The sequence below is a fragment of the Triturus cristatus genome, chromosome 10, assembly GCF_964204655.1.
Source record: "Triturus cristatus chromosome 10, aTriCri1.1, whole genome shotgun sequence".
Taxonomy (NCBI): Eukaryota; Metazoa; Chordata; class Amphibia; order Caudata; family Salamandridae; genus Triturus; species Triturus cristatus.
This window is the reverse complement of record NC_140593.1, coordinates 395,258,696-395,402,874: the sequence shown is the minus strand read 5'-3', so window position 1 is coordinate 395,402,874 and position 144,179 is coordinate 395,258,696.

Below are 144,179 nucleotides of genomic sequence, written 5' to 3'. Positions count from 1 at the left end.
CAGCATGGTATCTAACAGACAGTAGCTTCGCAGACCAACTAGTAGAGCGTACTGAATGATATTGCCGGCAAAACGAGGGGTCAGTGGACTCACTCTGTACCCTGTGGGAGGCAAATAAAGTGGTGATACGCGGACAATATCTGGCCCTAATTGAAGTAAAGAGTAAGGAAGATAGGCAGCGTTATCAGACACTAGAGCAAAGGATTAAAATCCTGGAGGCAGAAATATCACAGGGCGGAGGGCAGGGACAGGACCTGATATATCAACTACACCTCCGGCACCAGGAACTGGGGATGTTGCAGAAAACGCAGCCAGGGCCCTGCTCTGGCGGTGCAAAGAAGGCTTTTTGAAGTGGGATACAGGCAACAAAACGTATTGCCTGTTTAGACAAGCGGGACAATAGCAGAGGCTGGGTGACGGAGATCCATGACCCCGAAGATGTAATACACACGGGGAAGAGATATCGCAGAAGCATTCGCAACCTACTACGAGAACATATACACTTCCAAGTCCAATAGGTCCAGCACAGACTGATCAGAACTCCTAGAAACTATGATGTTAAATATCTTATCTAGAGAGGATCGAGAAACCTTGGAGAGCGACTTCACAGTGGAGGAAATAGTGGGTGTACTCAGGGGGCTACAATCAGGGAAAGCACCAGGACCCAACGGTCTACCCCTTGAAAAGTCCAAAAAGGTGTCCTAGAATCTAACACCCCACCTTCTCAATATATTCCTAGTGGCCAGAGACTCCGGAACGCTTCTGGAAGACCAGAGGACAGCGACTATTATAGTAATCCCGAAAAAGGGCAAACCAGCGACGGATTGTGCCTCATATTGCCCTATCTCCCTGCTTAAGGCTGAATCCAGAATATTAGCTAAGGTTCTTGTGAGCCGCCTATCCGGGGTCATAACTTCAATGATCCAACCAGATCAATCTGGCTTCACCTGCCTGAACTTGAGACGCCTATATGGGGTAATTTACCTGACGGCAGAACGGGAAATAGAGGACGCAGCTGTCCTCTCTTTAGATACACAGATGGCATTCAACACCGTTGAATGAGATTAGATCTTCACCGTACTTCCACGGCTGGGTTTTGGTCCCATCTTTTTCTCCTGGGTCCAACTATTATACACACCACCATTGGCCAGAGAACCCATGAAGGGCTCTACTTCCTGCATCTTCAAATTGGGTCGGGGCACACTACAGGGATGCCCCTTATCCCCCATGATTTTTGCCCTAGCCCTAGAGCCTCTGGCGGCTTGGGTCTGAGGAGACCCCCTAATCTGTGGTATCATGGTTGAACAGGAATGGGAGGAAAGGATATCCCTATACACGGACGACATCCTATTATACATGACAAAGCCCCATCTCTCGATACCAAGAATCCTCCACATCTTTGATCTCTTTAGGAGCTATGCTGGCGATCAAATTAACTGGGATAAATATGTGATCTTCCCGCTCTCGAAGGGCGAGATAACCCTGCCGGCCGCTGCCCAGCCCCAGTGGTGTCAGACTGGTTAAGATACCTGGGGCTCAACATGACCGGAGGGGAGGGGGGAATGACTTCCTGGACCACAACCTACTCCCCCAGATAGAACGCTTCCAAGCAGACACGACACACTGGTGCACACTACCCCTTACATTGATGGAAAGAGCAGTGCTTTTCAAAATGATGACGTTCCCACGCATGCTCTAATTACAAAACACACCATATGAAATGTCCAACATACATTTTCATAAAATCAATAGCACATAGAGATCATTGCTATGGGACGGAGGCGCGGCACTAATCTCCCTAACTAAACTACAACGCAGAGTCTTTGATGGTGGACTTGCAGTCCCAAATCTAGATGCCTACTAATGGGCGTCCCAGCTGGTAGCAGGGAATGAATGGGTTTTTAGAGAGACGAAACAGCATACAGGGTCGACCGTGGGGGCATGGGGACCAGAAGATACCCCTCCCTCCTTTATGGGAGAGCAAAGAAAGGATCACTTCCGTCCCACACACAGGCAGTACAGCAACCAATAGCAACCAACCGAAGACTGGCTCAACAAACTCAAAGCAAAAACCCCACTATGAGAAAGTGATAGCCTGAGAGAAGTGAAGAAGTTGCTTACACATGCGAGATGGCATATAATAGGGATAGGAAAACTAGGAGATGTCTGGAGAGGGGGCAAAATGATATTGTTCAGTGAACTGCAGTCTGAATACGACTTAACGCAGGGTGAGATCTTTTGGTACTGGCAGTTGAAACACGCCTTGAAATGCCACCTGCCAGAGGGGGAACAGATCTTAGAGTTCTCCCCCATGGAGGACTGATTGCTCTAAGACTCTATGCCTACTAAGGCAGTCTCCCTAATATATAGAAAAATAATAAATAATACACCAGATAATCTAGTCCCGCTTACAGAGTCCTGGACAGAAAATGTGGGCACCTTGGAGGATGACGAGTGGAGTGAGGCATTGCAGAGCCCCAGAGAAATAGCCATACGAGCACGATTCCGCCTTGTGCAGCTTAGGATATCACATAGGTCATACTTCTCCAGGTCTACAGTTCACAAGATGGGCCATAGCGACTCCGCTGATTGCACAAGGGGCTGCGATAAAATTATGGGCAGGCTCTACCACATACTTTGGACCTGCCCACTGATTCAAACTTTATGGATGGGAATAATACAAGTGATGGGAAAGGTGACAGGCCTATTGATCCCACTCGAAGCCAAATGGCTGTTTATGGGCATAACAGGGGAGGAGAAGTGCCCAAACATTTACACACCTGGTTAAACTTGGCCACCGGGGTAGCGAAGCGCAACCTAGCTAGACTCTGGGGAGCGAACAGGCCTCCACAGTCCGAGACTGGAAGGAGAACCTTGACTGGTGTCACCTGGCAGAGCACGCAGCGTATCAGTCCCGGGGCTGGCCACGCAAATTTGACAAAATCTGGGGATCGTGGATGCAGTACAGGGGCACAGATATACTGGAATAGGAAGAGAGATGGGGGGGTATCTGGGACACAACAGCAATCTGACGATGAATCAACGACCTGCCACGCATTGAGTCTCCCCAGGGGATAGGAGCTGGGCACACGCAGACATTTATTAAACGAAACAAGATGTGACAGCCGGGTAGTAGCAGACACTACTCAAATTCCTGGTTGGAGTCAAAGATGTGAAACGTTTCTAGGAATCACTAATGTAATATCAAAATGACTGATGAGAGATCCTGATCACAAAGGTAGGTGCCGGTATGCACCAGCAATCCCTGGCGCTCACTTAGAGCCAATGTGGATTGTCCAAATTCCATGATGTCCAGGTCAGCAATAAGATAATCAGCGACAATCATCAAGATGGGAGAGTCCGGTAGGGAATCAAAGTGCACCTCAAAAAGGAACCGATCAGAGTAATTTAATAAGGGGAAAGGGGGAAGACGTGTGATTCAATCTTCTGGGAAAACCATGTCCTGAAATCCTTTATGTGCATCTGTGTCCCATGATGCAGTGGATGCAAACCAAAGCCATTGCTGATTTTACATTTGTGATGCCTAGAAAAATTTTGCATCTTTCACTCCATCTAGGATTGGAGGAGTGTCTGCTACTACCCGGCTGTCACATCTTGTTTCCTTTTTTCCTGAAGAAAACCCTACGTGATGCTCTTATAATACAGACACCAGGATTGAAACATGGACGTATTGCTGACTCATGTCCTTAGTCACAGTAACCAAAAATAGTTGAGACTGTGGGGTACTGCTTGAACTTTATAAGTGGACAGAGATTGTTCACCATGTTTTGTTATTTATTTATTTATGAACTGTTGTCAGTTCATCACTTTGAACACCACGTCACATCAGTCACTGATAAACTGGTTATTTGCTTTATGTTATGTTTGACAGCCCGTTCTCAACAAATGAAATATATATATAATTCTGAGTACTTTTGTGGTGTCTTTTATACTACGGTTTGGGTACGGAAAAATAAATGTCTCCTTTGTGCAAATTGCTTCTATTCTAAAGTAATTAATTTCCCTGACAATTTTTTTGTAGACTGTATCAACAATACCCAGGTTCCGAGGGACACCAGGTTACCCCATTGACTTTAAAGGAGTGGTGTTTCTTCAGAGAGCAGAACACAAATCGATATCTCGCTAGATTGTCAGGAATGTTCCTGCTGCTGTGCGCGACATAATTGCCCCATTAAATTCTTCTTTTTAGAAAGCGCGTTAGCCTTTGATGGAAGATTACAGGTCTTTCTCCACCGAGCCCTGTACTTTGGTAGATGTCCAACCTATGTCTTGTGTTTCTTACGAGAAGAAAAACTCTAAAGCGAGGAATTCGAGGTACGACAAAAGTGCCTTTTACTTTCATGCTACTAGAATAGCCACTGTTGCCTCTTCTACTCACGACTGTGCTTCTATCTCCAGTCTGGAAGGGGGTGGGCAGGCTGGCAAAAAATTCAACATCTGCTTTTTTGTTGTTGTTAATTTATATTGAAAATACGAGTCGCGCATATTCACACAAAACCCGGGAACTGGGTAAGCATATAATACAGTAATAGAAAACAAGTGAGACATAAGGTTAATGGGTACAGTGGGGCCAGAAAAGATTACTTGTCTACCAAAATATTTTGGAATGGAGGTGTGGGATATGGTCCCAATCAATCAATCAATCAATCAGGACATTTGTAAAGCGCACTACTTACCCATGAGGGTCTCAAGGCGCTGGGGAGGGAGGGGATGCTGCTACCGCTCGAAAAGCCAGGACTTGAGGAGTCTTCTGAAGGTTAGTAGGTCCTGGGTCTCTCGTAGGAGGATGGGGAAGGTGTTCCAGGTTTTGGCGGTGAGGTGGGAGAATGATCTACCGCCGGAGGTCGCTCTTCGGATGCGGGGGACTGTGGCGAGGGCGAGGTCTGTTGAGGTATGCTGGTCCGGTGTCGTGTAGTGCCTTGTGTGCGTGGGTGAGGAGCTTGAAGGTGATCCTCTTGTTGACTAGGAGCCAGTGCAGGTCTCTCAGGTGGGGTGTGCTGTGGCTGCGGCGAGGGATGTCGAGGATCAGGCGAGCAATGCGCTGGAGTCATTTCAGTAGTTTGGCCGAGGCTCCTGCGTAGAGGGTGTTTCCGTAGTCGAACCTGCTGCTGACGAGGGCCTGGGTGACCGTTCTTGTTTCGGTGGAGATCCACCTGTAGATCTTGTGGAGCATGTGGAGGGTGTTGAAGCAGGAGGACGAGACGGCGTTGACCTGCTTTGTCATTGAGAGAGTAGAGTTGAGGATGAACCCTAGGTTGCGCGCGTGGTCGGTGGGTCTTGGAGCTGTTCCCAGTGCGGTCGGACCACCAGGAGTCGTCCCAGGCCGAGGGGGTGAAGCCAAGGATGAGGATTTCCGTCTTGTCCGAGTTTAGCTTCAGTCGGCTGTTCTTCAACCACTCAGCGACGGCTTTCATCCCTTCGTGGAGGTTGGTTTGGCGGTGAGGGGGTCCTTGGTGAGGGAGAGGATCAGCTGTGTGTCATCGGCGTAGGAGATGATGTTGAGGTCATGCAGTCGGGCGACGTGGGCGAGCGTTGCCATGTAGATGTTGAACAGAATTGGGCTGAGGGATGAGCCCTGGGGTACGCCGCAGATGATCTTGGTTGCTTCGGAGCGGAAAGGGGGGAGGCGGACGCTCTCGGTTTTGCCGGAGAGGAAGGAAGTGGTCCAGTCCAGAGCCTTGTCTTGGAACCCAGTGTCGTGGAGGCATGTGCATAGGGTGCGGTGGCAGACGGTGTTGAAGGCGGCTGACAGGTCCAGGAGGATGAGGGCCGTGGTTTCTCCGTTGTCTAGCAGGGCCCTAATGTCATCGGTGGCGGCGATGAGGGCAGTTTCGGTGCTGTGATTGCTGCGGAACCCAGACTGGGATGGGTCCAGGATGCTGTTCTCCTCGAGGTAGCGGGTCAGTTGTCTGTTGACGGTCTTCTCGATGACTTTCGCTGGAAACGGGAGCCGGGAGATGGGCCGGATATTCTTGAGGTCCTTGGGGTCTGCCTTGGGTTGAGTAAGGCGTTCATCTCGGCGTGCTTCCAGCTCTCTGGGAAGGTCGCTGTCTCGAAGGAGATGTTGATGGCTTTCAGGAGATGGGGTGCGATGGTGGCGCTGGCTTTGTTGAAGATGTGGTGTGGGCATGGGTCTGACGGAGAGCCAGAGTGGATGGTGTTCATGACTTTGATGGTGTCGTCGTCGTTAATGTTGGTCCAGGCGAGCAGGGGGTCACTGCGGATGGTGGCCATAGGGATGAGGGTCTCGGTGGTTGTCGGGGTGGTCGTGACATTGAAGCTGTTGGGGATGTCAGCGATCTTGCAATGGAAGAAGGTGGCGAGGGAGTCGCACAGGTCTTGCAACGATGGGATGTCGTTGGTGTTGGAGCTGGGGTTGGAGTGTTCCTTCACGATGTTGAAGAGTTCTTTGCTGTTGTGTGCTTTGTTGTCTTGGCGGTCTTTGAAGGAGGCCCTCTTGGCGGATTTGATGAGGTGGTGGTGCCTGCAGGTGGCATTCTGTGGGCTGCATAGCTGTCTGGTGTCTGATCACGGTGCCATTTCTTCTCTAGCTTGCGGCAGGATTGCTTGGAGGCCTGGAGGTCTTCAGTGAACCAACTGGTTTTCTTGCTGGTGTGTCTGATGGAGGGTTTCTTGAGCGGGGCGATGGTGTTGGCACAGTTGTCGATCCATTGTCTGAGGTTGTGGGTGGCGGTGGCGGGGTCAGTTGGGTGGGCTCCGGGCGAGGGTGGTGGTTAGCTGGTCTTCGGTGACTTTGCTCCAGCAGCGGCAGGGGATCTGTTGAGTGCGGTGGTGCGTGGTAGGTTTCTGGAAGGTGAAGTGAATGCAGTGATGGTCGGTCCCGTAGAGTTCGGTGGTGTGGTTGAAGGAGATGTGAAAGCTTGCAGAGAAGATGGGGTCAAGCGTGTGACCGGCGGAGTGGGTGGGCGTTGTGACAAGCTGTCGGAGTCTGAGGTTGGTGAGGTTGTCGATCAGGGTGGTGGAGTTGTGGTCGTTATTGTTCTCGAGGTGGAAGTTCAGGTCCCCGAGGAGGATGTAGTCTGTGGAGGCGAGGGCGTGTGTACTGACGAAGTCGGCGATGGAGTCGCTGAACTATGGTTGGGGTTCAGGGGGTCTGTAGACGAGGGTTCCTCTGAGGGTGGTGTTGGGGTCGGTGTAGATCTGGAAGTGCAGGTGTTCGGCGGCGCTGAGAGTGTCGTCGGTGTTGGTCGAGACTCTGAGAGTGTTCCTGTGAACGATGGCGATTCCTCCTCCTACTCCGTTGCTGCGGTCCCTGCAGGTGATCTAGTAGCCGTCCGGGATGGCTATGGCGATGTCGGGTGCCGAGGAGGCATTCAGCCAGGTCTCCAACTACTGCTTTTTAACCACATTTCCTGTGGGTCATCATTATTTGAGCCATATAGTCAACTTTAACGAAGGTCTTAATGTGTTCAAATGGCACAGAGACATAGTGGACATATCAAAAATATATTTCTAATTAAGCAGATTTAATTTAGAAGCATTGAACAGGTAGAGATCAATGATTAGGGTGAAAGAAGATTAGCAAGCAAAGAACTATATATTTTTGGAGTCTGAAGACATGTCAGTGTATAAAGGACAGCTTCAGGGAAGACCACCCAAGGTTTTTATGCTCCAGTTAAGCAGTGTTCTTATAATTTCATATTTTTAGGTCTCGGCCTGACGTCAGCAGCGCATGCGCTGCTCTCGTCAGACTTCGATACGATTCCAGAAGCCTCGTCCCAGCTCTGCCTTCAGCTTTCATTCATGCGCGTCGTTTGGCGTCACAAATTATGCCAAAGGCAGTGCAATGATTGCACTGAAGGCATGCCAATCATTCCTTGTTGCCACCCTGTCTCCTTTTAGGCACGCCTATCGGGGTTGGATCGTTTACGGGCGGATTTACACTCTTTCCTTTGGAGGACTCGAAGCACTATTTTTTTCTCATTTGCAGCGCCGTCCACACGCTTGTAATGGCCGCTGACAGCCTCTCCTGCTTTAGCCCCCCACCCTCGCAAAATCTGGTATTCTGCTGCATCATCAACGCACCTAAGAACCAGGTCAGCACAGCTGCTCTAGAGCCAGAGAACAGGTAAGCAGAGCTGCTTTAGAGCCAGAGAACCAGGTCAGCACAGCTGCTTTAGAGCCAGAGAAACCAGGTCAGCAGAGCTGCTTTAGAGGGAGAGAACCAGGTCAGCAGAGCTGCTCTAGAGACTAAGAACCAGGTCAGCAGAGCTGCTCTAGAGCCTAAGAACCAGGTCAGCAGAGCTGCTCTAGAGCCAGAGAACCAGGTCAGCAGAGCTACTTTAGAGCCAGAGCACCAGGTCAGCAGAACTGCTCTAGAGCCTGAGAACCAGGTCAGCAGAGCTGCTTTAGAGGGAGAGAACCAGGTCAGCAGAGCTGCTCTAGAGACTAAGAACCAGGTCAGCAGAGCTGCTCTAGAGCCTAAGAACCAGGTCAGCAGAGCTGCTCTAGAGCCAGAGAACCAGCTCTAGCCCCCCACCCTCGCAAAATGTGGAATTCTGCTGCATACTCAACGCACCTAAGAACCAGGTCAGCACAGCTGCTCTAGAGCCAGAGAACAGGTAAGCAGAGCTGCTTTAGAGCCAGAGAACCAGGTCAGCACAGCTGCTCTAGAGCCAGAGAACCAGGTCAGCAGAGCTGCTTTAGAGCTAGAGAACCAGGTCAGCAGAGCTGCTTTAGAGCCAGAGAAACCAGGTCAGCAGAGCTGCTTTAGAGGGAGAGAACCAGGTCAGCAGAGCTGCTCTAGAGACTAAGAACCAGGTCAGCAGAGCTGCTGTAGAGCCTAAGAACCAGGTCAGCAGAGCTGCTCTAGAGCCAGAGAACCAGGTCAGCAGAGCTACTTTAGAGCCAGAGCACCAGGTCAGCAGAACTGCTCTAGAGCCTAAGAACCAGGTCAGCAGAGCTGCTCTAGAGCCTAAGAACCAGGTCAGCAGAGCTGCTCTAGAGCCTGAGAACCAGGTCAGCAGAGCTGCTCTAGAGGCAGAGAACCTGGTCAGCAGAGCTGCTTTAGAGACAGAGAACCAGGGCAGCAGAGCTGCTCTAGAACCAGAGAACCAGGTCAGCAGAGCTGATTTAGAGCCATAGAACGGGGTCAGCAGAGCTGCTCTAGAGCCAGACAACCAGGTCAGCAGAGCTGCTTTAGAGCCATAGAACCAGGTAAGCAGAGCTGCTCTAGAGCCTAAGAACCAGGTCAGCAGAGCTACTCTAGAGCCAGAGAACCAGGTCAGCAGAGCTGCTGTAGAGCCAGAGAAACCTGGTCAGCAGAGCTGCTTTAGAGGGAGAGAACCAGGTCAGCAGAGCTGCTTTAGAGCCAGAGAACCAGGTAAGCAGAGCTGCTCTAGAGCCTAAGAACCAGGTCAGCATAGCTGCTCTAGAGCCTGAGAACCAGGTCAGCAGACCTGCTCTAGAGGCAGAGAACCGGGTCAGCAGAGCTGTTTTAGAGACAGAGAACCAGGGCAGCAGAGCTGCTCTAGAACCAGAGAACCAGGTCAGCAGAGCTACTTTAGAGTCAGAGAACCAGGTCAGCAGAGCTGCTGTAGAGCCAGAGAAACCAGGTCAGCATAGATGCTTTAGAGGGAGAGAACCAGGTAAGCAGAGCTGCTCTAGAGCCTAAGAACCAGGTCAGCAGAGCTACTCTAGAGCCAGAGAACCAGGTCAGCAGAGCTGCTTTAGAGGGAGAGAACCAGGTCAGCAGAGCTGCTTTAGAGCCAGAGAACCAGGTAAGCAGAGCTGCTCTAGAGCCTAAGAACCAGGTCAGCATAGCTACTTTAGAGCCAGAGAACCAGGTCAGCAGAGCTGCTTTAGAGGGAGAGAACCAGGTCAGCAGAGCTGCTTTAGAGCCAGAGCACCAGGTCAGCAGAACTGCTCTAGAGCCTAAGAACCAGGTCAGCAGAGCTGCTCTAGAGCCTAAGAACCAGGTCAGCAGAGCTACTCTAGAGCCTGAGAACCAGGTCAGCAGAGCTGCTCTAGAGGCAGAGAACCAGGTCAGCAGAGCTGTTTTAGAGACAGAGAACCAGGGCAGCAGAGCTGCTCTAGAACCAGAGAACCAGGTCAGCAGAGCTGATTTAGAGCCATAGAACGAGGTCAGCAGAGCTGCTCTAGAGCCAGAGAACCAGGTCAGCAGAGCTGCTTTAGAGCCAGATAACCAGGTAAGCAGAGCTGCTCTAGAGCCTAAGAACCAGGTCAGCAGAGCTACTCTAGAGCCAGAGAACCAGGTCAGCAGAGCTGCTTTAGAGGGAGAGAACCAGGTCAGCAGAGCTGCTTTAGAGCCAGAGAACCAGGTAAGCAGAGCTGCTCTAGAGCCTAAGAACCAGGTCAGCATAGCTACTTTAGAGCCAGAGAACCAGGTCAGCATAGATGCTTTAGAGGGAGAGAACCAGGTCAGCAGAGCTGCTTTAGAGGTAGAGAACCAGGTCACCAGAGCTGCTTTAGATCCAGAGAACCATCTCTATAGCCAGAGAACCTGGTCAGCAGAGCTGCTCTAGAGCCTAAGAACCAGATTAGCACAGCTAATCATCCCTATAGCCAGAGAACCAGGTCAGCAGAGCTGCTCTAGAGCCAGAGAACCAGGTCAGCAGAGCTGCTTTAGAGCCAGAGGACCAGGTCAGCAGAACTGCTGTAGAGCCAGAGAAACCAGGTCAGCAGAGCTGCTTTAGAGGGAGAGAACCAGGTCAGCAGAGCTGCTTTAGAGCCAGAGAACCAGGTAAGCAGAGCTGCTCTAGAGCCTAAGAACCAGGTCAGCAGAGCTACTCTAGAGCCAGAGAACCAGGTCAGCAGAGCTGCTGTAGAGCCAGAGAAACCTGGTCAGCAGAGCTGCTTTAGAGGGAGAGAACCAGGTCAGCAGAGCTGCTTTAGAGCCAGAGAACCAGGTAAGCAGAGCTGCTCTAGAGCCTAAGAACCAGGTCAGCATAGCTGCTCTAGAGCCTGAGAACCAGGTCAGCAGAGCTGCTCTAGAGGCAGAGAACCAGGTCAGCAGAGCTGTTTTAGAGACAGAGAACCAGGGCAGCAGAGCTGCTCTAGAACCAGAGAACCAGGTCAGCAGAGCTACTTTAGAGTCAGAGAACCAGGTCAGCAGAGCTGCTGTAGAGCCAGAGAAACCAGGTCAGCATAGATGCTTTAGAGGGAGAGAACCAGGTCAGCAGAGCTGCTTTAGAGGGAGCGAACCAGGTCAGCAGAGCTGCTTTAGAGGGAGAGAACCAGGTAAGCAGAGTTTCTGTAGAGCCAGAGAAACCAGGTCAGCAGAGCTGCTCTAGAGCCTAAGAACCAGGTCAGCACAGCTGCTCTAGAGCCAGAGAACCAGGTCAGCAGAGCTGCTTTAGAGCCAGAGAACCAGGTCAGCAGAGCTGCTTTATAGCCAGAGAAACCAGGTTAGCAGAGCTGCTTTAGAGGGAGAGAACCAGGTCAGCAGAGCTGCTCTAGAGCATAAGAAACAGGTCAGCAGAGCTGCTCTAGAGCCAGAGAACCAGGTCAGCAGAGCTACTTTAGAGCCAGAGCACCAGGTCAGCAGAACTGCTCTAGAGCCTAAGAACCAGGTCAGCAGAGCTGCTCTAGAGCCTAAGAACCAGGTCAGCAGAGCTGCTCTAGAGCCTGAGAACCAGGTCAGCAGAGCTGCTCTAGAGGGAGAGAACCAGGTCAGCAGAGCTGTTTTAGAGACAGAGAACCAGGACAGCAGAGCTGCTCTAGAACCAGAGAACCAGGTCAGCAGAGCTGATTTAGAGCCATAGAACGAGGTCAGCAGAGCTGCTCTAGAGCCAGAGAACCAGGTCAGCAGAGCTGCTTTAGAGCCAGATAACCAGGTAAGCAGAGCTGATTTAGAGCCATAGAACGAGGTCAGCAGAGCTGCTCTAGAGCCAGAGAACCAGGTCAGCAGAGCTGCTTTAGAGCCAGAGAACCAGGTCAGCAGAGCTGCTTTAGAGGGAGAGAACCAGGTCAGCAGAGCTGCTTTAGAGCCAGAGAACCAGGTAAGCAGAGCTGCTCTAGAGCCTAAGAACCAGGTCAGCATAGCTACTTTAGAGCCAGAGAACCAGGTCAGCATAGATGCTTTAGAGGGAGAGAACCAGGTCAGCAGAGCTGCTTTAGAGGGAGAGAACCAGGTCACCAGAGCTGCTTTAGAGCCAGAGAACCATCTCTATAGCCAGAGAACCAGGTCAGCAGAGCTGCTGTAGAGCCAGAGAAACCAGTTCAGCAGAGCTGCTTTAGAGGGAGAGAACCTGGTCAGCAGAGCTGCTCTAGAGCCTAAGAACCAGATTAGCACAGCTAATCATCCCTATAGCCAGAGAACCAGGTCAGCAGAGCTGCTCTAGAGCCAGAGAACCAGGTCAGCAGAGCTGCTTTAGAGCCAGAGGACCAGGTCAGCAGAACTGCTGTAGAGCCAGAGAAACCAGGTCAGCAGAGCTGCTTTAGAGGGAGTGAACCAGGTCAGCAGAGCTGCTTTAGAGCCAGAGAACCAGGTAAGCAGAGCTGCTCTAGAGCCTAAGAACCAGGTCAGCATAGCTACTCTAGAGCCAGAGAACCAGGTCAGCAGAGCTGCTGTAGAGCCAGAGAAACCAGGTCAGCAGAGATGCTTTAGAGGGAGAGAACCAGGTCAGCAGAGCTGCTTTAGAGGGAGAGAACCAGGTCACCAGAGCTGCTTTAGAGCCAGAGAACCATCTCTATAGCCAGAGAACCAGGTCAGCAGAGCTGCTGTAGAGCCAGAGAAACCAGTTCAGCAGAGCTGCTTTAGAGGGAGAGAACCTGGTCAGCAGAGCTGCTCTAGAGTCTAAGAACCAGATTAGCACAGCTGCTCTAGAGCCAGAGAACCAGGTCAGCAGAACTGCTGTAGAGCCAGAGAAACCAGGTCAGCAGAGCTGCTTCAGAGGGAGAGAACCAGTTCAGCAGAGCTGCTTCAGAGGGAGAGAACCTGGTCAGCAGAGCTGCTCTAGAGCCTAAGAACCAGATTAGCACAGCTGCTCTAGAGCCAGAGAACCAGGTCAGCAGAGCTGCTTTAGAGCCAGAGAACCAGGTCAGCAGAGCTGCTCTAGAGCCAGAGAACCAGGTCAGCAGAGCTGCTTTAGAGCCAGATAACCAGGTAAGCAGAGCTGCTCTAGAGCCTAAGAACCAAGTCAGCACAGCTTCTCTAGAGCCAGAGAACCAGGTCAGCAGAGCTGCTCTAGAGCCAGAAAACCAGGTCAGCAGATCTGCTTTAGAGCCATAGAACTGGGTCAGCAGATCTGTTTTAGAGCCAGAGAACCAGGTGAGCAGAGCCTTGTAGAGCCATAGAACCAGGTCAGCAGAGCTACTCTAGAGCCTAAGAACTAGGTCAGCAGAGCTGCTCTAGAGCCAGAGAACCAGGTCAGCAGAGCAGCTCTAGAGCCAGAGAAACCAGGTCAGCAGAGCTGCTTTAGAGGGAGAGAACCAGGTCAGCAGAGCTGCGTTAGAGCCAGAGAACCAGGTCAGCAGAGCTGCTCTAGAGCAAGAGAACCAGGTCAGCAGAGCTGCTCTAGCTGACACGGACTGACTGACATTGCCTGACTGACTGACTGACACTGACTGACTGACACTGACCGACTGACACTGCCTGACTGACTGACTCTGACCGACTGACACTCACTCACTGACTGACTGACACTGACTAACTGACTGACAGACACTCACTGACTGACTGACACTCACTGACTGACACTGACTGACTGACACTGACTGACTTGACACTGACTGACTGACAGACACTAACTGACACTGATTGACTGACACTGACTGAAACTGACTGACTGACACTAACATTAGGTCTCGCCTTTCATTAAGTTAAAGCCATTTGCTTTGCTAGAGAATACCATTAGCAAAGCAAATGGCTTTAACTTACTCAAAGGCGAGACCTATTGCATTTGCAATGCTTGTTTAAGTCTGCTAATGTATATCTTCCAACTTCTGCGTGGTGGAGGGTTGTGACTGAGAAGTGGATGTGTATCCAATGAACTGCTTCTTCCTACCTAGAGACCTATCAGAAACAATCTTACACCCTTAGCTACAACCACTTCTTGTATCACTTAAACTATCATGGAAAGAGACCAGTTTTATGTTCCAGTAATCTTTATTTGGAGTAAACAAAAAATACTACATTACAGTTCAACAACAAAGCCTCTCCCCACTTTCAATATGAGAAAGTCAACACAAGCTAAAATACTACCTCAGATTCCAGCCACAAGGTCAACCAAGGATCCTTCCCTGAGTCAGCAAGTGACACAAAGAGGTAGGGAGGAAGAACCCCACAGAAAAAAGGGAAAACAGAACACTATATTCAAAGATAGAAAGAAAACTCCTTAAATCAGGTCCCGTCATCCTTTACCAAAAACAGAGTAGTGTGTCATCACATGTAACCAAGGCATCATCTAAAGTATTCAGCTCCATGGTACACAGTTAACCCTGATCGCCAAGTGTCTTTGTTGACCTCATTTCATCTTCAACCAAGCCTAGGACCACAGGGACTCTCCTACCACGTCTTTATGCACTGCAATATATGCCTTCTCACTCGGGTGGGTCTACTGTAGTCAGGATACAGTATATTCTATTTCCCTCTATGCTTGCATCCTTCTTCTTGTTTGCGGTTCTCTGCCCGGGCCAAACAGACCTTTTCTTCCACCAGTCATTTCCCTCTGTGGGCTAGAGCCCCTGGAAGCCGCTTTTTAGGGCTGGGGCGCTCTTGCTGTCTATACCACTTTGCCAAACAAACAACCCAAGGTTAAATGCAGCAGTTACAGAGGAGGAAGGGCCTCCAAGAGTGACAGAAGGAGAGGGAAGAAGGTAGATAGAAAGCGACCAGATAGGAAGAAGAGAGGAGAGAAAAGTGAATGGCTGGATGGAAAGAGAGAAATAGAGGTGCAGAGTTGAAAGGCGCAAGACCTATTTGAGCATTTTTACCAGAGCTGCTTATGGTTCCCCAGTCCGTCTCTGTTCTCTTTCTTTCTTACTAGAGCGACTGTGCATTTCGAGTATTCATCCAGTTTTGAACTTTGGATATGCAACCTGTAGACTTGCACACTCACACGCAAACAAGTACATCACTAGGTAAAATCTCCTTGTCTAAAACTTCCTGAACTGCTGCCAGCAAAGAGGATCCCATTTTCAACAGTAGCACTCCTAATACTTGCAGATTAGCTGCATCCTCCAGGATCCCAACCTGGGCCTCCACGTGCGCCATTTGATGTATTTACACAATATTACAATTCTTGTTTTTGAATCTGTCTCAGGTGACATGTCGCCAACGCAGTTTTCAAACTTCAATTTTGCTGAGGTGCCCTGTAGGGCTGAACCAGTTACAGAAAGGCACATATCCATAGGCAGGAGAATTTCACCTTTGAATATAACTTTAATCTCAATGACCATTGTTGGCATGGCACGGCTGTGGCCTCCACTCTCTGCATCACCCTCGTTATCCACTTCACCCTTCTCTCTCCACCTTACCCTTCTAGCTCCGCTTCACACTTCTCGCTTGGCCTCAGCATCCCTCCCTCATCTCACTCTCGATGCCACCCTTCTCTTTATTTCCAACCCATTCATACTCTTCTCTTCACGGTCTACACGATCCTCCCTCTTTTTGTCTCACTATCCTCCATCTTCCCCCAACTCTCCTACCCATCACCCTTTCCTTTGTCTGTTTTACCTTCTCCTCTCACCAGCTCACCATCCTCTCTCTCCTTCATGCTGTCTTCTGTAAGCATCACCTTCATTGCTGCTGCATATGGAGTAAAGATTTTGTATATGTAAAGATTGAACTGCTACTGTTCAAGTGTGTGTGGGTGTAATTGTGTGGGTGCGTAGGTGTGCGTAACTGGACCTTGCACTCCTGTTGCCCTAGGCGTGTTCTTCACAGGTAACTCTCAACATTTTACCGAGGTCTGGATTACATAGAACATGCTCATGAGTATGCACAGGATCTATGAAGACGTGTATTTTAAAGAGATAGTAAGGAGGTGTACAATTTTTAAAGTTGTGGATAGTGCCTAATGCTTTACATCTATACAAATAAGTGTGATAACAATTAAGAGTGCAATCTAAATAGGCAAACTGAGAACCAACCAAACATCAAATGTGGGCCTTTTTCTACTGGCAACGGACGACTGTGCCAAGGGTATAACTCCTGAGTTTGACAATTGAACTTCTCGTTTAGTGGCTATTTTCACAAAGAATATTTGGTTGTCAGTTTCTTGAGCGGAATGTATGTTAAAATGTACATAAAAGGAAATGTTCACCTAATGTGAGTACCTCAAATCTTAACTGTCTCTCCTAAATTGTGACTGGAATTTTCCTGTTTTTATCACATTCTCTTCCACTTTGCCACTACTCTCTCCTAGTCCCATCCCCTTCTCTTTCTTTCACCATCACACTCCCCGCCTGTCCCATTTGTTCTGCCATTATCCTCCATTCTCTTCATCCTCCTTCTCTGGCCTCTCCCCTCCACTGATTATTTCCTCATTACCCTTGTCTCTGAACACATCCCTTCCTCATCATACACATCCTTTGTGTTTACCCTTTGCTACTCTTTTCCCTCTACTCACCTCTCATTGCATCCCCAGTACAAGCCTACTCCCATACACTTTGCTCACTATTCTCCTTCACCATCATCCGTATTCATCAGACCCCTCTTTGATCCTCCTTAATCCACCTCTCACACTTTTATCACCTTCTCTACTTTACAACACTCATGACCCTCCTACTCGTCTCTAACAATCCTCTTTCATAATGATTCTACTTTTCCCTTCTACTCAGTCCTTTACTTTTATTCCATCCACCTCTTTCCTTACCATTCTTTTGTCTTATTCTTCTATTTGCTTTCCTTAAGCCTCATCTTTTCTATCCTCTCTCTCATTTAATCACTCTCCAGCTCTCATATCTGTGCCACTTCACCTTTTCTGCAGGGTCTTGAATTTTGGATCATGTTAGCACCACAATTGTGAAAACTGTAGCTTTGTGGTTTTGAGGACTTCTAATGAAAGGACACAACCATGTCCACAACTGCCTGTTATTCAATACCTAATAACAATTAGTGGTCTGAGTGAGTTATGTTCTCTACCTTTCAAAGTGGTCCAAAGCATCCCAGTTATTTGAAGCTCAAATACATCTGTTTCTCAAGATCAGGGACACTTAGCAGCTCAGAACTGTTACACTGAAGGCAGGACATAACAGTTATATACAGTGCTTGCTGTCACACTTGTGTCGTATGTGAAAGGCTGAGTAGCAAGACTTGAACTTGTGAAACCTCCGATTGTAGGAAAATCACAGTAGTAAGTGCAGTAACCCACAATATGATCTTATCAGTTAAGGATTTGTTAAACAGTGCTTTAATCAATTTCTAGCTACTCCTATAACCAAAAGAAAGATTGTGTTGGGGAGAGAATAAACAATTAGTCACTGGTGCCCCAAAAGGTGGTGCCGGTGCCTTAGCTTCCTCCAAATTATATTAGCAGACTGGGATATTAAGAGCAGGCAGGACAGCTGCAGCACATGTTGCACAGTGGCAATATGTATTGCCAGTCTTGCCACAAGACAGCCACCAGTGTTGTTCAGTAAAACTTGGATAAAGTCTTTCCATTTCGGCAAAAGCAAAATGTGTGACACTGAGTGTTTTTTTATTTTCGTTTCCTATTTTGCCAAACTGCTGCTTCTCAATCGTAACGGGTGCACCCACACGCGCAGGCGAATACACGAAGCATTCAACGAAACATCCAAAAGGAAAACGTGGTGCATTTGGGAGGTATTTTTGTGATGCTATATTGCAAAACCACCATTCCTGACTGTAGGAGAGTAGGGTCTGCAATCCTATGATCACCCAGATTTTTTGCTTTTGCTTCATTGGTTTACGACTTTCCCCGGCTGTGGGCCTGCCAATCAGACCCACAGCCTAGCTGTTCTCTCTCGAAATTAACACACATGTACATTAGGTGCATCCACTAATTGGAACTGGGCCGCCTTATCAGTCCCTGTATCAGCATATCACAGGTATCCAGGGCATCGGTGTACCCAGGGCCTACCAGGGGCTGCAGCATGTATTATGCCACCCATGGATGGCCGCCCAAATCTGACACAACTGGCTGCACGACAGCTGGGGCAAGGTGGTGTAATCACCCGTTGCTGTAGGTGTAGTATTCCTATACCTAACCCTAAAATGGACGCATGGATTCCTGTCAGTCACTCCTATGGCAGGCCTCATCAATCCTGAAGGCAGAGTGCTGGGAATCATGTGAGATGGTGCTCTGGCGCGAGCTGAGCCCGTCGACGGCTTGCGGAACCAAATCCTAATAGCCGTTCCATGGTGACGCGGGCCAACTACCTTAAAGTGCATTATAATCCACGCGGTTATTTGCTAACTTTGGCATCGCATCACCCAAACATGTCGAGTAAGGTGTCATACGAATTGGAATACGAACCCCTCGCCAGTTCTGGCGACGGGGTTAGCATTCCACCCTTCTAGAGGGGCACGACATGGAAGTAACCTTGAACCCCGGTTAAAGTTGACTCAAGCCTCAGCATCACAAAATGGATGCTGCCACCAGACACAAGTCTGACCTCCTGCTGCTGGGAGACCTTCCAGCGAGGGGAGCTTGGACAAAGGGTTTCCTGTCGAGGGCGGTGTTAGCACCATCCCAGACAGGGTTTGTGTATCCCAGGTAGGCAGGGCTGAAAGGAAGGTGATTGCAAGTGGCACCCCGGTGCTCACTGTGCGTAGCCCGGCTCAAACCAGTTTCGGGGGCACACCAGCCCCTGAGCTGGGGCGAAGCCGGACAAAGGATAGGGGTGTAACCACCCCCCTCCTGGTCCCACCCATAGGTAGGACCTAGTCACGGGCCAGCCCCTTTTTCCTAGAATAAAGGTGGGAGCGGGTCCCCTTCCCAAATTGGATAATTCTGAATCTTGAACTACTTTCCACGAAAGGAACTCTTGACTATTTCTGAAGACTCTCCCTTGTGGCTAAGGAGTAGCCACCCTGCACCAGCAGGCACCACCTAAGCGCTTGCGGTTTGCTGTACATCTCTCCCACGGATCAAGACTGCCCAGCTCGACGAGACCCGGGTTCCCTGCCATCTCTGACCTCTACCTACATCGTCAGCCCAGCTGAGATTCGTAGGTGTGACAAGACCTGCGGGACCGGCCATCTTCAGAACCTGCACGACGCTTATCTAGCACGCCCACCGAGGGACCCTCGAGTGAGTGCACCTAGGGTTTGAGAAGCCCTAACCCTGAGCGGCTCCAGCACCGAAGTCTGCCTCCCCAGCATCCACGAGATCTACGTGGGGGCCCTTCTGCTCCTTGTTGCTCACCGCATTGTCCGACCACTCGCCGACCGGCTTGTGGCCCTCTTCACGACGCACCACGACAGACTTTCATCACTGGTCTGGTTGCCCCAGACTGGCTCTTGCTCCCCTTCAACAGAGGAGTACCTCGGACCCTCCTGGTCCACTCCCGACGCCATCTTGACTCCACTGCGTGGGTTTGCCACTGCCAAGACCTGCTGCCCCATTCCTGGGCCCAGCATCATCGACAGCAGACACCTTCGTGGGACAGCTCGCCCTCCATCCTAGTCGCCGCCGCGCCTCCTGGTCCGAGGAACAGCCGAGTCCGACGTCATCCACTCACCTGGTCGAGGTGACTTCAGCCGGTACCTTCCTGGTACCCACACGATCGCTGGTTAGCGGTTGAGAACTGAGTCCCCTCTGCTTTCAGGTTTTCTTCATCACCGATCCAGGCTTGGATCTCGCTGAACATTAACACTGGTCGCCTGCCAGCAACTTCTTCTTTCAGGCTCCTGAGACTACAACGAGGACTCCCGACATCTTGCTGAACCCCACGCAGCCGCAGCCTCTGGGCTAGGTAACTCGAGCATCTCGGTGTTCCATCGTAGGTTCACTCTACCAGTGTCCAGTTCCTTTTTCGTTTAGTCCCACTGATCGGATTCCTCCGGAATCAGTAACTTTAAACTTTCTAACCTCTCCCATTCCACTTGCAGTGTAAATGGTTTCGTGCCCTTCGGGCATTTGTGTAAATTGTGCAACTAGAAGTATTTTCCTAAGAGTTTTGTATTGTGCTTAGCTCCCTGACTCATAAAGAGCCAGGGTAGTCTTGTTATAAATAAATATCCTTTATTTTCATAACAACTTGTGTGGTGTCCTTTCACTTGGTGTTCAAGGGGTATATGTGATGGTAAACAGCTGGCTTAACACGTCCTCTAGAGTTTAGCCTGAAGACTGCTCTTGTCCACGCTACTAGGATAGCTGGTCTATAAGGTTGACTTACAACCAATCATCAATAAGGGTCGTTTGGAATGATACACAGTGATCACTAGAATAGTGAGCACTACATATCAGGCCAACTTCTCACATTGGTGGCAGCGGTGGGATACGAACCCACGCCTCCAATTGGTCTGACTGGGTGTCAGAGAGAACATATGCCGGAAGGATTGAAGAACCTGTTTACAATCCTGTTGTTGATGTCCAGAGAGGCTGCCACAAAAGACAACACCATCTACTGACCCATCGTCAGGGTTCTGAGAGAGCAGGTCCGGGAGAGGGTCACTCTCCTCCTCCTGTCCCTCATCTGTGGCCATGAGCAAGCCCATGCCCTCCCTGTCGACATATGCCTTGAGCCTGTTTACATGGAGCACCCAGTGGGGGCTCCAGGGAGTTACCAGCTCTCCCTTTTGCTCAATGATCGTGTGGGGCCCAGACCATTTGTCTTTGAGTGCTGCTGGGGCCACTGGCTCCAGCACCCACACCTTCTGTCCAGGCTGATACACAGTCAGGACAGCCTTTTGGTCGTGCCAAGCTTTTTGTAATTCTTGGCTCGCCTCAAGGTTTTTAGATGCCTTTTCCATGTACACGGAGACCGAGCACATAGTCCACAATGTTTGATGCCGGCTTTTTGAGAGGTCTCTCCCATCCTTCCTTTACTAAGCAAAGGGGTCCCCTTACAGGATGTCCGAACAGAAGTTCAAAAGGGCTGTAGCCAACCCCCTTCTGCGGGACCTCTCTGTAGGCGAATAAGAGGCAGGGTATCAGGACATCCCATCTCCGCCGAAGCTTTTCAGGTAGTCCATGAATCATCCCTTTTAGGGTCCTGTTGAATCTCTCAACAAGCCCATTGCATTGTGGGTGATAGGGTGTGGTGAATTTGTAGTTGACACCACCCTCCTTCCACATAGCAGTCAGATATCCCGACATGAAGTTTGCACCTCTGTCGGAGACGACCTCCTTAGGGAAGCCCACCCTGGAGAACACTCCAACTAGGGCTCGTGCCACAACAGGTGCTGTAGTGGTCCTAAGGGGAATAGCTTCAGGATACCTGGTGGCGTGGTCCACCACCACCAGTATAAACTTGTGCCCTGATGCTGTCTGGGGTTCCATTGGTCCGACAATGTCGATCCCCACTCGTTCAAAGGGTACCCCCACCACCAGCAGTGGTATGAGGGGGGCCTTTGTCGTGCCCCCTGACTTACCACTGGCTTGGCAAGTGACACAGGAGCGGCAAAACTCCTTCGTATCTTCGGACATGTGGGGCCAGTGAAAGTGTGGAACAATTCTGTCCCAAGTCTTATTCTGGCCTAAGTGACCTGCAAGGGGAATCTCGTGGGCCAAGGTAAGGAGGAAACCTCTCAGAGACAAGGGGACGACCAGCCTCCTGGTCGCGCCAGGCTTGGGGTCTCTTGCCTCGGAGTACAGTAGTCCATCGTCCCAGTACACTTTGTGGGTACCTGTGGCGTTCCCTGCAGCCTCAGCAGCAGCTTGCTGTCTGAGGGGTTCAAGTGAGGGGCAGTCTAACTGTGCCTTCCCCAGATCTTCCCTAGAGGGTCCCCCTGAGCCCAGAAACTCAACCTGACCAGGTTCAAGCTCTTGTGGCTCAGTTTCCCTCAGTTCCTTAAGGTCAGCCTCCTCAGAGACTTGATCCACGACCTGGGGCAAGGGGGAAGGCGAGGCCTTACCCTTACTGCTCCTTTTCTTGGATGGTGTCTGGTCCGTTCTTCCAGGATCCAGCACCTGTTCAGTGGGGCATCTTTTGGCCTGTGACCTGGTCACAGCAAGGACATGTGCTGGCAAGCCTAACATTTCCATGTGAGTCCTCTGCTCCACTTCTGACCATTGTGACGTTTCCAAATCATTGCCCAACAGACATTCTACGGGGAGGTCTGAACTAACCACAACTTTCTTTGGGCCACTTACCCCTCCCCAGGAGTATTCAACAACTGCCATACTGTGATTGGTAGTGACGTTGCTGGCATTGGTCACTAGGTAATCGGTACCTAGCATGATCTGTCCAGGGTCCACAAAGTTAGGCGTCACCATGGTGACACTGGCACAAGTGTCCCTGTAGGCCTGAGCCACTTTTCCATTGATCAAAGGCGTCTGCCTGCATTTGCCCAAAGTATTGGGACTGGCACCAGGGGACATATCCATATCCCCTGTACAGACAAGGACGGCCTGAGTGAGCGTGCCAACTAAGTCGTCACACCCCTCAGTTCCCAAGGTTAACCCAACTAATGCCTTGGGAGGTGCACTACCACTGCTGACTGTACTAGGGGGTGCAGGTGCCTTAGGGGCTGCAGTGGCAGGAGTTTGCCCTCCTTTCTTGGTGCACTCACTAAACCAGTGAGTCTTACTTTTACAGTACTGGCACCACCTTTTTGACTGGCCTTCTGGAGTCTTCTTTTTCTGCTGTGAAGCCTGACCCCCACCCTCTTTGGTTTGTTGGGGGCCTGTCGAAGACTTCTGGTCATTTTGTTCACTCTTGTTACTACCCTTTTGGTCTGCTTTCTTCTGACCACCCTGGTTCTGAGTCTGGTTCTGCTTGACCCTTGTTCTGACCCATCTGTCTGCCTTCTTTCCCAATTCTTGGGGAGAGGTCAGCTCCGAGTCGACAAGGTGCTGATGCAACAATTGGTTCTGACAGTTGTTTAAAATCTGTTCTCTCATGATAAGATTGTACAATCCTGTGTAATCAGTAACCTTGCTACCCAGCAACCAGCCTTCTAAAGCCTTAGTGGCACAATCGACAAAGTCAGTCCAATCCTGAGACTGAATTTCCTGGGTGTCTCGGAACAGCACCCGGTACTGTTCCGTGGTTAAGCCGAACCCATCAATCAGTGTATTCTTCAGGACTTGGTAGTTGTTAGCATCCTCAGCTCTCGTAGTGAGGAGCTTGTCCCGTCCTTTACCTTCAAAGGAGAGCCACAGTATAGCTGCCCACTGACTTGGGGGGACGCACTGGACAGTGCAGGCCCTCTCCAAAGCAGTTATCCACTTGTGGATGTCGTCCCCTTGTTTAAAGGGGGGCACTATTTTACTCAGGTGTCTAGTGTCTATACCCCTGTCTTTCTCTCTAATGAGAATGCTGCCACCAGTGGGATCTAACCCACTTAATTTCTGTTCTCGGGCCAAGGCAAGTCTTTCTTTGGCGAGGGCAAGTTCTTCCCGCTCGATCCTCAGATTGACTTCCCTCATCTTCGCTTCGTGCTCCCTTCTCTGAGGGGACGTCATTCCTCTCTGAGAAGATGCCTGAGAAACATGTGTTCGAACAGATCTGTTAGAGCCTCTCGAGAGAGACCTAACTCGTCCGTTCCCAAGGTTAAGCCTGCTTAAGCGTGGGCCCGGGGCTCCCCCAGTTCCATTCTCATGCCTGCTTAAGTTGGTCCTTGTGAGCCTACTGACTACTACTGGACCTCCGTCTGCCTCGTCCCCTTCTAACTCTTCTTCCTCTTCCTCCTCACCATGGAGGTCAAGGTCAGGGTCACCAAGGGTTCCCTCTAAGGGAGGCATGTCCCCATCAGGATGAGGGGGGCCTGTGTTAGAAGCCCTCCTAGCATCATAAGTCTCTAAGAGACCTATCAAAAACGTGATGGTAGGGTTAGAACCCTGGTTTAGCTTCCTGGAGGCACACAATTGTCTCATCTCCGTGAAGCTAAGAGCTGCATATCGTGACACGACCTGTGGAGGGTCGATGACCACTAAGGGAGCCTCTGCAGACTCTCCGTGGCCCGACATGCTTTCTAGTGAGGTGTAAGTGATGCACCTACCTACACTATGTGTTTCTCTACTGACCCCTTGCTAAGAGTTATAGTCAGGGTGTGCTAGTCCCTGTTTCACTATAACAGCTGGTTCAGTAGAACTCAGAGTATTCTAAGTTAAGTTATATGTACCTGGGTACTTATGTGATCTTTCAACTTGATATTCTTAGGATATGTGTGTGGTAAAACAACAGCAAGCTCAAATCCCAACCGCTGCTCACCAATGTGAGAAGTTGGCCTGATATGTAGTGCTCACTATTCTAGTGATCACTGTGTATCATTCCAAACGACCCTTCTTGATGATTGGTTGTAAGTCAACCTTATAGACCAGCTATCCTAGTAGCGTGGACAAGAGCAGTCTTCAGGCTAAACTCTAGAGGGCGTGTTAAGCCAGCTGTTTACCATCACATATACCCCTTGAACACCAAGTGAAAGGACACCACACAAGTTGTTATGAAAATAAAGGATATTTATTTATAACAAGACTACCCTGGCTCTTTATGAGTCAGGGAGCTAAGCACAATACAAAACTCTTAGGAAAATACTTCTAGTTGCACAATTTACACAAATGCCCGAAGGGCACGAAACCATTTACACTGCAAGTGGAATGGGAGAGGTTAGAAAGTTTAAAGTTACTGATTCCGGAGGAATCCGATCAGTGGGACTAAACGAAAAAGGAACTGGACACTGGTAGAGTGAACCTACGATGGAGCACCGAGATGCTCGAGTTACCTAGCCCAGAGGCTGCGGCTGCGTGGGGTTCAGCAAGATGTCGGGAGTCCTCGTTGTAGTCTCAGGAGCCTGAAAGAAGAAGTTGCTGGCAGGCGACCAGTGTTGATGTTCAGCGAGATCCAAGCCTGGATCGGTGATGAAGAAAACCTGAAAGCAGAGGGGACTCAGTTCTCAACCGCTAACCAGCGATCGTGTGGGTACCAGGAAGGTACCGGCTGAAGTCACCTCGACCAGGTGAGTGGATGACGTCGGACTCGGCTGTTCCTCGGACCAGGAGGCGCGGCGGCGACCAGGATGGAGGGCGAGCTGTCCCACGAAGGTGTCTGCTGTCGATGATGCTGGGCCCAGGAATGGGGCAGCAGGTCTTGGCAGTGGCAAACCCACGCGGTGGAGTCAAGATGGCGTCGGGAGTGGACCAGGAGGGTCCGAGGTACTCCTCTGTTGAAGGGGAGCAAGAGCCAGTCTGGGGCAACCAGACCAGTGATGAAAGTCTGTCGTGGTGCGTCGTGAAGAGGGCCACAAGCCGGTCGGCGAGTGGTCGGACAACGCGGTGAGCAACAAGGAGCAGAAGGGCCCCCACGCAGATCTCGTGGATGCTGGGGAGGCAGACTTCGGTGCTGGAGCCGCTCAGGGTTAGGGCTTCTCAAATCCTAGGTGCACTCACTCGACGGTCCCTCGGTGGGCGTGCTAGATAAGCGTCGTGCAGGTTCTGAAGATGGCCGGTCCCGCAGGTCTCGTCACACCTACGAATCTCAGCTGGGCTGACGATGTAGGTAGAGGTCAGAGATGGCAGGGAACCCGGGTCTCGTCGAGCTGGGCAGTCTTGATCCGTGGGAGAGACGTACAGCAAACCGCAAGCGCTTAGGTGGTGCCTGCTGGTGCAGGGTGGCTACTCCTTAGCCACAAGGGAGAGTCTTCAGAAATAGTCAAGAGTTCCTTTCGTGGAAAGTAGTTCAAGATTCAGAATTATCCAATTTGGGAAGGGGACCCGCTCCCACCTTTATTCTAGGAAAAAGGGGCTGGCCCGTGACTAGGTCCTACCTATGGGTGGGACCAGGAGGGGGGTGGTTACACCCCTATCCTTTGTCCGGCTTCGCCCCAGCTCAGGGGCTGGTGTGCCCCCGAAACTGGTTTGAGCCGGGCTACGCACAGTGAGCACCGGGGTGCCACTTGCAATCACCTTCCTTTCAGCCCTGCCTACCTGGGATACACAAACCCTGTCTGGGATGGTGCTAACACCGCCCTCGACAGGAAACCCTTTGTCCAAGCTCCCCTCGCTGGAAGGTCTCCCAGCAGCAGGAGGTCAGACTTGTGTCTGGTGGCAGCATCCATTTTGTGATGCTGAGGCTTGAGTCAACTTTAACCGGGGTTCAAGGTTACTTCCATGTCGTGCCCCTCTAGAAGGGTGGAATGCTAACCCCGTCGCCAGAACTGGCGAGGGGTTCGTATTCCAATTCGTATGACACCTTACTCGACATGTTTGGGTGATGCGATGCCAAAGTTAGCAAATAACCGCGAGGATTATAATGCACTTTAAGGTAGTTGGCCCGCGTCACCATGGAACGGCTATTAGGATTTGGTTCCGCAAGCCGTCGACGGGCTCAGCTCGCGCCAGAGCACCATCTCACATGATTCCCAGCACTCTGCCTTCAGGATTGATGAGGCCTGCCATAGGAGTGACTGACAGGAATCCATGCGTCCATTTTAGGGTTAGGTATAGGAATACTACACCTACAGCAACGGGTGATTACACCACCTTGCCCCAGCTGTCGTGCAGCCAGTTGTGTCAGATTTGGGCGGCCATCCAGGGGTGGCATAATACATGCTGCAGCCCCTGGTAGGCCCTGGGTACACCGATGCCCTGGATACCTGTGGTATGCTGATACAGGGACTGATAAGGCGGCCCAGTTCCAATTAGTGGATGCACCTAATGTACATGTGTGTTAATTCCGAGAGAGAACAGCTAGGCTGTGGGTCTGATTGGCAGGCCCACAGCCGGGGAAAGTCGTAAACCAATGAAGCAAAAGCAAAAAATCTGGGTGATCATAGGATTGCAGACCCTACTCTCGACAGCACGACAGCTGGGGCAAGGTGGTGTAATCACCCGTTGCTGTAGGTGTAGTATTCCTATACCTAACCCTAAAATGGACGCATGGATTCCTGTCAGTCACTCCTATGGCAGGCCTCATCAATCCTGAAGGCAGAGTGCTGGGAATCATGTGAGATGGTGCTCTGGCGCGAGCTGAGCCCGTCGACGGCTTGCGGAACCAAATCCTAATAGCCGTTCCATGGTGACGCGGGCCAACTACCTTAAAGTGCATTATAATCCTCGCGGTTATTTGCTAACTTTGGCATCGCATCACCCAAAGGAGTAAGGTGTCATACGAATTGGAATATGAACCCCTCGCCAGTTCTGGCGACGGGGTTAGCATTCCACCCTTCTAGAGGGGCACGACATGGAAGTAACCTTGAACCCTGGTTAAAGTTGACTCAAGCCTCAGCATCACAAAATGGATGCTGCCACCAGACACAAGTCTGACCTCCTGCTGCTGGGAGACCTTCCAGCGAGGGGAGCTTGGACAAAGGGTTTCCTGTCGAGGGCGGTGTTAGCACCATCCCAGACAGGGTTTGTGTATCCCAGGTAGGCAGGGCTGAAAGGAAGGTGATTGCAAGTGGCACCCCGGTGCTCACTGTGCGTAGCCCGGCTCAAACCAGTTTCAGGGGCACACCAGCCCCTGAGCTGGGGCGAAGCCGGACAAAGGATAGGGGTGTAACCACCCCCCTCCTGGTCCCACCCATAGGTAGGACCTAGTCACGGGCCAGCCCCTTTTTCCTAGAATAAAGGTGGGAGCGGGTCCCCTTCCCAAATTGGATAATTCTGAATCTTGAACTACTTTCCACGAAAGGAACTCTTGACTATTTCTGAAGACTCTCCCTTGTGGCTAAGGAGTAGCCACCCTGCACCAGCAGGCACCACCTAAGCGCTTGCGGTTTGCTGTACATCTCTCCCACGGATCAAGACTGCCCAGCTCGACGAGACCCGGGTTCCCTGCCATCTCTGACCTCTACCTACATCGTCAGCCCAGCTGAGATTCGTAGGTGTGACGAGACCTGCGGGACCGGCCATCTTCAGAACCTGCATGACGCTTATCTAGCACGCCCACCGAGGGACCCTCGAGTGAGTGCACCTAGGGTTTGAGAAGCCCTAACCCTGAGCGGCTCCAGCACCGAAGTCTGCCTCCCCAGCATCCACGAGATCTGCGTGGGGGCCCTTCTGCTCCTTGTTGCTCACCGCGTTGTCCGACCACTCGCCGACCGGCTTGTGGCCCTCTTCACAACGCACCACGACAGACTTTCATCACTGGTCTGGTTGCCCCAGACTGGCTCTTGCTCCCCTTCAACAGAGGAGTACCTCGGACCCTCCTGGTCCACTCCCGACGCCATCTTGACTCCACCGCGTGGGTTTGCCACTGCCAAGACCTGCTGCCCCATTCCTGGGCCCAGCATCATCGACAGCAGACACCTTCGTGGGACAGCTCGCCCTCCATCCTGGTCGCCGCCGCGCCTCCTGGTCCGAGGAACAGCCGAGTCCGACGTCATCCACTCACCTGGTCGAGGTGACTTCAGCCGGTACCTTCCTGGTACCCACACGATCGCTGGTTAGCGGTTGAGAACTGAGTCCCCTCTGCTTTCAGGTTTTCTTCATCACCGATCCAGGCTTGGATCTCGCTGAACATCAACACTGGTCGCCTGCCAGCAACTTCTTCTTTCAGGCTCCTGAGACTACAACGAGGACTCCCGACATCTTGCTGAACCCCACGCAGCCGCAGCCTCTGGGCTAGGTAACTCGAGCATCTCGGTGCTCCATCGTAGGTTCACTCTACCAGTGTCCAGTTCCTTTTTCGCTTAGTCCCACTGATCGGATTCCTCCGGAATCAGTAACTTTAAACTTTCTAACCTCTCCCATTCCACTTGCAGTGTAAATGGTTTCGTGCCCTTCGGGCATTTGTGTAAATTGTGCAACTAGAAGTATTTTCCTAAGAGTTTTGTATTGTGCTTAGCTCCCTGACTCATAAAGAGCCAGGGTAGTCTTGTTATAAATAAATATCCTTTATTTTCATAACAACTTGTGTGGTGTCCTTTCACTTGGTGTTCAAGGGGTATATGTGATGGTAAACAGCTGGCTTAACACGCCCTCTAGAGTTTAGCCTGAAGACTGCTCTTGTCCACGCTACTAGGATAGCTGGTCTATAAGGTTGACTTACAACCAATCATCAATAAGGGTCGTTTGGAATGATACACAGTGATCACTAGAATAGTGAGCACTACATATCAGGCCAACTTCTCACACTGACAAACATGTTTCGGCCTGCACGGCCTTTGTCAATGTCAGTCTATTTAGCATTCACCACCTATTTAACATTCCCCACTCATCATTTCCGGCATAGAGTATCCAATAGGAGTTTAAAGCGGACTTCTCCTGCATAGCATGTAATAGTGGCGGCCATTTTGAAGCGATACTGTTGCATCAAAACTGAACGTTTCTCATTGTATATTCTTATAAATAGACTGCAATCAATTTTATATTTACATTTACTCTCATTGTCCAACGCAGGAATGAATTACACTGAACACAATATAATTGTATAATTGTCTAATATAGTCTTTCATTACACCTTCCAATGGATTCAAATAAAGTGTCTATGTGCTATAGTACCATTCTATCAGTGCATTTTGCTAAAGTGACAGTCTGCACATAAACCTTTCATTTGCATTTTGGTCATAGTTAACATATAGTATTACGTAAATATTTGATGCAATAATTTTTACAAATATTTCTTACTAATGAATCAAAAATAATGGCGATTTTAAAGGCAATGTTTTATCATACATGCTATAAAATATTCAAATATTATGTGCAATCTTATAAATAATCTTTCGTAAAGTGACTCTGCATATTGGATTTCATGTTATATGTTCGATATATTCTATAACGAGATCTCTAACTTTGATAGCAGTTTCAACTTTACCTTCCACCTTTATCAATGCTATTGAGCCCAGTATGGGCCAGGATGAGGTGAAAAGAGAATTTCTTATTCTTGTTTATTTAATATTACATATGAGCGTAGTTACAGAGGAATAGTTGCCCTCTATTTCCCAAACTAGGTATCGGTTTGAAATACATCTTCTTCTTTTGTCTATGCTGTTAAGCCCTGTAGGGGCCGTGATATGATGTCTAAAAACCATAATACACTTATATTTTGCACAAAGAAACTCCTTAATCTGATTTTTATATAATTGCAATAAACATAATACTTATATTCTTGTCCATTCACTCCACTTAATAAATTATACAACTAACACCACAACCCTAAAAAATACAAAGTGCTATGTGCAAGAAAAAAGAAGAACAATTAAATATCTGCTATGAATTCCTCAAACATTTGTGAATAGATATTCTATAATGGTGCTATCATTCCCTAATAATATATTTCACCTATAAAACTTCCATGATCTGATCCTACTACGCTTACTTGGGTTTACCTCTTTTAACAATCTGTGTGTAAGTCTAACGTGACCATAGTTCCTCGTCACTGTTGAGGCCTAAGGGTGCCCTCGTTCTCATTTCAATAATGTATTTGGACTCTAACATCCTAAGAGTTCTCACCCTATCATGACCTATTTCACTTGCTGGGACATGGTCTTTGCAGAAAAAAGATAACTGACTGTAGCACTCTGATGTTTCGAAGCAAAACATTGTGCAACTGGATATGATTCATCTCCGTTTGTTATTGCTCGGGTATGCTCTAGTATTCTCTTTTTAGCCAGATGTACCGTGCTTCCCACATGGCGAAGGCCACAGGGGCATACTAAGCAATACGCTAAAAAGTTGTGTTACAATTCAATAATTTAGTGATGGGTTTTAAAATACTCCTACCCAGAACAGAATAAGCATTGACTTTCTTGCTATTTCTGAATACCTTGCATTTTGTGAAAGGAAAGAAGCCAGTTACCTTACATTTCTCTACAGTTTTTTCAATACAATGGCTATGGATCAAAAGGTCCTTCAAAGAGGTACTCTTTTTAAACGTAACATTCGGTTTGGATGGGAGGCAGACCTAATACTGAATGTCACTGCAAAATACCCAAATTCTTTTGTATTATATCAAATTTGCTTTAAATTGGCTGAATAATTTAAAATCAATCTTGTTACAGCCAATCCATTTTGATTCCTTGACTTCTGGGTTAACAGATCTTGTCTCTGTTGTGTCTTTACTTTTTCAGAGGCTTCCCATATCACTCTTTTTGAGTACCCTCTTTTTTCAAATCTCAGTTCTGCCTCTACACTTGCCTGCTGGTAACTTTCTGATGTGGTACAGTTACGTCTTAACCGGAGAAATTCTCCATAGGGAATACTATTTACAAGACTTTGTGGGTGTTAGCTTGTTGCATGCAGTACAGAATTTCCTGTTGTTGGTTTCCGATATAATCTTGTTAATAATTGATGATTTTCAATATACACTAGAAGGTCTGAAAAGGCTACTTCTGTGTTGCTGATACAACTTGGGAATTTTAAATTCAAATTGTTCTGATTCAACTCTGTTATATAGTCTTCTGCTTCTTTTTGCGAACCTCGCCAAACAATGAAAATATCGTCAATATATCTTGCTCATAGGGCAAGTTTGCCCACCCAATTGTCATTATGTTCCGCCCAGGTCACGTGCTTGTCCCACCAGCCCAAGAAAAGATTTGCGTAACTGGGGGTGAAACACATGCCCATTGCGGTTCCTTGCTTTTGTAGGAACAGTTGACCTGAAAATAGAAAAATATTGTTTAGCCAGAATCGTATAAGTTGGAAAATCATGATGTTATGCTCTTGGAATTTAAAGGTCTTTCCTTCAAGAATGATTCCACTGCCTGTAATCCCTGCTCATGCGATATTGACGTATATAGACTGGCTATATCCAATATTACCAGTAAGAAGTTGTCTTTCCACATGATATTCTGTATAGTTCTTATAACATCTGTGGTGTCTTTCACATAGGAACTCAAACTTCTGACAAATAGAGATAAAACAGAGTCAACAGAGATTGATGTATTTTAACAAACTTCCTTTGGAGGATACTATTGGGCGCCCTGGTGATTTTTGGCTATCTTTGTGTATGTGATAAAACATTGGGATGACTGGATACTCCACTTTTAGAAATTGGTTTTCCTCATAATCCAAAGTTCCTTTGTCTCTCCATTTCATGATCAGATCATGGAATGCTTGGACACTCTCATTGTATTCCCTTCTCGTAATCCTTTGATAGCATCTCATCATGTAGCTGTATTAATGCTTCTTCTTGGTGCATTGTCTTGTTTTGTAGAACAATGTTCCCTCCCTTGTCTGAGGGTTTGATTACGAGTGACTGATCTTCCTTCAGTGATTGTACTGCTCGCCACTGTTCCTTAGACAGGTGGTATTGCTTTTGTTTCTACTGTGTCCTCTGTTATGTCTGAGCTTATATAAATCTTTATTAACAACTTCATGGAGAATGTCCATCATATCAAATTGTGTTTTTCGGGATATACCTTTGATTTCACTTTGAATTTACTTTTGTCACTTTGCTATTTTATATCCACCTGCTCTAGTAACAATAATGTTCTCTCCGAATCATCCCTCGTTATTAACCCTTGCAGTTTGTGTAAAGTATCCAAAACTTCAAGATCTTTTCCGTTAGAATGGCCTTAGGTTGATGTGTATCTTTAAAATCCATCAATTTCCCCTCGTGATTGCTCTCATGGATTTTCTTTAACTTCAATTTTCTAGTAAAGTCATACAAATGAATTCTAGTTGGTGTATAATCCCATCCAACTGTAGGACAAAAAGTCAATCCCTTCCGCAAAACCTCTTTTTCCTTAGGAGTTAACACTCGATCCGATAAGCTGATAATGGTGAGATCTTAAGATTTTAACAAAGACAGTTTACTTTGCTTATTTGCACCTTGCACTCGCCACTTTAAACGCGCTCTATAGCAAGGGCAGCGTTCTAGCTTCGCTGCCTCCAACGTGCAGGTCACGTCCTCTCGGCTATATCACTGCCGATGACGCGACCGCGCAGCAGCACTCTCTAGAGCCGGTATCCTGACAAAAGCAAGCAATTGTATTTCACTGTATTTCTTTGTGGGGCGCAGGAGCTGTGTTCAATGCTCCTTGGGGGGTTTTAACCATTTTAACAAAGACAGTTTACTTTGCTTATTTGCACCTTGCACTCGCCACTTTAAACGCGCTCTATAGCAAGGGCAGCGTTCTAGCTTCGCTGCCTCCAACGCGCAGGTCACGTCCTCTCGGCTATATCAGTGCCGATGACGCGACCGCGCAGCAGCACTCTCTAGAGCCGGTATCCTGACAAAAGCAAGCAATTGTATTTCACTGTATTTCTTTGTGGGGCGCAGGAGCTGTGTTCAATGCTCCTTGGGGGGGTTTAATAATTTTTAACAAAGACAGTTTACTTTGCTTATTTGCACTTTGCACTCGCCACTTTAAACGCGTTCTATAACAAGGGCAGCGTTCTAGCTTCGCTGCCTCCAACTAGCAGGTCACGTCCTCTCGGCTATATCAGTGCTGATGATGCGACCGCGCAGCGGACGCGCGCAGCGGGCGCGCCGGTGGCGCGCCAGAGGCGCGCCTAAGGCATGCCCGTCCGCGCCTGGCCGGGCCCAGGATCCCTGGGGTACCAGCCAGAAACCCTCTTAAATATACCAACGAGGAGCTTAAGACTTATAGACCCAAAACGCTTAATCAGTGTGTGAGGTAGTCCCCGGCCACCCAAAACCCGTGCTTCCCCCCCCTGGATTGTTCCCCCTCCAATGTTCTCCCTTCCAGGGTACACCATACGGAAAACGATCTACAGCGTCCGTGACAACGGAGACCCCGCCCCTCTCTTTATTACAGGAGCCAATCCGGAACGACAGCGGACCGGAAGGACTGCCCCGTGACCCCGGAAGTCCCTCCTCCATACTGCCGGCCAGAGAGAGAAAAGACGGAAGGAGGGAGTCAGCGAGCGTCGGAGTGTCGTGGCAAGAGGTTTCGACTGGAGGTGCGGAGAACAGTGAAGGCGGTGGCGGAGAAACCGAAGAGTGGTCCGAAGAGTGGTGGACTCCTACGGAGGTGGCTGAAGAGCGGCCGTAACTCGGAGGAGAGTTACGGCGGAGCGCGTGAGTACCAGTTACCATCTTAATAGCACGCTAGGTGCTCAGTGTAAATAGTGTAACTCCAATGTAAATGCCCCTCTCCCCTAGGCACGTACTTTTTCACCGGATAGATCCTGTCTAAATCATATACAGCACCGTGCACGTTGTAAATATTGTCCCACACGCCCCATTCCGAGCACCCCTTTTTCCCTTTGTCAGCCCCGCTCCGTTCCCCTTCTCTCCCCTTTGCCCTCACGGTCAGTTCTTCACCTTTCTCACCCCTGGTTATGGTTACGGTTTCAAACAACGAGCCTCAGTAGGACTAACGGCTCCTTTCCTTTCTCTTACTGCCCTCCGAGGAACCGTCCACACCGGGTGCCGGGTGCCGAAGTCGACGTCACCGATACAAAGTTCCTGGGCCACCACAAAGACGGAGAAAGAGGAAGAATCCTACTCGGAGTGTCGTCCTTCTCACGGCTTGAGACCTTTCTGGGACCCCTTGTTTACTATACAACCTGACTTGTGTACAATAAAAACGTCAATATTGCCCACTATATCCGGCCTCCTTGCCTGCTTTTCCAGTCCGCCTACAGCCCACGATCACACAGTGTGCCCATACTATGGAACCTGATAAATATATTAACGAGTGCGCTGCATGCAATTATAAACTACGTGTGACTCCCAATTGGCACTAACAATATTGGCAATAACAATTGGCACTAACAATATTAAAATGTTGCTTTTGAATTGTCGCTCTCTGGCCAAACATGCAGAGGAAATCTGTCTACTGTTGGACGAAGAAAGGCCTGACCTGCTTTTCTTGACAGAAATTTGGCTGAATGAAGAGGGGGGTCCGGAGATTATTCAAGCATTGCCCTCAGGCTATACTATATCCAGGCTTAACAGGACCACAGGCAGAGGTGGGGGCTTAGCCATCATTTATAAAGACCGCTTTAAATGTCGCACCACATCTAGTCCATTACTTAACTGTGAAAGCATCTTTTTTACGATTAGCTTATCATAGACTAATACGTTTTCTGGGATTTTAGTCGACCGCCCCCCGGTCCCGGCAGGCAATTTTTGTAAACATCTTTTTGACAATGTTGCAAGCCTGGCCAGTTCGCTTCCTACTTTCACACTTCTTGGAGATTTTAATCTTCACTTTGATGAGGTCTCTCTCCCACTAGTAGTAGAGATTACTGAAGGTCTTGGAATATTTGATCTAAAACAACTGAGTAACAATCCTACTCATATTAAAGGACATACTCTTGACTCCATCTTTTCTAACGTTCCTAACCTAACGATGGCCGACCCGATTCCCCTCCCTTGGTCGGACCACTTCCTGATCTCCTTCTCATGGACAATTCAAGAGTCTGATCCATGGGTAAAGAAAAGTACCAGGTCAGTACGACCTTGGGCAAAATTGTCATACGACTCTTGGATGAAGCATCTAGAAGAATCAGTCCCCACAGTAGATTCTAATCCAGCAACTGCTAACGATCAGCTTAATAAATGGTTTGAATCATCATTGGATATGGCTTTACCCAAAAAACTTATCTATAAAAAAAGAGGGGGTCACCATAATTTATGGTATACACCCAAGCTACGCACTCTTAGACAAACCTCCAAGCAGCTAGAACGCCGCTGGAGGAAAGCTCCGACAGCTGACAGGAAAGCGGACTATAGAACCGCAATCAGAAGCTATAAGGATGAAATAAAATTAGCTAAATCCGCTTTTTACAAAAGAGAAATTCTTTTAGCTGAAAATCGCCCCCGTGAAATTTTTAAGATTGCCAAATCTATTTTTATCCCCCCCCCCCTAGCATTGATAAGGACATTCTCCAACGCTCTAATCTAATTGCTAATTTTTTTAACACAAAAATCCTAGCTATTTATCAAGCGTTCCCTGTGGTCTCAGAATCACAGGTAAAACCCCCATACGCTCTGCTACTAATCAACTAGAGACAATTCCCCCTATAAATTTGACTATTCTCCAGAATATTTTTAACCAAGTTAAATCTGGGGCTTCTTCAGATGTTGCCTCCCCTACTATCCTAAACTGAGTTTTTTAAACTATTGCCCGACTGTTCTTTTTTTTTTTTTTTTTTTTTAAAAACCTTTATTTACGTCAACATGGTACACAGCTATTCAGCCGACATCCCGGAGGTTCGGCAGCACGATAGGAACAATACATAGGAAGGTCCATGTCCGTACAACCCGACTGTTCTTAAAGTAATTAATACCGCATTAGAATCAGGCTCTGTTCCCTTTTGTGGAAACAAGCTATGGTCAGAGCCTTATTAAAGAAACCCAACCTGGATCCTGAGACATTGTCGAATTATCGTCCTATTTCACTATTGCCGGGCATTGGCAAACTGGCAGAGAAATATGTCCACACTACGATTTCATCCTTCTTGGAAATTAACAACTGCCTCCACCAGACTCAGATGGGCTTCAGAGCTCAACAAAGTACGGAAACAGCTTTGTTAGTTGTGACGGAAAGTTTAAGAAGAATCACGGATAATGAAGGCTGTGCGGCATTGATTCTGCTCGATCCCAGCGCAGCCTTCGATACCGTGAACCATCAGCTTCTAATTCAAAGGCTCAAGGGCCTTGGAATTACTGGTATGGCACTAAAGTGGCTACAGTCCTATCATGAGGACCGCTCATTTGTGGTCTTTGATGGAAATGTTTCTTCGGAGCCACTGCCTCTTGGCTGTGGGGTACATCAGGGTTCGTCCCGGAGCCCCACTCTTTTTAATGTGTACATGAGTCCCCTAGCTGAATTGGTAATCCCTCATGGCATTCAGATCATTACTTACGCAGACGATACCCAGCTAGTAGTATCATTTAGCCAAGAAAATAAGTCTGCTCCTAGTCTTGCTCTGTGTCTGCAAGAAGTGTCAAGATGGATGGATGCCTCTTACCTAAAACTTAACGGGGACAAGACAGAGCTTTTGTTTCTGGGAAATTGTTCCCCATCCACCATAGCTCCCTTCTGGCCTAACTGTCTTGGCCCCCCTCCGATCCCAAAAACAGAAATTAAGAGTTTGGGAGTTTGGATAGACCATGATTTGAACTTCAAGAAGCAAGCGAGTAAGGTGGCCGCTGGCTGCTTTGGACTGCTCAGAATGTTAAGGAAGATTCTTCATTTACTCCCACTTACTATCAGAAGAACAGTAGTCCAGGCACGTATTCTGTCGCGCCTGGACTATGCAAACGTTCTGTATCTGGGATTCCCTCTGGTGGCCATTAATAGACTCCAGGTCATTCAGAACTGTGCAGCATGACTTCTCACCAATTCTGCTAGGTGGATGTCTGCCAAACCCTCTCTTGCATTACTTCACTGGCTGCCGGTTCCCCAAAGGATTCATTTTAAAGCCTTGTGTATTGCCCACAAGGCTCTTTCTAACAAGGGCCCCCCAGTTGTCAGATCTCTTATTCAGTCCTATCGTCCGGCTAGATCCTTGAGATCAGAAAATAAACACCTTGCCCTAGTCCCCCCTATAAAACAAATGCATAGTGGATGACGATGCTTTGGTTACAATGCTGCGAAGCTTTGGAATAGCCTACCATTGACCATTCGATCTGAATCCAACTATGTTCTGTTTCGTAAATGTTTAAAGACTTTTCTGTTCCGGTAATTCTTGTACTTGCTCTGGGAGTTGCTATAGCGCTGGGATGCTCTAGGGTAGCCATGCGCTTTATAAATGCCCTTTCAATTCAATTCAATTCAATCTTCTTGTTCTTTTTCCCATAACTCCCTCTCTTGCTCCTGGTGACTTATTGTTGGACCGACTGCTTGGGTCCTTTATGAGCCTGGTCTGATCTTTCTTCAACCGATTCTGGAGGTTTTGGCCTTGGAGGGAACTTTTGCCATGATTCTTGGATAATCTGGTATTCACAGGGAAAATGTACCCCTCTTCCCATCTCTTTCCTTGAGGATCCACTTGCACCTTTACGAAAGATTATTTATAAGATTGCAACTAATATTTGAATATTCTATAGCATGTATGATAAAACAGTTCCTTTAAAATTGCCATTATTTTTGATTCGTTAATAAGAAATATTTGTAAAATTCATTGCATCAAATATTTACGTAATACTATATGTTAAATATGAAAAAAATGCAAACGAAAGGTTTATGTGCAGACTGTCACTTTAGCAAAATGCACTGATAGAATAGTACTATAGCACAAAGACACTTTGTTTGAATCCATTGGAAAGTTTAATGAAGGACTATATCAGGCGATTATAAAATTATATTTTGTTCAGTGTAATTAATTCCTACGTTGGACAATGAGAGTAAACGGAAATGTAAAATTGATTGTGGTTTATTTATAAGACTGTACAATGAGAGAGATCCAGTTTTGGTGCAACAGTATCACTTCAAAATGGCCGCCACTATTACATGCTATGCAGGAGAAGTCCGCTTTTGACTCCTATTGGATAATCTATGTCGGATTAGTGGGGTAATGTTAAATTGGTGGTGAATGCTAACGAGACGGCCAAAGGCCGTGCAGGTCGAAAGTGTGATATATATATATATATATCCCTCCAGAATTTACCAAAGAGAAGACAGGCACTCAATGGTGGCTCAAATTGGGTTATTTGTTCATCTTTAAAAGTGTCATGGCGGCACCAATGCGTTTCGGTTCAACAGAGCCTTTCTCAAGGTCTTGAACCAACCTGGAATGCCCGTCTTCTCTTTGGAGAATTCTGGATTGCCTGGCAATTTACACGGGGAACCGCGCCTGTGATGGAAGCACCATCACAACTGATATACATATATATATATTTTACTTACTGGCAGTCACCAGTAGGTAGTATAAGTAGGACCTAGTTTCCATAGGAAAACATTTTTTTTGACGTGGTTATAACTTTGGTGCCGTTTGACAAGTCTTCACGAAATGTTCCAGAAAAGTGCCACAGTATGTCTAGTTCTGTTTGGAAAGTTGTTTTTTTTAATAATCAATTTGATTGATTTAGCAAAGAGATAATGATAAAAACAGAAGTACAAACAGTACAGCATAATCAGCAGCACCACAACATGCGACATTAGGCGAGTGGAACAGTCTTGTGACGATATACATTGTTGTCTCTCGAACTTCAGAGGGGGATATGCAGTTGGACCTAGGAAGACAAGGAAGTTAATCAATCTAGCATTCCCAACCATTTACCCCAAACCTTCCGGTATTTGGCCGGACAACCCCTGGCTTCGTACAGTGGTAGTTCTTGTGCAGTGCACCAGTCCACTCCCCTGCGCCACCTAGTTATAGTGGGCGAGGTGGGATTCTTCAATGCCAATGTGATGTCACTATAAGGGTGGTCCCTAGCAAACACTTTATCTGCTCTTGAACCATCTAGTCCATCAGTGACACCCAGCAATATGTTCAGGGGGTTGTGCGGGACCTCCCATCCCAACACCCCTGTGTGTTCTGCCTCCAGTGCAGTCCAGTAGGAAGTTATATGTGGGCAGGCCCATACCATGTGGAAAAAATCTGCAGGTTCAACATCACATCTTGCGCACGCTGGGTGCGGGATTAAGCCTTTCCTGTGTAGGCAGGCAGGAGTGAGATAAGAGGCATGTAAGTAGTAAAGCTGAACCAGGCGAAGTCTAGCGCAGACAGTGATAGTCTTGTCGGCCATAAGAGCGTCCTTCCAATCCTCTTCTTCCAGAGGGCCCAACCATGTCTCCCACTTAGCTCTCAATGGGTCAAGGGAAGTAGGACCATCAATAGTTAAGGAATTATATATTCATGAAACTCCCCCCCTCCCCAGGTTACCCATCATGGGGGCTGTGTTCTGGAAGTGATGTGCCGGACTTTAAATGCACGTCTAGGGCATGGTGGAGTTGCAAATATTTGTAAAACTGGGACGGGTGACACATATGACTGATCTGTAAGTCCGTAAAGGAGCGAATATGGTCACTAACCCACACTTCTCCAAGCTGTGAAATGCCAATAAGGTCCCAGTTCTTAAAACCTTCCAGACCCCCCACCTCTCGCAACCATGTACCCTGCCAAGAGGTGTTTGTTGAGTCAGTTTGTCCTTCTATTGGGTGTGTCATAGGGAGGCGCGCCAGGACATGACTGCTCGGGTCATTGTCCGGTTGGCTAAGGGGTAGGATATTAGTCTAGGTAATATTTTCCTGTTTTTATCACCACAACCATATATTTTTGCAATAGAGGACCTCCATAGGATTTTTGCAGAGTCTAGTGAAATCTGTCTCATTTCATCACGCACTAATGCCAGTTGGTGCAACTGGGTTTCATCTGGTGCTCCAGATGTATCTCTCTCGAGCTCAGTCGCTCGGGATTCAAGGAGTGTGAGTCTACTGTCTCGGTTTGGAAAGTTTTAGAGTGATCCATCAAGCGAGAGGTTTCCCATGTAATTTCCCATAGGGATTTTGAACATGACTACAGCTCGAACTACTAGACGGAATTACACCAAATTTGGAAGAGAGGAAGCTGTTGGTCCAGAAAGACCCCTTTTTATAATTTGGTGAAAATCTGCTCAGTAGTTGCGGAGTTTTTAAAGAAAAAAGGAATATCTAAGCTAGGGACGGGAAACCTCTGTGGATTCCCCGCAGTGGATAAGCAGTCATGTGCCACCAGCAACACCGTGACCACAACCTGAACGGGAGGTTGCGCCCACCATTGTAAATATTGGTAAACGGTCCCGGGGACTTAAAATGTATCTGCAAAATGAATAACAGGGTCAGTATTGAGGTCCCCTGACCCCATTCGTGTGTTAGAGGAGTGTGAGAGGGACCTATTTTGGGTCCAAAATTGAGTTATTTTGAGTTCTTTTCCCCACTTTGGGCAAACAAGGATCCCCCGCAAGATGCAGCGCGGCCTCCCATGTAAATTTGCGATGAATCTTGATGCACTTTGAGGGGGAAAAAAAATTTTCAGGCCCACTCAGACACCCACACAGTTACTCTCACATCCATTTACAGACCCGCCCAGGCAGTGATGCACCTACTCACAGACCTGTACAGCATTCACACACCCACTCACAGAGTTATGCAGGCACTCACACACCCACTCAGAGACCCACACAGGCACTCGCATACCCACTCACAGACCCACGCAGACACTCGCACACCCAGTGACAGAACCACAAAGAACTCACACACACTCACACACCCAATTAGGGATCCACACAGGCACTCACACAGCCACTCACATTCACACATACTCATACAGGCACTCGCACACCCACTCACATACTCCCACAGACCCACTCACAGACATGGCCGAATATAGGCCTTTTTTAGGTCTCGCCTGATTCAGCGCTTGCGCTGCTCTGGCCGAGACATTTTGTAAACAGGCTTTTTTTTAAAGTGCTGCCTGGCCTAAAGCTACAGTGCACGTGAACGTGCACGCGCGCCCTCCGTTGCACGCGATCGTAATCGCGATCGCGATCACTTTCACTTTCACGGCCGCTCTCTCCCCCGACGTGAACTTTGAACACTGTTTTTTTTTTGCTGGGACTCCGACTCCGTATAGCACTAACAGGGGTGACAGGTTTTAGGATTTATGTATTTTTATTGGAAATTTATTTAGGTATGTGTTGCTTTAACCTCACAAACGGGTCAGCCGACTGTGCCAGCGCTTAGACGCAATAGGGATAATTTAGGAAGGTAAACAAAAGTATGGGCAGAATTATTTTTGAATGTTAATAATATCGGCGAGTACAAAGCAACCGCAATTTTTATCACACTACAATTATTTGTCTGCTGTGAGGAATATATTCAATACACAATACAAAGGAGAGATTGCTATTTTTATGTATATCTGTAAACAATCAATGACCCTGTTACCTTGCATACAGGATGTCTCTGAGACAGCTGCTCTATGCCATCTGCTTTCTCCGCGTCAGCTGTGAGTATCACCCGACGCGGAGCTTGTAGCATTGTTTTGCTAAATGCTGGGGACATTTAATCCCTGCTTCTTTATGAATGACTTCCCTGTCTTTTCGCAGTTGCAGGCCTGTGCTTCTTAAAAGTTGGGAAAGACTAATTAGGAACATCAAAACATTCTTTGCAAATGCAGACATTTACAGCACCCTTGCCTTCAGATGCATTCGAATTTACAGCTGCTGAACTACCAGCAATTGATAAAAAAATAAATAAATACAGCCTCACATTTTGGATCTGCCATTACCGGGGTGGTTAACGGGTGTTTGTGACACATTCCTAACTTGCTGTTTCAGCAAATGACCTCGAGGGAGGAAGGGTGGAGGAGGGGAAAGGGAAGGGGTGTTGGGCTGCACTGAGGGACCCCTTGGAGGCGCGAGTTTGAATATATTCCTCTCTTCTTATTTGTAATAGCCAGGATACCTTTATTGAAGTATATTTCACACAACACATGGCGCTCCCTTTAGTTTCAGTGTCGAAGCCACATTCCACCAACACGTTTTCTTTATAAACAAACACTCGTATTTTCACCATCTGCAGTTTGATTTGACTACCTATATTTATTGCTCCATCTCACACAATTCTACTCCATGCCATTCCATGCCTTACAATTCCACACCACTCAATTCCACATCCCACAATTACATGCCACACAATTCCACGCTACACAAATCCACACCACACAATTCCACACCACAACACACAGTTCCACTACACGCCCAAAAATTATACACCACACAATACCATGTCTCACAGTTCCACGCCACATGATTTCACTCTACGCATCCCAATTTCACTCCACTGCACATAATTCGACTCCACTCCATGCCACATAATTCCCTTGCATGCCACAGAACTTCACTGAATGCCACATTATTCCACTCCACTCCATGCCACATAATTCAAATCCTCTATACATAATTACGCTTTATTATATGCCACATAATTTTACACCACTCAATGCAACACAATTCCACGCCATGCTACACAATTCTATGTCACATAATTATACTCCACACCACATAATGCCACTCCACATCATGCCACATAATTTGACAGAACACCACATAATTCAATAGTGTAACATAATTCCACTCCTCACTACATGACTACACTCCACACAATGGCATTCCACATCACACAATTGCACTCCAAGTTACACATCTGCCCTTCATGCCACACAATTGCTCTCCATGCTGCACAATTTCATGTCTCACAATTCGACTCCACGCCACAGAATCCCACGCAACCAAGTTCCACGCAACGTAATTCAACTCCACACCACATAATTTTATGCCATATATTACCCCTCCAAGTCACATAATTCCACTCCACCTATTTTCAATCCACTCCATACCACATCATTTCACACCATGCCACATAATTCCACACCACTCAAGGCCTCGCAGTTCCATGCCACACAATTCCACATCTCATAATTCCACTCATGCCACAAATTTCCACTCACACAATTCCATGCCACATAATTCTACTCCATACCACATAATTCCACTTCAGTGCACAACATATAATTCCACATCATGCCACATACTATGCCACATAATTTCACTCCCTACAACATAATTCCACTCTGTGTCACATAATGCCTCTTCCCTTTCGTGCCACATAATTCAGCTCAACATATTTCCACTCAACTCAACACAATTCCTTGACATGCGACACAATTGCACATCACATAAATCCATGCCACATAATTCTACTATATGCCACACACTTTCACTCCACACCACATAATTCCACACCACGTCACATAATTCCACTCCACATCACTTAATCCCACTCCACACAATTGCACTCCATGTCACACAGTGGCACTCCTCACAATTCCATGTCTCAAAATTTCACTCCATGGCACACAATTGCACGCCATACAATTTCACACCACACAATTCCATGCCACACAATTCCATGCCAAATAATTCTGCGCCACTTAAATCCAATCCATGGCATGTAATACCATGCCACACAATTCAAATCAACATAATTCGGCTCCATGCCACATAATTCCACGGCACGTAATTCCACTCAACACCACAGAATTCATTACCATGTCACATAATTCCACTCCATGCTATATGATTTCCACTCCACTCAGTGACACTCCATGTCACCCAATTGCACTCCACATCACACAATTGCATTTCACGCCACACAATTCCACGTTGCACAATTCCACTCCAGTCAACACAATTACACTCCATGCAACACAATTCTGCACCACACAATTCAACTCCATGCACCTAATTGCACTCCACCCTCATATTTCCAATCCAAGCCACATAATTCCACTCCATATCGCATAATTCCAATCCTCTCAATGCCGCACAATACCATGCCAAACAATTCCAGGCAACACAATTCTTCTCCACATAATTTCACGCCACCTAATTCTCCTCTACACCACATAATTCCACTAGTCAACACCCCACAATTCCATGCCACACAATTCAACTCCATGCCACATAATTTCACTCCATGCAACATCACATGACTCCACATCATGCTACATAATTCCACTCCATGAGACATAATTCCACTCCTTACCACATAATTCCACATTGTACCACACTGTACCACCTAAATTTAATCTCCCCAAACCAACATAATTTCACACCACACAATTCCACACCACACAATTCCATGCCAGACCATTCCATGTCACATCTCATAATTCAACTCCACGGAGCATAATTCCACTCCTTGCCACCTAATTCTATGCCACACCACTTGATTTCACACCATGTCACATAATTCCACTTCACGCCACTGAATTCCTCTACACACAATTGCACACCACGTCACATAATTGTAGTTCACGACACACAGTAACATGTCTATCTCAGTGAATGCAAAATAATTCCACTCCACATAATTCCATGCCACATAAAGTGCTCTCCACTTCTCATAAATCCACACCACATAATTCCATTCCATGGCACACAATTCCATGCCACATAATTCCATACCACACCCCATAATTCCACACCACATCACATAATTCCACTCCACCCCCATACTTCCTTTCCGCAGAATTGCACTCCATGTCACACAATTGCATACCACGCCACACAATTCCATGTCTCACAATTTCCCTCAACACCCCACAATTCTAGGACACACCACACAAATCTACACCAATTAATTCCATGCCATACCACATAATTCCACTCCATGGCACGTAATTCCATGCCACATAATTCCACTCCACTATTAATGAATCCACTCAATAACATAATTCCACTAAGCGGCACATAATTCAACTCCACCACATAATTTCATTCCATGCCACATATTTCCACTCCATTCCATGAAACATACTTCCATTCCTCTCAACACAATTCCATGCCACACAATTCCATGCCACACAATTCCACTCCACACAATTCCACACCATATAATCCTACTCCACGCCATGCCAACTAATTCCACACCACATCCCTTAATTCCACACCATGCCACATAATTTAACTCCAGGTAACATAATTAATTTCCATACAATTGAAGTCTATGCCACACCACGCCAATCAATTCCACATCTCACAATTCAGCTCCATGCCACACAGTTCCAAGCCACTCAACATACTTTCATGCCACATAATTTCACCCCACACATCATCATTTCACTCTGCATATTTCCACTCTACTTGACACCACGTAATTCTACTCCCCTCTACATTTGCAGAACAAGCATTTGCAATGCAATAGGTCTCGCATTTACGCAAGTTTGAGCTATTCACATTACAAATACCAATGCCTTTTATTTTTGTTTTCTTTTTTAAAACTTAAATAAAAGGCAGTGTCATTTACAATGCCAATAGCTTAAACTCGCGTAAATGCGAGACCTATTGCATTGTAAATGCTTGTTTTGCATGCGTTTACAATGCATGCCATAACAACATGGTCGTTACAACGACCGCGTTGTTATTTCACATACCGTTACAACGCAAGTCGGAAGAACAACTTGCTTTTAGGGGGAGCTGGATGTTGGAATAGTATCATTTACTATTCCAACTCCAGTCTGTGCGGACACTAGGGAAGGTGTTGGATATTAAATTCGACACCTTCTTCCCCCTAACGCAAGTCGTTCTTCGGACTTGCGTAGTAGCGGTATGGGAAATAACAACGCGGTCGATGTATCAACCGCGTTGGTATGGCATGAGTTGTTTAGCATGGAAACAAAACGCTGTTTACCACATGGGACTACCTTGGGAAGGACTGGCGCACCCTCTTGAGCTGGGCCTTGAAGGAGCGGCAGCACCATCTTGTTTAAAGCTCCAACACTGACTAGCAATGGAGGAGGGAAATCTCTATGAATATTCACAGTGATGATCTGCACGCATGCACCCCTATGTTACATCATTGAGACTCAGATCTTCCCCCACAACCCAGACTACCTCTGGATAACTGCTAATGGCCTTCATTCCACCAGTCAGGAAAGTCAGCGGTAAGACCCTGTTGGATCTCCAAACGTACATGTCCTCCTCAGAGTTTAGTGGTCATTAGTGTAACAAATGGCTCACCAAAGAAGTGTGTGGGTAATAGAAGGTTAATAGGCCCGGAAGAGGGGTTTGAACTGGATTTTCTGCTCAACTGCTTACCAACGAAGATGTTTCGCTAGCGGGTGACATGATAGAACTTCTTCAGCTTTTGGACACTCCTGAAGACATAGTTCTGTTCTGCACTTGCTGCTGCCTACTAAGTTGATAAGCCAAACAGAGCAAGTTGCTCTAATCAGACTGGAAAAGGGCATTTTTCTCCTTGGATTGATACCCTGTCCTCATTTGATGGTAGAAGAGGTCCAATCCAAAATTTTTTTTTCAGAAACCTACTTTCCCTGGTAATAAATAGTTACAACACAAGATATTACAAAATTGTCTACCCGTTGCTTGGTCAGCTGCATGAGACTTGTCAACAGATGCGATTAATGCTCAGCATGCACTTTAAGGAGAACAAACATGGCATTATGATAAAACACAGAAAATGGCATTTCTCAATGAATGCAAGTATTATTTCATTGCAGATTCAAATACTGGCACACTACCAGATGGTTTATTTTAGTACACTGAAAGAGAGGCAGTATGTCCTTTACTGTTTTCTCATTTTTAATAGCTGCACATATGTATGCTCACAAACTGTTTTTTTTCTTTTCATTATAATTGTATTTACAATGGAAAGGAGTATGGATTTGTCCAGTTTCAGACTTATACAAACATTAGAGAAGCACTTCCCGTAACATTTGTGGCTCGACATGCCAATTTTCATGCGGTTACATGAAAAGGCTAAAGTGAGGGGAGTCAAATAACATTTGCTTTCTTATTTTCGCTCCCAGAGAAAACTTTGCTCACAGCTACAGCAAAAACTGTTGACAGGTTTATGCCAAACTTGCCAGAAAACTTCACACAAGGAAGTGCCTTTGCTTGGTTTGCTGTAAACGTGTTCCATGGTTTTCAAGAAATGAGAGTTTAAAATTATTTTTTGGGTCAGTTGAAAAAGCCAGTGGTATCTACACTGTAAGTCCTCAGAGGTCCACACACCCAGGTTTGTGCACCTTCCACATACCCAAATAAAAAAATTGGACTAGGGAACTTTTTCTCCCATCGCACATTTCAGGTCCAAGAACCCGGAGGTATTTTCGCACAGTCAAAGCTCTCTGATTTGCTGGCCGAAACTTGAAGAAATTGTTGTGGCAGCTATTACATTGCTTTTATGATTTCATAAATGAATCTCCATAATATACTCCAAAATAGATCTTGATGTTCTTGACAGCAAGGGCAAGTCTGTTGGTTTATATTTAGAGTTTAAAGATTATTGGGGTTCAGGTGAATACTAATTGTCTGAGTGACTGGGTCACATCTGAAAATGCTCATATGGACGGGGTCAGCTATTCCTGTAGGACAGGAACCACTTAAGGATGATATCATTGAGGTCACTGAAGCCGATTCTTGAGGAGAGGATATTGAGTAGGTTTGGATTGATGACACTGACAAACTGCACAGAGCAATCGAGCAGGTTGCAGAGAAACATGTGACGGTTGTCAATGATTTGGGGTGTCTCATCGAGGATTTGTATGGTGCCAGTGTTGGTGCTTAATTGGGAATCACACCATACCAGTAGTTTTTGAGAAGGGTGTTGTTCTTAATCCTCCCTCAGATTCATGTGGCACCTGCCTTTTTGATGTATCTTAGCTAGCGTTTTTTTCCTAATTCCTTCCTGGATTAAAGGAGCACCTGCCCTTTTTTCTATAGCCAGGAATATTAGGTGTTTGATGACTCAGTAGGTAGCCAGTTTGCTGAGATCCATGATAGTTAAATCAAGTTTTGCAGGATCTAGAAAGAATTAGAGAAAACGTTTTGAGTGTGGCATGGGTTGATGTGGAGGAGTGGTGTGAGGGCAACAACAGAAATGGCCTTCATTTTAGATGATGGGAATATGCTGCCTTTACATTGTTTAGGTTTCTCTTTGTTGAGGAAGCCCACCAATCTTATACAGTATCAAAAGATAACAGAATCAAGCTAACACTTTATATCCCCGCAAAAACTGTAAACGACTTTCTTTTACAGGTTTATTTAATTCCATTGTTGAGTAGCCAAGCACGAGAGACAGTAGCACAAATTCACTATTCTGTTAAGAGTGAGGAAGAGGAGGTAATAGCTGACGAATTAAGGAAAATAAAACACCCTCACCTTCATTGCATAATTCATCATTTAAGACTGACAAGGGCAATCAGCCTGTGGGCTCAGCGAGCCTTCTACTAAATGACTCAGATGCGAAATTATTCGAGAATATTGAACAAATATCACTAAGAGCCACAACCGTGGCGAATGGTGACTTCCGCACGTGGAACCCATCAACTAAAACAATACTCTTGTCAATCAATGCAACATCATAAGCTGCTACACATGCGCTAACCTGACAGTCACACAAACTAGACGTCAAGATAGACTTGATGCAATCACTGGCAGATTCTATAACTAATGTGGACCCACAAATTAATAAATTAGAGTAAAAACTGAATGTATTTCACCATCTTAAGAAAGACAAAGAGCTGCTCCACACCAATAGTTGACAAACTCTGCACCCTACCAGAACTACTGTCTCTACTGGTGGACAACCTAAATAAAATTAGCTTACCAATAAAGGTGTCTGGCATTACAGATCATTCTACAGAGCCGGACGAACCAAACGGCAGGGTGCACGCTGGCCCTATTAAATCTGGGAAGGACATCAATGCACTCTCAGAAAGAGAAGACAGTAGTGACTAGGCACCAAAAGACCAGAAACCTATTGCCAAGAACAGACATGACCAAGATGGAGTATGCAGCCAGCCAGTTGAAAAGCTTTACGCATCAAGTCACATCAGTAATTGGTAAACTCTTAACACGGAGAGAGAGAAAAGATTAAAGAAAAAACAAAAAAAAATAATTGAGATCAATGGGTCGGCAGACTGCTATAGTAGGAAGCAATAAGGGAACCTCTGAAAAATCAGGACAACATAAATTCTGCTCTATAATTTGAGAAAGACCCCATGTAACCCACATCAATCTTAACATCACTTGAACAAGAAAACTGCCAAATGCAAACTGATCCACTGGTAAAAGACACCACCTCCAAGGAATCGAAGACCCAGGAAAAACCTCCTACTAGGTACACCATACTTGAAAAGGAGCCGAGAACAAACAACTGATTACTTCTCAAGAACCAATTCAACTCTAGATCACCAGCGTCTTACAGGACTCTAACAACCAGCTGGATCGAGATCAGCCAGTTCAGATGGTTCACCATGCAACATACACTGCTTCTACCCCAAGACTAACCAACAAATTCAGATGCCGAAACTATATCAACCAAGCTCACACTTACCCCTTTGCATATATAAAGAAGCAGAAATGATATACTGAATAGGGCCAATATTCTACACTTAAAGCAACACATTCCTTCTTTTTTGTAAAACCATTTTATTGGGTTTTCTTTTTTACATATCTGTTCAACATTTAAATCACAGTAATCATACATTCAGTGTTTCACAACTTCACATGTCCTATTAAGGCACCGATAAGGGGATATAAAGAAGGGCGGACAACTTCGCAATTTATCCATAGTTTATATGGTTGGGGGATGTCATCTGTGTTTCCCTGAATGGTGTAATACCCAATGGTATGGATCCTGAACGGGTGAGAACTGGGATAGGTCCGGTTATCGCTAACTGGGTGATCAGACTGGGAACACAGTGGTTGGAACAGAAGAAGAAATAGGGGGTAGGAGGGCAGTTCGTATAGTTTCTACGGGGTTATGTCAGGGGGCTTGAGTCGTGGCTAGCGTTAAGTATTGCTGGAGTGTCGATATACCCTGGGTTCCAGGGGTGCGTATGAGGTTGCAACTACTTGATTCTCCATTCCGTGCTGTCGGAATCGCTGCAGAAGTTCGGCCCATTCTGCAGAGATGCGTTGGGGGTGCACGCCTTGTATCTCTTCATTCCTTAGTGCATCCTCCACACTGTACCCCACTTATTGACTGCTCCTGACCAGGCTGCTATTGGAGGTCCCTCGGGGGCATGCCAATTCATGGCAATTCCGAGCTTCGCTAAAAGAAGGGCCAGGGAGGCAAACAGCGCCTGTATTTTATAACGTTTCTGGCGCCGGAACACACCGCGCGCACAGGCTTCCCATGTGGTTATGTTGGGTATCCCCATGACATCCCGCAGTCCAGTGTGAATTTCATCCCAGTAAGGTTGTATGGTGGGACAGTTCCAGAACATATGCTGGAAAGTAGCGCCGGGTATATGACAGCGTAGACAGAGAGGAATTGTGTGTCTGGATAGTATTGCTGCAGTCACTCTGGTGTGAGGTATGCTCTGTGTAGGAAATTGAACTGAATGTTTTTTAATCTTGCATTTCAGGATATTTTCTTGGGGTACTCTAGGGCAACGTCCTATTCCTTGTCATGATCTGCCCTCTCTATTTCTGCTTCCCACGTTTGGCGGAGCTAGGTGAGTGGTGTGACTGTGAGCTCCCGGAGGGCTTTGTATAGCCAGGTGATTAAGTGTCGTCCCAGGCCCATATTGAGAATTTTGATTAGAACAGGGTGTGCCAGTGGTTCCCCATCCAATAGGTCCCGTAGTTGCTGGCCGTCTGCGACCAGCAATCGATGTAATAGAAATTGTCCCTGTTGGAGCCCAGTGTCCTCCGCCAGGCGGTCAAAGGTGAGCAACTGACCATCCTCGAATAGAGAGGCAATCTCATGAAGTGAACAGCCTGTCCATGGCTGCAAGGTTTGGGCTGTGTAATGTGTATTGCCTTGTGGTAGACCTGCCAGTGGTAGGAACGGAGTGTATAACTGTGTTCAGCTAGGCTAGGCTGTGGATTCTGTGTATGCACGATTTCGCCACTGTCACGTGCAGCGGGTACGGTACCGCAGCTCGAGCAGTGGGGAGAAGCAGACACCGAATAGCTGAGAGTGTCAGGGGGCCCGCCTCGGAGCTGGTCTCCTCCACTCCGCATCCAGCTGTCCAGCGAGACAACCACTGTAATTGAGCTGCCAGGAAGTATGCCTTAAATAATGGGGCTCCAAATCCACCCTGCATTGATGGCAGCGGCAGCTTTTTCAGGGCCACTCTGCGTCTACCTGTGTGCCAAATTAGAGAGGTGAGCAGAGAGTCTAGTTCCCGGAAAAATGAGCCTGGAGGCATGATCGGCACAACACATTCCTTCTTTTACACACAATCACACAGAAGATATCACCACTGTGCTATTCCCCCAACACAGAATAAACTACAGTCATATGGAGATCCTCGGGACATGCGGCAAGTATTCGCACTAAAAAGTCAGTAGTTGCACAATGGGCCATCAAACTAAAAACAATAGAACCTGAGACATATCCATACATCCTAAACAACAGGAGGGAAACACATAATTTTAAACCATCAACCACCGGATGTATGACGTTACAACGCACACTTTTACAACGCATGCACTTACAACGCATTTTTTACAACGCATAATCCATTACAACGCACTACACTTACAACGCATGACACTACAACGCATTTTTAAAAACTACCTTTACAACGCATACCATTACAACGCATAATATTAAATTGCATTTAAGGTAAGTATTAGATAGTATAGGGGTAAAAACTACTTTTCTAACTCCAGGGGGTGCAACAGCAGGGTAAATGTTGGATAGTATAGGGGTAAAAATTACTATTCTAACTCCAGGGGGTGCAACAGTAGGGTAAGTGTTGGATAGTATAGGGGTAAAAATTACTATTCTAACTCCAGGGGGTGCAACAGTAGGGTAAGTGTTGGATAGTATAGGGGTAAAAATTACTATTCTAACTCCAGGGGGTGCAACAGTAGGGTAAGTGTTGGATAGTATAGGGGTAAAAATTGCTATTCTAACTCCAGGGGGTGCAACAGTAGGGTAAGTGTTGGATAGTATAGGGGTAAAAATTGCTATTCTAACTCCAGGGGGTGCAACAGTAGGGTAAGTGTTGGATAGTATAGGGGTAAAAATTACTATTCTAACTCCAGGGGGTGCAACAGTAGGGTAAGTGTTGGATAGTATAGGGGTAAAAATTACTATTCTATCTCCAGGGGGTGCAACAGTAGGGTAAGTGTTGGATAGTATAGGGGTAAAAATTACTATTCTAACTCCAGGGGGTGCAACAGTAGGGTAAGTGTTGGATAGTATAGGGGTAAAAATTACTATTCTAACTCCAGGGGGTGCAACAGTAGGGTAAGTGTTGGATAGTATAGGGGTAAAAATTACTATTCTAACTCCAGGGGGTGCAACAGTAGGGTAAGTGTTGGATAGTATAGGGGTAAAAATTACTATTCTAACTCCAGGGGGTGCAACAGTAGGGTAAGTGTTGGATAGTATAGGGGTAAAAATCACTATTCTAACTCCAGGGGGTGCAACAGTAGAGTAAGTGTTGGATAGTGTAGTGTAATATTATGCGTTGTAATGGTAGGCGTTGTAATGGAATGCGTTGTAAAGGTAGTTTTTAAAAATGCGTTGTAGTGTCATGCGTTGTAAGTGTAGTGCGTTGTAATGGATTTTGCGTTGTAAAAAATGTGTTGTAAGTGTAGTGCGTTGTAACAGTTGCGTTGTAAAGGTTGTTCCCCTCAACCACCAGCGTCTTGAAGGGAGTAAGCAGTGCAACAGAATAGACATTGTACATGGATGCCCAGATGTGCATTAATCTCAATAGCCAAACTTACAGTCTCAATCCAACAGAATAAAAAAAAAATGAAAACTGGGGCTGAATTGTGCCCATTTTGAGTGCAAAGACTACTGATTATATCTAGCACCAGGGGAGACTCTTCCATTTGAGCAGAGGAGCGTCACTTCACAATGAAAAGCCCCAGGCCAGAGCTGAAAAATAAAATGGCAAATAATAGTATTTATTACCATTTTATTTTTCAGGAACCGCCCCACGCGAACTTAGTGTCAGGATGGGGTGGGGACATTGCTGCTGAGTGGCAAGCAGGGAGCTTTGCACTTAAGTTTAAAGTGCGCATGTCTCTTTGGCCGGACGTTTTGCAACAGCCAGCCCAACATGCACATTTTAAACCTCTCTAACTCAGATATCCAAGAGAGCTGGGTTAGAGAAAGCACAAGTCTTCAGTGCTTTTAAGAGCGCTGAGAGAGCCCGCTCCCTCCAATCCTTGCGCTTCTCTTATGCTGGTGAGAGCAGCACCAAGATTGGTTAGGGGAGTTAGCAGAATCCTGCGTTGCAGCCTGCCTCGAAGAGAGAAGACCGAGCAAGGAGGACGTTGCATCGCACAGGCAGGTAAGTGTATTTTTCTATTTATTTTTTTTATCCTGAGCCACCCGCTCCATCACCCCCGGTACACGCAAGCCACCACTGTCTAGCATGGCCATCAAAGATAAATGCAGGGCCTGGCTTTAGAAGAGCAAGCTCACTATAATATACTGGAACGTGGCAGATTTAAACAATATTCTAGAGCAAAATGATACTCGCAAATTATAAAAAACAGGAATTAGATATGATTGCAGGAAACATGGTCAGTGACACCACTCCAGATAGCAGGGTAATATGAGATCCACCAGCCTGCAAATAAAGTAAATCATTTCGACAAAACCTCTAGAGGACTTTCCATCTATGTCTCTACAAGCCTAAAGGTGGAAGCTACAGCACTCAATACAGGGAGCCCCATGTTTCAAGCATCAGTAATTAGTGGATGCCACCTCGACACTTGCTCTATTCCAATACTAGTCAACAATGTCTACTCAAATATGCACCGGTAAGACAAGACATCAATCGTAGAAAGCTTCTATGAGGCTCTAGAGGATCTCCTTTGTAAATTTTCAACTCATGAAGTAATACTAACTGGTGACATTAATCTGTCCAACTTAGCCAGACAATGTACTGATAACAGATCCACTGTTATGGATTCCTTACCAGGAGGATGACCAACTGCCTAGACACTTATAACTTGCCCTCCTTACAGCCAGATGGGTCCTTCCCTAACCCTCCACACATCTTTATGGATGTTTTGACAATAGGCTACACTTTTGTGAGTACGTTTCTACTTGAGTCCCTGAAGACTTTTGTGGTAATAGTACGTCCTGAAAGTGATCATCCTCTACCAACAACGCAATTAAAACTTGAACCAAGACATTGGAGACCTCCACAGGTGAAGAAACATATGTGCTAATAAGGGGATTAAAGTGGGGCATGGTCTCTTTTGCTCAATTTAATAAATGGAAGCAATCCCATTGCCATCAATTCCATAACAGAAATACTTACTAATGCACTCTATGTGAAATGAGTGGGAAATTTGACTATAATTGAACAATAATTAAAAGCCTGGAATTAACAAAATCCTGTGGTACTCACTAGCCTTTAAAAAAAAGTGGGAGGAGTAATTAGCCAAATCCAGAGGTTCGAACTGGCAGTTAAAATCACCTCCCAGTATTTGTTGTGTATCTGGATGGAGACCTGCTATGTGCACAGTTAACTTTTCAACCATGGGAGATTCCAGATACTTTACAGATGGTCTTAAATATACACTACATATGTTCACATGGCAGCCGTTAGAAAAATTAATAGTCAGGCAGAGAATGTCTTCCTCTATTATTTCAGACTCCAGTACCACGCAACCCGCGTGTACCCCAATCCAAATCATTAAACCTCTAGATGGCCTTTCTTTCCCACAAGACCTGGCATTAACAAAATAGTCAGCAAAGTTGGGATAGCTAATTTCATGGCTTTGCCACATTTCCTGAAAAAGGCAAACATCAAAAGTATTGATATTTTTGACCCAATCAGGATCCGTCAGTTTGGGACCAAGACCGGCAACATTCCAGGAGAGTATCTAAAGTGTTCGTGAACTCGCAACCTAGGTCCCCCTGAAGTCACCTTATTAGTCCCACTCAATGATTCAGATGGATTAATTGCTTTTGAAGTGTTTATCATACATAGGTTTATAGGGTTGGATTTGACAAAGTAGTTGCCCTTGAGTAAAATTCAAGCTCGTAATGATCCCCTGCCTGGGAGGTTAGATCTGGCGTTGCTCTAGGTATTAGGGGAATTTCATTGAACTCGATGGACATTAATGGACCCAGACTAGAGTTGTCACCATTGGGGCATTGACTCTCTTTTGTGTAGCCTTACAAGGTGAATAGGCTTGTAGACCACAACTAGCTTCTTCAAGTCAATCAACAAGGTCTAAGGGACCAAGCCTATTGTGGATTGGGACATTATACAAAGCTCCTTACAATGGTTGCTCTACACTAGGCTAATTATAAAATGCGGTGGGTGGAGTCCTAACAGCACGTGGCATTCGTAGTTGAGAGGGCCAATGGGGGCTTGTAAACATATCCCAAGGGAAGTAAAGTCACCGCCGTGACCCTCAAATGACCAGAGGTATTATTGCATAACAAATCATAAACAACTGCAGGGTCTCTGAAGTTTATAATCACACAGTCTCTTGGTCGATCCTTGGCCCCCTTCCCAAGCCACACCACCTGCCGTGTAAACAGTATATTCTTCGCCATCGAGGTCAGAAAGTTCCTGTGTTTACCCAGCCAATTCAGGCACTTATTACTCAATTCTGGAAGGGTTTCTCTCTGCTCATTTCTCAAACTGGGAACCCCTGATATCACGACCACATATGGGCAGGCCTCCGGGGGCAGATCGATAGTCACCAAGGCATTATTTTCGTGTGGATTACAGTTAGCCATTCTACTTGCGGATATATCTCCTGGGTTCAAGTTATGGTCTTCAGTCGGACAGGTGTTGCGTTTACATCCATTGTCCCCTTTGTTCCCCGCATTCCTCAAGCCCTGGGCTGTTCCTACATTACTTCTGTGGATCTGGGTTGGTTCGATACAAGGAATGCCATCCACAACAAGGTTCGGGGGTACAACTTTGGGCTGAGATAGATGTGTTTCAGTAAGGATAGTTACTTGGGATTCAAGGACAGATATTTTGTCCAGGAGCGAGGAGAGTTCTAGGTGCATCACCCCCTTAAGTTGGTCCATTACTGTACATACAAACTCATTTAACCAGACTGGTCTTGATGTAGCTACATTTTCTCCTCCCTTAGCTCGTATCATTTTTCTAGTTTTAGCCGTGGGTTTAGCTGACAGAATGGACATAGTGGTAGCACTATCGGGCTGGTGCCAGTTGGTTAGTGCCCGTTCAGGCTTAGTTGCATTTAGGGGCAAATCCCTTTGATCATTCCCCTGCTATAGAAGGACAACAAGTGTAGGTCTGACAGTCATAGGAAGTTTTTTACTTGTGGGGCTAGAGTCACAATCAAAATCAACAGTAGATACAACATCTGTATGGGGGTTTCGACTGGCTGGGGGTAGATGGAACTATACAGGGAGGTCTTTGGGGGCATCTCCAGTCCCCCCAAAGGAAAGCGTCCTCTCCAGGAGTTCGATTTCAGTGGTATTTACACCAATTGCCTGCTGGAGCATTTGGTCAATGGTAGTTACTTTGGTGGGTGGTTGTGTGGCAGGCCTCCTGCAGGTAGACTTGCGTTTCCCCATCGTGATCAAAGTTATCTTAAACCGAATGTAAGCACTCCTTTTTATTACTAATAATCAGTAGGACTTTTGTTGAAACAAGTAAGTATGGCTGGTTTATCCAGACCCCTAAATAACAGCTGGAAAATTTTGATTCAGCAACAAGGGACATTACTTTCTTCCTCTCAGAGTATGTGATGGCAACCGTCTTGCATTGAAATTCAGGTCTCACCCTAATTTATACCTAGACCAAACAAACAGCATGTTCTTTGTAACTTTACACAACCTAATTTTGCCTTTAGTAACATCAGCATCAGATTCATTAACTGATATGGTAAATCAAATACAATTGCAGCACCACAAGGCTGTACCCAATTCTGTCCAAAGTTTGCGATGATAACGCTCTTTTGAGAATCAGATTTTGACAGAAAACTTTAAAAGTATTTTGTTAGTTTCTCACAATTTGGTGTCACAAAACACGTCAAACCATAACCTTAAGAATTCCATGCTACTGCTACTACATCATAAAAGCCCAGCAGTACAACCAACACTTCTTCTATAAACAATTCCAACATTACTGACAATGCTTGATTTCTGCCACATGATGAAAAGACAGCACTCTTTGAGGATCCAGGTCTGAACAATACAGCATGAATGTGTAAATTCTTTGTAATCCACTGCATTGAGCGTTGAAGAAAATTCATTGGAGATTCAAACTTGCAGTCAATCTTTTGGTGATTTCGTGATTGTTGAAGGAAGCCAAGTACAATTCCAGCATGATTCTCTCTCACAACGGCCCTACTCCTTTGCAAAGTTGGGTATAAACACATGATAGGATCCTAAACCACCTTTTTTAACTCACTGCAACAAACCTGTACACCATAACTCTTATAATTGTCTGCCACTGTCACAATGTGCACAATGCGCTAATTATGCTGCAATTGTACGAGGCCGAGGACCTTGATGAACCCTCAATAGGAATTGGAAATTAAATCAGGCCTCGAAAATCATAAAATTGTTACCAGACCTGCAGGTCTAGTGACTTGAATAAACTACTTGACCTAACTGCAATGTACATGACCAGTAAACCAGTCTTAAATTGTGTAATCCTAGGCAAATATTTTTTATTTTACAGTCACCTTTTTATTCACTATTACATATGAGAGAACCTTCAAATATACGACCGTAGCATTTCTGCTGTACAATAACGTTTGCTTGATTTATTAGAATAAATGTTTGCTACATGTATAATAAAAATCCAGCTAATATATTTACTAATATTCAAAAAGTCTTACGTGGTAGGTCATTGTTTACAGAGAACAGAATTTTCATTAAAATGGTCACAATCTTTCCCACTAACGTGCAGATTTACTGATAAAACTATGTAGCGTATAACAGGGGTGTGGAATTTAATAAAATATCTACTTGCCCATGGGGCAGGTTGCTTCATAAATCTACTTGTCCTGTAACAAAATCCCATTGTCCTTTTGTGCCATGTAATGCGGTGACAATTAATGGCGGCAATCTCATTATATAAGAGCTCTGAATTAGCCTTTCTAATTAAGCCTGGGCTCCTTCCATAGTGGGGTCTGAATACTAGAAATTCCTTTATGTTGCCACGTTTCCGCAGATCTACATACTAGGGCTGAAGGTAATGGTAAGCAATGGTTTCAGGGTTAAAATGACCTTTTGAGTCTGTGCAAACCTACTAACTTGCATGTTTTAAGGGTTTCCACCAACTCTTCTTTAATCTTTTCCCATACTGGGAAAGGTTGGTAATTTACTCCTGACAATGGAAGACAAAAAAACCTCTTCCAGGGTTGGAAAAAAAAGTGGTTGGAGGGAAAGTGAACTTGTAAACACTCAGCTTTTACGCATGAGTAAATGTACACCTGCATATTTGCTCGTGCTAAAATGCAGTTCACAAATATTTTCTAGGAATACTATTTCTTGGCCTGCTTCTGTAAAGTCTTGCGAATTCACAAAAGCTGTATATCTGCACTTAATGCAAGGACATGGATGCACTGTTGAGACTTTATTTAATAATTGGGCACCAAATTGGGTCTGGCGTTAACAATTACCTTTTGTGTTTATTAAAATTCTGTCCCTATCGGCTAGCTTCACTGTGAGTGACTACATTCTGTTCTTTCACAAGCAGCATATCGACACACAGTACTTTTGTTCAGTGCCAGGAACTACTGTGGCAATGTGTGCTTTTTGAGACCAAAACAATGTTTATTTTTGCCAATGTTTGTTATCATGGCGAGGGCCCGGCAGCTCCCACACCAATAAGGTTTTACAAAACCATGCCAAAACAAGTTGCGCATTGACAAAACCAAAAGGCTTCCCAGCCATTTCAGACCTACTGGCTTTACCAATGCTTGTTTGTTTTTGTTTCCCATAATCTTATTGAAACTGGTTACACTGTTTTTCCATTATGAATTTTTGGGGGAAATACTAGCATACATAAACACACTTTACTAAATGGTGCTACAAAGAAATGGTATCTAATATTTTACAGTAGTTTAGCGAAATGTTGCATTTTTATGTGAACATTTTATTTTGAAAGCAAAGAATCATCAATCTTGCTTTCAAGCTTCGGCAAATATTTGCATCTAATCAGAGAGCATTCTGGGAGCATTATACATAGCCTCAAATTGCTAACCATTGAAAACGGGAGTACACATTTTTACACTGGAACCACTGTTAGTAGTGCATTCTGAGCTTACAACATTTTACTTAGAGTGCTCCCCCTAATATCAAAGGCTTTTTTGATAAGCAAATTTTTTTAATTTTGCAAATAAACATACAAAAATACATTGACAACCGTCCAAGCGAACTGGCATCAAAAGATATCTTATACGTTCATTGACATTCAACAGCAAAACCTCCCACCCCCTCCCCGACCACTTCACTCCCCCCACCCGCATTGACACCCCTAAATTATACCCCCTAGCCACTTCCCCCACACTCTGTGAAACTTCTTAGGACAGCCCCGCACCGAATACATCATGCGCTCCTGTGTTGCGCACCAGTCCACCCCCCTCCTCCACGTAGCACATTTGAGTGGGTCAGACCGCTTCCATGCGGCGGCAATATCTTGTTTCGCTACTACCAAAGCTGTAGTTAGGAAGAATTTCTCATGACGGGAACCGTCCAGACCGTCCGTTATCCCCAGCAGGGCCATTCTGGGATCATGGGGAACTTCCCACCCCAGTGTCTCAGTTAGCTCAGTCTCAATCTCGCCCCAGTAGGTTCCCAGACGTGGGCAGGTCCACACCATGTGGAAAAAATCCACCGGGTCCGCCCCACAACGTGCACAGGAAGCATCTGGAGAGAGACCCGCATGGTGGAGGCGCTCCGGGGTCAGATAGGCGGTATGCAAATAATACAGCTGGATGAGCCGCAGCCTGGCCGAGGAGGTGATCGTCCTAGGTGCCATAAGGGCGTCCCTCCAATCGGCCTCATCCAGTGGTCCCACCCAGGCCTCCCAGCGCAATTTCGTGTCCTCCCAGTCCATTGGGGTGTTATTGACCAGGGCCCGGTAAATACGGGAGATACCCCCCCTTCCCAGAAACCCCATCATCACCTGCGCTTCTGGTGGGCTATGGTCAGGGATCCGCAAATCTAGAGGGACATGGGACCGAATCGCGTGGCGCAGCTGGAGATATTTGTAAAACTGTGAGGGGCACAACGAGAAGCGAGCCTGAAGTTCCCGGAAGGAGCACATGTGACTCCCTCGCCACAGATCGCCTAAACAGGAGATCCCAAGGAGATCCCACGCCCGAAATCCTTCCAAGCACGTGACCTCCCGCAGCCAAGTGCCATGCCAGAGTGGTGTAACGCGGGTCAGTTTCCCCGACCACCGGGTATGCCGTAGAGCGGCACGCCAAGCCAATAAGGGGGTCCGTACAACATCCGGAAGCGACCGAGGAAGCGTCGCCCCGTAGAGCATATTTTGAATAGAAGGGAACCCCATTAGCTGTACCTCCAGCCTGTAGGCCGGGTCGTCCCACCCGCCCGAGAACCAGTCATGGACCACCAGGAGCCGAGTCGCAAGGTAGTATAAATATAGGTTGGTCATGCTCATACCTCCGTCGTGCGATGGAATCCGGCACCGGCCCAGGACCAGACGGGCCCTACCGCCACCCCATAGAAACTTGGTCGCCATACTATCCAAGTCCCGGAACCACGGACGAGAGAAAGAGCAGGGCGTGTTTTGCAGCATGTACAGGAATTTGGGAAGGATCATCATCTTGTAGAGAGCAATCCTCCCCAATGGATTCAATGGGAGCGATTGCCATCTCGCCAGGCCGGATCTGGCTTTGTTGACAATAACAAAGGCTTTGCATTAATGAACCATAAATACAAGTTTGAACAGCATTAACACATGGTCACAAATATTACCTTAACTGCAGGCAATGCCTTTCCCTGATCCATAATGTGGTACTGTAAACTGGCAGCCAAAGGAATCATCAATCTTGCTTTCAAGCTTTGGCAAATATTTGCATCTAATCAGAGAGCATTCTGGGAGCATTATACATAGCCTCAAATTGCTAACCATTGAAAACGGGAGTACACATTTTTACACTGGAACCACTGTTAGTAGTGCATTCTGAGCTTACAACATTTTACTTAGAGTGCTCCCCCTAATAACAAAGGCTTTTTTGATAAGCACATTTTTTTAATTTTGCAAATAAACATACAAAAATACATGGACAACCGTCCAAGCGAACTGGCATCAAAAGATATCTTATACGTTCATTGACCTTCAACAGCAAAACCTCCCACCCCCTCCCCGACCACTTCACTCCCCCCACCCGCATTGACACCCCTAAATTATACCCCCTAGCCACTTCCCCCACACTCTGTGAAACTTCTTAGGACAGCCCCGCACCGAATACATCATGCGCTCCTGTGTTGCGCACCAGTCCACCCCCCTCCTCCACGTGGCACATTTGGGTGGGTCAGACCGCTTCCATGCGGCGGCAATATCTTGTTTCGCTACTACCAAAGCTGTAGTTAGGAAGAATTTCTCATGACGGGAACCGTCCAGACCGTCCGTTATCCCCAGCAGGGCCATTCTGGGATCATGGGGAACTTCCCACCCCAGTGTCTCAGTTAGCTCAGTCTCAATCTCGCCCCAGTAGGTTCCCAGACGTGGGCAGGTCCACACCATGTGGAAAAAATCCACCGGGTCCGCCCCACAACGTGCACAGGAAGCATCTGGAGAGAGACCCGCATGGTGGAGGCGCTCCGGGGTCAGATAGGCGGTATGCAAATAATACAGCTGGATGAGCCGCAGCCTGGCCGAGGACGTGATCGTCCTAGGTGCCATAAGGGCGTCCCTCCAATCGGCCTCATCCAGTGGTCCCACCCAGGCCTCCCAGCGCAATTTCGTGTCCTCCCAGTCCATTGGGGTGTTATTGACCAGGGCCCGGTAAATACGGGAGATACCCCCCCTTCCCAGAAACCCCATCATCACCTGCGCTTCTGGTGGGCTATGGTCAGGGATCCGCGAATCTAGAGGGACATGGGACCGAATCGCGTGGCGCAGCTGGAGATATTTGTAAAACTGTGAGGGGCACAACGAGAAGCGAGCCTGAAGTTCCCGGAAGGAGCACATGTGACTCCCTCGCCACAAATCGCCTAAACAGGAGATCCCAAGGAGATCCCACGCCCGAAATCCTTCCAAGCCCGTGACCTCCCGCAGCCAAGTGTCATGCCAGAGTGGTGTAACGCCTGGTCAGTTTCCCCGACCACCAGGTATGCCGTAGAGCGGCACGCCAAGCCAAGAAGGGGGTCCGTACAACATCCGGAAGCGACCGAGGAAGCGTCGCCCCGTAGAGCATATTTTGAATAGAAGGGAACCCCATTAGCTGTACCTCCAGCCTGTAGGCCGGGTCGTCCCACCCGCCCGAGAACCAGTCATGGACCACCAGGAGCCGAGTCGCAAGGTAGTATAAATATAGGTTGGTCATGCTCATACCTCCGTCGTGCGATGGAATCCGGCACCGGCCCAGGACCAGACGGGCCCTACCGCCACCCCATAGAAACTTGGTCGCCATACTATCCAAGTCCCGGAACCACGGACGAGAGAAAGAGCAGGGCGTGTTTTGCAGCATGTACAGGAATTTGGGAAGGATCATCATCTTGTAGAGAGCAATCCTCCCCAATGGATTCAATGGGAGCGATTGCCATCTCGCCAGGTCTGATCTGGCTTTGTTGACAATAACAAAGGCTTTGCATTAATGAACCATAAATACAAGTTTGAACAGCATTAACACATGGTCACAAATATTACCTTAACTGCAGGCAATGCCTTTCCCTGATCCATAATGTGGTACTGTAAACTGGCAGCCAAAGGGTTTGTGAAGTAGGGGGTTGGGCTTACTTGTCCCAAGGACAAAATACACATGAAAACTTGTTGCACTTGACCCCAAACAATATGTCCTGGGCATTGGGCTATAGGAATTCCACATCCCTGGTATACATAATAATCTATGGACATATTTATCATTTGCACATCACCAAATAGTGTTCTGATTGTGTTCATTCTATCACACACTTTTTGTTTCTTTCATGTAGAATTACAGAATTGTGCTTTCCTACCAACTGAAATATTGTTTTCAAGCTATTTAGAAGATTTGTTAGAAAAATTACTGACATCCTACACACTTTCATTTCACACACTTGGTACAGCAAAATTGTAAAACAGCTAACTTTACAAAATCCTCAAAATTTGCAGTCAGATATATAATTGTAAACATCAACCTCTAGGATACAATAAGCAGCAAACTGTAAGAATCCATAAGATGACATTGAACTCAGTCTTTGAATGCAGAGCTAATGCAACAAGACACAGGCATCTTTACTGCTCATTTACTCTCTGACTTAACAGAGAGCTTCTTTGTCAGCTGAACAGAAGGCCCCCTAAAAATAGCACACCCTGATACAATCTAGCTCATCATAGAGAGCCAGTGAGTTGATTTCTCGAAACCTGTAACTATAATCCAGCCACGTGGGTATCATCTGATTCACACCAGAGAATGGAATGGCAACTCTTCTTTAAGATTCAGGTTTGAGCATTCCATTTATAAAAGGCTATATTTTAACCTCGTGCAATTACTACATCCAAAGCTTTGGAGAGTCAGCGATTGTCGTTTGGAATCAAAATACTCTTTTGGCAATAGAGCATTACCAGATCCCACCAGAGGATGTGATGGCAACACTCTTTCGAGATTTAGGATCAAACAAACCCTAAGCACGTATGAATGGGGGAGGTAGGGAATGCTGGCCTGTAGCATGAATTATGCACGTTAAGGTGGTCTAGATGGGTATAATTTCCCTTTCCTGAAACATGAGCTTTTAACTTAGCCGCTCAGCTTGTACTGTTTAACCTTTTAAATGTAAACCCAGAATTACATAAAATTACCACAAACTGATGTACTATATTTTCAGCCCCAGAACAACCAAACCATGTCAGAGGAGAGAGTGATGCAATGATCTTTATCATGACAGACATGAATAGTGGGACCCTTCAAGTGATTAGTTTCTCCAGAAGACCATGGTGCATCTTACAGTCCATACCGTTATGAGCGTGCAAAGAAACATGCATCATGACTATGAGGGGACATGCTGCTTTAGACATCCCCTCAGTGTGATTGAACCCAGTAAAGAATATTCCCTGGCACAAATTGATGCGGGCCCCTTGGAACTGATTACCAATAACCCTGACATTTTAAATGGATAGCAACAATCTCAGTCCCTTTGAACCTGAAGGAACCTCTGACTGCACCGCTTTTGCCTCTGCCCAAACCAATAACACATAAATTCCCATAGACTTCTGTTTCTGGACCAAACTCTTCACAAGTTACTTTCTCTGCAATACACCCTAACTCATGGATAACCAATCCGCATTCACAGGCACCGTTAGTCATCCTCAAAGAAGGGAGCTGCCCTGCTGTTCAACAGTTTACTAGCATATAAACACTTCCAGATGGATTCTACTCAGTGGTTGAAGTGAGGAACAAAAGTAGGGAAACGGTGGGCGGAGAATCAGAGGCTGTGAATAACCCAAGGACTGGATCAGTGGGCGGAGTCAGAGGTGTGGCCAGAATACACAAAACATCCCAATTTTTAGTATTTGTTTGGCATTTAACTGACCAGTTACAGCTTATTACGTTATTTAATTCAACCAATGGATACACATGATTATTTAAGGTTTAATGAGTTATTGACATTAAAATACATTCACAAAGTGGGTTATGTTTCCAATTACAGAATGTCCCAAATACGCTTAAAAGTGGGAGCACAAGCCATTTGTCTCCGAGCCATGGAGTTTCTGTCATCAGAACTTCTCCTTCCTTTTTCCACAAGAGCAGTGCAAACATTAATGGTAAAAGATCCTAGTTTACAAATGTTTTCTATATATTTATGGTTCTGCCACATTTGCCACATAATAGAACATATGCTGCATAATCTGACATTTTTGGCTAATAGTTTTCAGCTCAAACGGATCAAAAGTTACAAAAAATATTTGACTTGTGTGGCTGTGCAGTGGACGGCCCTTTGCAAAGGTTGACTGATCACCTTTCTCACTGCCTCATTTGTGTGTTACACTGGTACTAATAAGACAAAATCTTATCAGAGACTGTTAGCATGGGTACAAATGTCAAAATAATAACGTATCAGAAAATATACTGCATTACACTGCAGCCTTTTTTTTGCTGCATACTTTAGTCTACTCTGCGGCATAATTTTGTCCTCCTTTGCTGCCTAATTCCAGTGCCCCCAAAGCAGGCAGCACATGTTAAAAGTGCTTGTCCATGAAGCAGAGAGACTGTGAAGTTAGGGAACTTAGTTTGGTGTGACTGCAAATCATTCATTGTCAATCGCTGGTGAGTTGCAGCTACTACTGATGAAACAAGGCCAATGGTGGTACCAATTGGTGAAGCAGACGGGCCTCAAGGGCAAGGCCGGCTTTAGCGCTGGTGGCACCTTGAGCAAAAATGTTTGTTGGTGCCCCCCAATGACCACATCCACCACAGATTCCCTCACTACCACACTTTAACAGTGTCCCTCAAGTCTCCATAACCACACTCTCTCTCAGATGCATTAATTTGATTTACAGTGCCACTCATACCAGATAAGGGTGTCAGAGCGCTTTACATCACACACGTTACACAGAGACAATGAATTATACGTGTGTAAATCACTGTATGAGAAATGTTACATAAGACAAAGGACGGCAAGGTGTAGGAGTCACATGACAACCATACTAGTAGGCAGTATAGTTTAATAGTGATTGGTCTGGAGAAACACAAACATGGTTGGGGGTTCTCTTTAATAATCAGAATTGATTTGCGTCCAAATGAACACTTTCTGCAACATTAGCATCATCAAAGACTGGGGGGGAAAACATAACATTCTAATTAGGGACTCATTTAGGGACTCATTTCAATCAGCTTTATTCGGTGCAATACATGTCACCATAAAAGCAAGACAATTATTATAAAAAGCATGCATAACACATCATTTACACAGTTTAAAAAATACATTTGAAATATCTATGCAGCTCATAAAGTGCATAATTACAAGTACAATGACCAGAGCATACTATCCTGCAGATATAATTTTAAACAAATACAACTATATGACAGCTCACAAGAGTGCTGGTATCATGTCTTTAAAAATTATAGTTAAAACAACACACATATATCAATATAACAAGGTAATCCACATACAGATCAGTGCGTTAAAATGTAAAACACTTCAATACAGTGCCTTCAGCCATTATTCAATCCTGGTTGCCCTCTAGTGTTTCTTATTTTCAGTGCAACTTTCAGAAAACTTGTTATACATGACAGGGTCAAAGGGTCTTCAGCCCTTTGTAGGTATAATAGAGCGGCCCTGGCTTGTCTAAACTTGCCATTTTTTAAAATTCTTACTAAGTAATAACGCCTGGGAAATGAATAAAAAGGGCATAACAATACAAAATGAAGGGAATCCTGCGGAGATTTACTATCGCAACCGCAGGGTCCTTTCTGCTCAACCGTGGCGGTATAACCCGCAGGATCTGCCAACAAGTGATGTATAAGGTTGAGCCTAAAACGAGTAAATAAAAACCTAGTTTCTGCATTATATATCAGACTGAGATATGGTTCCATGCCACCTACTGTTTTGGTGGTGCTGTGAGCGCAAGCTAAAATCTTCCTACCCTCAGAATCAAATCTACAGTCTGCAGCTTTCCTCAGGAGCAAGCTCTTAATTCTGACCTTATCTTGGGGTATGATTGTGGTTGGGTTAGTAAAAAGGTCTAGACATTCTATTCCTTCTAGTGTCAGTTTTACATATTTAAACCACTGGATGCGCATCCCTTTATCCCTACTGATGCAATCTCTAATGATTTGTCTCCCCAATTCCGCATCTGGATTGGTCCAGATCCTCAGCCAAGCCATAACGGGCCTGGCCTTGATAAGATCTTCGATGTATTGCCTCCCTAATTCGGCATGGGTGATGTAGGCTGGGGAGCTCTGGGGCGTTTTGAGTATTCTCCGCAGGAATTTATTTTCCTCAACTTGTATTTGCCGTACCCCTGCGAAGCCCCAGACTTCTGCGCCGTACATAACTTTGGGGCAGCAAATGGCGCCATAAAGGTGCATAACCTGCTCAGGCGACCACCGACCCAACCTACGGCCATAATTCATTATTGCTCCTGTTGATGAGATCAGTTTTGTACACCGTTCTTCAATTAAAAATTTAAAATTTAAAAGCCCATCAAATAAAAGACCCAGGTACGAAAATGTTTTTACTTGTTCAAGTGTGTGAGTGCCTATCCGGTATGTGAATTTTTTACACGGTTTCGTCCCGGCTATTAAAACATAGGACTTAGTTAGATTGGCTGCCAGGTCTAGAGTGTCCATAAAATCAACAAAGCTATCTATTAAACATTGCAGACCTCTTGGAGTGCGTGCCAGAAGGACCGCATCGTCTGCGTATAACAGCACTGGAATTGGGCGAGACCCTACCCTTGGAGTATCAGCATTCAATTTGCACAATGCCTGTTCCAGTTCGTTTATATACAGGGAGAATAAGAAAGGTGCTAGAATACAGCCCTGTCTTACTCCACTCGTGCAATTGAAAGGTGCAGTTGTATTTCCAGCCAAATTGAATCGTACTTTGGCGGAGGTATTCCAATGGAGTGCTCTCATAATATTTACAAGACCTGGCTCTACTCCTAATCTAATCAAAAGACTCCATAATTTTTCTCTGTTCACTCGGTCGAATGCGGCGGAGAGGTCCATAAATCCCAGATATATTGATTGATCACTGGCTATAGTATATTTTGACACCAGTAAATAGAGATTCAGGCATTGATCCGTAGTTGATCTACCAGTCCTGAACCCATATTGTAAATCCGAGATTATATGGTACTCCTCTGCCCAGTCCAGTAGGCGGTTTAGTAACATTCTACCTAAGATTTTTGCGGTTACGTCAATTAAGGAGATAGGGCGATAGCACTGCGGGTCATCCTTTTTACCTTTTTTAAAAATAGGCACTATGGTAGCTGTTGACCAAGAGCGTGGCATACCAGTGGCCACAGCTGCATTGATCACGCGTGTCAGTATTGGGACCCAGAATTCTATGTTGGATAAAAAGAGGTCTGGTGGTATCCCATCAGGGCCTGGGGCCTTATTACGTGACAATCCCTGAATGCCCGCTTTAGTTTCACCAAGGGTGAATTCGATCACTGTCCTCCATGGGCAAATTTTCTCTTCAGCCTCCGGGTATTCATCTAAAAAGTTATATAATTTTTTTAAATGATTAAACCAGCGCTCTGGTAGGATAGTTGTACCAATTACTGGTGCTGCAGAATCCTGAAAGCATGGATTATTTATGGTTCTCCAGAAGGTACTTAAATCCCTCCTCTCCGCGGCTTCCCTTAAAGTTTCCCAAGTTTGGGACTGTAAGGCAAATCTCCTGCACTTAATGGCCTTTTTATAGACAGTCCTACAATGTGCTATATGTGGTTTGTTTCTAGGTCTCAATTTCAAACTTTCCTTGAGGTCTTTCTGTGCTTGTGAGCAATCTTTATTAAACCATCTAGGCGCATTAGTTTGTTTAGGAGGCCGGGAGGTTTTTAATAGGCTCTCTATGCGAGTGGCCATTGATTCAAAAGCTTTAGTCACTGTACAACCATCAGCCAGGGGATCAGAGCAAATTTCAAACTCTTTGCCCCCTTCCTTAATTAAGTTCTTAAAAAAGGCGTTTCCATCAATACGAGACCACTTTAAGCGCCTCCCCTGGTCTGTAACCTTCTCAAGACTGCCTTCCGACGTGTTTCTTATTTCTTTGTTGGAAGACCAATTTTTAATCCATAATGCAAGTGGATTATGGTCACTGAATATACTCCAGTCGACTGTTGCCTCATTTATCCATTCCCAAAATAAGTTGGAAACTAATATGAAATCTATTGTGGAACTACACCCCCTCCCTTTAAAAGTTGTTGGAGGACCGGAGCCTTCATCTACGCTCACTAAATCAAGTGTGTGTTTTAGTGAGTGAGTTTTCATCACTTTCTCTAGCTCCCTCCCCTCCTTCGTGTGTTCAAAGTGCAGACCTTTTGTCAAGGTGCAACCGGACCAACCCCCCATGCGAGATTTTAGGTTTTGGCACAAATGGCAGTTTAGGTCACCCACCAGGATTATATAGGAAGCCACTGTGGACTTACTCTGCTCTATAACAGCAGACAGGTGAATCTGCAAATCATGCACTATAGAGCCTTCCTTGCTCGATGCTATGGCGTTATAAAAACTAACAAGGATAAAACTCATTTTATTTCTTTGGAACCTTAAACCCAGGAAGTAGTTGGATTTCCAGTTCAAACTGGACCACACTCCTTCCATCTGCAGGTCTACATATACAATTAATCCCCCAGTGGGCCTACCTGGAGCTAGTTTTTGTGCGGGGACAGCAAAGCAACCATATCCTTCTAGCTGGAAGGGGTTATGGTCCACCACCCACGTTTCCTGGAGACAAATAACATGAAACCTGGTCACATATTCCCTCCATTCGTTGTTCTCAAATTTGGAGGACAGGCCAGCTATATTCCAGGAAACTAGACCAATGTCACCCAACCTTGGCTTTTCAATGGGAGCAGCAATACTGGGAGAGGGAGTATGCAGTCAATCAACCCCCTCCAATCCAGAAAGTGAAGTAAAGCGGTTGGAAGTGGGGATATTAAAAGTGGAATCTGCCATCAACTGGGCACTCTGAATTGTTGGGCTCACATAATTTCCTATCAGAGATCTTGGGTAAAAATAGCTTAAGTCGTGGGTGGATATACCACCCTCATAACCCTCTGGAAGCCAGTCTCTGATATAGTTTACCACTCTATGGTCTCTAAAATTGACAATTATAACATCACCTTGTACATTTTTAGGTCTTTGTCCCACCCAGTTCAGCCTTCTCATATGAAGAATCTCTCCGTCTAAGTTTGGGGGTAATGGTCTATTCACTCTTAACCAGTGCATTACTTTGTTCTTGAGAGTTTGATAACCTTCAAATTTCTCACATTCTAGTTCAGGAACCCCAGTGAGTGCGATGACATATGGAGCTGCCTCTGGCGGGAGATCAATGTGTGCAGAAGGGCCCCTAGGATTTGTATCTGTGTATGCTCTCTCAACACCTTTACTGGGTTCATAGATCTGACTGTTCGGGACACTGCTACACTTTGGCTTCATTATATCTGTGTGCTTATTCTGTGAGGCTGTGCTATTCTTATTAGAAAAAGAAAGCGTCTCAGCGCCTTTTACGGGGATTGTAGTATTCGTTGTTGTTTCAGGTGTTGGGCCTGGGCGGTTCAACGTGCAGGTTTTCGATGACAATTCCCTCAACAGATTCAAGTTAGTTGTGCCAGTATCTTGCAAAGACCCCAACTGCTCTGTTAGTCTCTTTACCCTTTCCACTAAAGGAGATAATAGGGACTTAACTAGTTGTTCTATGTCCCTCATTAGATCTTTATATAGGTGCGCTGGCGTATTACCTGATCCAGTATTACATTCTGGTGAATCAGTTATATTCACAGCACTTGTGGGACTATTTGAGGGTTTAGCGTGGCCTCGTTTTCCCTTATTTGCGCCACGTTTCTTGTTTTGTTTTGGGAGACCAGGTCCTGGATCTTTTGTTTTAATTGTACTTTTCTTTTTAATGAGATGTTTGTTTACTGGGGTTGCTAACTGCTCCTCGAGGGCAAGTTCGTTTTGTGAGCTTATACTGTGATCTAAGGTGACTGGTTCCCTAGATCCTAACTGCGAATCCGTTATATCTTGTAGTTGCGGGGGGATACCTATATCAGCATTTAGTTCTGGATCATCAGTATGTATGTTATGATGTGAGGGGGTAATAGCTAGTTGGATAGCCCCCAACGAGGAACGTTTCCTCAGTAACTCAGATGATAATCGCCGTTCGGTGTGCACAATTTCTCGTTCTAACAATGAGGCAGCCCTTGTAATGAACTGATCTAGGGTGCCTCTAACGGATCCCCCCACCGACGATTTTCTTCTCGTACTAGGCCTGGTATTCATGATAAGCAATATAATAGTGAGTCTTATTTAGCAGGCAACTCCAATGCGGGCTAACAGATAGTACACTTAATTGGCCCACAACTAAGTTCAATGTCCCACAGCGGGATAAGCCCGCTTCTCCTCCTTTTGCTCTCACAACACAAATGTCTTAGATCCTCTTAATGTACAAGAACCACAATTGGCAGGGCGTTAGGTCTCAGCCTACGTGGTGATTTTGAAGCGACACCACTCCACCCAGCTCCCGGCAAAGTAGGGTCCACCAACAGACAGTCTCAGGTAAAGGTTTACATCCACACAATGAGACGCCAATACTTACTAATTGGAGTCCCACCACCGATGTTAGGGGGGATGCCCAGCCCAGCCTTATCCGGCCTTTGACGGGCAAGGACGGGCCCGCCCTTGGCCCGGGCTTCGCCCGGGCGCCTCCCGCGCTGCGGGAGGCTCACCGGCCTTAAGAAGGCTAACCCGCCTCAGCTGGAGATGTGGGCGTGTCAAACACAGAGGGTCGCTGGGTATGGTAGTTCAGGCGAAGCACCGCCGTTCCCCTCACGGCTTGCTGACAAAGTGGTAATAAGTGTGAACAACAGGAACTCAGCCGTTCCCCTCACGGCAGGATTCAGGATTCAGTCTGCTCCAAGCGCGTCCCGTGCTGCGGGAGGCGCACCGGCCTTAAGAAGGCTAACCCGCCTCAGCTGGAGATGTGGGCGTGTCAAACACAGAGGGTCGCTGGGTATGGTAGTTCAGGCGAAGCACCGCCGTTCCCCTCACGGCTTGCTGACAAAGTGGTAATAAGTGTGAACAACAGGAACTCAGCCGTTCCCCTCACGGCAGGATTCAGGATTCAGTCTGCTCCAAGCGCGTCCCATTCTAATTTATATCTTGCAGTTTGCATGCAGCTCTTAGATGACAGTTAATAGCTCACTGTTCTATGTTAGGATTTTAACTTAGAAACTGCTAGTAACAAAAGGGTCTCTCTGACAAAAGCAGTAACCCACTGACCAATTTATATTATATGCACTTGATGATCTGCATGGTACATGTTCTTTGCACCAAACACATTAACCCTTGGTGCTACCTTTCCATCAGTCAAAACTTCCACTAGACAAAACTCCGATCTCTCTCTAGAAGACTATTAATCAACGGAGTTATCAAGACATTTTTATTTTAGATGAAAATTGCTGGTGGCCAGGAAGGAGGCAGCAAGCGCGTTAAAAACCATAATATACATGCAAACATGACGCCCCCACCCAAAGTCAGTGCCCAGTGTGGTCACACCGGTCGCAGCGCTCTAGAGCTGGCCCTTCTCATGGGTTCTGTGACCTCTGTGACAGTCACTGTTGCTCTAGGGTGTGCTTCTTCATATGCCTACCCACAAGACTGGAGGTGAACTTCAGTATGGATTGTGGTGGATAGGCTCACACTTGCCACTGCTAGGGTTCACCTGCTGGTGCTAAGACACCAGGCCTTCTAAGGTCTTGTGGGGCCTTCTAAGGTCTAGCATGGGAATGTGATCCCTCAGGAGAGTGGTCTGGGGGACTGGTTATGAAAGCTGAACCTGGTTGCCCAATTCCAAATTTGGCAGCTCTGACTATAGTACCTCATCCTCTCCCCCACTGAACACCATACTGCACCACTGAGAGAAACTCGTACTGCTTTCAACTACAACTCTATATTGCCCCACTATAAACACCTGGATACGGCTTAATTCAAATGAAGCCCTATAAGCTGCCTAAAAAAACAAGTAACAACATCCTGGAAAAAGCAAACACTCACACGGAATGCAAGATCAATTAAAGCATGTGAAATGTAAGCAGGAACAACATGGTTAACTTAACACTTTGACACTCACTATTCAGAAATCAGTAGGTGCTTTTGCCTGAAAAGTTAAGGGTATGAATACAGGGCCCGGAAAGAACCCGTTTCAATGTCCATTGCTTATATCCTTACAAAACAAAAGCAGTATGGTTTAAAAAGACCAAGCATTTAGTTTTACAATCAACCCTTCAATCAGGCATTGCAGTACCTCCAGGATTGGTGCACTTCTCCACCCCGGAAAAACAACGCTGTTCAATGAAAGACAAGAAAACAAAAGTAACACTTCACTGGCAAACTCTGTAAAGTGACACTAATCTGTTTGGGTGTGAATAAAATCAATGTGGCCACTTTGCGACCACTCCGTCTTGCTTTATTTAGTTATTTATTTATTTTTCATATATATTATTTTTTGTTTTGTTTTATATAGCGCGAACTAGACACGAGATATCCGGTATCAGAGCACTTTACATGAGCACCGGTTTTGTTACAGATGGACACATTTATTTTTATTAGGCATGGGGAGATTAAGTGATTTGCCCAGAATCACAGGATGTTGAGCGTCGTTGCCGAGACTCAAACCTGGGTCTCCAGCTTCGAGGTCGACCGCTCTAGTCGTAAGGCTACATCCTCTCTCCAACCTTTTATTCCTGAGGCTGCATTTTGGAATAGAAAAACGTAAGAAAAAAACGACATTTCTAGCAAAAGTGTTTTTCTTTTTTGGATCCATTTCACAGGGCAACAAATAAACGAAAGGAGGAAGGAGAGAGTGAGAACCGTTTCTTGAAGTCACAGTTTTCAGTAGGTGAGAAGGAGCTAGAGAGGAAGAAAGAGAGGGGGAAGCTGCCACCTCTAGAGCAGAAGTAGTCATTTTGGTCTCTGGGCAAGAAGGAAAAGACAGAGTACTTTTCCGTCTCTGTCCACCAGCCTGTCCCCGAACGGCCACGAAAGCCGAGCCTTATCTGTAGGCCTTGGCTATTTCTGCTGTCCACTTCAACCAGTTTGTATCATGTGCTTACTTCAAAAGATGCTCAACCGACTAGTAAACTTGCCCCTTTTGCCCACAAGATGCTGAATTGAGGTACCCAACATTGGTAATGCTGCACATAAAGTAATGTATGCAGTTCAGTGAACAATTTGTTGCCTGGGCCCAGGCAAAGCCTTACACATAAGATGGACACATCCGAAATACACCTTTAAATTATTTTGTTAACTACATTATATTGCTTTAGTTTATTGAACGCACATTCTACAGTGACCATGATGACCAACCCTAGATCACCAAGTGCTGGATTGTCCCATGATGTAGAAATAGGTGACTTGAGATCCACTGTCCCCGTAGATGCTTGTTGCTCCTTCTCCAAAATGTTACCAACCCTCTGAACTTGCAACCTCAGCAGATAAGGGACGGGCAGAATACGAATTATGGCCGGCACTCATTGCTTAGTGTGAGCTACTGTTAACGCTCTGCACTTATGACAGTCCACCTCATGATCCCAAGGTTTATCTAGCTTGAGGTGAACACATCAAGAGTGTTTAAAATTCAATATATGTCAACATAAATAATACCAGAGTGTCCCGCCCATTGTTATAGCTTTGGGCGTCCTGTGATAGTCCTAAATGCCAAACTAGGAGGGGTGTGATTTCAAGTAGCAGTGCTGGTACTGGCATTTGGCAGCACCGGCAGGGGCACTAAGAGGTGCAAGCCGCAGTAGCCTAGTGAGAGACACCTTGGGCCCTGGAACACACTTTGTTACAAATTACAATTAAGCACTATCTGAACTGCTATGATAATGCGGTAATGAAGGAACAGAATACGCTGTACTAAAAGGCTTTTTTGTTTGCAGCGCACTGTGGTAGAATTCCGGCACATTTTTAACACTTAAATACTGTATAGGTGAGACTTTTACCTGATTAGTACCATTTTAACACCTGAATAATGGAATTGGGAAGTACGAGGTGCTTAATCGACCTCCATAACATGGGAAAAGGAGAAGGTGGAAAGCTCTGCCACGGCATGGCACAAGTGATTCTTCTTCAGTAACTTGCTTAGCTTCTGAGACCTTTTTGATTTTATCATGGTAGAGATTGCCTAATGAAACTAATGTTTCAGATTAAATGAGTGTTGTTGCTAAGTGAACCTTTTCAACGTAATGGCATGTGCTAGACGACTTGTGCCACTGCACTTAAACAAAGATACACCTACAGGTATTTGTCCACTCACATCTGAGTGCAGCATGCCATTATGCAAATGTGAGAACTGCTCTGTTTGCCACCTGTGCCGATGCTGACAATGCAGCAAACATGTCTGAGTTGTAATGCAGGATGTGGAAACCGTTGGAGGTGATTATAAGGTTGTTTTTTTTTTGCTCATAACATGCATTTTATGAATCCAATAAGGATGAGTGGACATGCCAATTTCCATACCTGTGTCCTGTGGAGATCAACCATTGCTCCCTGCATCCAATTACTCAGTTCACAGAGCCAGTAGACCCAGTTGTGGTGTAGAACAACGGTGGTTCTTGTGGCTATGAGGTGAGCCTATGGTTTATTGATGGGTTTGTTAACTGGGTAGGAGTCAGGGAGTCAAGGCAGGCAAGTGCATTTGGAGAGATACTTTTCTACCGTTATATCCCATGTTATACAACCACTAATTGATTTGGTTTCCGGGGTGAACAATCTAGCTTGACACCGTAAACTATTAACCTTTTTATTTATAAAAAAAAACCTATATGTTTCCATTCTGTCTTGATAAGTAAAACCAACATTGCAGCATACAATAGTTTGTAGGCTCCTGGAGCACACTTCTACGTAGCCGACACCGGCGTGGGAAATCTTCCAAATCAACGACATGGTTAACCAATAGAAGCGCATCATACAGCACATCACAGAGGACGGTTTACATTGGGGCGATACTTGTTACATCCATCCACCCTTGCCCTCCTTCCCCTGACTTTCATCTCACCCTGTTTCACTCCTGCTGCTCGCAGTGTCGCTTAGCTCAGTCCCTCCCTCCCCAGATACAAGCACAGAGCTGCACAATACTCTCCATTCCGTGAGGTCTGCCTGTAGCCCTTCATCTTTAAGTGTTAATTTCATGTGTGTTTCCTCGCCTAATGCCCATTCCCTGACACCTCGAAGCCATGTTACAACATCTGGGCTTCTCTGCCCCATCCACGTTGTGGCCACCTTGCGTCTGGCCAGGACCAGCATCAGCTGAAGGAGTTTATAAGGTAATTTCCTATTTCTGGGTCTGCGTATGTGGGCAAGCAGGCATTGCAGTGGCTTATCTCTTACCATAAGACATGTGGTTGTACGCACCTGTTCAACGACTAGTGTCTTTTTTCTTATTTGTAGATTTTCATTAAGTACTAACAACAGCAAAAAGAGTTGCTAGCATTGAGGAATTGCCGGGACTTAGTTATGGTAGGATTATCCATCGACATTCACCAGTAGCATGCATTATAACGTTGTTGTCAAGATTCCGAGGGGTATTCAAGGTCCCAACATCAATGCAGCATATTGTCACCCCATATGAATTCCAGGGTGCAGAACTGCAAGAGGAAAGAGGGAGGAGAGGGAAAGAGGGAAGGGGGGGTTCTCTGTGGCCACCACTGAAAGAGTATAACTTGTAGCGCTGGTGCACTCAGCACCCTCACGGAGGATGTATACAATCTCCACACAGGGTCTACTCCACCCAACGGGGGCCTCAGCTTGGTCAAGAGGATGGGATCCGAGGTAACTCTGCAGTGGTTCCCATATATTCTGAGGGAGCGCCGGTGCAGGCATAAATTCCCAGAATTCGGACAACTGACTGTGGCAGAATGTTGCGTCGTTGAGCCACTCAATCACTCGTGGACTTTGCTTGCGGCCCGAGCAGATTGCCACCCGCCGCTTTGCCAACAGTAAAGGCATAGCCGCCAGTTTCCTATTCTCCGCTGGCACCCTGTGCACGTATCCGAGTAAGGCCGTTAACGGGGAGCGTTCAAACCTGTATTCAATCATTACCTCCATCACATTAAAAATGCACCCTCAGTATCTCGCAACATCTGGGCACTCCCAGGCAAAAATGCAGAAAGGATGCCTCCTGCATCTGGCATTGCACACATTGCACATCCTCACTCAAACCAGCTTCATGCAGCCACACAGGGGTCCTATACAATCTATGAATAAACTTAAAATGGATCAGCTTCAGTCTATAGTTGGGCAACAGCTCCCGTGTCTGCACACAGCAATATGACCATTTGCCGTACTCAAAGGAGGCCCCCAGGCTCTTCTCCCATTCGAGCTGTGTCGGGGGGACACATATCGGGGACTCACGCAGCATACCTGTGTATAACCGAGTAATACATTTGCGAGGTGACGGGTTCACCAGAAACTCTTCCACCACCTGGGACGTTGGTGGCGCTATAGGGAACGAATCATAAAGTGTGCGCAACGCTGCTCTAAGCAGGTAATATGTCAATCTGTCCAACAGTCCTGTATGTTCATTCTCAAGCACCGCATCCATGGAAATGAGAGCGCTGCCCAGATATACCCGCCCCAACGTGTGGAGCTGAAGCTTCCGCAATCTCTGGCAGACCCCCTTCTCTGCAGTAAAGGGTAGTGCTGGGTGTTTAGCGAGTGGTATTGAGGAAGCAAAAAGTGTGTCCAAGCGTGTCCTGTGTCTAAGTTCCTGCCACGCCTATACCTTGCAGCCAACCGAGTTTACCTCAGCACGTGGACGGCTCTGTGGCCTATACAGTGCCATAACTAGAGGTGTCCGGTCTGCCTGATCACTTTCAGGGGAGGTGTGCGCCATGAATTGGGTTGGGTACATCCAGTAAAACCCAAACTGAGCCTTTGCACAATTATTGTATAGTTTCATGTCGGGGACACCCAGGCCCCCCTGTTTGAACGGAAGCGTTAGGGTATCCCAAGCAACTCAAGGTTGTTTTCTCGCCCATGTGAGAGATATCAGGTTCGAACAAAGCCTCCTCTTGAATTCGGTGGATAGCAGGAGGTTAATAAAAACATATACAAACTTGGGGAGTACCACCATTTTAGCTATGGCAATCCGGCCCACCCGAGAAAACGGGAGCGCCCTCCAACGACCCAGTTGACTCTCAGCCACTCCATAAGTCTGCCGTGACTGTAACGCCACAGCTCTTCAAGATCCCGGCTCAGCCAGATTCCCAGGTATTTCATTGGGGACTCTGTCCATTTGAGTGCGAATTCCGACCGGAAGATGCATCTCAACTTCGCTGGTGTGAGATAGGTGTGATGTAAAAAATTGTCAAGCCCTATCGTCTAGTTGTGTGTTAAGGTCACTCTCCCAAGCAGCCCTTGACCGTGGTGGCTGGGCCGTAGAGTCCAGCTTCATGGCTTTATACAGAAGAGATATCATCCTGCAGCTGGATCTGCATGTAAGCAGTCTATCTAAGGTGTGTGTTGGTTGGGGGATCTCGGGATATTGTGGCCTGGTGACTTTAACTGCCTCCTGAATTCACCTGTACTGTAGGTAATGACCCTGTCTGACAGCGAAATGATCACTTGCTTGTTTATAGGTTATAAAGGGCTCATTCGGGTAAAGGTCTGCGAGGACCTCACATCCGCCGTTCCTCCAAGCCTGGAAGGACATGTGTGTTCCCTTATGTCTGATAGGGGCCAGTATCCAAATAGGAAGCTCTCTGTGGAATGGGGCACGTCTCAGCACCTTTTCCACAAACTGCTACCATATGCTGGCTGATTGGTGCGCTATATATGGTGGGCCCCTCTCTGCTCCCCTAACCTTCATCAGAGCTACTGAGAAGGCCTCTGGGTCTGCCCTTCCAGTCAACAGTCCTTTTTCCTAATTGTCCCCTTCTGCCATTCAGCGAGCCGCAGGCTGCAGCTGGGCGGCATAAAAGTGCAGGTCGAAGAGTGGGGCCTCCAGTCCCCCCCCCCACCTTATCTACGTATCAAGGTATTTAGGGCTACTCTGCTCTGCTCTGCTTCCTCACCAACAGTAATGAGATCAGGATCGTGTTCAATTGCTTAAATATTCGAGTCGGGATCGGTCAGAGTGAGTTTTGAAGTGCGTAAAGACACCTAGGGAGCATTAACATCTTAGAGACAGCAAGTAGCAAGTCTGCCCATTAAGGACAATGGAACGGTGTTCCAGAAGTTCACCGAACGCTGCAGGGCCTCAAGGGTCCTGTCCAAGTTTAGGGCTATTGACTGGGCATTGACTAGTGCAACCTGGACTCCTAGGTATCTGAAGTGCGCTCGTTCCCATCTAAGTTCCAAGTCTGGGAGACTCCCCAGGGGTATGGCAGTCATGCCCGCCAGAGGGAAGATCAGAAATTTGTTGCGGTTCAGTCTCAGGCCAGATACCTCCCCGAATCTTTCCAGGTGGTGCAAAAGACGAATATAGCATGTTAAAACGCATGCTATTACATCGCGTACTATTACAACGCGGTCATTACAACGACCGCGTTGTTAGTAGGCAATAGCTTTACATCGCAAGTCATTACAACAACTTGCTGTAGGGGGCGCACTGGACTTAGGAATAGTATTATTTACTATTCCTACTCCAGTTTGCGCAACAGCAGGGAAGATGTTGGATTTCATATCCAATACCTTAGCACCCCCTACAGCAAGTCGTTCTAATGACCACGTTGTAAAAGCACTGCGTTGTAACAACAGCGTTGTAAACACTGTTTCCCGCAAAAGACTAGGTACGGGTACTCGGGGATACGCGAGGTGAAAAGCGTGTCTTCCGAGTAAAGAGAAATGACGTGAGTTGTGTCCCCAACCAGATACCCCACTGGACCAACCCAATTTTCATCCGCCGCGCCAGCGGCTTAATGGCCAGTACAAAAAGTAGGGGCGAGAGCGAGCATCCCTGTCGGGTGCCTCGCCCCAGCACCCACTCCTCAGATCGAGCCCCTCCACCGTCTCACTCGAGCTCAAGGCTCAGTGTATAGTATTTTGACCCACTGACGGAATTTGGGGCCCAGGCCCATGGCCCTGAGGACCTACAGCAGGTAATCCTAGTCGACTGTGTCAAATGCCTTAGCCATGTCTATAGACACGAGTACCATTTCCTCCTACCGGTGTCTCACTTCCTGCATAATGTGGGTTAAGCGGCACCGGTTCATCGCAGTATTGCGGCCCGGTCGAAGTCACATTGGTCCTCATGTACGAGATGGGCATGTTGGGTCCCAAGCGGGAGGCTAATAGTTTGCACAGTATTTTTGTGTCAGTATTAATCTAGGTGATTGGGCGATAAGAAGGGTTTGCAACTGTCCCCTCCCGGCTTCAGGATCATACATATTTTGCCCTGTCTCCTAGTGGGAGGGAAGATTCCCTTATCGAAGGCCTCCTCATACACCTGCAGGAGGGCTTTGGTCAACGTGCCAGCGTAAGCCCAATAGAACTCAGGAGGGAATCTGTCGCTACCTGGGGACTTCGCACCTGGGAGCATTTGTACTTCCTAAATGGATAGCGGACCCTCTAGCTCCTCCCTAGCTTGCTCAGGGAGTTTCGTCAGGGTCTGTAAATATGGGAGATAATTTTCTTCCCTCACTGTCGGGTCTGCCATATAAACGGTTTGGAGGTGACACTGGAGCACCTGTAGTATTGCGGCCCTGGTGTGCGCCACTGTGCCTGTGGGCATGCGCAGCACCTCTATTGTGGCAGGGGTTTGTTCCCTTCGGAGTGTGGTAAATAATTTCCTTTACCGGGACTTAATTTGATACAGAAACATAATAAAATAGCTCAGTAAAATAAGAGGCAGAATCCGTGGTATTAGAGGTTCGGAATGGGCTTTATTCCAATGATCGATTATAATCGGTTGCTCCAAGTTCCATCACCACGGAGGTTCAGGAAGTGAAGTACATACTTTATTGACAAGAAGTGATTTTTATAGAACATACATTACAATGAAGCGAATGCAGTAGGCGTAACAATTGATAAGGAAAATGACGATTTACATGCGTAGCTGAAAATGGGTGTAATAAGGGGTAAAAAGGAACATAATTGGTTATGATGTCATATATAGGTGGATCTATAAGATAAATACTTGGCATAGATGCGCGCGCAGCAGCATGACGTGTGATTGACGTGCAACTAGGGGGTGAAGGGGACTTGACGTTTAGCTCTACATGTGGAGACGAAAAGTCTGGGGGGTCAAGTCAACCTAATCCCAAATCATATCTAACATCCTATGTTTAAAGAACTATGTTATCCACAAAAGAAGGACTCTCGGACAGAATCTATTCTATACTGACTGTGCGTGCGTGTACAAGCGTCTAAGTGTCTACACTAAATGCGAGGGGGTAGGAATATTCCATGGTAACAGGGCTATGAATTACTTGCATTAAGACAGAGAAGCCGGGCCTTTTGCTCGGTAGCTGGAAGAATGTTTACTTAAACTACTAGACAGGAATGCATCGGCTGAGGGGAAGCAGATAATTCGAAGGTGAAATACAGTTCTTGGCAGAGAATAGGCTAATGTCAGGCTTTGTGAGCCGCGCAGAGAATGAGACAAAGTTCATGGTCACAGATGCAGGCTCGGACTGGAGCTTCAGAGACAGAAAGCAAGAGGAGTTTGATGACAGAATCAGGGCCTACTTGCCTGGACTGTAAAATGGCATAAGTGAACCATATAAAGCCGGTGGCCTTTCATACTTAGGAATGGAATATCCGGCCTATTCATGGCGGATCTGACAGAGGACATGTTGACGGTGGACGCACATGTGTTTGCGTCTTCATAACTGGAACTGGAGGGAACATACATGTACTTGTAACATGCACATAGAACCGTTGGGGTCCAAGATAGGGGACATAACTGACCAGAAAAATCCATATTTCCACATTCCCTCCTTGTCCCCTACTTGCCCGTTAAGAGATATCAATCTTCATCAATCCATTGATCTGTTCATATAACATCATTTGTTCTTCTTTCTTCTTCCGTGACGAATGAAATCTTGATGGTGGAATACACGATGTGGCACACAGACCACAGATCGCTGGTCCACATTGTAGACATAGACAGCAACTGAATAGTATGAGAAGGCCAATACCTAGGAAGGATAGAACTCTCCATCCCCAGGCTGATATCACACTCCAAAACCAACTGGACCAAGTCCAAGTGCCTGGGTTCTGGTGTATCTGGCTTATAATCTTATGAAGGCGAGTTATGGCCTTATATACAGATGGCGAATTTTCTGGTATGAATACGCAGCAGCTGGATCCGATGACCCTACAAGCTCCGCCCCTATCAGCCAGGATGACGTCAAGGACAAGACGATTTTGAAGCACAGCAATCCGCATAGCAGACTGCTCTTCTGTTAAATTGCCTAAGGCGGAAATAGTTTCATTCACTACTGCTTCAAGGGTTCTAGTTAATCTACGTATCAGCTTACTATTAGTAACAGTACCTATATAGGGAAAGATGCCTTTATTAAAATCTACATACTTGTCCCATGCCGTCTCAGTATAATCGACAATTGGGAGATCTCTCCGCTCTCTGTTGTGTACTAAATGAATATTTCTATAATAATCAGGAGGAGCTAGGAAAACAGGTGGCAAAAGGAATGCAATGTAGCAGGTACCATCCCAATCTAGAGGTAGACGCATATATGCAGTCTGACCACATATAAAGTAGGAGTGGCGATAAGCTCTAAATGAAGATTTGCCTTGATCACTGAATTCTACTATAGTAGTGCATTTACTATGGCCCATATGTATGGAACCAACCTTTCTTAAACACAATTCACCCTTCGCTGGGAATACTGACATGGTTGGTAAAACTAGTTCAACTTCGGATTCAACATTTAGAATCATGAGATTAGGTGTAAATTTACCTAATCCATATACTTCATTTTCTAAATCAGTTCCTGTTCTTTTGGGGCGACCCTCCTTGTCAGGGTAACAGACTTTGAATAAAACTAGGTTCAGATTTCCCCATACCCAATGGTCTTGATAAACGGCTGTATCTGAGTCTATGGAATTGATTAAACTAAACCACGCTCCACAGGAGCCATTATGTGTAAACGGATGTGGGAAGAAAGGCAGAACTCCTTCATAATTCTGATAGGGAGGGAGCCGGCCACACACCCAACAATTAGTAGCATTACTAGTCTGGTGGGAATGATGTAACATACTAATGAAAGTGTTATTGCGCAGCGCAAGTCTATAAGACAATTCATGCGGGGGTAAGTCACTAAAAGAATGTTCGGCAGTAACATTATAAACATTTCTGGCAATAGGGTAATATATGTGCAACAATATACTTGCAGTAATTATTAAAAGACTTAAGAAAAACAAGATTAATAATGTCACTATGCAATGGCTACGCAGTGATTTACAATACGCCTGTCGTTTCATTATTTTTCTCGACTGTCCATGATTCAGGTCTAGGGGATACATGTCGGAGACAGATTCAACCGCTTCACCTAGGAGAGGACTTAAACAATCAAATCGTCCGACGGCCTAGGCCTTAATTTTAGTTTATAGAGTTCCTTGCTGTCGGTCTCAGCCAAAGGTAATTTTGAGTCAATTGGTGAAGACACACGAGGTGGGCTGTTTACATCTGAAGGAAGTCCATGAAATTTCTTGATATGACTTGAATGAATCCATCCTTTCCTGCCTTCAATCTTCACGGCTGTCCTTGTGGTCAGCAGGACCAACTGAGGTGTCTTCCACCTGGGCTCCAGCTGAGTCTTTCGGTCGAAATTCCTCACAAGGACAAGGTCCCCCGGAACTACGTCATGGGGTTTCACCTCAGTGTTGTCTGGAAAGGCTGCAGCTACCTGTGAACGACAAGATTGTAGTGCAGACATCAAGGAAGCCAAGTAATCTGTCAGCATATTACAGTCAATATCAGTTATTTTGCGTGGTATAGGCGTCCCCCACATATTTGGTGGTCTGCCGAAGATCACCTCATACGGGGATAGCCCTGTTCGAGAGTGTGCGACCATTCTCATGTAAAAGAGTGCAACTGGTAACGCTACTACCCAGTCAACACCTTTCTCCCTGCATATTTTGGACAATCTGATTTTCAGGATCTGATTATGTCTTTCTACGAGACCTGCTGCTTCGGGGTGTCGGACACAGTGGAATTTCCACTGATAACCTAACAGAAGTGAAACATGTTTCATTAATTCGGATGAGAACGGCTGGCCGTTATCTGAGTGAACAACACGTGGTAAACCGTATCGTGGGAAGAATTCTCGAACTAACTGTTTGGCAGTAGTCGGAGCAGTGTAATCTGAAACCGGGTACGCCTCCGTCCAACGGGACAGAGCGCAGACAACTACGAGAACATATTTGAATCCTCGACATCGTTCCATCTGGATATAATCCATCTGGAGTACTTCAAAAGGGTGATTAGGAGGATGAAATCCACCTTGTTCTACAGGAACGCTTTTTCCTGGGTTGAACTGGCAACAGATCATACAGGTACGGACCTTTTGTTTGGCTGCAGCTCGCAAATGTTTATTGAACCAAATGTGTTGAATGCTATCTAGCATAGCTTTTTCTCCTAGATGCGCTGGACTATGTATAGTGTTAATTATAACTTGGACCATTGAATCAGGAAGGAACCACACAGACTTTTCCTTCATCATCCATCCTTGGTCCGTTTGGATCCCTCCTAATTCAGTCCATTTCTTTATTTCCTCGGGTGTAGCATGTGTCTGTATGTCAATTACGTCAAGAGTAGGATCTTTAACTGTCATACAATGTGTCGGCATCGGGACTATTGTCTTTGTCATGTCGGAGGTTTGAGTTTGAGCAGTCTGTTTAGCTGTTCTGTCGGCTAGATCATTGCCTTGAGAAATGATATCAGTAACCTTCGTATGAGCCTTACATTTCATAATTGATATTGCAGTGGGTAGATGTATTGCATCTAATAAGGCATGAATGAGGGGTCCGTGCTGAATGTGGGCACCGTGGGAAGTTAAATAACCTCTCTCTCGCCACAGCACGCCGAAGTCATGTACAACTCCGAATGCATAACGTGAATCAGTGTATATGTTAACTTTTTTATTCGTGGCTTGAATACAGGCTTGTGTCAGAGCGATGAGCTCTGCGGCTTGAGCTGACAAAGTATTTATACGATTTGTTTCAATGACTTCAGTATCTGTTGTGACTGCGTAAGCAGCCACTAACTTTCCTGTATTTGTTCTCATACATGAACCATCTACATACAATGTCAGGTCTGGATCGGACAATGGGACATCGGTTAAGTCTTGTCTGGGTTTCGTCGTTATAGTAATAACTTCAATACAGTCATGGGATAGTGGGTCTGTTCCGGTTACTGGCAAAAGTGTGGCAGGATTCAATGTGTTACAGCGTCTGATTTCTATATGTGGCTGAAACAATGTAAGTTCGTACCCAGTGAGTCGCGCTATAGTCAAGTGTTGTGTTTGCGTTCTATTTACGAGAACCTCTACTGCATGTGGTACTTGAACTGTCAATGGATGTCCTAACACTATGGCATCGCTTTGTCTGATTGCTAAAGCTGTCGCTGCCACTGATTTTAGGCATGCAGGCAAAGCCTGGGCTACGGGATCTAATGTACTAGAAAAATAAGCACATGGTTTGTGTGCTCCTGCTTGTTCTTGTGTGAGTACTGACAAGGCAGTACCTTCGCGTTCTGTAACAAAAAGTGTAAACTGTTTTCTGTAACATGGCGTTGCTAAAACAGGTGCTTGACATAAAGCTTTCTTTAGGCTTTCAAAAGCTTGTGTATGTTCCTGAGTCCAAGGGAGAACAGTCGATGTGGCTGCCTCCTGTGTTGTCAACTGAATGAGTGGTTTTGCTAGAAATGCATACTGAGGGATCCACTGCCTGCAATATGACGTGAGGCCTATGAAAGCCCGCACCTCCTTTTGTGTCTTGGGTATTGGCATGTTAGCTATTAACTGAATGCGGTCGGGGTTAAGCTGCCTTCCCTCCTTGGACAGCGAGTGTCCAAGATAAATAACTCGCTGGACACAGAATTGCAGCTTAGAAGGGGACACCTTGTGCCCCTTTTCGGCTAGAAATTGTAAAACTGTCAGTGATGCTTTTTCACATTCCGGTTCGCTTCTCGCGGTGATCAGCAGATCATCGACGTATTGAAGCAGAGCAGTGTTAACTGGCATGTGAATACTGTCGAGTTCTCGTTTCAGTGCTTGGCTATAGATGCTGGGGCTTTCTGTAAATCCTTGAGGTGCGCGTGAGAATTTAAAGCTACGTCCATTTAAACTAAATCCAAACAAATATTGGCTTTCCCGATCTATTGGGACGCTGAAAAAGGCATTCTTGAGATCTATTACAGTAAAGAATGTCGCTTCGGAATCAATAGCTGTCAGTAATGACGAGATATCAGGGACCACAGGAAATTGCGGCACAATGCATTTGTTTAATTCGCGCAGATCAATAACCAATCGATATACTGGCGCGGCCTTTGGATCTGTTCGTTTAAGAATCGGAATTATCGGTGAATTACATACATTGGAGTCTGTTTCCACAACTACTCCTTGGGCAATGAGCTCGTCAATGATTTGTAGTAAAGCCACTACAGCATCTGGTGGTAACTTGTATTGTCGCATTCGTGGTAGCACCACTCCTGCCTTTAATGTGACTCGATATGGTGTAATATTCATGCAACCAACATCAGTAGGGCCTTGTGCCCATAGATGTGTAGGTAAAGTCTGTAGTCGGGGATCCATGTCTCTAGACACATAATGACCTTTAAAATCACGTAAAAACAATCTTACTCCTTCCGGAGAACAACATATTATGGCTCCTAGAGCCTTCAGTGTTTTTATTCCTAACAGATTTTCTGGACATGATTTAGTAAGCAATAAATCTGTAGTTCGGGTCAGAGGTCCTATCGTAAGTGGAAGAGGCTGTGACACTTCATTAACAATGGGTTTTCCTGAAAAACCAAGGGAAATATTCTGTGAGCCTGAGAGGGGTGCCCCTGGAACTTCACTACGTTTTATTGTTGTTCGACTTGCCCCTGTATCGAGTAAAAATTTTCTGTCTTGGCCTAATAATTCACTATGTACATAAGGTCCTTCTTGATCTACAGGAATCTCGATAAGGGGTAAGTCAACTTCCCTCTCTAGGCTTGTTCATGCGTATCGTTGGTAATCAGGGTAGTCGTACTGTGCGGTCTGGTACAGTTGTCGTGTCGTGGTTTGTGTGGCAGCAACGGGCAGCGCTGGTGCAGCCGGCACAAACTGTATAGACTGTGGTGGAGCTGGCATGGCCTGTGCATGCTGCGGAGCTCCTTGTTCATTCTGGTCCTGTCTAGGTGGCCGTGGTCTTTCTTGTGTTTTACCTATGCTGATATTATGTTTCAAAACTGGACAATCGTGTACGTAATGACCTGGCTTTTTACAATAATTGCATGTCCCTTTTACAGGTCCCGCTGAATCACCGGAATGTGTCATACCCTTCTTATGTCCTTCAGCTGGAACTGTCTGAGAAACTAGCATTTTCATTTTCGTGTCTTTCATGCGTCTGTGTTCATGTTCTTGTTCCTCTCTAATTCTATTGTGATGGTACTGTAACATTTGTAACATTTGTGATGGAGTGTTACCTTGCCAGGTACTCTCGAATTTTAATACTCTATTCTTTACTTGGGGTAGGGCATTTTCTACCAATTTTGTTACAAACAGATGCGGGTATGATTCGCTACTTGCTTTTATGCCACTATTTATACCAAAACATTTCTCAAATCGGGCATAGTAATCACTAGTGTCTTCATCTTGCTTCTGCTTACAGGCAGAGATTGTACCCCAATCTTCCTTTTTCGTAGTTAGTAAACGTGGCAGTACCTGTACTAATAAACCTGGTAGTGCTTTAGTTTTATCCCCAAGTCCTGCTCCTGCAGTTCGGGCCTTTTCTTCCGCTTCTAATACTGACCATTCTATCTTTTGGTCTCCTACCTCCCACTCTTTTTCCCTGAGTTTCTCATAAATGCCAGCAGGCATCAATACCTTTAATATTGTCATAATGTCGGGATAGGTATACTCTCCCATGAGTAACATGTCTTTAATTTCTCGGTGAAAACCCGCTGGATCTTTGTCATGACTGGGTACCACTTTCTTCATTTCTAACAATTCTATTTTCGATATGGGCGTATATACAAATACGCGTTTAAACTCATTGTCCTCGCCTTTTATTGGGTGTACTTCTCGTAAAGGATTCTGTCTATCCATGTAATACGTGGTTCTTTCCTTGATGGGCAATGAGACACGGTCTGAACATACAAAAAGAATATACTGCTTTCTTGATTCTAGAATTTCTTTAATTAATTTAGTACCTGAACCTCTCCATCTATACATGAGCAATTCAGTCAATATGTCAGGCAAGGGACCAGGGTCCGAATGCTGACTCTGATATAGTATAATGAGTTGTTGAATCATATAGATCCCAGCTAACCGCTGTTCATCTGGGGTGAGATTCAAAAATGTACGTGCTACTGTATCATCACTATATTTTCCGGGACTGTCCACCAAATGGACAGCTGCCCTAGCTACATCTTGTTCATCCATAGAATCGAGGAAATGATAACCCCTTCGTTCTCGGAGTAGTTTGTCGGCGGCTTGGAACGAATGCTCGTTAGACCTGATGTTAATTATAGGTATTTGGAAATTCCTGTTATTATCTGGACATATCGGACGTATCGGGTTAATAAGGCCTCTATTATTATTACAAGATCTTCCTCTACCTACATAGGCTATGGTGTCTGACTGTCCTGCGGGCAGTCCTGACCCTTCGTCCTCGCTTTTATCGAACTGGTCTACCGCTAATCTTTCTTCACACAGGCGTTCTATTTCTTTACGGATCTTTCGGCACATGGCTATTATACAATTTTGCTTATCATGTCTACCTTCTGATATATTCTGGCTCCATCTGGTAAGAATTTGCATTGCTTCCGGGTCTACCCCCGGTCGGTCTTGATTTCTAATCACACAATTTATGAGGAAACGTAACAGTTCCCCCTGTATCTCCACTTTCTGGTATTCCATAGCTCTGTTAATACATTCTGAATCTTGCCCTGTTTGGACAAAATGATATATTTTATCTAGATGAGCAGTCATTCCTGGTAATTTCCCTAAATACACTGCGGCTCGTCTAATACGTAATGATGCCAGGGTCATTTCGTCCTCTTTGCCGGGCACAGGATCATATCTACAATCTACAAGAAGTTCCTTAAGTGTACGGGAATTTATGAGTTTGGGTGTACGTGAATGTGCTGACTCCTGAAAGGTAAGTTTATTTATTCTGGGTGGCGTAGAAAAAATATTGGTAGCACCTCCCGTAGCCCCATCTGGGGTGTCGGGTGTGAAAGGATTCGTTGAACGTGACACAGCAACTATAGGTGTGGACACAGCTATAGAAGCAGCTGTGGGAACAGATGTAGAAACAGATGTGCTTGCCGGAACTTGTGACACGATCTGTTGCTGTAGGGATACTGGTACTGGGTCTTGGCGTTGAACCTCCCTGGTATGCGGTCTATGTGGGGCGGAATTAGCATACTCGGGGGCTGCGTCATCTAAATATGAGGAAAGAAAAACATCTTCTGCGGTTCTAGGATGCCCCTTAGGATGTACCTTTATTGGGAATAATGGGGGTGGCAAGTCTTTCGTTATTTCTGGAGTAGCTTTAGGTAATCCTTCGGCCAGAAGGGGATACATACCATTCATGAGGGCATTTCTTTGTCTGTCTACTTGTTCTGATTTCACTCGGATACCTTCCTCAATCAATAGATTTTCTCGAACTTTATTGGAATTCTCTTTACTCTTCTCTTCCTGTCTACGTGCTTTTTCTGTACGTCTATGAGATTCTTTATGCCATAACTCAACGGCGTCTTTCTGTGACTGTCTGACTTTCCTTTTCCATAACTCTTCCTCTACTTTCATGATGCACTCTGCATCCCAGGTCCCCGCTGCGGGCCACCTCTGACTTTCTGGTAATTCCTTGGTGTAGTCTACCCATAAATCAAGAAATAATATAGCGTCTAAGCCATGTTTATGATACATAAAGTACCCTGGAGTGTCCCTAGGAGGAATAGGGACGGCTTCTTCGAGTACCCCTTTTCTTGTAGTGATCTGTCTTAGTTTTGAAAAGAGCGGCATGTTGAGAACTGATCTGATACTTGATCTTGAACACACTTAGTACAAAAGCACAATAATGAACAACCATTCATACCACAATATGCAGGACGTTTAACACATTAAACATTAAACATTAAACATTTTTTAACCTTTAAAATAACCAACAATGATGATCGTCTGCATAACTAATCACCAAGCATAATTCTTGACAATAACTAGATACTTCGGAATACTTGATATACTGCTAAACAGTACATATACACTGCTAAAACAGTGCAGACCGGATTTGTGTACCCAAACCCGTCTTGACCGGCACAACCTATGTGCACGTCAGAAATGCCTCCCCAGTAATGGTACTCACCGGGTAGCTTCGGAAACGGAAGGCCTCGGAAACCGGACTTGGACCGGACTGGACTCGACTCGACTCGTCGGAAACTGGACTCGACTTCGAACTGGTGGGCCTCTGTATACCTCGGATCTTGCTCTCTCAGCTAGGCTCTGGTCGGGATACTTCGCACTTCTCACCGCCTCGTCTGGGTGTTGATCGCAGCCTCAGTCGCCCCCGCTTGACCGGAGGGAGATACAGGAAATCCTGCTGGTACGCGTTATTGTCCGTCCAGCTGTGGCAGGAGACCGGGCCTGCAACTCACCGCCGGCGCGTGAGATGAGAAAGTGTCCCTATTCGGGCGCCATTCATGTGGTAAATAATTTCCTTTACCGGGACTTAATTTGATACAGAAACATAATAAAATAGCTCAGTAAAATAAGAGGCAGAATCCGTGGTATTAGAGGTTCGGAATGGGCTTTATTCCAATGATCGATTATAATCGGTTGCTCCAAGTTCCATCACCACGGAGGTTCAGGAAGTGAAGTACATACTTTATTGACAAGAAGTGATTTTTATAGAACATACATTACAATGAAGCGAATGCAGTAGGCGTAACAATTGATAAGGAAAATGACGATTTACATGCGTAGCTGAAAATGGGTGTAATAAGGGGTAAAAAGGAACATAATTGGTTATGATGTCATATATAGGTGGATCTATAAGATAAATACTTGGCATAGATGCGCGCGCAGCAGCATGACGTGTGATTGACGTGCAACTAGGGGGTGAAGGGGACTTGACGTTTAGCTCTACATGTGGAGACGAAAAGTCTGGGGGGTCAAGTCAACCTAATCCCAAATCATATCTAACATCCTATGTTTAAAGAACTATGTTATCCACAAAAGAAGGACTCTCGGACAGAATCTATTCTATACTGACTGTGCGTGCGTGTACAAGCGTCTAAGTGTCTACACTAAATGCGAGGGGGTAGGAATATTCCATGGTAACAGGGCTATGAATTACTTGCATTAAGACAGAGAAGCCGGGCCTTTTGCTCGGTAGCTGGAAGAATGTTTACTTAAACTACTAGACAGGAATGCATCGGCTGAGGGGGAAGCAGATAATTCGAAGGTGAAATACAGTTCTTGGCAGAGAATAGGCTAATGTCAGGCTTTGTGAGCCGCGCAGAGAATGAGACAAAGTTCATGGTCACAGATGCAGGCTCGGACTGGAGCTTCAGAGACAGAAAGCAAGAGGAGTTTGATGACAGAATCAGGGCCTACTTGCCTGGACTGTAAAATGGCATAAGTGAACCATATAAAGCCGGTGGCCTTTCATACTTAGGAATGGAATATCCGGCCTATTCATGGCGGATCTGACAGAGGACATGTTGACGGTGGACGCACATGTGTTTGCGTCTTCATAACTGGAACTGGAGGGAACATACATGTACTTGTAACATGCACATAGAACCGTTGGGGTCCAAGATAGGGGACATAACTGACCAGAAAAATCCATATTTCCACAGGAGGATCCAGGCTAGTAGGTGTCCTGACTTGTCTCCCTCCCTGTGCAAGCACTTCCGGTATTGGCTGAGAGCGTACTTATCAAGCCTGTGCCATATATCACTTATGCGTGTCCGTATGTCCCATTCCCTGGTATCAGCTGATGGGTCCAAATGGTCCCGGGTTTGTGCCTCCACTAAGGCAGCCTCCTTTGCCTCCAGTTCCCTCTGTAATTGCCTGGGGATCCCACACATAAAACTAAGGCATGCCCCTCTCACCACTGCTTTCAATGCTTCCCACTTTGTGGCCCTAGATATGCCTTCACCTTCCCAGTTGAGTGTCATGTAGTCTGCCAAAGCTCCATCTATGTGCTGTTTACCAAGTGGGTCATCCAGTACATCGGACTGCATCCGCCAGACCCTCGGATGTTGGGTGGGGGATCCTCAGCAAACAGTGCAAGTGATCGGGGAGTGATCAGAGAGGAAACAGGCCTGGTGGATCACCTCGATGGAGACATCGGGGTCTGAGTTCGCTACCAGCACTCTGTCTAACCTACTGTGAGTAAGGGAATAGCGGGTATATATCTTCTGGGTGGGATGTCTCTGCCGCCAAATATCTTGCACCCCTAAGTTCCCCATTACCTCTCTGAGTTTCTCGGACATTGGGGGTTTTGTACGCCTTCGAGGTGGGCACCTATCGAGCTCAGGGTCCAACACGCAATTAAAATCACCCACCCACACAAGTGGCACCTCCAGGTCCGAAATTAAGACTTCCTGAAGGCAGTAGTAGAAATCCGGGTCATCTACATTTGGGGCGTATATGTTGAGTATTACTAGGTCCCTGCCGTCTATCTTTACTCTTATAAGGATTTATCTGCAATTGATGTCCGCCTCTATATATTGCAAAGCGAATGGTGTCCCCGGGGCAACCCACACGAGCACCCTTCTGGCGTAAGTGGAATATGATGAATGAAAGACCTATCCCCTCCATTTTTTCGTGAGCCTCTGGACTCTTGCCTTATCCAAGTGAGTTTCCTGAAGGCATGCCAGCGACACGTGGTGCCTCTGAAGGAATGAGAGGACCCTGTAACGCTTGGTGCATGTGCCTAGCCCTCTTACATTCCAGCTCATGATCTTAGTCCCCATTGACACGGTGGAGTACTGTCTTGATGAGCCCCCACTCCACCCAAATCCTAATTGACCTACACACTGTATGCTGCCTAACAAACATATGAACATGTAGTGTGAACAACCCCCTATAACTCCCCCTCCACCCATGGGCAAATGACCAGCAACAGTGCATGTGGTTAAGCCCTCCCCTTGCTTGTGCCAGGACGTGCACACCCACCCCAACAGCCCAAATGGGGCCGTCAAACTTCCCCCGAACATTTTGTCCTTCTGGCCTAGCCCAACCAATGGAGTAAGGAGACCAATACCGCAGGTGCCTTCCCGAATGAGGCCCACCTGCATTGGGCGGTAGCCCCCTAAAGCGAGTATTTATGGTGGCAGGCTGTTTGCTCATCAGCTGGCCTCTACTCCAAGCCCCCGACCCCCAGGTGACCCCCCCAGTGCACCTGCCCCCCACCCACCAACCATAGTCCGCATGCACAGCTGGGTGTCCCTTGGGGTCTCCGTTCGTGTCCGCCTACCGGCATTGAGTCCTTCTTTCACTGAGGCAGACTGTTTATCCAAGGTCCTGTGGGGGCAAGGCTGAGTCAATGATGGTCTCTGGAATCACTTCATCCTTCTGGAGTAGGGTGGGGAAGAGCCAACCGGGCCCAGGGTCTCCACCTGCATGGTTCCGTCATCACCCACCGTGATTCTCTGCTGTCCCGTAGGGTCGCTTACCGTGGAACCGATCCTGCGTGGGCCCCCATCAGCCCTGGTTCCCCAGTCTTTCAGGTGTCCTTTCCGCTCCTGTGGGGGGAGAGCATCCCCTCGGATCTCTAGCCACTACCATGCCTCCTCAGGGGTCTCGAAGAAGTGGGAATTCCCCTAAAAATCACCTTCAGCTTGGCAGGGTAGAGCAGCATGTAGTGTAGGTGCAACTCCCAGAGATTCTGCTTCACTCCGAGGAACATTTTTCTTTGCTCCTGGACCTGTCTGGTGCAATAGGGATATACATACACTTTCGAGTTCTCATTGCATAAACCAAGGCCCGATGAGTCCTCTCCACCATGAACATCTCTGACAGCCCCCTGGGACATAACTTGGTATGTATCCAGCGTTCTAGAAGGAGTTCAGTATTGGCCTCCTCGGCTTGTTTCAGTATCCCCAAGACTCTAATATTGCTGCGGAGCGCTCGGCCCTCCGCCTCTTTAGCTTGGCGTTCAAGCACCCCTGCGGAGTTGGTCAGCAGTGTCACCTGCTGTTTTAGCACTTGCACCTCACCTTGGAGCTGAACGATGTCGCCCTCTGCCGTTGAGACTTTGTCCGTACTTTGCATAGGTCTGCTCTGAGCAAATTTACATCTATTGAGACAGTCTAAATCTGCTTCTCCAAGGCGGTTCTGGACCCCTGAATGGCCGCCAAAATCTCTGCTCTGGAGGGCTCGCCAGCACCATCGCTGTCCCCGTCGGGCCTGTCTGCGCGGGGAGGCGCTGGGTAGTGTACTGGGTGATCGTATTAGGAGCAGAAGAGCAAACAGGTTTGTCCTTTCCCATCTGGCCAGGCCCCCAGTGTGTCAGTGACCGTTCACAGTGTGGAGGCCCCAGTAGAGTGGTTCTTGGTCTAGGACCCTTGCCTCCGCCATCTAAACTGCACTCCAACCTTAGTGGACTCTGCTAAATCCCTCGGAATAACCCTCAACCGCAACTTGAACATGCGTGGCCATATAAACTCGATGGCCAAAACAGCCAGATTCCACCTGAGCTACCTAATAAACTTAAAACCTTTCCTCAACACTGCCGACCTGAAAATTGCAATTCAGCCACTAGCCATCTCTAGACTAGAATATGATTGCTCTACCCTCGCAGGTCTACCCAAGATCTCTTTGGCCCCTTTGAAAGCCTGCCTCAACGCTGCAGCCAGACTCCTAACAGGTTCAAAGAAATTTGACCACATCTCTCCACACCTTAAAGCTCTGAACTGGCTTCCTCTCGAGGCTAGAATCCACCTGAAGCTGGCCTGCATCACTCACAAGGCCTTATACTCCAACTCTCCTGCATTTCTCGCCCAGAAATTCATGGTATCCGTAGGAGCGAGAAACTCCCAATCCGCCAGAGACCTCTTGCTCCAACCTGCACGCTTGCGTAAAAAAAACCCAAACAATCGAGCTTTCTCTGGGGCCGCTCCAAGAGTGTGGAATTCACTCCCGCCCGCCATTAGAAGACTTCCGTCTCTGGCACGCTTTAAAAAGGAGGCCAAAACCTTCCTAATGGGCAAATTCCTCTCCTAACGCCTGCACCAAACTCACTTCAGCGACCTTGATCTACCTCATACTACGGCCTCTCCATGGTGGTTTCTTTGATTGATGCCTGCCCGGCACCTCTGGATTCCCCACCCGGGATTTGTGATCGCCTTTTTCCTGTATATGTGTCTATCTGTGTCTGTTTTGACCCCAAATGTATTCACCCCCCCTGTCTTTTGTATACCATTTGTCACTCCTGTAAAGCGCTCTGATACCCACACGTGTCCGGTTCGCGCTCTAAAAAACTTAAAAATAAATAAATAACTAAACACCCAAGGGAGGTAGGGCAGACCAGACCCCCTTTCCTCATTTAGGCCTTTGTAGATCTCTGGGGTCCCCCCCGGAACAGACTCCGGGTGGGTTAATACTGGCCTAGGGCACCGGGTCCTCGGCGAAGCGCTCAGCGATATCCTCTCTGCTTTGCCCTTGTTGGGGTTTGCCCTTCTTCAGTACCAAGGTCTCCTGCGGCCCATACAGGCAGCCAGTGTAGGCCCACAAATGTGTGGGGGCATCCTGGGGTGGTCAACACCTGTTGTCTTGCAGTCTGCCCAGCCTCTACAGTGCCTTCAAGTGTTGCGTAACCACAGCGCGGTCCTCCTAACTGGATTCACTAGGCTCCACTGCAGCAGGGCGATCGGCGAGCCGGTTGGTGGTCCCCAGACGGCCTCTCTTCCGATTCTGCTCCCAGCACGGCTCCCCCACGTCTTCAGCCTGCGACCCCGGCAACTCTCATCCAGGGCAGCCCCAGGAGCAGCAGAGCCCGACCTTGTCGCTCAGGAAGCCTCCTCCATGCCCATCGGTTCAGGGCATCCACCGCATAGGATAAAGATGGGGGGCGCCCCACCTCCCTGACCTCCAGGACGGGACGCGCCAGCCATCCCCAGGCGATTTCTCAGTGTCTTCAGCCAGACCCCGTGATCTGGGCGGCACCAAGGACACCCGCCGTTCAGGTGAGGGCTGCCTTCTTAGTCAGGCCCCCCCCGCAGCCAGGTATCGCTGGCAAGCTCCAGGCGGAACGCCCAGGCCTCACGAGGGTCGATTCTGGCCGGACAGGCCCTGTGCCAGGCTTCTGCCGTCCATGCGGCATTACCAGGCCACCGACCGTCCCCCCCGACAGGGACTCCATAGGAAGGGGAACCCCTCCAGACGCCGGATGGCACCCAAGGGCGCCCACTTGTAAGATACATGCAGGATTATGTGGCGGTCCGGCCGGGAGCCTTAGGAGCTCATGTCCTGTAAGCCATGTTGCGTGGCCACGCCCCAACTATGAACCTTTTACCTTAAAAGACTGATCATGCTCATCAAGAGCTTTATGAAGGCTGTTGGTGTGTACTCTGGAACAACAGAACACCAGACTCAGCAAATGCTGGGAGTCATGTTGACCTAATCAATAAAGGCGTTGTTACAGTGGTGTATTGCCATGAACATGCATCTCTAACTCATTGATAATAGTAAGTACTGCAAAGTTATATGGAACATTAGATGAGGTTTGCCTTTGGAGATGTATTTCCCATAACAAGCATCCTTTATTGAATGGCTTCCTGACCGAGGACTCCACTGCAAAAGTACATTCCAGTCTCTTATGCATGTACACAGACCCCTGAGCATGCACACACGTATTTAGTTACCTGTCTGGCTGAGGCATATGTGAAGCCAACTAAACGGATGAAACTATTTTCTAAGCATCTTATGACTTTTGCTGCAATATAAATGTATACAATATAAATCATTAGCTTCTAGTGAAAAGAAATGGCAACTGTGATCTTTTGAGTGACTGTCCTTACAAGTGGTTGTGACTACTAGACCATTTCTGTGGGAGATGGGAATATGATCCCAATAGATTGATGGAACTTAACAAATAGAAAAGTGCAGGGGTTAGCACTACAACACAATCCTCTTGTGCGTAAATTGTATCTGATTTTAGGCATCCCCAGAATTAAGTGGATTGCTGGTTTTAATATGACCAGAACTACAACCAATGAAACTGAGCACGATGGTGAGAAAAAGCAAATGCATGACTCATGCCTTCTGTCCAAAAAGCAACATAGCGTTGAGTGTAACTGTTGAATGAAAAAATCAAAGTGAATTGTGCTCTGCCCAAATATGGAATGTGGTACAAAAGGGGGTGGTGATGGACGGAGCATCAGAACCAATCAAACACTCACATCCAGTCAACAGATCTGGGGTTTGATCCATCACCATTCTTTAGCCCACTCTGCCACCCCAGTTCAGACATGGCCATATGCAAATCAGTCTGACCCTGTGCCTCATGGGAACAGTCCAGTCCGAACTGCCAAGCCATGTCTTCCCTGGACCGGAAAAAAGCTTCCTAGGACCGGTTTCTGGCATTTCAGCCGTCTTCAGCCAGGCTTGCTTGAATCCAGTGGCAAAGTGAGCAAGGGACTCACGTCTGAGCATACCCTGCCAACTTATGGCGAACAAAGCGGTACAAAAGGGGGTGGTGATGGACGGAGCATCAGAACCAATCAAACACTCACATCCAGTCAACAGATCTGGGGTTTGATCCATCACCATTCTTTAGCCCACTCTGCCACCCCAGTTCAGACATGGCCATATGCAAATCAGTCTGACCCTGTGCCTCATGGGAACAGTCCAGTCCGAACTGCCAAGCCATGTCTTCCCTGGACCGGAAAAAAGCTTCCTAGGACCGGTTTCTGGCATTTCAGCCGTCTTCAGCCAGGCTTGCTTGAATCCAGTGGCAAAGTGAGCAAGGGACTCACGTCTGAGCATACCCTGCCAACTTATGGCGAACAAAGCGGTACAAAAGGGGATGGTGATGGACCTTGTTCACTGATGGATACGTCTAACTGCAGATTCCTCACCTTGTGAATAGCTACAATAGCAGTGACAACCCAAGGTGGAAAATCTGTGAACTGGCGCGGAACTTGTCCCCATTTATTTATTCCTGCTTCCAACAGAGGGATAGCCAGTTTATCCTGTAGACAATTTGGGGGCCCTGGAGAGTTCCAGATAGGTGCATCAGTGCTTTAATATGGGATCTTCAGAATTCTTCTGATCTAGTGCCAAAGCTCGCTTGCCGCTCTCAAAGTCTTTAGTTTGACTCTCTTAAACAATTTAGGGTGACAAAATTTAAAGAGGAACCCATCGCTGCCGAAAGGTAGGTTTTTGTCATAGCTAAAAGATAAGGGAGAAATAAGCTGAGTTGCCTAAAAGATCTGATATTTTTTAACTGAAAGGTCCAACAGTAGAGGTGGAAATCAGCTAATTTACTGGCCTCCTATTTGTTCTAAGAATGCTGTCTGAATGATCTGCTAAGGCTTGTTTTGCTAACCTAATGTCATTGCCTTTTTCAACCTGGCCCTGATCTTCTAGTTGCAAGCTTCTCTCGCTCATAGCCCTTGAAATCTTGTTTTCCAAGACTTTTATTCTAACCCTGATAAAGGTCTTATAGTTGTTATCTTCAAAGAAGTCCAGGGAATATCTCTTCAACTGAGTAATTACTGTTGGATCCAATAATAGAGATTTATCAAAAGTCCACCTATTATTGGTGAACCCCCTTTCTAGTTGCAGCTCTAAGAGAACTGCCGAGTGATCTGAGAGGTGCTCAGGGACATGTTCCACCCTTTTCACTCTATTGGATAACCTAGTATCCACCAAAAAGAAATTGATTCTGGAAGCATACCCATGCCTTTTATTTTGGAAGGTATAGTTTTGACAGCCGCTAAACCCCATAGATTTAATTCTCCATATATCTATTAGACATAGATCGTTCATCATTATTTTGATGAACAGTCTCATTTTTGGAGACCCAGGGCTCTCCCCTTTAGTAGATTTATCGAGCTTAGGGTTCAACAGTACATTACAATTGCCTCCTAAATTAATTGGGGAATAAAACTCCAACAATTCATAATATAAAGATAAAGATTTCAAGGGCGTATCATCATCAATATTTGGCCTGTAGAACCGTGCCAACGCATATCATATATTCTGTATTTTAACATTGGCTATGACCCACCGCCCCCATCCTCTACTTTACACTCCCCCAAGAAAGCTTTGGCAGATTCTTTTTATAATTATATCCACCCCCCTTAGTGCAATATGATTGGTTAGTGTGGGATGACTCTGCAATCCACTTCTGTTTAGAAAGGATGGTCTCCTATTCCTCAAGCGATAGATGGGTCTCTTGCAAAATTATTGTAGCAGAGTCAGCCTGTTTCAAATATTGCAAAATCCTTCTTCTTCTACTAGCAACTCTGAGCCCATTAACATTCCAAGTCAAAAATGTTAAAGGGATGTGATCTCTAGATTCTGGTATCTTGGCATAGATCTTTCATGAGGGCATCGCCAACTTGACTCGTGTTCCTCCTTCCTCTGGCCCCTAAGCCTGGAATGTTATAAATGAGGAATGAAAATGTTTTTCCTTTTTTTACCCAACTGCACCCCACCCAGAGAATTCCTAAAATAACAATCTCATCAGGTGACCCCAGCCCACCCCGGGGAACCTACTCCAAGGAAAAAAAAGGTATGTTTGTTTGATCCCATGGAGCTCCCTACTCCCTCCGGCATTAGACCTTTTATTCTTTATGCTTCTGCTGATTCTTTATCTGCTCACAAAAGTTACCAGGCTCCTTGGGTCCTAAAACTATGCATCTTGTTGTTCCACATGACTTTTAACAGGGCTGTGAATCTCATGTGGTCTGTAGCGCCCAACTATCTAAATTCAGGTATACGTTTCCCAGGCTCCCACTGTCCCAAAAGCTAGAGAAAACATAGCTTCTGGGGGAACATGGCGGCTGGATAGTCCCTCCGGCTCTGAACCTGTGTAACCTCAATGCTGGGTCCACCTACCTGATTCCGGCCGGTCGCTCGGAGTCTTACACCCGCACTATCTCCTGTCTTGACTTCAGCTCGCCTCCATGGAAAGGGGTGCCGGTTTTCTCTCTTCCTCCGGCACCGTTGTAGTGTGCCTGGTCTCCGTCTCATGTCGGCTGGGGAACATGTTCACTATTTTGAAGCCCCCGACAAGAATCAATGGCATACAGCTCCCCCTGGGCTGCGTCGGTGAGTTAGCACTTCTCCCACACATGAGCCCAAGATGGGATAGACGTGGGGGCAAGGAGTCCGGGGCCTCTTTTAAATCTCTGGTGGCTAGCGAGATGGGTGGGAAGGAGAAAATCTCAAAGTAGGGGCCTGAGTCACTCTTTCAAGTAAGGTTGGGGGGTTCTGCTGCATTACTTGGTGAGCAGGCTGCTGGAAGTTGTGTGAGACAGCCAAATAGATAGGCTTTAAGAAATAATTGTATTTGCACAGTAGAAGTTCCCCAACTCCCCCAAGGCCTTTTCTGTGAGAAAATTCACGGTAAGCAGAGGAGCAGGAAAACCAGGATTCTAAATATGGCTAACACTAGTCCAGAATCTACTCAAGCTTCACTCACAGCAACAGTTCAGGCCCCTTTTGCCCCGGCCCTGCAGATAGAAAAGCGTAGCAAGTAAAAATAACCCCTTCTCTGAGATCCTTCTTTAAGGTGCAGTCTAAGTCGCAGATCAACGGGCCCGACAATACCTTTCTCCCTGCTCCCACCAACGAGCGATTTGACCGGACTTATTGAAGATAAAGCGAAGCGTTTAGCTAATATGGAGTCTAATTTACAAAGCGCAGAAGGACTATGTAAGGGCGTCATTACTGCTAATAGATTTCAAGTATTAGGGAACAACTAGACTAACCCCTTGGAGGGCGGCGGGGCAAGATACTGACTCTATAACTGCAACAGTTACCCCTAGAGCAACGGAAGGCACCCAGATGCAGTAGGGCCTGATAGATGCTCTATCCGTCGAGATCAGAGGCAAGTTTGCCATATCAGAAATAAATCAAATTAAGATTCAAGAGACCTGCGAAACCTTGGAGGCTAGAATGTCTGCCATCACAGAGAGAATTTGGTCAATGGAAGCCTCCTTTGAGACCCTTAATATGGAGGTGGAAATTAACCAGGGTGTAATTCAAACTCTAAAGAGAGGGGAAAAGGGTCTACTAGACAAAATAGAATCATTAGAAAACAACGCCAGGTGCAATAATATCAGAATACTCAATGTCCCAGAGGGCCTTGAGGTCGATAACATTAAAGGCTTTGTTATTAGCTTATTAAAAGAATTCATCCCACCGGTAGACGCTCTGGAGTTGGGGGCGGCTATCCAAAGGATTCTTCTGGAACCTTTCTCCAAGAATCACAATAAGAAAAATTTGAGGAAAATTCTGATTAACTTTAAATTCTACACTCTTAAACAGCGAATTCTCTCAGAGTCCCTAAAAGCCGCCAGCTTCACCAAAGGAGAGTGGTCATTTCGTGTCCGGTCATATATCTCTAAGATTTAGTCCTTTGTTTCTGGCATCTGTAGAGAGTATGGTCTTTCTCTCAGGTTCGAAATTATACAAGTACTGGGCAAAATGTACAGCCTCTTTAAGTTTCTTGAAAGAGCTTGGTGTTCATCTAGCCATTTGTAGTGCGAATAATTTTTTTTATTAGTTCCTTGAGGTTGATTGTTAAGTCCGCAAAGTTTTTGACATATTTTGCCATATATTCTGCAAGTCCTAAGAATAACTTGATTTCTTCTGTTGTTTCCGGAGCTGGGACTTTCTTAAAGGCTTTTAGTAAGAACATTTAGGGTATGAACCCATCTTTAGAAATGGTGTGCCCAAGGTATTACACTGCACTAACCCCTATTTGACATTTGTCCATTTTTTAAAGTAAGTCCTGAATTTGAGTTTGGATAGTACCCTCCTCAACAACATGTGCTCCTCAACAGTGGCCCCATATATTAAGACATCTTCTTGGAAAGCTAGAGTTTTAGGTACCTCATCCAGGATCTGTTACATTATCTTTTGAAAGAGTGCCGCCACAAGTCTGAACGGCATTCTGCGTAACATAAATGTGGCCATAGGTATAGTGAATGCCATTAACCATCTCAATTCGGGGTGTAATTCTACCTGGTGGTAGGCCATGGAGAGGTCAAAGACACTAAAGCAGGTTACTTCACCCATCATGCTTAGCATCTCATGGATGCACGGTAATGGGTGTCTCTCAATACAAATGTTGTTACTGAGGTTGCATAGGTCGACACATAACCTGATGCCAGCCCTGTCGTATCGCCATTGCCTGTCCCGATTCTGTCCCAGGGTCAGGCATGGCCGGAACGGGAAGGGGAGGAGCCGCGGGGGAAAGCGTCAGTTCACGCTCGGAAGGGGTACAATAAAGATGTATTCCTCAGTACGTCCCGTGTCCGTTGCATTCCTGGGGCACGGGGACACGAAACTGGCGAAGAGGGTGGGATGAGAAGTCACCCCCCTCCACCTCTTTGCAGATCAAACGAAGCGCGCGCTGCCACGAGCAAAAGCGGCGCACCTGGCAGATCAAGCACAGCGCGAGTGATGGACAGCACGTCCTCGCAGCCCATAACCAGGGGAAGCACCAGAGGGACACATCCAAGAAAAAGGAACCCTGCTTACACGAAGAAAAGAGCATGAAGACAGGGGTAAGCCCAATAAGAATACCCCTATGAAGATATGACCATGCATGCATAAATCCTTTTTGGTGGCCATCTTAAGGTCAGGCATATTACACTGGCTAAGCTTAATCCTAATACGGCGGCCATCTTAGAGTCAGGCAACATATTCAAAAATCCCCAAGGCTTACAAAACATCATACTAAGTCCTCCAGGCGTCTCTAAAGCCCACTGGAGCAACATTATATTTCACCATGTCGGACCCAGACTCCTCACAACAAGCCGTGCCTGGCCCAGCGCACAATGCCCCGCCGCCCGGACCGATACTCATGGGAGAATCATTCCTACGCCCTCCTGAACCACTACCGCTGACGTCAGGAAACAGCATGGGCCCCGCGTGGAAGAGTTGGCTTGAAGACATTATGAAAGGGTCACAAGTCCGTGATTCTAACCAACAACTCATCGCTCTACGCAATCTTGTAGGTAAAGGCATTGAACAAATCATCAAAGACTTACCGCCGGCTAATACTGTGTCATATGAAAGCGTGAAAGAAGCCCTGAACAAGAAGTTCTTTCACAAGCGGAACCTCGACTATGAGCACTAAACGTTCATCCTCGTGTCTCAGGAGCGAGACGAACCAATGGGTGATTTCATCTCCCGCCTCAAGCGCCTAACCTGCCATTGTGAATTCGACAACTTCAACACAGAAGATGTCCGTCATCTGCGCATCATTGATGGATGCCAATCTGAGTCATTACACCGTCGACTACTGAAGAAGCACTACACGCTAGACAAGATAGAAGAACTCACTTGCATCAAACGACCAAGCCGAAGAGCACGCAAAGAAAATGGAGGCCAGCAAAATTGAAAAAAGGGAGCAAGCCCTCCGTGTGCACTCTCACACGGAACCGAGGCGTCGCCCAGACGACACACTTCGGGAAGATTTGCAAGACCGCATCTTATGAAGTCACCCCACAGAGGGACACAGACCAGTCATCCCCGTAGACAACTTCCGCAATGCTACCGGTGTGGCCAAGACTACCGTCACACGGGTCAGTGCCCAGCTATTGGACAACAATGTCACCGATGCGGAAAAGACAACCATTTCGAAGCCGCTTGTCAAGCCCGTCGCACGGAAACGAGACAGACCAAACAGAGCACAGGGTCACGTCACCATGCAAGGGCTGTACAAAGTCAAAGAGATCATTCAACAAGTTCCTCCAGATCCAGTGCACAGTCACACAGCTCATACTGATCTCAACGGTCAACATCCAAAGAGTCGTCCTCCCTTACTCCTATATCACAAGGCAGCGATGAATATGTATGTATGGTGGCAGACCCGGATAGACTGAAGAAGTACCCGTGACTACACATCCGAATTGGAAGCCCCTCCGTTAAGTTTGTTCTAGACACAGGCGCCTCACTCAACTACATCTGCGCCACTGAATACCAATATCCAGCCGCAATTACATCTCAGTCCTATTTTTCCTTCCTTTGCCCAGAGACTTTTTTCGGATCAAGTTCCGTACCTGTGCGACCCGCCGCCAGTCCACTAAGACTTCCATTTTGCCTTTTGAGCAAGCACTTGCGCTCTTGCTGTTAATCAAGTACGTAAGTCCCATGACTTCCCTGACTTTGACATTCATTGTGTTTTTTCACTACTTTTAGACACTCTGTATTAGTGCTGATGTTTATCCAGTGCTTATTGGTTTTGTTGTAGAGTCGGCTCACGTTGAAGAACTTTTATTCATGCTGTCACTCTGGTAAGACTGGTGTACAATTAATTCTATACACTAGCGTTGTAGAAGCTGAGGTTGATAGCGCTGCTCCATTGTCAGTTCCAGTTTAGTTACACCTTTTCTTTCCTTTTTGTTTTAGAATCTTGGTCCTGAGGAGAACCCCCCCACCTGTAAACAAGGATCAGGGGTTCGAAACGCGTCGACCTTTCGCTTTTTGCGTTTATTGTAGTTTTTTGTGTTTTCAAACACTGGTGGTCAAAAAAAGCTTGGTGCATCCATATGAATTTCGTTGAACTTTGTATGATTAGATTAACAAAGCACGGATATGCACCTTCAAAAAGTTGTTTAAGTTTCACCAGGTTTGATTGATCTGTGGCTCAATTTGAAAAAGTATGAGTGTTTGTTTGGGTGTATGAGGAGTGGTGTATGAATGATGGCTCATGATGTCTAGTTTGTCACTTTGGCAGATGAATGCAATGTTGGTTTTTCTTTTACAAATTGGGTCTGTTTCATTAAGTTTGATTTAAATGTTTGTAAGTTCTTGTACTTGAAGTGGTTTTGACGGCTTCTGAATTTTTGTATCCAAAAAATTTTCCTTACACAAAATTACAGGAAGAATTTTCATAATAAATACTATTAAATAGTACCTCCATGGTCGTTTGAGACTTTCTTCCATGTCGAGTAAAAGGTTTTCCGAATTATTGCATCAGCACTGGCACTTCTTTGTTCTCGCACTGAATACCAAAGCATGAATCCGAAGCCGAAATTAGAGCCAGCTGCAGTGCGGGTCTACACTTGGATGTCCAGAGAACCATTGCCATGCTTAGGACAATTTCGTACCATGCTGACCTACAAAGACAGAAAAATCCAAGCACAAATTCACGTGATTGAAGGCCCTGAAGCAGCAGATTGCCTCCTCAGTTTACCAACGGCAGAATGCCTGAAGCTAGTCGAGATCCTATACAAAGTAGACGACTCGCCAGACATTGTTAACAAGTTCCCAAAGCTGTTCAATAGCCTAGGGAAGCTCGCCCATTTCAAAGTCAAGCTGCACGTCAATGAGCAAGTGACACCAGTGGCACAGCACCACAGGAAAGTGCCCTTTCATGTAGAACAAGCGGTAGATGATGAACTCTAAGACCTATTAAAAGCAGACATCATTGAAAGATCAACTGGACCCACTCCATGGGTGTCACCTGTAGTGGTAGTATCCAAGAGAGGCCAAGACAACAAAGTACGCCTGTGCGTTGACATGCGAGCTCCAAATACAGCCATCGAACGGGAGCGACAGCTAGGACCTCACATCAGTGACATGATCACACACCTGAACGGAGCTATCATCAACTTGAGCTGCACGAACGTTCACGCAACATCACCACTTTCACAACACATCAAGGACTCTTCTGGTATAAACGTCTCAACTTTGGGATCTCATCTGCTGCCGAGATTTTCCAGGAGGCTGTCAGACGAGTGATACAAGACATTCCGAATGCCTTTAACTACAGCGATGACATCTTGGTGTTCGGAGAGACCCAGAAAGATCACGATAAAGCGCTGGATCGGGTGTGCCACGCTCTACTCAACACCAACCTCACACTCAACCAGGACAAATGTGAATTTCACAAGTCAACTCTCAAGTTTTACGGCCACATCTTCTCAAAGGAGGGCATGAGACCCGACCCCGACAAGGTGGCAGCACTCTCGAACACTCCACAGCCACACGATGTCAGTGATGTTCGCTCGTTCCTGGGAATGGCCATCTACTGCGCCCGCTACATCAAAGATTACGCCACAATCAGCTACCCTCTCAGACAACTAACGCGACAAGGGCAAAGCTTTCAGTGGTCTGATGCGTGTGACCGAGCTTTCAACAAAATCAAGGCAGCAGTGAGTTCTGCCATCAACTTTGCGTACTTCAACCCCAAACGGAAAACCGAAATCACAGTAGATGCCAGCCCCGTTGGGTTAGGTGCGATCCTGGCGCAATATGATGATGACGCCGACCAACACCACATTGTCGCTTACGCCAGCCGCAGCCTCACTGACAGAAAAAGCATATTCCCAACCAGAAAAGGAAAGCCTGGCAGTCGTATGGGTGTGTGAGCATTTTCACCTTTTTGTGTATGGCAAGCACTTCACACTCATCACCGACCACCAGGCGTTGATCACCATCTTCGGGAACCCCAGGGCAAAGATGCCTCCGCGAATCGAAAGGTGGGGCATCCGCCTACAAGACTACACATATACCATCATTCACAAACCGGGGAACGCGGAAAATCTGGCGGATTATATCTCACGGCATCCTCAAGCTCTGACGCAGGTGTGCCACTCAGTGGCTGAAGAATATCTCCACTTCGTCATTGACCAAGCCTGACACCGGCTATTCCCCTTGAGGCTATCATTGATGCATCGGCAAATGATGTCACAATTCAAAACACCACACATCGTGTCCGCACTGACTCATGGTGACATCTAGAAGAACCGAAGATGAGCAACACCATCAACATTCAAGAACTTGCGGCATTCAGGCATGTCGAAGACGAACTCTCCATCTGTGATAATGGCCTACTATTAAGAGGCCAGAGAATCATCATCCCCAACCAGCTGCAACAGGGAACTGTAAATCTGGCACATGAAGGACACGAGGGGTGGTAGCCACGAAGAAAGCGCTGCGGGAGCTCGTCTGGTTCCCCCTCCTTGACCAGATGGTGGAGACCACAGTCCGAGACTGCCCACATTGTCAACTAGTAGGGCGAGAAGAATCACATGCCTCCCTGCAGATGTCGGATCTACCAGACAGTGTCTGGCAACACGTAGCTGTTGACTTCTTTGGCCCACTGAAATCGGGAAAATACATCATCGTCATCATGGACGAATACTCCAGTTTCCCCATCGCTCACCAGATTTCCTCCACCAAAGCGACCACTGTCATACCTGCAATTGACGAAGCATTTGCCGCATGGGGCATCCCCACAGTGGTGAAAACTGACAATAGGCCACCACTTAACGGACAAGAATTTGCAGAATTTGCAGGACACCTCAACTTCAAGCATTGGAAAATCCCTCCCTTGTGGCCCCAAGCAAACGGGATGGTGGAGCGATTCATGGCCACCATTAAAAAGACAATGCAACAGGCCGAGCTAACTCAACGTGATATTCAGTCAGCACTAAATGAAATACTTCGAGCATACAGGACCACACCACACAGTACCACAAATCAATGTCCGGCTACTCTGATGCTCGGGCGGATCCCTCGCACGCGGATACCAACTGCAGATGCTGTCATACAATCCAGAATCGCGACCACAGACTACGAGACCCTGGTAAACCTGGATCGGACTAAGAAGGCATGGATGAAGGAATATGCAGACCACCGCAGACACGCCAGGACATCTGATACCCGAGAAGGAGACTGGGTGGAAATCCAAAGCAGACAGCCGTTACCACGATCATCCACTACAAGTAACAAGAAAAAAGGGGACCATGATTACAGCCGAATCTGAGGGTAAGAGAACGACCAGGAATGTTTCACACTTCAAAAGGTGCAACCCGGCAGCCTACACAAGGGCTCGAAGACCTGACTGGGACACAGATGTCTCAAGTCAAGAAGAGAGTAGTCATGAAGAACCCATACACATTTTCGAGACATGTGAAGGGAGAAGAGAACGTCCTCACAGTCAATTACAATCCAGCCGACCACGAAGAAACACTCGAAAGCCCGTTCGACTAATTGAAGAACTTTGAGAGAGACATTGAACACTATGAGAAAGACACTGAATGTCTAAAATACAAAAGGGGGAGATGTCGTATCGCCATTGCCTGTCCAGATTCTGTCCCAGGGTCAGGCATGGCTGGAACGGGAAGGGGAGGAGCCGCGGGGGAAAGCGGCAGTTCGCGCTCGGAACGGGTACAATAAAGGTTTATTCCTCAGCACGTCCTGTGTCCGTTGCATTCCTAGGGCATGGTGACATGAAAAGCCCCATGTGCTTTCCTGGCGATGACAACAGGGGCTACCCATTCAGAACACTCTATGGGTTGTATGATGCCCACATCTTTTAATCTTGTAATCGTGTGAGCTCCTTCTTTAACGGTTCCCACATCAGAGGTGGTATGGTTCTAGTTTTATGCACCACAGGTGTTTCATTAGATTTCAACTTAATTTTATGCTAGAAATCTCTTTGTAACCCTAATTTTTCTGTGACTGATTGGCTTATGGTTAAGACTTGTTCAGGGTTACTGGGATCCAGCTTGATCCCTAATATTTTTGATGTTGCCAACCAAGGAGGTTGGAATATTCCTCCACGTTATACACTTTTCCTACTGTTGAGCAATATTTGAATGTGATGCGTGTCTTAATCATCCGTTTAAGAGGAATGGGAGCCTTAGTGTACCCACTAGGTAATACATCAGCTCTAAGTAAATTTCTACAGTAACTATTTGTCATAGATTCCAAGTCAGAAAAGTTAATAAATGTAAATGTGGAGCAAGAATCTGCAAATATTTTAATGGGATTACCATCCATATACACATTGCATTTCTGGTATTTCACCTGGTTAACAGAGTTATCATCTTTTACTTGGAAGACTATTTTCCTAAATACTTGGAGTCTTTCCTCTGATGTATTGTTTTCATCTCCTTTACTATTTTTAGAAATGTTTCTGCATACCCTAGCTAGGTGGCCACTCTTATTGTATTTCCTGCACGTAGCGGACAAGGCCTGACAACTAGGATAATTTGATAAATTGTTTCTGCTACCACAGAGATAAGATTCAGCTTGTGGTTTTACGAATCAATAGTTTGTCAGAGACCTTTGGTGGTCTTTACCTTGCACACAGCATTTTCAAATTCTTAATTTTGTATTTCCGTCATATGTTCAGATACATAGGTGTCTTTTTAAGCACATAGATGTGTGTTCAATGGACTTTGAAATCTCAATGGCTTCCTAAAGGTTGGGTTGCTTCTGTAACTATTTTATTATTTGTGCATCACACTAGCTGGTCTCTTATAAGAGTCATTCAACTCCTCAAATTCAGAGTATAGCTCCATAATTGGCCACATTTTCCTGCTTGCCCTGGGCATGGCTGAAGAATTTGTGCTGATCAAGTACTATAATGATTTTGTCCCCTAAGTGATTTTCTAATTTTAATGAAGTGATTTTGTATTTGACTTCTTCATCATTATCATATGTTCATTAGGTGGTAACCCTGGTTCAGGAAATGTTTCAAAACTTCTCCTGCCATGTGTGCCTAAGTTGTGGAGTAATATGTGTTGCTTTCTTGTCACAGGGCTGAACCTTTCATCCCCAATAGCAATTAGATAGGACTCGAAGATCTTCACTCACTCCTTCCGAAGGAACATTAGGTTCCCCTAATTCATTTTAAAAAGTTGCAGGTTGGAGGATGCAGAGAATTGCTCGAGGTGTAATAACCTTTGGCTCGTAGGTCTTCCCAAGTCCTTGGAGCCACTTGGCCAGGCTTTCAGAACTGTTTGTCTTCAATAGGGTGCATCGTTCGTTGGTGCCGAAGCCTCTGACTGGGCTCCCCCCCCCCCCGATCTGTGATACTGCCGTTGCTCAACTTTAGAGGCCAGGACACTATTCTGCATGAGGCCCGTGCCCAGCCAGAACTCTGCCACTCAAACTCTAAAGTTCTCCTCTTTCCTGATTATACCAGGGCGGTACAGCAATGTTGCCGCTCTTTTGAAGAGGTGAAGCAGAAGCTCCGTGCCCTGAACCTACGTTATATGCTTCTCTTCACCGCCCACCTAAAGGTTATTTTTCAGTCTACTATCCTCTTTTTTGATACCCTGGGCGAGGCGTGGGAGTAGGCCACGGAGCAGCATCTGCTGCTGCGACCTTCACCTAAACTGCAGCAGACCGCGCCCGCAGGGGAACACCCTTGGTCGCTTTCTCATCGACGAAAGGGGGGATGGGGGTGGTCGGTCTCATTCCAGCAGATCCAGACCTGGAGGGCGGGAGGCGGCCACATTGCCTGGTCCAGCACTGGAAGAGGGTAGTGCACTGGAGGAATCGGCCCCTAATGAGAATTTGACCGGTACTTTGTCGATCTTTCAGACCTTTGACTATACTCTGGGCTCTCCTTCTCGACTCTCCTCACCTCCTTGATCAACTGATACTGTGACTCTTTCAGTTTATAGTCTCACTATACTGTGTTCATTGATGGGCATGACGGAGGGCACATTGGCAACCTATTTGTACTCCCCCCCTGACAGATGGGTGTGCATTTGTCTAATGTTTGCTTTTCGGTGCTGCTACTGCTGTCCCAGACTTAGATCTGCTGTAGACTGCGGCCCCACGCTGACCTAAGCGCTGCCCTACATTTTGGATTTACTCCATAATCACGGGTTCCCCGTCCGTATCCCTATCCTTGGGACAATTTGAGGCTCCAGATCGTTCCGGGCTGATCCTCGCCCTCCCAATTGGATTAATACCACCACTACCGCACACCATTCCTGGTGCACGTCGAGGCGCTTTATTCATCCACACCTAGCTTTCCATTTGACATCCCAGAGGTCTAAGATTCCGACCCTGCGGCACCCCCCTTTTTTCCTCCTCCAGCCACTGGCTCAACCTCCCGCAGACGTTGTTCGCTGCGTTTCGCCTCGACCGGCCACATCCCTGTTCTCTCCACCCAGCCTGACCGACAGCACTGCCCATCCGGCTACCCGGTCCTGAAGATGATCCTGACTGATTAGGATCGAAACGTCGTCGACTCCTCAGCGCAACTAATGGCACCAAACCTCTTGTTGTTCAATTAAATCGCTCAGATATTACATACCCTAATATTGTAAATCATTCCTCTGAACCACAAAGTTCTCTGTACATATTTCAATTCTTTTTGTCACCTTGCGCCTTCTTGCTGATTTCACACTGTCACTTGCGTCGCCACTTTTTTGTGTCACGATCACAATTGTGCACCAAGTCCAATTCGGGCAGCCTTTGCATTCTATGCCTACAGTGCTGTTACAACTGTACCTTCTTTTGTTACTTCAAATATATGATGCCATGTGCACATTTATGAAACACATTCAAATTCTCCCTTTTTCTTTTCCTTGTAATGTATTGCACATACTTGTCTACTTGACTCCCTTAATGATACCAGTTGAGATATTGTTGTTTCTTTTCGCATACCTACCCAGATCTCAACCTGGTCTATGGGTTATACTCCTGTTGTTCTCACTCCTCTATGGATGGGCACATGGCTCCATCACCTTTCTACTTTGGAGGGCTTTGCTCTATGTGACCAAATTGGTATCTCTAATTTAGGGGATGTATATGGGAGAGGGGGAATCTAATGTATTTTCAGGATTTGAAAGACCGATACGCATTAGCCAGCTCACAGTTTTTTTGCTTCCTTCAGCTGCGACATGCCCTGCCTTGGCATATTCTCCCCAACACCCCCCTTCTCGAATATAGCCCTCTTGAAGCAAAGATCTTTTTGGGTCACCTGGGGAAAGGAACCATTTCTTTGACTTACCGTTCCCTAGTTATCCATGCACCAGACGAACTCGAACAGCTCAGACGGAAGTGGATATCATGGGTGGGAGACCTTAATGATGATGAATGGAGGGAAGCTTGCATGGCGCCCCGGGAATTGGCAATCTCCTCCTGTATGTGCATGATCCACATAAATTATCTTTATGCGACTTATCTCTACCCATGCCACTTGCACCAAATGTTGCCCAATGCCCAGGTTGTTTGCATGCGAAGCACACTCCCGACGGCTGACTTTTTCCACATAGCATGAGACTCTCTGGCACTATGCCCCAGATGGGCTGGCAGCTCTCAGCGGTTCTTGGACGCCTGTTGGACTTGACCTCCCGTAATGTGCTGCTGGGTTGGTGAAAGAGCTTGGGGGGGCCAACGGGCTGAACATATTTTCCTTGGGGTGGCCTGCTTGGTTGCCAAGAAAGAGGTAGCTTGTACATAGAGACAGTGGGCATCCCCCACAATCTGATGTTGGTGCCAGGGGGTAGATTGGTGTGCGCAACAGGAGAAGACTATTTATACTGCATGCGGGTGCCCCCATGAACGGGTATGGGGAAAATGGTGCTCCTTCTATGGACTGTCAATGTAAGCAATTGTTTTTCTCCGCCGTGATGTTACCATGTCCTGCTGTATCACCATACGCACAGTTTCACCTTTTATGTGATAATGAATGTTTTTGCCACAAAACTTGCAATAAAGTTGGTTATAAAAAATATAATGGGGCAGGTTGTGACATGATTGCCACTGCCAATATAGAGCAAAGATAAGTGATAATGATAGAAAAGGAAATGTAGAATATTTACTGAAGAGTTATAGGAAATACCCGGTAAACACTTGCCTCGGAGTTACAACAAGTGAAGCAACTTTTTATATATGTTTGTAGGTATAAACATTACAGATAAGCATTAATTGTAGGTGACAATAATACCATACACAATAGGACATTTGCATGTCACTGTAAATTTCCAAGGAAATATACAACCAATGAGGCTAATGTGTGCGCGTTTCTGTGGAACAGTACTTGAGGTGGACTAAATTACTAAGGAAAAGTCGAAAATCACTGTAATAAAAATTCATACAATACGGTTGTAACCCCTGCTGAGAAACGCACACAGTGAGCCAGACATGTGCGCGTTACATGTGCTTGTAGAAATCTAGAAAGGTCGCATCAGACACTGAGGTAAATCACTTTGTGCACAAAGAAAAGAATCTTACTGAGTAATCTGAGGTTAGTGTATCACCGCAGGGTAATACGCCTTACAATTGCTGGTGACACTGAAAAGAAGATCACCATAGGGCAATGCACACTTGAAAAAGGAGCTGATCCTCGATGTGCGCTAGACATATGAGGGAACATTGACTGTGACTGCCGAATTTTCAGGACTGTGGAGGATGTGGTGTTTTTATCACTGTACAACCAAAGCGCACCACAATTGAGAGAAATATAATGGAGTGAGCTTAATGTTTGAGGGAAAACCTCAGTGTGCGCATCCCCATGACGGGCACAATCGCCTTAGGTTCGTAGCTGGTTGAGGTGTGCGAGTCACCGTCGAGAAAATGCCCGCTGAACTATGGAGGTGAGCAATCCAGAGTGAGCATATCACTACAGGGTAAAACTCCTTATGATTGCTGGGCTCCGAGGTCTGGGCAACGCGCATTTCAAGAAAAAAGAAAAACTGTTATATGCAGCAATTATGTGAAGGGACTGCTTGGTGTGCACGTCACCGTAGAGGACATGCCTGCGAAGGAGTTCAACATGAGTTGTGTGCGTATCACCAAAGAGGAACGGGGAAAGCCTGCCTAAAGGCACGCCTCAAGGAACATACATTTTCCGGGTTTGCGTATCACTGAAGGGAGCTGGGCAAAACGTCTCCCAGGCACCCCCAGGGGAGGACTTCAGGAGTGGGCCATCTGGAAGGTGTCTGCATGGAAGAAAGCAGCTGAAGGGAGGAATGTCCCACGCTGGACGAAGGATACCAGAGGTTTGTGGCAGCCGTACAGCACTGCTAGTGCCAAGCTGGGAGCAATGATTCCAGAAAGACGTAAGGGCACTGACAGAAGGATATACCCAGGCAGAGCGCAGTGAGTTCAGGCAGTGCTGTGCCAGGACAATGAAATTCCAATTTCTAGCGAGGGATATGTGGCTGCCCGCGGCCCACGCAGTTAGCCACCTAAAAGGGCAGCCACCTTAGTGCCACTTAGGCACACCATAACCCCCTCTAGTTTGGCGACCCAGGGGAGTCCTACAGCCCCATGCGCAAGCCGCGTCATATCTGGCGCACAGAGGGTTGGGGGAAGGTACTTATACCTCCCCTTGCCTTTCTGGCGCCCTCTTTGCTGCCAGTCACGCCATCTCTCGCATGTCGTTGGAGGTCGCGCTCTTCGGTCGCCGGGAAGCGAGTGGAGTGGCTCTCCACTAAGGGCCATTGCCCGTGGGTGACCTCTCAGCACCAAAATTCTTGGCCTCCACCAGTAGTCCGTGGGAGGTATGCTGGTGTAGTATACTGATTGTTGTTTAGAATTGGTTAAAGATGACAGCTTGCGGCATGACGTGTGCACGAGCTCGTGGTGTCTCACTGAGCTCGTGCTTTCTATGTACTCGCTTAGTCGCGTGCGCGTGTGGATGTCACACGCGCATGCAATGTGTTTATCTTTGAAAGGAGCATTTGTTGAAATGGCATTCTCGTGCGTTCAACCTCCTCCCTGAACTATGTTCGGTCCTCTGGTCAGTGACCGTTCATACTTCGGAGAGGAAGGACGCACTCCTGTAGTGTTGTTCTATATTTTACTGGAATAAAGCTTCAAGAATTACCCTACTAGCTTTGGAATCTTTGGATTTATTCAGCGTACTTATATCAAAGCCTGCACATTTCATTTGGCGACGATTTTTATGTATTTTGACAACACTACAAAGAATTGTGCTTCCTACCGTCGTTCTGGATTTCTTCACGCTTCAAGTACCTCTCCACGGCAACTTCCTTTCGTCATTCAAGCTAAGGAAACTGTTCCATTGTTTGGTTTCCGCCCTCAGGGAACGAGTTTCCGGATTAGCCTCCTTTCCTCCTACGCGTCTGTTTCAGGCTGAGTCCCGCCCCCGGCTTATTACAATTGCTCACGGAAGAGCTCAAAGAAGAGCCAATTCATTGGTTCTAGCACCGGTCGACCTCTGTCATTGCTGAAACGCCCCTGCTGATTGGTTTTTAGCGCGTGAGTTGTTTTCTGGTCAGTTTTTGAAGGGAAATTGATCGAGTCTTGATCAAGCTCACTGGGAACTCACGTGTGAAAGATTGCAAGTAAGTTTGTACTCTGTTCACCCCTGCAATTCTTTCTTTATACTTCTTCAGCAGTATTTTCACATGGCAAGATATTTATCTTTTTAACCATAAACAGCAAATTGAGCCTTTCATTTCATTATATTTATATTTTCAATGGCTTCTCAACAAATATGTCAGTTGGACCAATTCCTTCCAAGGCAAGGCAAACCAAAAGAGGCGTGGAAATTTTGGTTTAAATCTTTTGAGAACCATCTGGTGGCTATAGATGCTGAAGGATACTCAGCCAAACGTAAACTTGTGATTCTGTACAGTTTTTTGGGCAGTGCTGGCCGTGAAGTCTTTGATAACTTACCACTGACAATCCCACCACCAGATGAAGGGGATGGATGGAATGTTTACACAGATGCAGTTAACAGATTGAACAAGAAATTTTTAGAGCAGCCAAGTGTATTACTTGAAAGGTTTAACTTCATGAAAAGGAAACAAAATTCAGATGAATCCATTGAGGATTATATATCAGTTCTAAGGAATTTAGCAGCAAACTGTAACTTTGGGGCTCAACTTGATACTTATATAAGAGATCAATTTGTCTACAGATGCTTTCATAAGAAAATTCAGGAACGCTTACTTAGTTGTAGAGATCCTTCCTAGCTGAGGTCATTGACATTGCTAAAGGGATCGAAAGATCTATTGTTACATCAAAATGCTTAAGTAATGAAGGTGTTTCATCTTTGAATGTGATTCAAAGTGATCCGCATATTAACAATGTTTCTTACAGGTCCAAGTTTGTGAAATCTTTCCCACAGAAACAAAATAGATATAATTCATTTTGCTTTAGGTGTGGCTCGAAATCACATTTAGGTGATAGCCCGACTTGTCTGGCTCTAGGTAAGAAATGTACAAAATGTGGAAAAATGGGGCATTTCTATACTGTTTGCAGAAGCAGAAAGTTGGTCAGAGTCAGTACTCTTGATACTGAGCAGCCTTCTATAAATGTTAATGGTGAACCTAGTCAGTCACTGGATGACAATCTTGAGAGACTTATGCTTTCTATTGATTCATATGATTTATCTGTTTCTACACAGAAAGTTAAGGAACCATTGTGTGAGGTTATTATTGGCGTGGTTAAAGTTGACATGATGGCTGACTCTGGAGCACCTGTCACCATTATCTCAGACACCCTGTTAGATATGTATTGGGGTTGTAAAAAACCTTTACAAGCTTTAGACATCATTCCAAAAGCATATGGTGGGCATATTATTGATATGCTTGGATTTTTCACTGAATTTATAACCTGTTTAGATCGCAACATTTTTACAAAAATCTATGTAGCTCTCAAAGGGAAGAATATTGTTGGATGGCAGGATCTAGCAAAGATGGGTTTAAAGTTAGTTCCTGGTTCTGAAAATCCTAATCAGGTTAACACGGAAGTCTCTGTTTCTGCTGTTCATGATAACTCTGTGCCAGATGTTACAAACATTGCTGAATCCATGTTCAAAGAATTTCCTGAAGTTTTTACCCCTAACATAGGCAAAATCAAGAAGGTTGAACATGTCATCAAGTTAAAAGACAAGGCCATTCCAATTTCACATAAAGCTAGACCTGTTCCATTAAGTGTTAGAAATGACCTCAAGGTATTGCTAGGTAAACTAGTTAATGAAGGCATTATAGTACCTACAGAATCTTCGGAATGGGTCAGTCCTATTGTTATTGTAATGAAAAAGGACAATTCGATTCGCTTATGTGCTGATTTGCGCACATTGAACAAAAACATCATAGTGGACTGTCACCCATTACCAAAGATTCAAGATTTATTATCTAACATTGCTGATGCGACCTGCTTCACTATTCTGGATCTAAGGTCAGCATATCATCAGATTCCACTATCCAATGCCTCCACTGATTTAACCACTTTTGTCACACCTTTTGGGGCCTATAAATTTCTCAGATTACCTTTTGGGTTAGCTTCAGCGGCAAGCGTATTCCAGAGATTTATGGATCATATGTTAGAGGGTATTGAGTCAGTTCAAGCTTATCAGGATGACGTGTTAATTTTTTCTAGGAATAAGCATGAGCATATTGCTACTCTTAGGAAAGTTCTTAACAAATTTAAAGATTTTGGAGTCACCTTGGGCACGGATAAATGCAAGTTCATGGTTGAAGCTCTTGATTACCTGGGGCATTCTATATCTGCATCAGGAATCAGGCCCAAGTTTTCTCTCACTCAAGCCATTGATGAGGTGGCTGTACCGAAAAACAAAGATTTGTTAAGAACCTTCTTGGGCATGACAGAATATTACTCCAAATTCGTTTCTAACTATGCCCAGGTGGTACAACCGTTACGTATTCTGTTGAAAAAGAATACTACTTTTTCATGGGGTAGTGAAGCTCAGCAGGCGTTTGAGTTAATTAAAAAACTCATTCTTCAAGCTCCTGCTCTTTCTCCATTTTTACCTGGACACAAATGCATTTTATCGGTTGATGCGAGTCAAAATGGCTTAGGGGCCGTTCTCTGTCAATGGGTCAATGGCAAGGAGAATACGGTGGCTTTTTCGTCTAGGTCTCTCTCTAGTTCAGAAACCAACTAAAGCACAATTGAGCGAGAAGCACTTGCTTGTACATGGGCAGTAGAGAAGTTTAAAACTTTTATTTGGGGGTCAGAATTTGAAATCTTTTCTGATCATAAGCCTTTAATACATTTGTTAAATGGGAATGGGACAGGTAAAGCTTCTTCAAGACTTGTTCGTTTTCTGTCACGTTTACATGAATATAACTTTGTCATTAAGTACATACCTGGTGGTCGGAATGCAAGAGCTGATTGTCTTTCCAGGTTATCATTGAAGGATAACTCGTCTTCTTCCAGATTTGATGATGTGGAATGCGTGGTAGCCTCTGTTGAGGATTTCATTACCAATTTACCTCATATTTCTCAAGATGATTGGATTAAAGCATCTGAAGAAGATGCCATTCTTTTGGCTGTTAAAAATATGATTGTGTCAGGCTGGCCCAAGGAGCGTTCTTTACCTTCTCCTCTGAAATCTTTTGCACAGGTTAATCAAGAGCTTTCTCTAGTTGAGGGTTTGGTCATGCGTGGTGATCTTGCGATTCCCCCAACTCTGTTGCGTTTCAAAATTTTTAAAATCGCACATGAAGGGCATTTAGGTATATGTGCTACTTCTAGGAGGTTGAAGGAACATTTTTGGTGGCCTGGGTTAGATTCAGATGTCACAAAGTGGGTAAATTCATGCGATACATGTCTTGTATCTGATAAACACTGGAAAACCATAAAGACGCCTTTGCACAACGTTCCAATTCCAGAAGAGGCTTGGATAAAATTAGCTCTGGATTTTGCAGGACCATTTGATATTCTTTCAACGGATAAAAAGTACATAATAGTGTTAGTAGATTATTACTCAAAGTGGGTTGAATTTGAATTTTGTTGTTCTCCTAACACGTCATCAGTAATCAATTTTCTTACAAGAATTTTTCTCTCAGAAGGATTCCCAAGGGAGTTGGTTACGGACAACGGTTCTCATTTTACATCAAGTTTAATGGAGAATTTTTTGTCTGCTCATGCCATTAAACATTTAAGGGTTGCCTTATACTCTCCTTCGGCTAATGGCTTAGTAGAAAGGATGAATAGGTTCATAAAAGAAGGCATTCAATCAGCCTTAGCTATTAATGTACCTGTTGATGATTTCTTAAAAAAGAAACTCTGGTCTTATCTCACTACTCCTCATTCATCAACTGGGGTTTCACCGTTTAGACTCCTCAAGAAGAGAGATCCAAATGGAACGCTGTGTCCATCGTGGATTAAAATGCTGAGGAAGAATGATGGTTCATGCTTGGTTTGTAAGGATAAACAACACATGCTTAAAAATGTGACACTTCAACAATCAGTACAGAAGAAGAATTTTGATACCAAAGCTTGCAATTATTCTCATGAATTTAATATTGGGGACTGGGTCTTAATTAAATCTCCAAAAAAAGTCCAGAAAGGGTTGTCAAAATTGTCACTTCCTGTACAAATCCTTAAAGTGTCTAAAGGTTCCTTGTTTTTGGGGCATAAAGGTTGGTGGAGTAAAAGAATGTTGATCAAATTAACTCCAGATCAAGCCAGTGAAATCTTGCTTAAAAAGAAAAATGCTTTTCAAGATGATTTGCATTTTTCGCACTTCTCCAATGGGTTATCCACTGATAATTCTGTGGTTCCGTCCAGAAATGACTTCATGGTACAAGACCTTACTGAATGTGCATCAAGCCCGGTGTCACACAATGAACATCAAAATATTGTTACTCCAGATCCTGTTTACAGTAGACCTACTCGCAATTGTACATTTCCCTCAAGATACAAGGATTTTTATTTCTCTTAATTTCGGTTTTGTTGTTTATGAAAGGAGGAGGGTGATGTAGTATACTGATTGTTGTTTAGAATTGGTTAAAGATGACAGCTTGCGGCATGACGTGTGCACGAGCTCGTGGTGTCTCACTGAGCTCGTGCTTTCTATGTACTCGCTTAGTCGCGTGCGCGTGTGGATGTCACACACGCATGCAATGTGTTTATCTTTGAAAGGAGCATTTGTTGAAATGGCATTCTCGTGCGTTCAACCTCCTCTCTGAACTATGTTCGGTCCTCTGGTCAGTGACCGTTCATACTTCGGAGAGGAAGGACGCACTCCCGTGGTGTTGTTCTATATTTTACTGGAATAAAGCTTCCAGAATTACCCTACTAGCTTTGAAATCTTTGGATTTATTCAGCGTACTTATATCAAAGCCTGCACATTTCAGCTGGTGTCGGAGCACGCAGGGTGGTGTCGGTGAACGAGACAGGGGAGGGCAAGACCTACCACGCGCTCTCCGCAGTCTGAGCGCTCAGGCGGGGTGCGCAGTTTGGGGCAATATCCCCATTTTCCTGGCCTCCCCCGGCTGTCTGCACAAGGTATGCTGGGGTAGGAGCCCGCGGGGTGGTGCCGGGGCACAAGACGGGGGTAGGGGGAAGGACTCCTGCCACGCGCTCTCTACAGTCTAAGGTTTCTTGCAGGGTGCGCAGGTTGGTGCCAGGTGTCTGTGCTTTTAAGCTGAGGGGTGGGGTCCGGGTTCGTACCCGGCCGTAGCATTGCCAGGGATGCAACTCAGTGGGAGAGCGCATGTTTGGCATGGATGAGTCCCCGGGTCCCCCCCCACTTCAAAATGAATTCCCAAGTCCCGGACCGCGATCGGACATCGGGTTCAGCCGGGGCCTCCCACCTGGTCTAAGTCCCTGCGGCGCACGTCCCAGCTACTCATGTCAGGCTGAGGCGCCATGCATAAGTATTGGGGTGCGTGCATTGACACCCGACCGCCAGTCGGATGCGAGGGGTGGATCACGCCCCGCGTTGTTTGCATACACTGGGCCGTGCACCGACCCAGCAAAACCATTCTTGCGCCTAGGGCACGCCATCCCTTTGTCCCGCTGACACGCTGTGCGGATGTGTCGTTTCGTGTCGCCCGCTGGGTCTGGCGGTGCCGCTGGCGTCAGGGTTGTGTGGTGAGTGCAGGGTGGGATGAGCACCCCACCCCCTCAGCCCCGTGGACAGCTAGGGTGCCGGGGGTCTCTGTCCCAACCGGCGGGGGCCGGGTGTGGGGCAAGGTTGTCCGGGCTCATCTGGGCTCTGAGGTTTCTCGTGCCGGAGATTCTCCCGGGATCTTGCTGGCTCCGCGATTGGAGATGAGGGCGGTGGTGGAGTGCCTAGGTTCTGGCACTGATCCAGATCCGCCCAGAGGGATTCGTGTTTCCCGCCTCCTCCCTGGGGGGGACAAGCGTGGCTCATGTCGGGTGCCCAAGTCGCCGCTGGTGGTTCAATCACCGGGGGCTCAGACTGTGGGGGGCTCCTCACCTGCCAGTCGCGAGGGCACAGCTGTTTCAAGCGTCCGATCCCGCCAACACGTGTGCGGGCGGCACATGGTTCCCCGTGTGTTCGTGCAGTCATTTTAGTTGTGTGTAGAGGTGTTGCCCCCCTTTTGCTCCCGCTGGGGCTGTGTTGGGGGTGATGGTCCTCCTCTCACTGAGCCAGGCACTGCACGGGCCACCAGAGTGTGCTGTGGTGTAGTGACGGGTCTTGGATGGCCTAGGTGGAGGCCTGGGGGCACGTTGGAGGCCAGATCCGGCCGATGGTCCAGGGCAGAGACGTGGTCAATTTGCACGGGAACTGGCATCGTGGTTGCTCACGGGTGGGTGGAGACAGCACCGTAAAGGGATGCTCTTGGGTATGACCTCCACGCTGGGAGCACTTACCTCGAGTCCTGGGTCCCGACTACTTTTGCGGCCGTGGTGGTGGGGGGGGGGGACTAAGAGTTAAGCATTCTGCGGCTTGGGTGGGCCCGCCCCCCGTTCTTCCCCCCCCAATGGACGGCCAGATGAGCAAGTGTTTTGGCGCAGGTTCCTAAAACAGCCAGTAGATTGAGTTCAGAAGCATGGGTGAAAATGTAATGCAGCATAAAAATGTGGGGGCGTGTCCAGGGCTGAGGATGGAGCTGCATTTCGTACATGGTCACGGTTCTTCCATGTTACCTTTCAGTTTTAGGGTACCGGACGTAATGCCCTGGGTGGGGCAGAACAGTATGGGGTGAATATTAACGTGTTTAATTGTACTGCCATGGTGCCATAAGGTGTTAAGGCCACTTGATGGCAGTGTTTTCAGGTGTTTGTGAGGCAAGGTTTAAGCTTGCCTGTGTCTACCCTCCAGCTAGTGGCGGTGGGTTGCATAGTTGGAAGGCCGCGGTGCACTGTGTAGGAGAGTAGGGTCTGCTTTCTATGTTCACCCCCACTTTTTGCTTTTTGCTTTACTGGTTTTCGACTTAGATGTGGCTGTGGGCCTGCTAATCAGACCCACAGCCCTGCTGTTCTCTCTCTAAATTAATACTATGTACTTTAGGTGCATAACCTCATTGGATAGGATCACCTTATTGGCCCCTGTACAGTGTACCTTAGGTACCCAGGGCATAGGTGTACCTTAGGCCTACCAGGGGCTGCAGCATGTATTATGCCACCCCTGGCCTGGCCTTCCATTATGACACAACTGGCTGATCCATCAGCTGGGGCAAGGTCGTGTAATCACCCCTTGCTTAGGTGTAGTATTCCTGTACCTACCTTATATATAGACACATGTGTACCTATCAGCCACTCCTATGGCAGGCCTTAACAATCCTGGAGGCAGAGTGCTTGGTAACATGTGAGATAGTGCTCTAGCATGAGCTGAGCCTGTCTGCAGCTTTCGGAACCATGTCCTTATAGCTGTTCTATGATATAGCCTACCATATAGTCTTAAAGTGCCTTATAATCTTAAACGGTTATGGTAACTATGGTTTGGCTTTATCAAAACATGTTGTGTAAGGTGTCTAACACTTTGGAATAATACCCCCATCCCATTTCTGGGGATGAGGATATTATCCCTCCCTTCTAGAGGGAGAAGACATGTTGAAACCTACTTAACCGGTTAAAGTTAACCAGAGCCCCAGCATCACAAAATGGATGCTGCTGCCACGACACAAGTCTGACCTCCTGCTGCTGGGAGTGATCCCGGCACGGGAGGCTTGGACAATAGGTTTCCTGCCTTGGGAGGTGCGAGCACCACCCCAGACAGGCCTTAGTGTATTGGGGCAGGGAGGGATGAAAGAAACTAGACACTGCCTGGGGCACACAAGGTGTCTCATGCATAGTCCAGTTCAAACCGGTGCTGGGGCACTCCAGCCCCAGTCCTGGCGCGAAACTGGACAAAGGGAAGGGAGTGTAACCACCCCCTCCCAGGTCCCACCCATAAGGCGTGACCTAGCAGGCAACCCAGCCCCCCAGATTAGTATAAGTGTGGTAGCTGGGCTCCAGGAGATTAGATTATCCTGAACCTGCAACTTGAACAGAAACTCTGGACCTTTGACATTCGACGAAAGAAGAAGACTGAAGAATCTCCCTTGTGGCCAAGGAGTGGTCACCCTGTGCGAACAGGCACCATCAAGAGACTAACCCTTTGCTTTGCTGAAGTTCTACGAGGGACCGACTGCAGAGCCTGACCAGAGCCTTGACTTCCAGACTTCTCCGACGCTGATCCACATCCACAGCCGAGCTGAAATCCATGGAGGCGACGAGAGACGTGGGACCGGCTACCTGGGAAAAGTGGCGAGTATCTTCCAGCGCAGCTTCTGAGGCACCCTCGAAGTTGTGCACCGGGGATTGAGAAGCCCCAACCCCAAGCACCATCTGCACCGAAGATCAGCCCCCCACACTCCACGAGTCCTGAGTGGGGCCCTTCTGCATTTTCCTGCTTGCCGCATCTGTCCGGTTGCTTGCCCGTTGGCTAGTAACCTTTGCGACTACACACCTTCGATTTTCCACTGCTGGTTTGGCTCCTCCAGACTGGCTCCTGCTCCTCTGCAAAAGAGAAGCACCCCAGACCTTCCTGGTCTGCACCAGAAGCAAGTCCTCCATTCTTCGTGGGTTCCGCTTGCCAAGGCTTGGTGAGTCCTAGTTCGACTTCGACGCCGCCGACAGCACGAGCCTTCGTGGGACAGCTCGCCTCCTGGTCCTGGTCGTCCTCGACGTCTCCTGGTACCCGTGGCTGCTGCGACAAGCTTCACCTCTTCACCTGCAATCTCCCAACATCACCTGGTTCCTTCCTGGTTCCACGTGGCCACTGGCTAGTGACCCAGACTCTGTCCCTTCTGCTTGCAGGTATCCTTCCTTCTTGATCCCGGCCTTGGGATCCACCGGACACTCTTCACTGACTGCCTGTCAGCAACTTTCCTTCAGGCATCCATAAAAGTCCACGACGAAACCCGACGCAAGTTCACACCTATGCACCCGCAGCCCGTGGGCTAGGTAACTTGGGTACTCCGGTGCTCACAAGGGTATGGACTATCCTAGGGTCTAGTTTCCGAGTCTCGACTTTCTAGCTATACCAGAAGTGTCCTAAAACTGCTTATTTCTGAACTGTACTATTTCTTTCGATTATACGCATTACGCGTGAGTGTTTCCACTCTGCACCTGAATCCCGAGGGCCTCCCACTTCCTAACTGTTGGTAGGGTAGTGTAGCCCCAGCGATTCCCGAGGCCTAGGCCTATCTTATTTCCGTGACAGTGGTCCTTATACCACTTACTTAGTATATGGTTTGCGTGGCCCCTAGGGCCCAACTGTATTACTTACCTGTGTGACTTAATGTATGCTTGAATAAGACTGTGTTGTACTTACCTCAAATCTCATAAAGAGTGCTGAGGGTTTGACTAGAATAAATACACTCTATTTTATATATATATCTGTTGTGGTGTCGTTTCATTTGGTATTCAAGGGGTTACAAATGGTATAACAGCTGGCTTCACATGCCATTCAGAGTTTAGCCTAAGACTGCTCTTGTCCATGCTACCACTAGGATAGCTGTTCTATAAGGTTGACTTTACAACCAATCACCATAAGGGTTGTTTGGACTGACACAAGGTGTACACTAGAATTAGTGACATCATATATCAGGCCAACTTCTCACACACTGCTCAGCTGGGACCAGCTCTTCCAGGGGCAGTAGGTATGGTGCAACTGTTATGCGCCGTGAAGGGGGTGCTTTCCGTGAGCAGGTCCTTGTTCTCATCTCAGCTATTCAGTTGATGATTGTTTTGTTTTCATCCCCAGATGCATCAACAAGTAGTTAGACTCACACCACTGAACGTCAAGAGAGCGACGCTTGGCCACCGGGCCACGTAGGCATTCGCAAGTCAGTATCTATTGACCGTGCAGGGTCCAGACACTGTGGGATGTAGGGAGTTGGTTATGATTGATGCTGCGTATGCTGCTGTCTGGTCTTGCTAACCATTGTCTTTTTCCAGATAACTACTCGGATGCCAGGTAGACGGTCGCATCGGGCTCGGACAGCTTCTGGTCGCAATTAGGACATAGGTAACCCCACTACCTCCCTCATAGGTATGCGTTATTATGGAGGGGCCTCCTTTGCCTTGGCCCACACCCCCACCCTCCTGAAAGGGTGCCACAGGCTCCGCCCACGCTGGGGCAGGCACAGACAATAAACCAACAGTCTCCTAACCCCTTTTCGTTTTCATTACAGCAAGGTAGTGAGTCCTCTCGGCTTCCCGCACGGGACCCCCCATCGACAACCGCCCACAGTGACGAGTCCACACAGGGTAAGCAAGGTCGTGCGCAAGGGGGGGGGGGAAGTAGGCTGGGGGAACCAGGCGCAAGTGCCCAGATTAGCGTGTGCAAAACCTGTCATACATGTTAACTGGTGCTTATCTCTCACACCTCAGAATCTTCGGAATATGCATCAGCAGGCAGCGTTGGTCTTGAATCAAGGGAGAAAGTAAGTATTGGCGAACGTTGGGGTGAAGGGATACTTGCGGGGGCTGCACGATTTGCCGGATCCCCCTCGGATCAGCGGGGAAGTGACATTAAGTACCATCCTTTCACGTTTTTCCCTAACCCTGCAGAACCTGCTAAGAGGTTTCCGCACAACAGGCCAAGGGCATGGATAGCCAAGGATCACCCCCTCTGTTTTCTCAAATCACCACAGTCGATGATTCCCAACCCAGCACGTCGCAGGAGGCAGTCTGGACGAACTTCATGGAAATGGAGAGGGCCAAAGGAGTAGAGTGGGCAAAAGGCATCCTTCACTCGCGTGACCCAGAAGATTCTGGGATAGTATCAGACCTATCACGGGCAGCACAAGCAGGACCAGTGAAGTCTGGACCTGTGAGGCCTAAACGGGCTCGCCGGTCCATGAACAAGGAGTTCCCTGCTGAGCCCCCCGCACCTAAAGTCAGAGTTACTTCCCCTCACCAAGAAGACCACCGCGGCACGCACATCAGGGTCTATGCCAGCAATGGAGCCGAAAAGGGTCCACAAATTACTAGTTAACGAGCGTCTGGGTACAAAGCCCGATTGCTTAGGGGCCACCACTAAAGGGAGCAGAGGAACGAGCCGGTTCGCGAGTATTTCAGCAAATAATTTGGTGTCTGTATTTAGAGAGGTCTGTAGGAAGAATACTGCTGTGGGGGTTTGTCTTTTATTTTTGGGAGTGTGATCAAGGTAGCCTCTCTCATACTGGGGGGCATAATACCATCTGCGGCCATTTTCTCAAATAAGTTAACTAAATGGGGGAGTAGTTGGTCCTGATATGCCTTGTAGAATGCTACTGTGAGCCCGTCGGACCCTGGGGCCTTATTGTTAGGCATAGTTTCAAGGTCAGACGCAATCTCAGTGGGATGCAAAGGTGCCATCAGGTATTCTCTGTGTGAATTTGTGAGCCACTTCATAGCTATGTAGATAAGTATTCCTCATCCGACTCGTCAAACTCGGACGGGCGTGACGTGTAAAGTTTTGCGTAGTAGGATCGAAATCTGTCCGCTATCTGCGCAGCACCAGTAAGTATAACATCATTGTCGTCACGTAGCTCCAGCACGTCCCTAGGACCGTCATCCGCCAAGGTGGCGCCCGGTCTCTCCCCTTCCCCATATACTCTCGCTGTTGTGTACTTTCCCGGATGCACCACCTCTTCCTGAGCTTCTTCGTTATATTCCACCATCTTGGCCCTGATCAGAGCCAAGTTGTCAGGAGAGGGGTCTGCTGTCGTTCGTCTGTCCAGGTCCGCTAATTCGGTCTCAAGCCTCTACATCCTCCCCCTAATAGAACGAAGGACCCCTCCGTGCTTTGATATGACTGCACCCCTGATGAAAACTTTAAACGTTTCCCATACGGTGGCCATCTTGGGTACACTGCCCAGGTTGGTAGAGAAAAACAGATCAATCTCCTTTGAGATGTCAACCCTGAATACCTCGTCCACCAGAGAATACTAAAGGAAGCGCCATGTGTGGTCTCTGGGCTGCATATCACCTATAGTTAGCTGCAACTTGACTGCAGTGATCAGAGTATGTGCGGGGCAAGTGTTCGCAATGTGATATAAAGGGAATTAAGCCCCTGGACGCTAACCAATAATTTATACGCGTATGTATGTTGTGTGTTGATGAATAATGCATATATACCATGCCAGCTGGTGTGCGGTGTTGCCGGACGTCAACCAGGTCGTCCGCCTCAGCGATTGCCGCAATAGCCTTCGCCGTCGACGAGGGGGGTGCAGTGGGCCTTTCGAACACAATTAAAATCACCACCCCAGTGTATGCAGCCGAGGATATGTGATGAGCTTGTTATGCAGGGTGCGATAAAATTGAGGGTTATCATAATTTGGACCGTATACTCCTACTATGTGCACACACAAGTGGTCCTTGCGGCAATGTACTATCACATACCTCCCCTCATCGTCCTTGTCTACTTTGTGTATCTTAATATTGGACCCTTGCCGAACTCAGATTAGAACCCCACGCACATGTGAGGTAAAACCAGCTGTGTTCATTTGAGGTAAAACCAGCCGCCATCATGTGCCTTTCATTCTCCTCTGCGTCAGCAGCCTCGTTTTTGGTGCCAGAAGGGTTTCCTGAAGTATTGCAACATCAATGTGATGTCCAAGCAAATATAGGATTACCTTGCAGGTTTTTCGCTGGTCATTTAGGCCCCTGATGTTCCAGGTCAAATTATGGTGTGGTCTCCTTGTGTGGTTGTGCTGTCATGTCTCTCACCCTTATTGAAATGTTACAATGTGAAGTACAAGTGCGTAGGTGAATAACCAGAAATGTTCATTAACCTCCATGCCGCTGCTACAATACAATGCATAATCGAACAACCCCCCATGGCATGGCGACATTCCCCTACCCTCTTTAACCCCCTACCCCTCTCCCACCCAAATTACCAATGTGTGAATCACTCAAGGGCGATGAGTGCCCAACCAACCATCGCCGCAACATATTATGAAAGAACACATAACAACCCATGACTTCGCCCATATGGCCACTGGCCCATCATCTTTCCCGAGCAATTGGACTTCCGGCCCCAAACTGCATTTTATTTGAAAGGCAACTTCTCTTTTCTCCCTGTCCCACAGGTTAAAAAGTATAGGGCCTGACAAAAGTGACCGCCGCCATATCTCCTGGGATATAAAACATGCGAGGTAGACTGTCAGTTGAGGCAAAAATGAAGGTAAACATGCACTGAACCTGATGCACCTAAAAAACTGTATCTTACTGTTTGCCTGTACTGTTCTCAGAAGACAACGTGTCAGTCAATGTGGTCCAGAGAGCTTCTAGCGTCGTCACCATTTGTATCTTCAGCTGTTGTTCGCTTGTTAGACTGTGATTTGGTGTGCTCCCTCAGCAACTGTTGGACGTTCCCAGGGTCAGCAAAAATCCGCACCTTGCCATTCAGCGTCACCTTCAAACGGGCCGGATAGAGCATAGCATAGTGGATGTTAAGTTCTCTAAGCTTGTGTTTAGCCGGGACAAACCGCTTCCTTGCCTCCTGGACCTGCAGTGTGAAATCCAGATATAAGGATAGCACAGAGCCCTTGTAGTTGAGTGTCTTAAGCTCACATGCACGCCTCAGAGCATCGTCCCTATCACGATAGTTCAAGACGCGAGCTATGATGGGGCGTGGAGGGGCCCCGGGCGGAGGTCTAGGTGCCAGTGAACGATGGGCCCTCTCCACCACGAACACTAAGGAGAAAGAGTCACAACCAAGGAGGATGGCCAGAAGGTTCTCGACAAAAAGCTCCATGTTGCCAGTCTGGATGGACTCCGGCGGCCCTACAATACGTAGGTTGTTACACCGTGAGTGCGCCTCCATATCTGCGGCCTTGGCTTGCAGAGTTTCCACGATTTTTCCCATCTTTTTATGCGAGTCTGAGGTTTCCACATTCTGATCTTCAATTTCCGAGACTCATCTCTCTACCATGTCAATTCTCTCAGCGTGTTTGTCCAGCCAATTCCACATGCGGTATGAGAGAAAGTCTATCTTCCAGTCTATTGTGGAAAGGCTTTGTTGCATGGCTGTCAGGATGTGCCTCAGGTCACCGCCAGGCTCCAACCCCGTTGTGCCCTGAACACCAGGATTGGAATCTACACCATCTTCTCGAAGCCTGGTTGACTTACGTTGATCAAACTGCAGTTTAGACTGCGTTTTATCAGGCTTCCCCATTGGATTGATGTGCGGTGGGGCTTGTAGTGTTGCCCAAGCCGGGCCCGACCATTTGCTACGGGGGTCTCAGGAGAGGTTTGTATAACCTCCCCCCTGGGCGTGTGCACAGTGGACGCGCCCTATGTCCACACGTAAGGCACGCCAGTAATCCAATTAAAAGCCCGGAGCGCTGGGCGTGGGCAGGCATTAAGCTGGCCACTACAAGACAGCACGTGTGGTCTCTGTTAATTTATAGGCCCTAGGCCCAAACTCCACATTGGCGACGAGGTGGTCTTGCCACCCCATCGCGTGCTCCGCTACCTCACGCTCTGGCCCAAGGAGCGGATCGGCGCATCCCCTGCAGCCTCCCTCCTCTCTGAGGCCGTGTTCCTGCCTCTGCCGTGCTGCGTCAGCGCGTGTGGCCCCAGCTGCCCCAGGGCCGTGGGCACCCTCCCCGTACTCGCTGCCTGCCTTCCCCGTCTGGCCGAGCTCACTGCAGCCCCTCTGGCCCCAGCGGCTGCCTCCGACCTGCCCGGCAGCTTTCTGTCTCTGCGGAGCCTGCACCTGCGGAGCAACGCGGCCGGCCTGCCATACCTCACGCTTCTCACGTGCAACGCGAGTACCGGACCTGCCGTTTCTCACGCATCTCGCGTGAGATACCGATTTGTCCATTGGAAGGCCCCTGGTCGCTCCTCCTGCTTTCCCAGGTGCCCCTGGTCATCGAGGCAGCCCTGCGAGCCCGCGGACAATGCCTGGAAGGCTGGTGTACCTCCCCAGAGGTGTACAGGTGAGCCCCCTGCTGCCTGCGCCCATCCTCAGCGGCCATGGCCAACGTGCCCCCCCTGGAGCCGTTCGCTGTCACTGGCACTCCCCTGTCGCAAGCTGCACGGTGGAAGAAGTGGGTGGAACGCCTGGAGAACTATTTTGTGGCGGCGGAAGTCGCGAACGAGCGGCGGGGTGCCATGCTGTTGCACCTCAGAGGAGAAGCGATCCACGACATATCAAAAGACGTAACCGAGGGTGGCCCGCCCAGAACATACGCCACGATGCGCGACGCCATCACGGCGTATTTTGAACCTTTCGCCAGCGCTGACTCTGAAAGATTCTTGCTCCGCCAGGCCCGCCAGCTCCCGGATGAGTCTGTGGATGTCTTTTACGCAAGATTGAAGAAGCTAGCCAGCACGTGCACTCTCCCCGATGTTGATGACGAGATCCGTGCCCAATTCATCCAGGGCTGCGTGTCTTCGAAGCTGCGCGAGAGGGTATTGGAGGCGGACAACATGCCCATGCGCGACATCCTTGTACTAGGGTGATCAAAGGAGCTGTCCAAGGCCAGAGCCACGCACATGGAGCCAAAGCCAGCAGTCGCAATCAAGACAGAGCCGGTGTGCGCCCTCATGACCGATGCCACCAAGAACCGCACGAGGCAACCCCGGCGAAGAAACCCAAGACCGGCTCAGCCCTCCCTCGGCCGCGCCTGCGCATGGTGCGGTGGCGCAACGCCCCACAGCGGAGCATGCCCGACACACGGCAAGATCTGCAGCGCATGTGGAAAAGCCAACCACTTTGCAAGTGTATTTCTGTCGGCACCGAAGAAGAAGCAGAGTGGCCCACCCAGAAGGATAAGACAGCTGGAGCCGCTGCCCAGCACCTCTACCAGCAGTGACATGGATGACGATGAAGCGGACGCGGCCTCCGTTCATGTCGTGCGGGTGCTTAACACCCTGGCAGCTGCACCATCCGCAGAACCCATGTGCACAGTCAACGTGCAGGACCAAGCAGTAGCGGCTCTGATCGACAAAGGCGCGACGATCAACCTGATGGCAGCCAGCGTGTACCGGACACTAGAGAACGCTCCATCCTACGAGGGTGCAAGTGTATGCCTACGGCACCAGTCGCCCACTACGCCTGTGCGGGATGTTCCGGACGGACCTGGCCCGCGACGCCACTCGCCTGCAAACGAAAATCTATGTGTCGCAAGAAGGATCAGGTTTCCTGCTTGGCTGCAGAACAGCCCAAGACCTCGGGCTGATCCATTTTTCACTCACAGTCCAAGCCCGCAGCCTCGACCATCTAGTATTAGAACACACATCACTATTTGAAGGGATCGGCTGTTTGAAGGGACCCGCCATCCATCTCCACATAGACAAGTCGGTCGCCCCAGTGGCCCTCCGACACCGACGCATTGCGTTCCACCTACAACCCAAGGTAGAAGCGGAACTGCGTTTACTCGAGCGAGCTGGAATCATCAAAAGTGTAAGCGGGCCCACTCCGTGGGTGTCGCCCATCGTGATAGCCAAGAAACCGAAACAGCCAGACGCCGTGCGGATCTGCGTGGACATGCGCATCCCCAACCTCGCCATCAAGCGGGAGCGCCACCTGACACCAACCATAGATGACATAGTTGGAGAGTTGTCTGGCTCAAAGTGGTTCTCGAAGATGGACCTGAGGTCTGGGTACCACCAAATTCCCCTACACCCTGATTCACGCCCGATTACCACTGTCTCCACTCACGTTGGCCTCTGGCGATACACCCGGCTCAACTTTGGGATATCGAGTGCAGCGGAGGTGTTTCAAAATATTATCCAGAATGTTCTGCAAGGGCTAGACGGCATCTTGAATGTCAGTGACGATATTTTGGTCCATGCACCATCCTTGGACGAACACATCCGACGCCTCCAGGCAGTGTTTAACCGGCTTCAAGAGCGAGGTTTGACACTCCACAGAGAAAAGTGTGACTTCCTACGTAAGGACGTCAGTTTCTTTGGCTACAGGTTTTCCGACCAGTGAATAGGCCCGGACCCAGAAAAAGTCAAAGACATCCACGCAGCCCCCGCCCCTACATCGGTGACAGCAGTTTGCAGCTTTCTCGGGATGGTCACCTACTGCGGGAGAGTCATCAAGGACCTGTCCGACCTCACCGGCCCCCTCCGCGACATTACAGAAGCCACTGCCACCTGGGAGTGGGGTCCGTAACAGCAAGAGTCGTTCCAGAAAACCAAGGCGGCGCTCTCAGCTAACACGACCCTAGCCTACTTCGACCCCCGAAACGAATCACAGCTCGTGGTAGACGCCAGCCCGACGGGCCAAGGGGCCGTGCTAACCCAGCAACAAGCATGCGGAGAATGGGCCCCCGTCGCATATGCAAGCAGAACCCTCACACCAACGGAACAGCGGTACTCGCAGATCGAAAGGGAGGCCATCGCCATCCTGTGGGGGTGCCGGCATTTCCACATTTACCTGTACGGGCACCCTTTTGTGGTAATCACAGATCACAAACCCCTTGTTCCGCTGTTCCAAGGCTCCTCCTCACGGCCTCCTCCTCGAATTGAAAAATGGGTGCTCCAGCTCCAGGAATTCCAGCTTACCGTGGAGTATCGACCAGGCACCTGAAATCCAGCCGACTTTTTATCGAGACACGCCCGCCCGGCCACTGACTCGGAAGCTGCAGAAGCCGCTGCCACGGAGGAGTATGTCAGGATGATCGTGGAAAGGTCAAGGCCTCTGCCAATCTCCCTGGAGGAAGTGGCGCGAGCTACCAAAGACGACGACTGCCTGCAGATCGCCATCTAGGCCGTCACGTCGGGCAACTGGAAGCCACTTCAAAGCCCGTCATCTTTCCGCACGCCTGGTGCCCAAGCAACGCTGAAGGCGCTCCACCAAGTCCGGAACGAACTGTCCGTGTCTCCGGAAGGATGCCTCCTGAGGGGCCCCCGCCTGGTGCTACCTGACTGTCTCACCCAACAGGCAACCCTCCTGGCGCATGGCGCGCACCAAGGCATTGTAAAGTCAAAAAACCGCCTTCGGAGCAAGCTCTGGTTCCCAGGCCTTGATAAAGTGGTTGAAACAATCGTCCAGCCATGTCCTGTGTGCTTGGCGACCAGCCTACCCAACCCTCCGGCACCAGTGATCACCGAGGGAGGGCCGACGTCTCCATGGATTTGAGCCAGCGCAGATTTCGGCAGTCTCCCCGGGGGGAAGTACATGTTGGTGGTGATGGATGACTTTTCACGATAAAAATTGTAAATTGATACTTCTATAGCGCACTACTCACCCGCAAGGGTCTCAAAGCGCTTGTACGAATACCGCTGTGGAACCCATCCTGGCTTTCCCTGTGAGGCGTCCACTCCTGGGCACCCCCAAGGTGGAGGCCAGGCATCCTTAGCGTTGTGGGGGCCATTGTGGAGATTAAGCAAGCTATTGCCCAGAGTTGCAGAGTGGGACTCCATGATTGGAATAGGCACCGAGGCGAGAATTATCAGGTCCATGGAATTTTTGAGCCCAAGACCCGCCGAGGCGGGGAATTGAACCCTGGTCCCGGGCTAGACCTCTGCATCAGGGTCTGCCGCTCTAATCATTGAGCCACACTTCTCCACATACGATACCCCGAGGTAGAGATCCTGTCCTCGACTGCCGCATCCGAGGTAATTCCCAAGCTGGAAAAGATAATTGCCACCCATGGCTTCATTGGGGAACTGCGCACAGACAATGGTCCACCTTTCAACGGCGCCGAGCTGGCTGAGTACCTGCAGTCCCACCGTGTCAAGCACCGACTCATAACCCCGAGGTGGCCTCAAGCTAATGGGGAAGTTGAGAGGCTAATGAGGACTCTGAACAAGACTATTCAGATTGCACTAGCGGACGGCCAGGGCCTGGAGCTAGCCCTCTACCAATTCTTACGCGAATACAGGCTGACGCCCCACTGCACCACAGGAGTTCCTCCAAGCCGCCTCTGTTTTGGCAGGGCAGTCACGGACACTATCCCACATCACCCCACGTGGGCGTCATCACCAACCCCGCCTAACCGATCCATGGAACAGAGAACAAAGACCAATCGCGAAGCATCCCGGAAGAGGAGAGCCGCCGACAGCCCAATTCTAGTTGGTGACCGAGTGCTAGTGAAAGACCGCCATCCAGGTGGGAAGCTTCTCCTGCCATTCGAGTTAAACCCGTGGACTGTCACGAACATCAATGGTACCCTGATCACGGCGGTCAGGGACGGAGAAGAAGTCACAAGAAATGTATCGTTTTTTAAGAGGGTACCAAATGAAGTCGAGGAAGAATTTCCCGAGCCAGGAGAGTACCGCCCAGTGTCATCCCCAGGTCCCCGAGAAGCCATGGAAGAAGAGACTCCCCGCGGAACAGGAAATACTGGGAACGACTCGGCCACACAAGCCCAAGAAGATGTTGTGTCGCAAGGAACACAGAGCCCCCCCGGCTTAGCTGAGACAGACTGTTCTGAGGACATGTTTCAAACCCCTCCAGAGGGGCGCAGCCAAAGCAAGTACCATCTACGCCCTTGTCCGAAGCCATCCCAGAGGTACCGAGACTTTGTGGCCCGCTGTCGACTGCTGAAGTGAGGGTGGGCTGTACCTCCGCCAAGACCAAGTAAGACTGTTCTTTTGTTTTGTTCGTGAAACTCTCAGAGACTGTATTTGAGACTTTAAGGTGGGTTGCCACTATGTTTAATGTTTGTCTGTTTTTTGCATTTCTGGGTAAAGGAGGAATGTAGTGTTGCCCAAGCCGGGCCCGACCATTTGCTATGGGGGTCTCAGGAGAGGTTTGTATAACCTCCCCCCTGTGCGTGTGCACAGTGGACGCGCCCTACGTCCACACGGAAGGCACGCCAGTAATCCAATAAAAAGCCCAGAGCGCTGGGCGTGGGCAGGCATTAAGCTGGCCACTACAAGACAGCACGTGTGGTCTCTGTTAATTTATAGGCCCTAGGCCCAAACTCCACAGGGAAGTGACTTCCACTGCGCTCCAGCAGGCTATCTCGAGTAACTCGAGTGGCCCTGGTGCTCTTAATCAGCCCAAAATATTTAACAACGGCGTAGCCACTACTATCGGCACTGACAAAATGAAGAAAATGGCGGCTGCTCAAGTCTCGACACGACAGGCCAGCCGGACAGAGTCACAGACCCAACTCAACTGCGTAGCAGACCTCACTCCCAGAAGCGGCAAGAAAGTGCGCTGCTTATCTTTAGCTCACATGCTGTGCCAATATTGGTACACTCTCAACTACAGCAACATCCACAGGCTCAGACCACATAGAGTCAGAAGCACAGGTTCCCGGGACATACCAGGGAGTAGGAATTCAGTGCAGCCGGTCGGGGTTGTTAATCTAGCATCGATGACGAGCTAGTGCGCCTGTCCCTGTAGTTCCATTATGCGGGGGATATCTCTGGGAGGCGGGATGATCAGCCGGTGACAGCGCTCCGCAGTAATGAAAAGCCCAGGTGCGGCCCGACTGCGGGATCCCCTCACTCAGCGCAGATCAACACCTGGACGCGGATAGAAGTCTCCCAGTTCCTGCAGTCTGCGCTCGCTTTGTGCCACTCAGCAGTGCATCTGCACCTTTCGGATCGTCATTGCGGGGGGGGGGGGGGGGATGCCCCTTGCCAGGATACCGTTGCATGCTCCGCCAGGCCATCGCCCTGACTTCAGCTACGGGCACCCAAGAAGCCCAGGCCGCAGCGGACCCCGTGTAGGCCTCGCTCGCCTCCGCTGCCAGTTACAGGTCCGCTACCAGGATCATGCGGGCGCCTGTCCGGGAAATGCAGCTACCACTGGACTGCACCCGCCAAGCGATTTAGGGGGTCTTTTTTAGTCATGGAAAAAGCAAATAATAAGCGGATTGCGGCGATATTGTCGAGAGCGCCACTACATGGTGGCCATCTTAGGGACAGACAAACTCCGCCCTCTCCTGAGCTGAGGTCATTAACTCATGAAATGGCAAATACAGCTTTTAACATGCATCCAGGGTACTCTATCTGTACCAGACCTAGGGAGATATAATTAAGCTGCACAGCTCCAGTTTGTTGCATTTTGGTACATGTCAAAACACTTGAGACCCTATGTCCCACCTGAAGGAGCTTCAGTAGTCCCAGCAGCACCAGTATTAGTTTAATTGACTATTGCAGCTATTGTATTGAATAAGGTTAATTCTACATGATTAAATTGGAGGAAATTAGCCAGCGGCACAGACTTTCCACTTACATTCTACCTCCCTCGTCAACCAAGGAATATCACAAGAATCCCTGGAAGGGAAATTTATTAATTAAGCTCACTATGGTTATGAATCTGTGGACTATATTTCCATACTCAGAATCCATTAACTGCTTTACTGTGGCCATTGACACACTGCCATCGAGCACACTCCCTCTGTTGTGTGGTTGATGGCAATGTGCCAATGAAGGGTGGGTACGCAGAGGAACCTCAGGTACTTGCACACATAGGTTTCCCCCAGTGGCAACACTGACATGGCAAATGAGGAATTACTTTGGAATCAGCTCCTGCCCCCTCCCACCACGATCAATTTTGTCAGTGCACTGTAGCCCTGTGTGAGGGCCCTCAAAACTGGGAGCAGATTCACTGGAAAGTGAGACTGTCCCCTTTTAAACAATGCCTCTCCCAGTATGCAATTGACTGATGCCAACGTACTCGCTGATGTAATGTCTCAATCCTTAATAAAGGTTTTTGAAACTCCCAAAAAAAAAACAATGCCTCTCCAAGAAAGATTCTACGCACCGGGTGGTGGTCCCGCTGCCATCCCTGAACAGAAATTCCCAGTAGCGACTAAGGAAGTGTGTTATTCTGGGGGTTGGCCTCCCAGGCATTGATCCACCCTGCCGGGGTAGTGAAACAATAATTTTATGGTATTGTCCTTTCCCTCGGGGTTTGGGGGTGTTCAACCCCCTTTGCATCTCATGATGAACCCCCTTGGGATAAGAAAATGTGACAACCCTTTTGTTTTAAGTCGCACATGCTCATGGACTTTTTGTCATCCTCTGGGCATCAATTCTAACATCAGGGGGAACCAAAGGAAAGGGGAGAGTCTCCCCTTTCCAATGGTGACCCCCTGCCGTGAATTTCTCCTCAGGGATCACGTTAGGGATCCTGATCCTCAACCAGGAATTCTGCCAGACAGCAGTACATTTTTGGAGAGGGGATCGACCCTCCCTGGGCATTGGTCAATCCCTCCACAAGGTCATACTTTGATTTTTTTAAATTAAAACTAAAGCAAGTGAAATAAATGTGCGGGCAAATAATTTTTCTGGTAGCTAAGTTAGCTAATCACTTGAGATGTCAGTGGGTGTAATCAGGGAGTTATTGATTTGAATCCTAGTTGTTACAAATGGAGCGAAGGTTTGTTCCTTCTTTAGCTGTCACCTCTATCACTTCACAGTCTGATGCAACTCTAGGTCAGCATAATTTATGTCAGGCATCCCTCTTCATCTACTGTTGTGTCATTCATATTTGTGTTTGGCACACTAACGCATGCAGTATTGAATCAGGTAACTTCAGCCACTGGCTACCTTGACTGTGAATGAAGGCATTCCTCCCTTTCACAAGAAGCACATCCTCATCCAAAGTAGTTACACTTAGAACCATGGACTACTATGGCAATATGTGCTTTTTGAGAACCAAAAAGTAGGTTTGCATTTAGCCTATTGTTTTGTTTAGACTGACGTGGGCACATCAGCCTCTAACAATAACGATTTGCATAAACCAAGAATTTGGTAGGTTAGCCCAGCAAGGGGGCATACTTAATTTTAAATGTTTTCCAATCCCTGGCAGGGCCCAGTGGGGCCACGTACCACATCAAGAAATGGTAAATGGAAAAAGTAGTTGTGTTTTGGTTTACCTTATTGTGTGTGCTGCAAGTTGAATCATTTATTTTCTTTTTTTCTCTTGTAGGTTCTCCAATTAATTGTTGCCGAATGAACACTTTCAACATAAAAGCCATTTGATTTATTTATTGAATCAAGTGTTCCGCTGGTATTTCTTTGTGCTAATTGGCCCATCATTGCAATTAGTATTAATATTTCAGTGAGTACCTCTCCATTTTAATAGCACATAGCATTTAAAGAAGAAAGTTTAAGATAGTTAACAGAAATAACTTCCCATTAGATGACTGCTGGTCAGGCCCTAACTCAAATAATGAGGAGAGCTCTGAGGCAGGTTCCAATATCCAGACAGTATCTGAGGGAGAAGACAAAGGAGCAGAACCTGTAAGTGGTTTTTCAGTTGGTGACTCATCTTCCAGTGATTTTTGGGAAGATGGCCATGGAAGTCGTGATGTCCCTTTGCAAGCACAATCTGTGCAGCTGAGACAGTGGAAGAGTAGTCCAATCCGGAGTGCAGGCAGGTACTGCTCCAAGTACAGGAAGAAATCTCCTTTGGCAGCGCCTTAATAGCATTTAGCCACACCTACCTCAATTTATTTCAGATGCTGAATGAAAAGTCAATATTGCAATTTTGTGCCTATGGCTACTTCCATCTTTTTCTGGATAATGCCTTCCTTGATGAAATGGTGCACCAAATATATTTGTGTGACTGACAGTTTCTTAGGGAGCATGGATGCACTTTAGCGCCTCATTCTAGGGCACACCTGTAGACTCACATTTTACTTGGGGAGTTGTAAAAATGTCTAGGCCTTACACTGAACATGGGAATAGTTCACAAACCAAACATAGAGTCTTACTGGACTAATCATACGGTTTGGGTAACTCCCAGCTTTGCACCGTTTATGCCCACTGACAGATGTTTCATTCTGCAGCTTATGCTGCATTTCAATGATAATTATTCTACAGCATTCCCCAGGTCCACACAGACCATGATAGGTTGTTCGAAATGTTGTCTGTTGTGGTCCATTTATCTGCCAAGTTTCCAGAAATGTATACTCCTGAGAAGGATATAACGAGTTGTTGATCCAATACAAAGGTCAGCTGCTGTTCAGGCAGTACATATTAAGCAGAAGTGATCTGTTACGGCATCAAGATATACATGTTGTGTGAGAGATGTATGCAGCATCAGGGCATATACAAGGAAGGCCTCCACAATAAATCCTGGTGATGGGCCTTCCAATTTAGAAATAAATGAGAAGATTGTATGGGAGTTTGTGGAATCACTCCTTCACAAACATTATAACCTTTGTGTGGACGTCTTCTATACAGGAGTCCAGCTGTTCAATGAAGTCAGCGAGCTATGATCTGACTCTTTTTTCCTTTGTCTCAGCACCCCCCTGTCCCCCCCCCCCCAAGTCTTTCAGTGACCAGTACTCTGTAGAAACCTTGGTATCACTTGCCTTTCATTTCCTTTTGTTTTACTCACCCAGTGTTTCAGTAACTTTAATTTCTCTTTGTCTCAGCCCCCAAGTCTTTCAGTGACCAGCACTCTTGGCAACCCTTGGCTTCAACCGCCCTGAGTCCTGTGATGATCCATTCCCCTTTATTCCATCTCCTTTGAATTTAGGCATATTCCCTTAGACCAATTATCTACAAACTTTTTAACGCCATGACCCTCCCTCCATGTAAAACAAAAGAAAATAAATCATTGCCCACCCAAGATGTTGTCACAATTATTCTTTTAAATTGGCAATGTTTAAATATGTCTAAACATATTTAGACATTGCAGTTAAGTTCACTTACCCCTTTTAAAAATGCAACCAAATACATGATTGCCAAAAATACTATTCTGGTCACAGCACTGTATCAGCATCATGCTTCTCTTGGCCATAGCCTGGTGACCCTCCTCAGATCAAATAAGCGCCGCCCCAGTCGGTCCTGCCCCCCCCCCCCCGCCCTATTTTGAAGACCTTGGCCTTAGACCATGACTAGAAATACAAAGGATCTTGCAGGATCATGGTCTTCATGTGATTCCCCCCAAATCTCAAAGGCCATCTTGGGCGTGGCTACTACTTAAGCTGCTCTGTTTGAGGAACTCATGCGATTCCTTGAGACTACTGAAAGGAAAACTTCAAGTCCCATAAAACTTACCTGTTGAGGTTCCCACAACCTCAAGAGCTGCAGAACATCCAAGGCTTCATCACCGGATCAACCTGAAAAAACAAGAAAACAAACTTAAGATTCATGATGCCAAAGTGTTATTTTATGCGCATTTGAGAAAAAAAGTTAACGAAGAACACTGTTGGTGAACTAGAAATTAATAAGGGGATAATTTAAAGCACTGCATTAAGTAACCGGTGATTGTAGTTCGATTGGATTGCGGCAATCTACTTTACACCTGTAATCTAAGCAGGGTGTCAGGATTTTTCAGGAGTAATCCCTAGTAAGTCAAGTGTAAATTTGAGTTTATCCTTACCTTATCCTGCCTCTCCGGTATCGGATGTGGTCCCTGGTCGGTCTTGCCATCTCTGATCACTGAGGGCAGCCCTCGCGGCCGGATTTGGGAGCCGCAGCTGGATCATGGCGGAGGGCGGCGATTGACATCTGCGGCCCGATTGCGGCGCAGCCCTGGCTGGAGCCGCGGTGTCGCGTAATTCCCTGCTGCGTTGCCTGGCGGCCACGATGGCACCAGAGGAGGTGCGCCTTGAGTGGACGACGTACTGGGCCTTGGAGGTGACATACGGAGCGGGGCTTATCCCACGGGATTCCGGTGGCCTTCCGGTCCCTGCGAGGGCACAGATGCTGTTGTCGGCGGCTTGATCGGGCCGCAGTGTGGTGTGGCAGAGGAGTCGGCGTCGAGCGACCGCCATTAGGTGCCGCAAATTCATCCTTCCAGACAGGTGGATCCCGGGACTGCCGGAGCTTCCTCAGCACCCAACGAGTGAGTACAGCTGCACGGCCTAGGGTGGTGGCCCAGTGGTGGCCTGTGTCTCTGGCCGCATTGCCTCTCCTACCCCCTCACCTCCTCAGAGTGTTCATGCCTAAGGGGGCCCGGTGGTCTTATCAGGCCACGCGGGGGGAGCCTGCAGTCAGATGGTGCTCTGGTGTGAGTGGCATTGCCCCGAGTAGCGGCCCAACGGAGGGTTATGTGGTTGGCGTGATCCGCTGGGCTCTTTCGTTTGGCTCTCACAGACTGCCTATCCATTTTCGGCCGGCTGTCGGACGGACAGTGAGAGGGATCTTATTGGGGTCATTTATTTGGTGCAGCTGATGGGGAACATCTGGGATTTCGACGGCCGGGTCGGGTCGCGGTGGGGAGCACCCCTACATCCATCGTTGGGGCTCTGGCGCTTCCTTTCCTTCCTGCCTTGCCCCCCCGCTCTCCTTGTTCCCTTAGGGGGGGTGACAGCAGGGGCTCGGCGGTCGTGTCGGGCCGCTGGGCAAGGGACATACATCGGGGGTGCCTTCGGGGGGCTCCGCAGGGACGGCCAAACGAGTGGTAGCCTGTGGGGTGGCCTGCCTCCATCGGGACGCCATTGAGAGTGGGACCTTGACCATCGTTGGAGGGACTGCATTTCCGCCCCCGGGGGGGTCCCTCAGTCTGGGTTGGAGACGGCGGCTGGGCCACTATGACCAGGGACAAGCCAGGCAGCGGCTCGACTAAACAGGGCACTATGGACAAGTTTACAGGCCAAGGGGCTGCGGCAGCGCCGCCCAGGGGGGTCTCAGAGTGCTGTACCTGACAATGCGGCTCTTATGGCTGCCATTACTCAATCCAGGAACACACTGGAAGCCAAGATTGGGGCGGTCGGCTCCAACGTAATGTTCCTGCACCAGGATCTGAGGAATGCGGTCGCCCGCATTACAGAGATGGAGATGAGGATCTTGGGTGTGGAGGATGTGGTCACTACGCTGCAGCAGAAAGTTTCGTCTCTTGAGACTACACAACGGGGCCTGGCGTCACGAGTGGAAGACGCTGAGGGAAGGGCGCGACGCAACAACCTGCAGTTTGTTGGCTTCCCGGAAGAATGCGAAAAGGGGAATATGGAGCGGTTTCTTACGGACTGGCTAGGGAGCTGGATCCCCCCCGGGGAATTATCGGCTTGCTTCGTGGTGGAGCGTGGTCATAGGGCCCTGATGCAGAAGCCCCCTGTAGGGGCCCGTCCGCGGCCCGTCATTCCCAAGCTCCTCAATTATCACGAAAGGGACACGATTCTGAAACAGGCCCGGGCTAGGGAACCGCTGATGTTCGAAAACTCACCCATCTTAATTTTTCCAGATTATGTTTATGTTTATATGTTTCTAAAGCGCTCGAATGCCGAGGCGTCTTGGCGCTGAAAGGTGCTGTGGCAGGGGAAGGGCGGAGTTTAGCGGCCTATGTAGCTGCTAAGAGCTTGGTTTTTAGATTTTTTCAAAAGATCTGAAGGTTGGATTGGAGCCTCATGGACTGGGGCAGCTTGTTCCAAAGTCTGGCTGCACAGTATGTAATTGTGCGGCCCCCCCAGCCTTCTCTTTTGATCTTTGGTACTCTGACCAAGCCTTGGGTGGCTGATCTTAGGGCGCGCGAAGGGACATATGGTGTGAAGAAGCTTTCAAGGTCTTCAGCCGCTCCACCATAGATTGCCTTATGCATGTAAGTTAAAATCTATACATTGTTTTATAGGCAACCAGTGTAGAGAACGTATCCCATCTGAAATGGGTTGCCCTTTGTGTAAACCCAAGGTCAGCCTGGCTGCCGCATTTTGCAGGGATTGTAATTTTAACAGTTGGAACTTGTTTATCCCCAAGAAGAGGGCGTTTGAGTAGTCCAGCTTGGAGAGAAAAAGGGCCACCATTACCATTTTTTGAAGCTCCTGGGATATGTGGGGGAAGATTTTTCTTAACGTCTTCAGTAGAAAGAAGCACGAGGACGTCAAGCTGTTAACTTGAGCAGCAAAGTTAAGCTTGCTGTCAAAAAGGACCCCCAGGTTTCTGACCTTCTCTACAGGGGACGGACGTTCTCCCGCCTCTGCCGGCCACCATGATTGGTTCCACAAGAGGAGGCCCGGTCCGAACTCCATCACCTCTTTTTGTCAGTGTTTATTTTTAAATAATTCTGACCCATCCAGGACATGATTTCCGTGAGGCATGCATGGAATCTGCATGCAACAGATTCAGGCTGATTGATGGTAGATATAATTAGTTGGGAGTCATCAGCATACGATACTAACATGAAACCATGTTTCCTGACGAGGTCTGCTAGAGGTGTGACATATAGATTGAACAGAGTAGGAGATAGGGCCGACCCCTGTGGCACTCCGCAGGGAAGGTGGAAACTGTCAGATCTCATACCCTCCCAGAACACCCTGTGCTCTCTACTCTCTGGAAAGGAGGCTAATAGGGCCAAGGCGGTGCCTCCCACTCCCAGGTCCCTCAGCCGCTGCACCAAGACGGTTAGATTACACTAAGCTTGTACAGCACCGGTGGCAGTCGTTCCTAGCCGCTAAGGCCCACCTTCGTGAACTCAAGCTTCCCTACGCCCTGCTCTATCCTGCCCGGTTGCGGGTGGTGTATCAGTCCCGCACCCACTTTTTTGATACACCCGAGGAGGTGTTCCACTGGACAGATGAAACTGTGCGGCTGCGTCCTCACTCTCCCCCAGGATGAGAATCTGACTCCTCCTCATGTGGGCCTGCCCGTTCTTAGCACAGGCCAAGGGGGAGAGGGGGAAGGCGCTCAAAGTCCAGGCGTCGCTCACAGTCTGCGGGTGCAGTGGCTCGAGGGGGGTCCGTCTCTTTGCCACGTGCTTCGGCAGACTGAACCCAGGTTGGCCAAGTGCTTTTCCGAATCTGAAAGTTCCTTATAAGACTGGAGAAGCGTGAGTAATGG